The sequence below is a fragment of the Pituophis catenifer genome, unplaced genomic scaffold, assembly GCF_029215685.1.
Source record: "Pituophis catenifer annectens isolate HBS135680 unplaced genomic scaffold, rPitCat1.0.hap2 SCAF_3, whole genome shotgun sequence".
NCBI classification, from domain to species: Eukaryota; Metazoa; Chordata; class Lepidosauria; order Squamata; family Colubridae; genus Pituophis; species Pituophis catenifer.
In genome coordinates, this window is record NW_027256883.1 from 148,262,043 (window position 1) to 148,406,221 (window position 144,179).

The window sequence follows — 144,179 nt, forward strand, 5'->3', positions numbered from 1 at the left end:
GCTGCCAAATCAGTCTAACCTACAACTCAGGGACGGGAAAGGCATATTAATTTCTGGAAAGGTTGTCTGAATTGTAATCGCTAGAAGGCGGCTCTCAGGCCAAAAACTGGAGCAAAGGAGGGGAAGGAGGGGGGACGTCCCTTTCCCTTTCCTCTTTCCCTTTCCCTTTCTCGACAGAGCATTCTGGGCAGACTTTCCCGCAGCGAGCGAGCACCGAGGCGCATTCCCTCTGCCAGGAGAAGCCCTGGAGCAGCTCGCCGGACTCCAGGGAGCGCTGTGTCGCCGCCCGCCGAGGGAGGGGAGCCGCAGGAGGAGAAGGCGGCAGCCCACCAGGCGCATCTGGACACGGGAGCCGAGGGCGCAGCCTGCCTCGGTGCGGCTGATGGGCGCCCTCCGGCCAGCAGCAGCCAGACACAGCCCCAGCTCCGAGCTCCAAGGTAAATCCAAACTTGCCGGTTTCTTTGTTGTGTCTGCTCGGCGGAGGGAAAGGCACGGTCGCCGGATCTCTCGCGAAGCAAATTCCCGCGGGTCGATCTGGAAGGGTCCCCAGCCTTGACAGTCTCCAAGGAGGAGATCGGGGGTGAAGACGGGCAGGGAGCGCTGGAGGGCTCGGGGGAAGGTGGGTGGGTGGGTGGGGAATGTCCGGGAATCGGGGCAGAGCAACTGGCGAGACTGAAGCAGCGGGGGCCGAGACTTAGTTTATGGGGGGCGACCTTGGAGTAGCGTTTCTCCGAAGGTTTGCACGGGCTCCCTTCTCCTCGGATCTTCGGATCTGCTCGCCCCCATGACCGGGCCGGCTGCCCCCTGCAGGTCAAGGGCGGCCCAAACCCCAGAGGTTTCCCCCAACTGCAGTTCTAGCGGTCTGGACGTTTCTGTAACCGGCGGACTGCAGCAGATCTCCCGATCCGGGATTTAGGGAGATCTAGACGTCTTGCCTCCGATTCCCTCTTTGTTTAGTTCGGAGCCCGCTCTAAACCCCTAGCGCCGAGCAACTGACTCCCGGTTAGTCTGGCCGCCCGGAGCTCTTCCCTTTCGGCGCTGCGTAGTCCATATGCCTGATGAGGGAGCGACGTGGAAATGGGTCGGCAGCCCCGATTCGGGTCTGCTGTAAAGATCCAGCCCTAACTCGGTTGGGGGACAGTGAGGAAGGGGCTCTGGGAAAACTAGTCGCATTGGGTCTTTTCCAGAGTGGGATCAGTTGCAAGCCAGGTTGACCTATTTGACCTCTGCGAAACAATTTTGCCATTTCCCGCCCAAGGATTGGGTTTCTCCAATTGTAGAGACTGCTGATAAACAGGATCAGTTCTGGGACTGACTTCCATCTTGGATAGCAGAATTAAGGTACAGGATTGCTGGAGACCTCAGTTGAACCCACTAATGATTTACTAGCTGTGATTTCTTTGAAAGTCCAAAACACTTATTTGGACTGAAGAATGGTTACCTGGTCTATTGTGATACATGGTTTATTCAGCTGCTTTTGGGCTTCCTTAGATTCTGGGTATAAACTCAAGGTATTTCAGTTCTCAAACACAGCCTTTCTTCTCATGGTGTCCTCAAGATGTGTTGGGCATCAGCTCCAGTCCACCTGTGCAAAGGCCATCTCAACATGCTTCTCCTGCTGAGAGAGAAATTGTGGGCAAGGTCCTATTTTATCAAATAGGATAAAATCAAAGTTATAGAGAAATATTCCAAGAGTTTAGACAGAAGCATACCTGTCTGTCTGTCTATCATCTATCTATATCTTCCTCTTCCTCCTCCTCCTCCTCCTCCTCCTCCCCCCTCCTCCTCCTCCTCTTCTTCTTCTTCTTCTTCTTCTTCTTCTTCTTCTTCTTCTTCTTCTTCTTCTTCTTCTTCTTCTTCTTCTTCTATTATCTATCTATCCATCCATCCATCCATCATCTATCTATCTATATCTTCATCATCTATCTCTATCTGTCTGTCTGTCTGTCTATGTATCTATGTATCTATCTATCCATCCATCCAACTATCCATCCATCCATCCATCCATCCATCCATCCATCCATCATCTATCTATCTATATCTCTATCATCTGTCTGTCTATGTATCTATCTATGTATCTATCTATCCATCCATCCATCATCTATCTATCTATCATCTATCTATCTATCTATCTATCTATCTATCTATCTATCTATCTATCTATCTATATCTTCATCATCTTTCTCTCTTTCTCTCTCCCTCCCTCTCTCTCTCTCTCATCAATCTTTGCAAGTTTCCCTTTCTTTTAAATTTTGAGCATAGCAAGAAGCATCGTGTGTACATATTTGGGGCTCTGATCACCATTTAACACTTTCTATAGTGCGTGGGTTTAGTGTCATTTGGGAGCATAAAGGCGGGGGAGGATGGTGGGTAAAAAATCTCAAATATTCACCGAAAAAATGTCTTCTGGGAAATTTCACTTCAACTCTGGATACAATAATTGGTGCAATTACTGTATCTAGAGCTGGTTATTAGAACTGTCACTGTAGTTTGCAAACAGTTTTTTTAAAAAGAAGCAAAGATTATGGAGGAAACCATTCAGAAACGATAGCCTCTGCAACACAAGAGGATAACCTTGATTGAATTCCTTTTTTTAAAAAAGGAGTGTATGAATGCACATGAAATAGAGCAATACTTACCTCGGGAGGTGTTTTAGAAAGTAAATTGGGTAGGCATGGAGTGAATGTGCATGTGTGTCACATACAGGAATAGCATGTTGTGCATTTTACCAGTATATTCAGTATATCCAGTACATGCATTTTATGGTATACAATAGCTACAAAGCAGGGATCATGCTTACTGTAGGAAAGACTAATGTTTATTATGGTTGTAACACAAGACCAACAAATGATAATACAACAAGGAGAAAAGAACTTTACATCTTTATTATGTTAGCTGATCTCCAGTCCAACATCTTTTTCTGTGCCCATACTTAACATTTGCCAGTTATAGGACAATCACTTCTCAGCCTTTCTATTAAGACCAAGGGTTGTTACTGAGAGTTGCTGAATTACAGGTAGTCCTTCACTTAGGACCATAACTGAGTCCAACATTTCCATTGTTAAGCAAATTTTGATCCATTTTACAACCTTTCTTGACACAGTTGTTAAGTGAATCACTGCAGTTGTAAGATTAGTGACACAGTTGTTAAGTGAATCTAGCTTCCCCATTGACTTGGCTTGTCAGAAGGTCTCAAAAGGTGATCACATGACCCCAGAGCAACTGTCATAAATATGAGTCAGTTGCCAAGTGTCTGAATTTTGATCATGTGACCATGGAGATGCTACAATGGTCGTAATTGTGAAAAAATGGTTGTAAGTCACTTTTTTCCAGTGCTTTTGTAACTTTGGATGGTCACTAAACAAACTGTTGCAAGTTGAGGGTTACCTGTACAGTTTTCAGCCTCCCTACAAAGCATGAACAATACGGTAGGATGTTCAGAGATGTAGTTTAGCAACATTCAGAGAACTCTTGAGTTATCAACAGGATATAACAGCCTGTAGTCCTTGGTACTCCTCTGATTGACATACCTGGGATTAGTTTACAAATCTCATTTGGTTTTGGACTGCTAGGGTGGGACCTCCCTGGTTGTTCTTTCTGAGATCACTGAGCAGGTACCACAGTGAGAATATTATGGAATGGATGGAGAAGAGAGACAGCATTTCAATATAACTAATTCTCAACTTACAACTATAATGGAGCCCATAATTAATATCGTGTATCATGACTATTGTAAGTCAAGGCACACAAAACCAACCTGATTTTATGACATATATTTCAGTACACTACAGTTGTTAAGGGAAGCCATTGCCCTCAGTGGACATTTTTTTTGCCAGAAATGAAAAATAAATGCTGGTTTCTAGCAAGAGCATCATAAATTGCATGACCATGGGACACTGCAAACCGCTATAAATGCAGGCTGGTTGACAAGTGCCCAAAATGTGACTCTGTGTGTGTGTGTGTGTGTGTGTGTGTGTGTGTGTGTGTGTGTGTGTGTGTGTCTGGGTGTGTGTGTGTGTCTGGGTGTGTGTCTGTGTGTGTGGAACTGGCAGTCTGAACTTTAAATATGCATCATAAATACCATTTGGGAGGTTCATAATAATTTCAAATAATTGCTAAGTGAGCAGTCATAAATCAAGGATTACTGAGTTGGTGTTTGTGAGTCAGGTCTAGCATATGAGCTTGCAAAAATGCATAAACAGGACATCATCCCCCACTCCCCACAGAAGGTAGATTGGCTTTGACCCTGGTAGCCTTTAAGAAGGCCCTGAAGGCATCGTTCTGCCACCATGCTTGACGTATGTCAATGATGGGGAAATTTTACAATGGCTTTGTGGGGCTTGAAACAAGGATGGATTTGACTGCTGATGAGTTAATGATGATTTTATATGCTTGTATATTGGTTTTTAACTTGCTCTTATTGGATTGTTGTTTTAAATTGTTGTGAGCTGCCCAAAACCACTTAGGTGAGATGGGTGGGGGTGGAACTGTATAAATCTAATAAATAAAAAAAAAATGTACAGTAGTACAATAACAGGAGGCAAGAACAGAGGCATTTAATTCCTTACCCAAGGTTCCAAAATATACTGTGAATAGACTACCTGAACATTTTGAAGGTTCACTAAAAACTTTGATTCTTAAAACGGACCAACAATTTTTATTCTGAAGTCTATAAAGGCATCTAAAATAAGTTATTGTTTTTATTGCTGTATATTTACAGGGGGGGAGGGGGGAAAGACTACATTTTTCTGCTTTTTTTCCCTTGCTTCTGAAAGCAACTGCTGGGGTAGATTTAAAGAGAGGCTTGTTTGTACAAGTGACTATAGGAGTATGAAATTATTGAGGGATAAAGTTGTTTTGGATGACTGTTTTTCTTAAGAGTTCAGGAGTGGGTGATCTCTAATTCCTAGAAAATAGATTCTGGGGACAAGAAAAGTGAAGTCAGCAAAATATTTAGGCATGATTACTTGCCAAACAAAAGAATAGCTACTATTTTGAAGTATTATGACAAATATTTCCAAGAAACAAAGAAAATGGGAGGGGGAGGCCTTTAAGTATTCGTTTCCTTTTGGCCAAGCAAACAAAGCTAATTTGAAAAATCTATAAAGGATTTTTATTTTGTTTTGTTTGCAAACAACCTCTGCTTCTTAACCCCCTTAAGAAACAAGAGGATTATAAGTATATGTGAGCATCTTCAACAGGGCTAATTAACAATCATTCAGAAGATGAATTCAAATAGCAGGTCCTTAAGATTGACCTAATTAAGTTTACCATCAGTAAGAGACCCAAGGACACAATTATTATGCTAATCCAATTTGCCTTGGAAATTAGCAGCTTCATGGGCAACGATTTCAATCACTGAAAACTGAAGGCATTTATGCCACAGAGGAATTTTTTTAAAAAAATAAATAAACAAATTGTGCCTCAAGAGAGGTAAGGAACACTATAGTCTTTATATATAGCAAATGCAGTGTCCAATATCACAATTAGAATGCAGCAGGAGATCCAAACCATTTCAGACAGGTTGCTGTCCAGTCTTTTCTTAAAAACCTCCAGTGATGGAGCCTCCACAACTTCTGAAGGCAATCTGTTCCACTCAATATTAGGAAGTTCTCCTTCATTCTAGGTCGATTCTCACCTTGATTACTTTCCATCCAATGGTTCTTGCCCTGCCCTCTGGTGCTTTGGAAAATAAGTTGACCCCCTCTTCTTTGTGGCAGCCCCTCAAATATTGCAATACTGCTATCATGTCACCCCTACTCCTTCTTTTCTCAAGACTTCCTGTAACCGTTCTTCATATGTTTTAGTCTCCAGGCCTTTAATCATCTTAGTTGCTCTTCTTTGCACTTATTCTGAAGTCTCAACATTTTTTTTGTAACATGGTAACCAAAACTGGATGCACTATTCCAGTTGTGGTCTTACTAAGGCTTTATAGAGCGGTACTAGGACCCGGATTGTGGGGGCAATAAGCTGACTTTGTATAAAAAAGAACACCGCTTAGGGGGAACCGAAAGCCCTATTAAGCGGGTATATACAAAAGTATGAAGGCTATTGCTTAACGCATTGTATGCTGCCCTGAGTCTCCGGAGAAGGGTGGCATATAAAATAAATAAATAAATAAATAAATAAATAAATAAATAAATAAATAAATAAATAAATAAATACTAATACTAATACTAATACTAATACTAATACTAATACTAATACTAATACTAATACTAATACTAATACTTTATGTGATTTTGATACTATGCCTCTGTTTATACAACCAAGGATTGTATTTAGCTTTTTTGGATGCTGCCGCACGCTGTGGGCTCATGTTTAATGATATGAACGTCCATATTGGATCCCTTGGTTCTCCACTTCCAAAGCTCATAATAATTAAATTCCTGTTTGAAGTTGTTTTTTTTCTTTATCTCCAGAGCTTATCCTACCTGCTATAACATTCAGGTCTAGATCACCTCTCTCTCACATAGGTAGGTAAAGCTTCCCTGGGGTCAAAGAGCTTCCATCTTCAAGAGGGTCTTAGCAAGCATTCTCAAGGGCTTTGGATTAAGAAGATTAAGTTTGACTTTTAGCTTCTTAACTTTCTATTTACAGCAGGGGTCCGTGGGGCATGCCAGCAACCGGGCCGCACAAACAAGGGAAGCCCCATCCACAGGCAGCATGCAAAACCACACCCCCTCCGATCTGCGGAAAAACCTTTATTCATGGAACCAGTCCTTAGTGCCTAAAAGTTTGGGGGCTACTGCTTTACAGGGAGTCCTTGATTTACAGCAATTCATTTAATGACCATTCAAAGTTATAATGGCACTGAAAAAGTGACTTATAACCATTTTTCACACTTACAACCTTTACAGTCTTGCCATAGTCACCTGATCAAAATCCGGATGCTTGGCAACAGGCTCATATTTATGACAGTTCCAGTGTCCTGGGTGGGTCATATGATCAGTTTTTTTTTTTATTGCAAAAGTTTTATAATTACATTTTCACCCCTTTTCCCCCCCCCCACCTCCCCCCCAAACTTCCCAACCTCCCTAACCCTCCCTAACCCTCCCCTCCCCCCGGACTTCCCTATAATACTCATACTCATAAAGAACCCTAATATAACACTTATATATAAACTTGAACCCCTCCCTCCCCTGTATAATTTTTCTCTTTATCTCATTACATTAAAAAGTTTCTAATACATTATTTTCAAATAAATGCTATTTGATACTTTCTAGTTTGATATTTGTTCTGAACATATTCTATCCACCTTTTCCATTCCCACTCATAAGTCTCTTGTGAACAGTCTTTTAAATATGCTGAAATCTTCGCCATCTCTGCAAAACTGGCCATCTTCAAAGTCCATTCCTCAATTGTGGGCAAAGCTTCATTCTTCCAATATTTACTTATCAACAATCTTGCTGCTGTTATCATATACAATATCAATTTTGTTTCACCCGATGTATAACCCTGAACTATACCCAATAAAAACAGTTGTGGAGAAAATTGAATTTTTTTCTTCAAAACATTCTGCATGACCCACCAAATTTTTATCCAAAAAGCCTTAACTTTCCTACAGGTCCACCAAACATGATAATACGTAGCATCCAAACATTCACATCTCCAACATTTTGGCTGAACATTAGGGTACATACATGACAACTTTTTGGGATCTAAATGCCATCTATAAAACATTTTGTAGAAATTTTCCCTCAGGTTCTGCGACTGTGTAAATTTAACATTCTGAACCCAAATTTTTTCCCATGTTTCCAGCATCACTGGTTCTTCAAAATTCTGTGCCCACTTAATCATACAGTCTTTAACTAATTCAGTTTCTGAATCTCTTTCTAACAAAACATTATAAAGCCTTTTGATATGCATTGGACCTTTCTCTCTTATATGTCTAACCAATTCTTCCTCATGCAACATAATACCAGTTTTTTGGTCCTCTTTCCATCTCAATTGTAATTGATTATATTGTAACCAAGTTAAATTAATCCCTTCATCCAACAGTGTCTGCAATGTCTTCAGCTGCCATCTGCCCGCATCTGTAAAAAGAACCTCTTTATATAAAACCCCCCCGAGTGACATTATATTTGTATTCCACAAAGTGTGACCAAGATCCAGCCATAACGGTATTTTATAATCCCATTTGAATCGGTGCTTCTTCCAAACTCTCATCAAAGAATCTCTAAGTATATGACTTTTGAATACTTTATCTACTTTGTCGTCGTAAAATAAGTAAGCATGCCATCCAAATTCAAGATCAAAACTTTCTGCATTCAATATTCCAGTCTTTTTCCTTCCAAACCAATCACTTGTTAAAGTTAAAGCTGCTGCATCATAATATAGCTGTAGGTTTGGAAGTTTAAGACCTCCTCTTTCTGGAACATCTTGCATAATTTTCAATTTCACTCTCGGCTTCTTCTCGTTCCAGACAAACTTATTCACTCCAGATTGCCAAACTTTCAATTGTTTATCACTTTTAAGCACCGGAATCATTTGAAACAAAAAAAGAAATCTTGGCAAAATGTTCATCTTAACTGCTGCTATTCTTCCAAGTAAAGACAGCTGCAGTTTTTTCCAAATCTCCATGTCTTTCTGCACCTCTCGCCACAACACCTCATAGTTATTTTGAAACAATTTCATGTTTGATTCTGCAACCTGAACTCCTAGATATTTTACCTTAGGTACAGTCTCAAAACCTGCCCTCCTTTCAAGCTCATATTTACGATCTTGTGTCATATTTTTAACTATCATTTTAGTCTTTTTTGGATTCAGTCTAAAACCTGAAACTTTACCATAGTCTTGTATAATGTCCTTCATCAGGATTATTGATTCCATTGGTTGTGATAGGGTAACAACCAGATCATCTGCAAATGCCTTTATTCTGTAATCCTCTTGCCTAATCATTATTCCTTTCAAGGTATTAGAGTCCCGTATTGTATTTAACAAGACTTCTAATGTTAGAATAAATAAAAGTGGGGACAACGGACATCCCTGTCTTGTTCCTTTTTCAATTTTAAACTCTGTTGTCAAACTTCCATTAATGATGATCTGTGCCTTTTGCTCTTGGTAAATTGCTGAAATCGCCTGTATAAATTGATCCCCAAGATCCATCTTTTTTAAAGTCTTTAGTAGAAAATTCCAATCCACTCAAAGGCCTTCTCTGCATCCAAAAAGACCAGCACTGCAGGAATCTTTTTATTCTTCTCAAGATATTCCAATAAATCTATTACTTGCCTTACATTGTCCTTCATGTGTCTGCCCTCGATAAATCCCGCTTGGTCCTCATGAATCACCTTTTGGATTACTGGCATCAACCTGTTGGCTAATACTTTCGCATAGATTTTATAATCTGTATTCAAAAGAGATATTGGTCTATAATTCTCTGGTTTTTTAGGACCGACTTGTTCTTTTGGTATCAAAGATATGTAAGCTGTTGTCCATGATGGGGGTATTTTACCCCCTTGTTGAATATTGCAAAATAAATCTCTAAGTTGTTCCACCATTTCAGCTTGCAAGGTTTTGTAATACACTGCAGTTAAACCATCCGTACCAGGAGCTTTGGCTGTTTTTAACTGTTTAATTGCTACTATTATCTCCTCCTCTGTTATAGGATAATTCATTCTTTCCTTTTGTTGATCAGTAATTTTTGTAACTCTTTTATCGTTTAAGTATTTTTCTATAAGTCCATTCTGGACCTCCTCCTTGGCATATAATTTGGTATAATAGTCCACAAAAGCTTCTTTAATTAATTTTTGTTGAAAAATTTCTTTCCCTCCAATATCAATACTATCTATAATCCATATACTTTGTTTTTTCCTCAATGTGTAAGCCAACCATCTGCCCGGTTTATTAGCGTTACAAAATGTATTATGCTTCGCATATTGTAAGTTTGTTGCAACTTGTTCCGCCATAAGCATTTGAAATTGGTCTTTCAAAAGTTTTATAGCACTGCTTATTCTTTCATCTGTTGGATTTTTAATAAGTAACTGTTCTTTATTCTTTATTTCTATTTCCAATTCAGATCTTTTCTTTTGTCGAAACAGTCTATGTTTAGAGTTCATGTAGATAAGTACCCCTCTCATATAAGCTTTACTTGCGTCCCAGACAATTTCAATTGGGGTACCTTTATTCAGATTTATTTCAAAAAAATCTTTCAAATGCTTTTTAAGTTCTGTTGTATTTTTTTCATATCTAAACAAGTTCTCATTTAATCTCCAGGAACGTCTCTCAACCTTATCCATCTCAATTTCTATCCATACTGGGCTATGGTCAGTCAAAGTTCTTGGAAAAATCTTTGTTCTTTTTGTCTTGACAAGTAAATCATCTGACAACAAGATAAAGTCAATCCTAGAGAAGGATCTGTGTCTATCAGAAAAGAAAGTGTAGTCCAGTTCTTTTGGATTATGTATTCTCCAAACCATATGATCAGTTTTTGTGACTTTTTGACAAGCAAATTCAATGGGGAATCCAGATTCCCAACCAGTCTTGCCACAGATGTTAAGTGAATCACTGTAGTTGTTAACAACCGTGTTACCAATTTAACAACTGCAGTGATTCACTTAACCTCTGTAGCAAGCAAGGTTGTAGAATGAAGCAAAACTCACTTAACAAAAGGTTTGCTTAGCTCAATTGTGGTCGGAAGTTGAGGCCTACCTGTATCAGGCTTCTTCACAGAAGTAACTCCTGATACAAAGACCTCCTGTGGTACCGGGATTAAATTGTGGATTAGAACCAGATTCAAATCCATCCTCAACTATAGGATCTCACAGGGTGCCTTTGGGCCAGTCGCAGTGGCTCAACCTGACATAGCTCAAAGAAATTGGAAGGAGAAGCTGAAAGACAAATTGTGGTAAATCCTGTCTTGAATACAAATGGATACAAAATGATGGATTTTTGATGGATTCAACAAATAAATTATGAAAAATGTCACTTGGTAGAATCTGGAGGAGACATAGAACAATACTCTTTATGTATTAGCACTTCCTTTTTTAAAAAAAAATATTCTAGGATTATCTTACACTGGTTTAAAAAAACTACAGAGATGTGAAATAGAAAATAGGAAAATAAAACATGAAAGATAATAAAAGACAAAGAAAAGACAGAAAACTAATGAAGGAACTTCTGATCTTCTTTGCCGATTTCCATCTCCATCTTCCCAAGTTACATATCTTTGTTCCCTTGTTCCCATAAGTAGACCTTTTTAATCAATAAAGCCCCAGATCACTCGTTCATTTTAATCCATTTTCAGCAAAAAGTCCATAAAAGGCTTCCAGTCTTTTATATAATAATTATAGTTCCCTCCTTAACAGAGCATGCCAATTTGGCCATTTCTGCAGGCTCAGCCATTTTCATGATCCACGCCTGCATTATGAATATTTCTGTAATCTTCCATCTTTGTGCATATAATAATAATATATTGAAATCATTTCCCTGGGCGAGAATTATATGGTGCTCTCAAGACTCAGCCTTTTTCCAAAACATCCCAAATATCTCCTTGAAAAGTGGTTTACTTTATTAGGTATTATAAACCCACAAGCAGCATGTGAGAATAATAATTGTTTTCCCCATCATGGGATATTCAAAGATATACCGATTCTAAGTGTGGTTGTTTTCAATACATAGCTGAATACATATCATTTTATTTATTTTATTTGTGTGTTAAATTTATTAGTCGCCCATCTAACCACAGGGTAACTCTGTTTTCTAGACTCTGTGGAATCACGTATGTAAAAATTAAATTTGGATCTCACAGGCCTAAAACATCCAATGTCTTGAAAAAGCAGTTCAGAAACTGAATAATTGAGTGACAGTATTGGTTATTACACAGGGGGTGCAATGGCTCAGTGGTTAAAGATGCAGAGCTTGTCAGCTTGAAACTTGACAGCCTGAATTTGAGACCAGAGCATTGCATGACAGCATGACCTCCTGCAGTTCGAAAGCATGTACCATATTTTTTGCATTCCCCCCTCCAAACAAAGTGGGTGGAAATGTCTGTGCATCTTATAGAGTGAATATTGCAGTGGGGGGAGGGGGGGTTGGTGTGGCGGTGATGTTCACCTATCACCGCCACCGCCTGTCAGCGCTGCTGCCATTCGCTGCTGCAGGGGAATGCTGAAGCCTTTGCTGCCAAGCAGCTGATCGGCGGTTGGATCAGCCTCCCAGAATACTGCCGATCAGCTATTCTAGGTGGCAGGGATTGCCACCGCCGCCTATCACTGCTGATCACCACCACCACCTATCGCCGCTGATTGCCACCACCTAGAACAGCTGATTGAGGGTATGCTGGGAGGCTGATCAACCACCAATCAGCTGCTTGGCAGCAAAGGCTCCATTGTTCCCCGGTGGCGGCCGCAGCTCAGTTCAGTTGACCAGTGGTGGGCGCAATGGAGTGGAGCCCTGATGAGACACGTGCTGGGGTTGCAATAACATGCTGAAGCTAACTGGGTTGTTTGCTGTTTGCTGCAAGGACACTAGCCAGAGGAATACTGGATGAATGCTAGGAGGCAGATTTTTTTTCTTCTTGTTTTCCTTCTCTAAAGCTAATGTGTGTCTTATAGTCGGGTGCATCTTATAGTGTGAAAAATATAATAAATGCAAGTAGATAAATAGGTATCATTTGGGTGGGAAGGTAACAGTGCTCCGCATGCCTCTGCGTATAGTCATGCTGTCCACATGACCACAGAAAAGTCTTTGGACAAAGCTGGCTCCCTTGGCCAAGAAAAGGAGATGAACAATGCCCCTTAGAGTCAGACATGACTGGACAAGAGAAACCTTCATCTTATTAGTTATTACAGAGTAGAGTCAATCTTAGACCATTTTTGTAAGCCATACGGGACAAAAGTTCTAGATCTTGCATGATAAAGACAAATTACAGTACTTCAGAGTCCATATGTATTTCATAGCCAAATCGTCTTCTGGGATTAATCAGACTAAGTTGACGATTTATGGAATAAATGCTGCTTTGTTGACAATTGTGGAACAACTCGTTTTTGTGGTACGTCTTGTTCAAAATTACTTCTGATCCCTCTTTATCAGCATTAATACTATCTTTGGTAGTGCTGCCCAATCAGGAAGGGTAGAACTGTCCTGCCCACTGTAGTGGTGCCAAGGTGAATGCTTTGTGTGTGTGTGTGTGTGTGTGTGTGTGTGTGTGTGTGTGTGTGTCTGTGTTTTGGTTTCTCCAGGTGCTTACTTTTCTCTTCAGATCCTCTTATACAAATGTTTAATACTTGATGGTATATATGAAAACACATGTTGAAAATGTGAGAAGCTCTAACTTGCCTGAAGGGAAAACAGTTCTAATAAGCCAAAATAAAGCCATACTTATTCCCATTTAATTTCTGTACATATTCATATCTAGATGCTGGATCATAAGAAATCCTCTTGTTGAGCATAGGGTACACTGTTTGATTTCAGAACACACAAGCACAAAAATGTCATTAGCTTTTTAGCAGGCTTTTTGATTGTTATTCTGGATGAAAGAAGTTCCAAATCAGCTGTTCGACATGTTTTTCTCTTTTAAAAATGTACCTCTAGTCTGCAGGTGGTCCTCAACTTACAACTGGTTACTTAGTGATTGTTTGAAGTTACAACAGATCCCTGCCTCCGGGTTGCAAATTTCCTATGGCTACTCCCTCCCTCATTTCAGAAAAGACATCTAGAATGTCACTGGCACAAGAGCTCAGCATCTTTCTCTCTGGATAGGCTAGTGATGGAGCTGGCCAGCCTCTTAAGGATACAGGGCTGGCTTTAGGTTAAGGCCAAATATGCAGTAGCTTCGGGTGCCAAAGCTTAGGGGCTTCCCCCTCCTTCTGAATCATGCAAATATCTGCATCAGTAGGTGGTGTTATCAGAAAATGCTGCCTTGGGACACTGCATCCCTTGGGTTGATATTGCCTCCTGGACTCATAGCTCCTGCTTGATAGCATGTAGAGGCTATCATGGAAGGGACCGCTGAGGTCTTCCAGTCCAACCCCCTGTCTATGGCAGGATTATTTATATTCATTCATTACTTTATATCATTCCAGACAAATGGTTGTCCAATCCTTTCTTGAAAACCTCCAGTCACTTATGCCTTGCCACCTTGCATCTGGATTATTGAAATGTCATTTGAAAGTTTCTTGAAAATCATCTGAAATTTCAGCTGGTGTAGTTATGGGTACATGGGGGTTCACCCATGGAACATGTCACAGTGAGAAGTGCACTGTCTGCCCACAAATTTCTGGGTACAATTCAAAGTGCTGGTTGTCACCTTGGAAGCCCTATGTATATCAAGACCCAGTTACCTTCCTTCTCCAAGTTGAATCTGCCAAATCCATAAGATCTGACAAAGAGGGCTTGCTGAGAGTCCCACATTATCTTTTGGGATCACTGGCTCAAGATGTCTTGCTAATGGTTCCACTCTTTTGGAATTCACTTCAGGGAATCTTCTTCGCTTCCTCTTTATTACAGTTTTGGAGAGCCATAAAAACCGGGAACAAGTAACTGCTCATGATCCCCACTCTTTATTTTTATACGTCTGCTTCAGTGGTGGGTTGCCCCTGGTTCGCACCGGTTCTATAGAACCGGTAGTAAAACCGGTGGAAGGCCCCGCCCACCGACCCCAACATCATCAAAACGCTTCTGCGCATGCGCAGAAGAGAGTGTGCATGCGTGCGAGCAAAGCGATCGCGTGCGTGGCCCCACTGCAAACTGGTAGTAAAGGTAAGTAGAACCCATCCCTGGTCTGCTTGCTTGGTTAAAGAAAAACAATTTTTAATTTCTTCTTTTTAAAATGATCTCTGTTCTGAGGCCTATGAGGTAGACCTGATAGGGAAACTGACTCCCCAGGAGGACTAGCTCTACACTTACTTGAACTATGCTATAGAAACAGTATCTTGCAAGACTGTGTTTTTCCACTTATAGCACAGCGAGTCAAAGGGCATCAACCAGAGACTTTTTCCAATACTTACCCACATCCTTGTGCTGAATGCCCTCTTCTGCACTTGTTCTTCTTTTTTGATGGCTTCTGGATGGTCTAAAGGCCATCTCTATAGCTGCTTACAGGGACGCAGTGACTCAGGGGCTAAGAAGCTGAGCTTGTCGATCAGGTCAGCAGTTCAGCAGTTTGAATCCCTAGCACTGCATAACCGATTGAGCTCTCCCATTACTTGTCCCAACTTCTGCCAACCTAGCAGTTCAAAAGCATGTAAAAAATGCAAGTAGAAAAATAGGGAACACCTTTGATGGGAAGGTAAAAGCATTCCGTGTGCCTTCAGTGTTTAGTCATACTGGCCACATGACCATGGAGACATCTTTGGACAGCGCTGGCTCTTCATCTTAGAAACAGAGATGAACACCGCCCCTAGAGCCAGAAATGACTAGCACGCATGTGTGGGGAAACCTCTACCTTACCTTATAGCTGCTTACACCCATATATTTAGGCTAGAAATGGAAGGAGAGAGTGATCTTTAAGAAATGTTTTTCTGCCTGGTGTGACTCATCATCTCCCAGTTTTCTGCTTTGCATTCATAAAGCTGAAAGTTCCCACAATTTGCATTTCCTATTTGGCACTTCTGGAGCAGTTTGGAGAACCAGCAAATACCACCTCTGGCTGGCCCCAGAGTGGGGTGGGAATGGAGATTTTGCAATATCCTTCCCCTGCCACGCCCACAGAACCGGTAGTTAAAAAAATTGGATTTCACCACTGCTCTGGCTGCTTTGACTTAGATTCTACCTAACCATGTGAATCTTGGTTTTACCTTTCCATGATATTGCATACCATTGGCTGTCCAGTCTGTATCCCACCAATGGCAGTAGGACAAATTGCAACCCTCCAGTTTAAACAGTTTTAATAATTGAACCAGACGGGACAGTTTATTATCAAACCCTCTGGTTGACCTAAATAAATCATTAATTCCTCAGTTATCTTCTAGAAGTAATGAGAGCAATGAATTCAGAGGGCACTTTTGTATATTCCTGACTTTATGTGAAAATGTTGCTTTTTGCTTTGCCAGCTATAAGCTTTTTACTCAACGATACATGGTAGCACAAACACTACAAAACAACTCTTTTTTCTTTTAGCAATATATAAGACCTCCCAACGTCCAAAAGTAGGATCTTTCAGCTGTACATTGGGTGTACATATTTTGGGTGCTTTTGCCAGTTTTTGTTTCTTTTTTGGTGACATTTTTGTTTGCTGTTGAGTTGAATTCAGAAAATGAATAAGCACAACCTTCATAAACGGCAGTCTTTACTTGGCAGAAGATTCCATTCAAAGTAATCATACAGTTAATTGTTATGAAACATGTAGGACACATGAAAGATCACAGGCACTGAATTCTGGTCACAAATTAATTTAAAATCTGTGCTATATTCCTATTTTAAATGAAGCCATTCAACTATTAAAATGCTGACATCAAAAAAGGATTTGGGTAGCTTGATGATAAAATATATCCATGTTAAATAAAAAACGAGAATGATCTCTGCTTTTAAAAAAAAATGGTCTGGCAGATATCAAAGCAAACTCTTTTTAAAGCAAGAGGAGAGGGGGAAAAACAATTACTAAATTAAAGAAGAGATTGGCAGAGATGTTTCTTTTATTTTTCTAATATAATATTATTATTAAGAAAATTTAAAAGGAAGTTAAAAAGTAAATAGAAGAGAAAAAAATAAATCAAAAAGAAAGGTAAAAATGTAAGAAAGAAAGAAAGAAAAAGAAAAAATAGAAAGGAAAGAAAAAAGATACCAAGAAGTGGCTTCTAATCTTTTTTTTTTTTTTTTTTTTATTGCAAAAGTTTTACAATTACATTTTCACCCCTTTTTTCACCCCCCCACCTCCCTCCCCAAACTTCCCATCCTCCCTAACCCTCCCTAACCCTCCCCCCCAGACTTCCCTATTACATACTCATAACTAATAACACTAATATATAAACCTGAACCCATCCCTCCCCCTATATAATTTTTCCTCTTTGTCTCTTTACATTAAAATATTTCTAATACATTATTTTCAAATAAAAGCTATTTGATACTTTCTAGTTTGGTATTTGTTCTGAACATATTCTATCCACCTTTTCCATTCCCATTCATAAGTCTCTTGTGAACAATCTTTTAAATACGCTGAAATCTTCGCCATCTCTGCAAAACTGGCCATCTTCAAAGTCCATTCCTCGATAGTAGGCAAAGCTTCATTCTTCCAATATTTACCTATCAACAATCTTGCTGCTGTTATCATATACAATATTAGTTTTATTTCACCCCGTGTAAAACCCTTAACTATACCCAATAAAAACAATTGTGGAGAAAATTGAATTTTTTTCTTCAAAACATTCTGCATGACCCACCAAATTTTTATCCAAAAAGCCTTAACTTTCCTACAGGTCCACCATACATGATAATACGTAGCATCCAAACATTCGCATCTCCAACATTTTGGCTGAACATTAGGGTACATACATGACAACTTTTTAGGATCCAAATGCCATCTATAAAACATTTTATAAAAATTTTCCCTCAAATTCTGCGACTGTGTGAACTTAACATTCTGAACCCAAATTTTTTCCCATGTTTCCAACATCACTGGTTCTTCAAAATTTTGTGCCCACTTAATCATACAATCTTTAACTAATTCAGTTTCTGAGTCCCTTTCTAACAAAACATTATAAAGCCTTTTAATATGCATTGGACCTTTCTCTCTTATATGTCTAACTAATTCTTCCTCATGCAGTATAATACCAGTTTTTTGGTCCTCTTTCCATCTCATTTGTAATTGATTATATTGTAACCAGGTTAAATTAATCCCTTCGTCCAACAGTGTCTGCAATGTCTTCAGCTGCCATCTGCCCGCATCTGTAAAAAGAACCTCTTTGTATAAAAACCCCCCGAGTGACATTATATTTGTATTCCACAAGGTATGACCAAGATCCAGCCATAGCGGTATTTTATAATCCCATTTGAGTCGGTGCTTCTTCCAAACTCTCATCAAAGAATCTCTGAGTATATGACTTTTAAATACTTTATCAACTTTATCATCATAAAATAAGTAAGCATGCCATCCAAATTCAAGATCAAAACTTTCTGCATTCAATATTCCAGCCTTTTTATTTCCAAACCAATCACTTGTTAAAGTTAAAGCTGCTGCATCATAATATAACTGTAGGTTTGGGAGTTTAAGGCCTCCTCTTTCCGGAACATCTTGCATAATTTTCAATTTCACTCTCGGCTTTTTCTCGTTCCAGACAAACTTATTCACACCAGACTGCCAGACTTTCAGTTGTTTATCACTTTTAAGCACCGGAATCATTTGAAACAAAAACAGAAATCTTGGCAAAATATTCATCTTAACTGCTGCTATTCTTCCAAGTAAAGACAGTTGCAGCTTTTTCCAAGTCTCCATGTCTTTCTGAACCTCTCGCCACAACACCTCATAATTATTTTGAAACAATTTCATATTTGATTCTGCAACCTGAACTCCAAGATATTTTACCTTAGGTACAATTTCAAAACCTGCCCTCCTTTCAAGCTCATGTTTACGATCTTGTGTCATATTCTTAACTATCATTTTAGTCTTTTTTGAGTTCAGTTTAAAACCTGAAACTCTACCATAGTCTTGTATAATGTCGTTCATCAGGATTGTTGATTCCATTGGTTGTGATAGGGTAACAACCAGATCATCTGCAAATGCCTTTATTCTGTAATCCTCTTGCCTTATCACTATACCTTTCAAAATTTTTGAGTCCCGTATTGTATTTAGCAAGACTTCCAATGTTAAAATAAATAAAAGTGGGGACAACGGACATCCCTGTCTTGTTCCTTTTTCAATTTTAAACTCTGTCGTCAAACTTCCATTAATAATAATCTGTGCTTTTTGCTCTTGATAAATTGCTGAAATCGCCTGTATAAATTGGTCCCCAAAGCCCATCTTTTTTAAAGTCTTTAGTAGAAAGTTCCAATCCACTCTATCAAAGGCCTTCTCCGCATCCAAAAAAACCAGCACTGCAGAAATCTGTTTATTCTTATCAAGATATTCCAATAAGTCTATTACTTGCCTTACATTGTCCTTCATGTATCTGCCCTCAATAAATCCCGCTTGGTCCTCATGAATCACTTTTTGGATTACTGGCATCAACCTGTTGGCTAATACCTTCGCATAAATTTTATAATCTGTGTTCAAAAGAGATATTGGTCTGTAGTTCTCTGGTTTTTTATTTATTTATTTATTTATTTATTTAATTAAATTTTTATACCGCCCTTCTCCAAAATAGGACTCAGGACCAACTTGTTCCTTTGGTATCAAAGATATATAAGCAGTTGTCCAAGATGGGGGTATTTTACCCCCTTGTTGAATATTGCAAAATAAATCTCTAAGTTGTCCCACCATTTCAGCTTGTAAAGTTTTGTAATACACTGCAGTCAAACCATCCGTGCCAGGAGCTTTGGCTGTTTTTAGCTGCTTAATTGCTGCTATTATCTCCTCCTCTGTTATAGGATAATTCATTCTTTCTTTTTGTTGATCAGTAATTTTTGTAACTGTCTTATCCTTTAAATATTTTTCTATAAGTCCATTCTGCACCTCTTCTTTGGCATATAATTTAGTATAATAATCCACAAAAGCTTCTTTAATTAATTTTTGTTGAAAAATTTCTTTCCCTCCAATGTCAATACTATCAATAGTCCGTATACTTTGTTTTTTCCTCAGTGTGTAAGCCAACCATCTGCCCGGTTTATTAGCATTGCAAAATGTATTATGCTTCGCGTATTGTAAACTTGTTGCAACTTGTTCCGCCATAAGCATTTGAAATTGGTCTTTCAAAAGTTTTATAGCACTTCGTATTCTTTCATCTGTTGGGTTTTTAATAAGTAACTGTTCTTTATTCTTTATTTCCATTTCCAACTCAAATCTTTTCTTTTGTCGGAACAGTCTATGTTTAGAATTCATGTAGATAAGTACCCCTCTCATATAAGCTTTACTAGCGTCCCAAACAATTTCAATTGGGGTACCTTTATTCAAATTTATTTCAAAAAATTCTTTCAAATGCTTTTTAAGTTCTATTGTATTTTTTTCATATCTAAACAAGTTCTCATTTAATCTCCAAGAACGTCTCTCAACCTTATCCATCTCAATTTCTATCCATACAGGGCTATGGTCAGTCAAAGTTCTTGGAAAAATCTTTGTTCTTTTTGTCTTAACAAGTAGATCATTTGACAACAGGATAAAATCAATCCTAGAAAAAGATCTATGTCTATCGGAAAAGAAAGTGTAATCCAATTCATTTGGATTATGTATTCTCCAAACATCTTTTAGTTCCATATCTTCTTTCATATCAAAAAAGGTCTGCGGTAGTCTAATTCTAGACTTTGCCAAGCTCTTTTTGTCTAATTTAGAATCAATTACTCCATTCCAATCTCCCATAAATAAAATAGATCTATAGTCCCATTGCAATATTTTAGTATGTAACATCTTGTAAAAATAATCCTGTTGTTGGTTGGGAGCATAAATTCCAATCAAAAGAATTTGACCATTTGCTGTGAGCAATTCAATTGCTACAAACCTACCATCTTGATCTACTTCTATAACTTTTGCTGTTAATTTTTTATTTACATAAATAACCACACCATTCTTTTTCTGCGAAGTTGAAGATATATAATGTACTCCTAATTTTGAATTTATCAAATATTTCTGATCTTGAGTTGTAATATGCGTTTCTTGTAAACATATTATATCATTATTAAATTGTTTCAAATATGTAAATAGTTTCTTCCTTTTCTGTGCTGAATTCAACCCATTAACATTCCAAGATAGACACTTAAGGGTCATCAGCCTGTTTCTGGAGCGCAGAGCAAAATATTTGAAGTTCATCCAAGAGCTTCGATCTTGCTCCTCCCATAGCTCCACTCTCTTGTGGGGTACTCTTAGCTGCCTTCTTGTCTTGTCTTTCCTGTTGTTGTTGTTGCTTTTGTTTAAGTAGCTTGGATTGAGCTCTAGTTATATGTTGATCTTTAACTTCAGTCAACTGAATCAAATCCAAAATTGGAGAAGAATCCAGCAAGGGCTCACTCAGAAAACCTCCTTCTGCACCTTGCACATTTTCTAATTCCTGCTTAGACTGTTCTTCCAATTGCCTCTCTTCACTCTCCTTAATCTCCAAAACTGTAGATGTACGTGGAGATGGTGTTCTTTCCTTAAGAATAGTACTATAAAAATGTTGTGCCTTCTCCACGGTATTCAATCGATATCCTTCTCCCTTATATCTAAAAATTATCCCAGCTGGTGCATCCCACCGGAAGGGTACCTGTAAATCTTTCAATTCCTTAACAAGAAAACCAAATTCTTTTCTAGCTTTCAGCATTTTAGGAGGTAATTCTTTAAAAATTACAAGTCGTGAGCCCCCCACTTGTACAGAGGTGTGAAAAGATTTTTGGAGGATTTCATTTCTAATTTCTCTCTCAGTAAAGTATATGACCACATCTCTAGGCAGTTGTCTTTGTCTGGCCACCCAAGAGTTCACTCTGTAAATTTTATCTATTTTATGAAATACCAAATCAGGATTAACTTGTAAAATCTTAGCCAGGGCTTCAGAGCAAACTTGTCTCAAGTCCTGTCTCTCCTCCTCTCGAATTCCCCGAAGCCGTATGGCAAATTCCATCGCCCGGAATTGTATCATGACAATCTCATCTTCAATTCTCTGCATTTTATTGTCAGCTTCTTCAATTTTATAGTCATTATCTTTCATCCTAACATTAACTTCTAATTTGAGTTCTTCAACTTTAAAATCAACTTTCCCAATAAAATTTGCCAGGCCAGACGCCACTTCTGATATTTTTTTGGTCACCATATTTTGATTCTGTTTCACCATATCTTTAACTTCATTAATTTCCTGCAAAAATTCCTCATGTGATTTTTGAAGTTTATGATCTATTTCCTGTTGAGATTCTTGAAATTTTTCATCCAAAGTTTTAGAAATAAATTCTTTTAAATCTCCCACATCAAGTTCTTTTTTCTGAGTTTGTAGCTGTTGAGCAGGGGGAAGTTGCGTTTGATGTTTGTGTGTGGGGGATCCCCCCCCTGATGCCTTCCCTTCCTGCTTCTTTGAAGCCATCGTGCCACGTAAGCTAGTTTTTCTAAAGAGGGAAGTTCTTTTTCCTTTCCCTCTTCCACAGAAGCTTCTAAAAAAGTCCCCCAGATTTAATCAAGTAAAACTGAAGTAAAGCAAAGTCAAATTTTAGCAAGAAAATTTTTTTCCTTTAGGTAGAACAACTTTGTAGCAACTTTTCAACTTTGTAGCAAAGCAGAGAGGCTTCGCAAATCACTTTCACTAGCTCGTTAACTCAAGTGCTGGACGCCATATTTTTTCAAATCACTTTCACTCGCTCACTTTCTCTTTGATTTAAAAAGTCAATAAAGCACTAATACTTGCAATTTTCAGGTTTCTGGATTCAAGTTGATATTTCCGCTATTTGTTAGAATTAGTTCCTCTCACTTTAAAAGTTTGCTGCTATCGGCTTGTTCTGCTGAAGGCAGAATCGTCCCACGCCGCCCGGAGTCTCCGCAGGTTGGAAGGGAGCCGCTCCTGTTTTCACCCCCAGAAGCGATTCCCTGGGGGGGTTACAGGGGCTCAACCTGTACCCTGCTGTCTCTGCTCCTGCAATCTTCAAGATTTCGGAGTTTTCGAGCCGCTCCTCGTTCGCGGGGCGGCTCTACAGGCGGCGGGGCTGGCGGTCTTTAGAAAATCACCGCCGTCGCCGAAGCTCGCAAACCGGAAGTCTATCAAGTGGCTTCTAATCTTTATAACAGTTGTAAGAATCTGGCTTTCCCCATTAATTTCGTTTGTCAGAAGCTTCCTAGGACAGTGACAATCCCAGGACTCTAGGATGCTCTTGTAAAGAGAAGCTGGTTACCAAGTAGCTGAAGTTTGATTATATGACTGGGAATGCTGCAATGGTCATAAGTGTGAGAATTGGTCATAAGACACATTTTTCAGTGCCATCGTAACTTTGAATGGTCATTAAATGAGTTGTAAGTCGAGGACAATCGTACATCATTCTAGATATTGTTATCACAGAAATTCTACCCAGCAATGACAGTTTTAGTTTTTCCCCTCTTAACCTTTGTAAACTTCATTCCATGACTTAACATAGTTATATTGAAATAACATAATAATCACATTCATCATACCTATATCCCGATATCTTATCTTACTTTCAATCTTAAAACCCATTTTGTTTATCAGTTTGTTTTGATCACCTATTGTCATATTTTTGAATTTTTTGTTCATTTTTTTATCCTGTTTGTTAATTTGGCTAATGCAAATTAAATTTTGACTATTAATGTTTCAGTTTAAAGGATCTTCCAAAAATGACATCATCATCTGCAAAACCCTTTAACTTATGAATTTCTTTTTAAATCTTTCATAATCGTTTCATTTAGTCTTATAACTTTATTCAGTATTTCATGGACAGAAACAAGAGAGGAGACAGTGAACATCCCTATCTTGTTTCTTTTTGTATCTCACAAGGTTTTGTTAGATTTCTATTAACAATTATTTGTGCTTTCTGTGAAAGATTTTACCCATTTTATAAAGTTCTCTCCAAAATTATATAAAGTTCTCTCCAACATTTTGAGATGTTAGATTTTTAATTGTCTATGGGTTTTAGTCGGGATTTTACATTTAGGCCAAAGTTGTGTAATTCTTTTAACAAATTTTAAATTTTGTTTTGGGATGTTTTTATTTTGGCTGTGCACCGCGCTGAGTCCAGTAGGAGAAGGATGGTATACAAATTTAATAAAATAAATTAAAATAAATAAATAAATAAAATTCGTACTTTCCAAAACTTTGAACTAGAAAGCCCAGTTCAAAGTTTCAAAGACCTTCTCAGAATTTAAAAAACAACCAATGCCTCTTGTTTTTCATTATATTGCTCCAAATATTCCAAAATGTCCAGCATATTGCTAACATTGCTAACATTGTCCTTTAACTATCTAGTAGGTAAAAATCCACATTGATCTTCATGAATAAATTCTTGCAAAATAATTTTCAGTCTATCTGCTAGAAATATTGTAAACAACTTGTAGTCATTATTCAGTAATGACATCAGCCTACTGTATCTTGTTAGACAAAAGAAGGCAAATATATGTGTCCCAGGATAATGTTGCAGGATTCAATCTGGGCTGGTCACCAGACCAGAAATTTAGTTTTCCAAGCTTACAAATTCGTGCTGGAGCCCATCCTCAGGGAACTTTTCTCTCACCAGAATAGGTCACCGGATGTGTTTGGTGAGAGAGAAGTTCCCTAGGCTCCAGCACAAGTCCAAAAGTTTGGAAGACTAAACCTCTGGTCCCAGTGAGCGAACTAGATTCGACACTGTCTGATTAAAATCAAATCTTGTCCCTCTTTAGATATTGGTGGTATAGTGGCCTTTTTCCAACTCTATAGCATCTTTCTTCTCCGTAAGAAGTAGAGCAGCCTCTTTTATCTTGTAGCAGATCAGTTGTTTAGTTTTCATGCACTTTATATACATTGGCTAGGTTCACTTTATAGTTAAAGATAAGCACTGATATGATTTTAAAAGCTTTTTAAAGTTATGTGAACTTAACTGTGGTTTATATATTACTTCAATTAATACAAATTGTATATTTGTATGTTAAACTGGTAAAACAATAGCTTAGTGCAATGTATGAAAGTATATTAGACATGCACAACTGCAATAGAAATGATTAGAAATCATAGTGAGAACTATTAATCAATGGAATAACTTGCCTCCTGGAGTTGTGGGTGCTCCATCACTGGAGTTTTTCAGAAACAGACTACACAACCATTTGGTTGGGATGGTATAAGGTCTTCTGTCTTGCGCACAGGGTTGGACTAGAAGTCCTCCGAGGTCCCTTCCAGTCTACGATTTTATATTCTATGTGCTATATTCTCCAAGCAGCTGTTTCACATAAAAAATAGAATTACCCCCCAAAAATAAATAAATCAGAAATCTGAAGTTGCGGGATGGGTGGGCAGCCCAGTTGTCAGAGGTTGTTTTCCATCAAACGTTCTACATATGTAACACCAATTAGCCAAGCAACTGTAGGAACATTTTAACAGTTGGATAATTGTGCGACTGATAAATGATATCTTTTTAATCAAGTCCACTACAAAGAACATGTTCACTGGATTTGCATATTTCTTATGCTTCATTCACAGTTGCCTGCATTGCACCATCAGTTCAGAGCCACCATTCAGTGTGAACAGAGTAGCATTTTGTCTAAGTTTGAAAAATGCCATTCTTGCAGTATTTGGTGTGTAGACATTCATTGGTGGGTGTTGACCTTCCCTCTGAGCTACAGATTGTTAAAGCCATAAGCCGGCTTGAGAAAGACCGACTTGCTTTTTGACTGACATCCAAGTTTTTATCCCAGAGAAGTCAATGGGACCTTTGTCATTGACTTCAGTAGGTTAATGATTTACTCTTTAGAAAATGCCTCATATTTGCCAGCTGGCTGCCAGGACATATTAAAGGATGCAACAAAATGAAAGGGAGAAAGGACTCTGCAAACCTGAACCATGTTGAAAGGGAAGGTTTAATGATTTTTAAAGTTTTATTTTTTAATAAAACATACATGAAGCAACTAAGCAAAAGCAAGTGAACTAACCTTCTTAACAAAATCAAGCAAGCATTAGTTATGTGAAAGAAAATGACATTCGAGACAAAAATGATAATCCCATATATGCATTATTGCCTTCATTGTTAAATGATTCTTTAATGGTGTACAGATTCAGAAACACTAAAAGTTGAGGTAAACGTTTTGAAGACAATTGAGTGTGTATTAAGTGATTCTGAATTAATTGTATTAAAGCTGGGTTTGTTTGCACAAATTAGTTCACATAGTAATATATTTGATAATGACCCAAGCTGAAAAAGGAATGATTTGGGATTCAAGGTTGATCTTTTGTTGAATCCCAAAGATGCTTTTCCAAAAGGCAACTGGACTTTCTCTGTTTTCTTTGGAAGCTGTTTTGCTTCTCATCCAAGAAGCTTCTTCAGTTCTTGGATGAGAAGCTGGAGAAGCTTCTTGGACGAAAAGTGAAACGTCTTCAAGGAAAAAGGAAGTCCAGTTGCCTTTTGAAAAAGCATCTTTGGGACAACCATGACCTGGATGACTGAGAATCTCCATGGACATTCTTCTGATGAATGTAACTAATAGGGTCAATTCAATTTGCAGGTATATACAGTGTTAAATTCTCAAAAGGTCTATTTTTTTTTTAAAAGAGATATATAGGCTGAAAAGAGCTACAAGAGCAAGCACCCAATTGCACCTCACTGTAAATTCAAGTTCTATTTTCTAAAAAGCCTCTTGTAGGAACTTTCCCAAATGTGTGGGTACTTGGAAGAATCATAGTTTCAATACAGCAGGAGATACCAGGCTTGAGAAAGTTATCCTATATTGCTCCTTTAATGCTTCTTGCTATCAGACATGGCTGCTTCATCAAAAAAAAGAGGTCAAAAGTTAACAGATTTCCATTAAATGTGCATACATTACTATGTGAAGAGTATGCTTTATAATTACAAGAGTAGTGAAAATATAATACATCTCATCCTAGGCAAGATTGTGACAGTTTTATATATCTGTTCAATTCTCATGAGCCCTTCACCTTGTTACCTTGGTTTGACTCTAGAATTATTCCATACCCTATGTTGCAAATAATTCACACGTAGAGACCCATGCTCACCCATATGGGTGCATTTGTCTTCTCAGAGCCATATAAATACAACTTAGAATTTGACCTTTGATTATGTGGAAGCTCTTTTCTGGATGCTTTTCATGGGTATTACCATGTTTTATTTTGACATAATAATAGTAGATACATTTCAGGTAACTTTTTTTTAGAGGTGACCTTTCCAGAATGCTATTACACCATGCAGCAATCGTACGGATGATTCCTTAAAGACTCATGAATATTTTGGTGTAATTTATTTTTAATGGGGCATATAGAAAGAGCATCTTTGCCCAGGGAAGAGCAATAATAAAGTCGGCATTGTAATTCAGCTTAATTTTTTCATTAGATTATTTTATCCCTCCTATTGCTTTCTGAAAGACTTTCATGCTGTGCCTGGTATATTTAAGATTTTCCCAGGGCAGATGTTAACTAGAAAAGAAAAAAAAGAAGTGTATTTAATGTATGGCTGCAAAAGATAATTTGTGGAATATGGAACACTCTGTGTTATCTATTCATTTATTGAAATGTAATTTTTCAATTTCACGCAATGAACATGAATTTGGGCAAACTCTGGGAGACCGTGGAGGACAGGAGGGCCTGGCGTGCTATGGTCCATGGGGCCGCACAGAGTCAAACATGACTTAGCGACTAAATAACAACAACATTTTTAGCTGAACATTTTTCAGCTCAGCTTCTAAAATAAGAAAAGAGCCTGGTTAGTCCATGGCAGCAGAAAACCAGAAGGAATCTAGAAGCACCTGTTGCAATTCACCAATTTTATTAAAAGCCAATACACTTTTGAGCATCTCATATAGAATAATAACAATAACAACAACGGGGTTCGAAGGGACCTTAGAGGTCTTCTAGTGGAACCCCCTGCAAGAAAGTCTATACATTTTAGACAAACAGTTGTCCAATCTCTTCTTAAAAACTTCCAGTGTTGGAGCACCCACAACTTCAAACGACAAAAGAAAGGGAAGACCATTTGTAATGCAGAAGACAAATACAACACCGTTTTACAGCTTGCAAAATCCATGGCTTTAGGGGAGTTATAAAATCAGAAATGGAACTAGAAATAATGATCTGTCTTCCAAAACCAGCTGAAATCTGAGCAATTCAAGGTCATCTCTGTGTTGATGCCAGATATTGTTTGGGAGCTGTATTATATTGTATAGTTTATTATTTATTATGATTTTATTGTTCTTGCCTATGAGCTGCTGAGAATCCATTTATGATTGCAATGAGATATCAATCTGATTACCATATTGTACCATTAACATAACACAAAGATATTCCATGATGTAAAAGAGTTGCCTGTGAATCTCTGGATCGAAGGCCACTCCTAAGGATTTCCTTCATATTTCTAATTTCCTGGTACTATAATTATAGCTCCTGGGTCCCCACTGTAGCTGTTCTGAATAATAATATGCCTATCCAGCTTTATACCTTACCTCAGGAGTGTCAAACTTGCGGCGTCACATTGTTGTCACATGACATATTGCAACTTCCCCTCCTTCGCTGGAATGGGGATGGGTGTGGCCAGTGCGTGACGCATTTGGCCCACAGGCCGTGAGTTTGACACCTCCCTTACCTGGTTTTCTTTTAATTGTGTAGATTTAAACAAACAAATTGAAAAATAAAGCAGCAACCTCAAGGACTTGCTTTAAGCATTGTTTTGTTTTCTTTCGTTAAGCGTTGGTTTGTTTTAAGCAGTGGGTTGTCCTTGATTTATGACTGCAATCGAGCCTAAAATTTCCATTGCTAAGGAAAGCAGTTGTTCAGTTTTGATCCCATTGAACGATCTTTTTTTTTTTTGCCACAGTTGTTAAGTTAATCATTGCAGTTCTTAAATGAAACATGCAGCTGTTAAGTGAATCTGGCTTCCCCACTGATTTTGCTGATTGGAATCTGGCTGGGAAGGTTACAAATGTGATCACATGACCCCAGGACAGTGCAACCGTCATACATATATACCAATTGCCAAGTGCCTAAATTTTGATCATGTGACCATGGGGATGCTGCAACAGCCATAAGTGTGAAAACCGGTTATAAGTTATAAGTTATAGAGCCTTGATAGTACAGTGGTCTATGCACCCTGTTATTAACACAGCTGCCTGCAATTTACTGCTGGTTCGAATCTCTCCAAGGCTCAAGGTTGACTCAGCCTTCCATCCTTTCTAAGGTAGATGAAATGAGGACCCAGTTTGTGGGGGCAATAAGCTGACTTTGTATAAATACACAAAAGTATGAAGGCTATTGCTTAACGCATTGTAAGCCGCCCTGAGTCTCCGGAGAAGGGCGGCATATAAATCAAATTTAAAAAAAAAAAGTTACCTTTTTCAGTGTCATAGTAACTTGGAATGGTTACTAAATGAATAGCAATAGCATTTAGCATTTATATACTGCTTCATAGTGCTTTACAGCCTTCTCTAAGCGGTTTACAGATTAAATGTATTGCTCCCAACAATCTGGGTCCTCATTTTACTGACTTCAGAAGGAGGGAAGGCTGAGTCAACACTGAGCCTGGTGAGATTTGAACTGCCAAACTGCAGGCAGCCAACGGTCAGCAGAAGTAGCCTGCACTATTGCATTCTAACCACTGCGCCACCACGAATGATTGTAATTTGAGAACTACCAGTATTAGATTTGGAGAATCTCAATTCTGGCTGGCTTATATTGAAAAATGAAGAGGACCTGTGTGACAAGACAAACCAAGCATCATCTATCAATCAACTACTACCAAGAGCCTTGGTAGTACAGTGGTCTAAGGCACCCTGTTATTAAGCTGGTTATTAAGACCAGCTGCCTGCAATTACTGCAGGTTCGAATCTCGCCAGGCTCAAGGTTGACTCAGCCTTCCATCCTTTCTAAGGTAGGTAAATTGAGGACCCAGTTGTGGGGGCAATAAACTGACTTTGTATAAATATACAAAAGGATAAAGGCTATTGCTGAGCACATTGTAAGCTGCCCTGAGTCTCCGGAGAAGGGCGGCATATAAATCAAATTAAAAAAAAAAAAAAAAAACTAGGGCTGCACAAATATCTTTTAAAAAGGCCTGGGAGAAGCCTGTTTTTTAAAGGGTTTTCAGAACACATTCAAGGTGAGAGCTACAGAGATCTCTGGGAGGATATAATTTCAGAAGGCAGGCACCACAGGACGGGTAGCACATATGTCTGAAAAAAGGTAAATTGGGAATTCTAGCTCCACGGGCAGATTAATAGAAAAAGAGAAGATTTGAAGCTGCTTACCCGTTCACCTGTTGAGCCTTGACACCAGCCAATTAAGCACAGGGGCCAGAAGGCAATGAGAAAGATGTTGTGGATATGCCTATGACAATCACATGACCTTAGATGATTGTGGTTGCATAGTAGTAGAGTGGCAGTGCTTAGGCGGTGACAACATTGCTAAATTTCAATCCCATGGGAGAATGGATCCTGAATTTTGGATGAATTCTGTAAGTTAGCTTATCTGCAAATCATAGTGTGCAAATTGCCACAAAAAGACTATTATAATAGTGGGGGAAAGGAAGGGGAAGTAGAGAAGGGAAAGGAGAGGAGGAAAGAAGAAAGTAGAAAAGGATAGAAGAAGGAAGGGAAGGGAAAGAGAAGAGAAGGAGAAGAAGGATTGTTGTAAAATAAGAGAGATGGAATGGTAGAAGGGTAACCCCGAGTATACTCAAACTTATTAGGATGAAGAATGAACTAATATGAAAGTTAAAAGAGAATATATATGATTAACAATGGATAAGATAAGATGAAATTAGGATTTGAGGGCGGATTGTGATGCTGTTTATATAATAAGTATAGAAGTATTAAGACAAGATAAAAAGGTAGGGAAAAAGAATACTTTGGCAGAAATTGAAATTATGTAAAGTATATTTGGATATGATAAATTATATAAGATATGATTTGGTCAATACTCTGTTCATAAAATATGTGTGTGAAAAAAACCCAATAAAACTTGTTTTTTTAAAAAAGACTATTATAATAATAGCATAGCATAGCATAGCATAGCATAGCATAGCATAGCATAGCATAGCATAGCATAGCATAGCATAGCATAGCATAGCATAGCATAGCATGGTTAGAATATTGTTTTTATATTTTGAAAGGTTGTGTCAGGAGGAAAGACAGACTATAAATCTAAGAACGATATATCAGTGATGGCGAACCTTTTCGGCAATGAGTGCCGAAAAGGGAGCGTGCGGGCGCAGGGGTCACCAATTGCCAAAAAGGGAGCACTTCGCGCACACACGCTCATCAGGGCCACGACCAGGAAGAGGAGCTGCCCAGGGGGTATGCGTGCGCCGGATAAGATACTTCTGGTTTCTGGCGCACACATGCGCGCCAGCAAGCAAGTCTTCCTGTTACTGCTGCTCATGTGCACATGCCGATCAGCTGGCCGGCGCGCATGCTCATGCCGGAAAACAGAAGACCAGCTTTTCCGGTTTCCAGCATTGCCACACACACAAAGGCCAGATGATCATCACGTGCATATGCGTGCCAGAAACCCGGAAGAAGAACGGATGACGCCACGCGTGCCAGGTGACGTGGCTCTTTGGGCACACATGCCATAGGTTCGCCATCACGGCAATATATACTTGTATAACTTAATGTATAATTATTGCTTTCTTTACCACATAAGTAATATTAGATTATTAACAATAAACCAAAGTAAATGGGACAGAATTCAGGATGTTCACCTTGGCTACACTCCTCCAAATGCTTATATTGGAATATAAAACCTGTTGGAACAATCTGATTTAAGACTCAGGAATGTGTTTAGAATTAGAGCAGTATTCCAGAAAATAAAACAGTTTCTTTGTATGGAGGTTTATTAGGTGAGGCAAAAAGCTCTTTTAAGAAGCAGCCTTGCCTTGCCTTGTTCTCTCCCTCAATATTTTAATGTGTGTGGTCCTTTGTGTGATCCCTGATATATGATTAACTATCGTTAAAAAAAACCCAAAACACCTTTTTTTTTTGAGTAAGGAATGTACATTTATATGATTTATTGGAGGTTTTTGAAGCTTAAAGATTGTTTTCTATTGAGGATTTAATTAACATAACTGGTGTCAATAGGAAGCCTCTTTTGTCTGTTTCCTCAGCCAGGATCCTTACCAATGTTGCTATGCACATTTGTGAACATGAATTATTCTTGCAGGTTATCGTACTGCACGTTGTATTTACTTTTCAAACAAGGTCATTAGCCAGCTGACCCACTCCTGTAGTTCCTGAAAAAAAAAAAACACCACAATTTGCCAGTATAGCAATTCTGAGAACTTCCTCGAAAGGAAAGCTGGCCCGATTCTCTTTCCTTGGCAGCTAAGAGTCTGTGAAGGTAACTCACAAGGCACTTGTCTTAATTGCTAGCTTTCATTTCGGTCATTAAATGCTAAATGGAATGGTTGTAATGCAGCTGAAAATGATAGGCTGGATCAGAAAGCAGTTGCTGTAGCTCTAATGAGATGGGATTAATTTTTTAATAAGTCCATTGGAAAGGATTTATATCATGGTTTGCTTTTGGGTGGACAAGTCATTTCCCCCTTAGGGACTATTTTAAGCAATGCTTATTCTGCGTGCATTTCTTAATTCTCGCAGTCCTTCTCTTCAGAAAATAGAAGTTCCATTGAATTAAGTGCTCAGTTGCCTCTGATTCGTTGTGACTCAGTGGATAATGTTTTGCTCAGATTGTATCTCAGTTCTGCTTATTAGGATTCTTGAAGCTTAAACTTGAATCTTTAGTTATGGTATCTGGTTCCTTGCTTTCTGTCGGCCTCTTTCTAGCTGGGCTCCTATTTTTTCCAAATACCAGCATTTTCTCCTGTGACTGATGGGATTACTGTTTAAGTAAAATGGAATTGTAGTCTTAGTCATTGAAGTGAGCTTAACTGAAATTAATCCTTTATATTATATCCACCTATTCTGATTTAGAACAATAGGTGTGAAAGGGGACATTTCACAATAAGTGCACAAATCCTCATTTACCGGTAAATGAAATCTACCGGTAAATTAACTGCTCTAAGCAGCCTCTGCTTGATGCTATCCAGCCAAAGGTATCCCCACTGACCTGGATAATTGGATACACCATTGAACTGCTTTTACTGTTAGCATTGGGTTGGGGAAATTGGAATTTATATTCAATTTGTCTGGAAATCATCACATTGGAAAATGCTGTTCTAGATACATTAGGGCTCATGTGTTTGAGAGTAAGATCCTTTATATATTATATGAATAGACATTGACAGGATTTTGCTTTAAGTTAACATAGTTTTAAAATGGCTGGATGATTCTCATGACAGCATATTTATTATGAGATTCAAGTTTTTTGCACTTTGGAATCAGTACAAACATAAGGGCAGGGTTTTTTTTCTACAAAGATTAAAGTTTTTAAAGTTGTTGCATCATCTTTAGAAGTAAAAAAAAGCGAGAAGATTTTTTTATATATATATGGCTTCAATTTTTCCCATTTAATAACATAATTATGCAGGTTCATAGCTTTATTTTCTGTTATGTTTTCATTTATTGTAATTGTCCCCATTCATATAGATTCATCCATTAGGATAGGAAGTTGCTCATATTCAGGCAATTTGGCTTAAAGTTTAAATCAAATTTCTCAGTACTGTTCTATGCACAGAAAATTCTTTTGAGTAATACACATTTCTGGATTCCAGTAGCATAGTCAAAAGGTTTTCTTAGCAAACAAAATATGAATGTTTAGATGTGTACACTGAATTCCTAGGGCTGCTATAATTTAATTTGGGCACATAGAAGATGAAGGGGCTGACATCAGAGATAGTCTTAAAATTACCAGATTGTGAAAAAGAAGAGAAAGGAAGAGAGAATGGCAATGGAGATGTAATGGTTGATGGTTCAGATGGTTCTAGAAAGATTCCGGGTACTGAAGATTAATTTTTGGCCTTAGCAAAGAGCAAAGATAACTGGTAACCCTGAAACAGACTGGACAGTATTACACTACTGAACCTTTGTTTTTGTTCTTGGGATCTTGAAGTGGAAAAGAACCTGATCTGGAGAAGTATGTGAAAATGAAAAGAAGGACACATTGTGAGAGAAAATCTATTCTTCACGCATGATCCCTCAGGAATTGAAGATTATGGGAATTGAAAGGTGTTGTAAGCCAGAGAAAAGCCATGATCCAATTTGGCTGACAGAGGGAATTAAGCCTCTTCTTGATTCTAGACGGTAGTATTTAGAAACACAGAGTACATATAGGCTAAACTACAAGAATGCCTTGCCAGAAAATATATATGGACTGTTTAGTAAAGGAAAGTCTATCCATTCACATGCATTTTCTCGATCTCAGGCAAAAAGTCTCTGCTTCTTATCAGTAATTAAGAGAAGGCAGGAGCGCCCCTGTATGGTTTGAATAGCTGTAGATAACCTTACTGTGGAAGGTGATTGAAAGTGAAAATAGAAGCTGGTTGTTTAATAAAAGGGAGGAACAGTCTGAAATGTTCTGCATGGAGTTTTCTATCAAATCCTGAGACCCTACAGGAAACCTGAGTCCCAATGCAGAACAAAAGAAAATTACATTATCCTGAGGTAGATTTCCTAGAACCCAGCACTTAATTGTAAGGGCCATAATTCACACAGTGAAAGGAATTCCTTCAAGTTATCTCTATGTATTTCTAAAGTGTGCAGTAATCTGTGATTACCTTTAACATTGGTAGAATTCACATAAAATCTAGATTCCTTTTTCTATTGTGTTCTTGGTATATTCAGCAATTAAAGCACTGATCAAGGTTATCAAGAAGAATGATCTCTATCTCTAAAGCAGGAAATGTATGATCTGGGCTGATCACAGAATTTTTCTGCATACCTATGCACAAACAGGCACATTAAATATTCCTGACATTTTAAGACTGTATAACCATTAGGAATTGGGTTTTTGTACCATTAAAAGAAAAATTAAAGACCTATTATTTAATTCTACGACTGTATACTTTTGAACATTGACACTTTGAGCTTGTGAAGCATAAATAGGACTATCTTTAACTGAATTTTTTGTATCTGCTACACACACACACAAACGTATGTCATATAGAAATGGAAGACTACATAACTGTAATTGAGACAATGAAATCAAGAAAACATTATACGAGGTGATAAAGGCAACCACTTATCTACTGTTGCTAAGAATAGTACATGGATGTGTTCACAAAATCCCCAGGATTCAAAGTTGAGTTGAATGTGAATTTACCTATAACTAGGAAAACAATATGTAAATTGCAAGCCATCCTACTATGATCAACATATCTCATATAATACAATGAGAAGTAGAATTAGATGGGACCATTTAAGCTATTGACTTCACTAAGTCACTAATTGACTCTGCTAAGTGCAAGGACCCAAATTCAAGCATCTCCAACAGGGAGCTATCTGGTCCTTTTTTTCAACACGCCCAAGAAAGGTATTCAACACCTTTTTTCTTTTCTTTTTGATAATCTGCTCTTACTCATGGAAGAGGGTTTTTTAAATAACATTGAAGATGAGTCTGATTTCCTAGAATCTGAATCCATAATTCTATATATTGCAGTGTGGAATGATAGAAAACAGGTCTTGACCATTTCTGCATGACATCCTTTCAGGTATGGAAGATGTTTTTATATGCCCCTAAGTATTTTCTTTTCAAGCTTATACAAGTTCATCTGCTTCACTCTTTACTCATGAGACTTAGTTTACAAACACCCTTTAACTTCCTTGTTGCCATTGTTGCCAAACTTGTTCTAGTTTTCTTGAATCCTTTCTGTGGTGGCCAGAATTGGACATGGCTTTTCTGCTAAGATTTGACCAAAGCAGAATAAAATGGAGTTGTTACTTCTCATGATTTGAGCACAATATTTCTGTTGATGTAATATGAAATAATATTACTCTTTTCTGCAACGGCATCAAACTGCTGAATCATATTCAGCATGCAATCAACTATAAGAGCTGTAGTGGTGGGAATGCCCAAAGGCGCAAAAACATTGGAATTTAATAAAGAATTGGCTGGAAGAAATTTTGTCAACAAATATAGAAGTCAAACCAGAGTTTTTTTTAATTGGGAATTATAGAAAAAAAATATAAGAAAGATACAAATTATCTATTACTGCATATACTTACAGCAACATAGATAGCCTTTGCTCAAAAATGGAAAGAGAAAGATATTCCAACTGAAGAAGAAATATTACTGAAAATCTTTAACTGTGCAGAAATGGACAGACTTACTTTGGAACTCAAGGATAAAAGCGAAACTAAGTACTACAAAATCTAGGAACAATTTTATGATTGGATAGATAATAAGAGGGTAGCCAAGACAAATGTACAGTGTTAGACTAAAAATATACATGTTGTTATAGATAAATGTATGTTTAGAGATAAATAAATATATAGAAATAAGGGGAAAATTATTAATATTATATTATATTTAAATAATGAACAAAGTTTAAGAACTGTATGTTTATATGAGTATTAGTATTATTGCAAAGTGACGGAAGATGTTTGGAACCAGTGATGTCATATCTATGTCCAATGTTTTTTAATTTTGTACTATTAATAAAAAACTTTTTAATTAAAAAAAAAACTATAAGAGCTGTAGTGGCACAGTGGTTAGAATGTAGTATTACAGGCTGATTCTACCCACTGCCAGAAGTTCAATTGTGACCGGTTCAAGGTAAACTCAGCCTTCTATCCTTCCAAAATCAGTAAAATGAGGACCCAGATTGTTGGGGGTAATATGCTGACTCTGTAAACTGCTTACAGAGGGCTGTAAAGCGCTATGAAGTGGTATATAACTGCTATTGCTATTGTTACTATTTTAAGATGTTTATTATTACATATTCAGTGATAATGTGCCTGCACATAGGATTTTTCTTTCCAAGTAACTTTGCCTTTATTTATATTACATTTTTGTTACCTCTTGTATAGCTGTGTCAAGAAAATTCTAATTTTTATTTCTGTCATTTAAGATATTCATTATTCCACCCAGTTCTATGTTACCTGCAGATTTGATGGCATTCTACTGACTGCTTCATTCAAGTCATAGTAAAAGCATTGAAGAGTAGTAGTCCTGGTATAAACCTTCCATAGCCCATTCAATCCTGTATATCTCATCAGTCTGATTGTGAAACATTGTCTGAGTACAATTTTGGGGACAGTAATTGTCATGTCACCCGGTACATACTTAAGTAGCTTGTTAATTAGCACATCATGATATACTTTTTCTGTATTTTGGAAGATAGGCATGGATGTCCTCAGGCTTTTGCTGATTGTATCAAAATGACAAAGATAGCATCAAGTTGTCGCACTACAAGCTCCATCCCTTTGGGGTGTGCATACAAAACATAAACAAAAAAGTGTTTGACTCCCACTCTACTGATACCCCTGAAAATAGGAACTACATTTGTTGTTTCCAAGTCATCTGGCGCTTTATTCTTTACCAATTCTTTAGTCTTTCTCAAAGATAACATTTCATCAAGCCTATCAGTATTGGTTTCAATACACTGGGAAGCAATTTGTTTGGCCCTAGAAATTTATAGTCATTGAAAAGTTTAAAAGTATTCCATTACCCTGTTTCTGTCAATTTAAAATTTCAGTCTTTTGATTTTTTTAATTGCTTGTTTTTTCTTATGATTACTTTTATTGATTTTAATCTGAAAGGCACCCAGTATTACTTCTGTAATTTAAGTGGCCTACACCCTGATTAGAGAGACAGACAGACAGATGATAAATATAGATAGATAAATAGAAACAGACAGACAGACAGACAAACAGACAGACAGATAGATTCTTGTCCCTTTCTTCTGCCCTTCACAATTTCTTGAGAAAACTGTTGCTGAACATCAGTTGAAATACAGGTAGTCCTTGACTTACAACAGTTCATTTAGTGACTGTTTGAAATTCTAATGGCATTGAAAAAAGTGACTTATGACCATTTTTCACACTTATGACCATTGCAACAACTCCATGGTCAGGTGATCAAAATGTTTGGCAATTGACTCATATCCATGACAGTTGCAATATCCTGGGATCATGTGATCACCTTTTGCAAACGTCTGACCAGCAAAGTCAATGGGAAAGTCCGAATCACTTAACAACTGTGTTACTAAATTAACAACACAGTGATTCATTTAACAACTATGGCAAGAAAGGTTGTAAAATGGGGCAAAACCAGTGGTGGAATTCAAATTTTTTTACTACCGGTTCTTTGGGGGTGGCTTGGTGGGGGTGGCGTGGTGTGGCGGGCATGGTGGGCATGACTTGGTAGGTGTGGCAGGGGAAGGATACTGTAAAATCTCCATTCCCACCCCATTCCAGGGAAAGGATACTGCAAAATCTCAATTCCCACCCCACTCCAGGGGAAGGATACTGCAAAATCCCTATTCCCTCCCCACTCTGGGGTCAGCCAGAGGTGGTATTTGCCGGTTCTCCAAACTATTCAAAATTTCCGCTACCAGTTCTCCAGAACCTGTCAGAACCTGCTGAATAGCACCCCTGAGCAAAACTCACTTAACAAATATCTCACTTAGTATCAGATATTTTGAGCTCAATTGTGGTCGTAAGTCAAGGCCTATCTATAGTTGGTTTTCTTTATTATCAACATTTTATCATCTTCATTGATTCTTTTACTTGAAGGTACGTAGAGAAGCCCTTTTTGTTATTCTCAGCATCATTTGTCAATTTCAATTCATTTTCAGCTTCAGCTTTCCTGACACCATATTTACGCCAAGAGACCCTTTTCCTCTTTCCAATTCTGTTATATGTTCTTTTGTTTTTTTCAAAACATTTGTACTTTCATATAGCTACTATATCATGTTAGCCTCTGCTCAGTCTGCACCCCCTGGGCATTTCTCTGTTCATAATACTGAATTTCTGGAAGTACGGTAAATTGTTTCTCAGCAGTAAGAAATAATCACACAGAGTTATGTATTCCCAAAGCAGAAACTGTCATGGTTAGGAGAGGAACACCGATCTTAAAAAAATTCTTAAAATGCTTATCAGGTAAGGACTAGGAGCCAATAATTTCATTCCAGGAAGAGCAGAATGAGTTTTTAAAATACATTGGTGAAATGCAGTGGTGGGATTCAGCCAGTTCGCACCTATTCGGCAGAACCGGTTGTTAACTTTCTAAGCAGTTCTGAGAACCAGTTGTTGGAAGAAATCTCATTTTGTTTTTTTCCACTTTACAGGCTAATCCCATAAGGAAGGCACAAAGGAAACATTCCAGTGTTGTTTCTAGCCTAATCTTTATTGTCCTGCTTACAGAAACTGCCTCTCTGGTTAACCCTTATTACATTGTAACAGCTAAGGCGAAGTGCCCATCGAGTGATGTTGAGTTGGCCACGTCCACAGGTCACATGACCACCGAGCCACGCCTACCCAACTGATCATTAGGGCAGAGAACTGGTTGTTAAATTATTCAAATCCCATCACTGGTGAAATGTATAATATATGTATAAAACTAAAATGTAAATACTATAATTGTTATACTCAATTCTTGAAAGAGCCATGACTTACTTTTTTTAAAAAAAACACACCACTCTCTTCTTTTTTTCTTTTTTAGGTGGACTGCATTTCTTTTTATGAAGCTTCACTAATGGCTTGACATTGGCAAATTAAACAGAATTCTCATCATGGAGAATACAGATGGTATGGAATGGATACAAACTTCATCTTAATTGAAATTCAAGCATTTTCTCTATGAAGTAAAAATTATCTTTTACTAAGAACAACATAAACACACTTTCGTTTTTGAAATGTCCTTATTTTGCATATTCTGTATTCAAAATCTATCCGTACAATGGCAGAAAGTGTGTTTTTCAGAAAGCATGCATTTTTGAATGGCGTCATTGATAATCGCTTCTGATAAATGACGGGAAATTAGGAAGATGGGATGATTAAGATTTTCAGATTGATCAAACGGCCTTTCCCCTTGATCTGTGGAAAGAAACTTGAATGCATAAATTCTAACCAAAAAGAATGCAAGTTGGAGATCCAGACAGCATTTTAAACAAAAAGGTTGGAGAAGATTTCCCAGACAAAGTTAGCAGAATTGTGTTTTATGAATGGGTAGTCCTTAAACAAAAGTAGACATTTAGCACCAATGCCAGCTTGGTTTTCATTGTGAAGAGCAGTGATGGGGTTGTTCTTACTGAGATTCGATCAGTACTGAGGTTAAAAGAATAGAACCTGTCATTCTTACTATTTTTTATAGTTACCCATATGCATGGGTATATGGATATTGAGTAACTATATCCCCAAGCAGCATCAAGGATAGTTTGGCTTTGAATTAAGTAATTCAATTTAATCAGATTAACTAATCAATTATAATTATATTAGCCCTGCTGTAGTATTTCTTTAGGGATGCGGTGGCTCAGTAGCTAAGACGCTGAGCTTGTCGATCGAAAGGTCAGCAATTCAGCGGTTTGAATCCCTAGTGCCGCATAATGGGGTGAGCTCCCGTTACTTGTCCCAGCTTCTGCCAACCTAGCAGTTCGAAAGCACATAAAAAATGCAAGTAGAAAAATAGGGACCACCTTTGGTGGGAAGCTAACAGCATTCTGTGTGCCTTTGGTGTTTAGTCATGCCGGCCACGGAGACGTCTTCGGACAGCACTGGCTCTTCGGCTTTGAAACGGAGATGAGCACCACTCCTTAGGGTCAGGAACAACTAGCACATATGTGCGAGGGAAACCTTTATTTTTAACTTTAGTATTTCTTTCATTCATCTATTTGGGGGGAAATTTAATGTTTTGTACTCAGTATTCCAAAGAACATATCCAAGAGCCAAAAATACATTATGCAGTGAAGTCTATTTAGCAAGAATTGCTCTTAGAAGACCATTAACAAATGCCTAAATAGTATTTATCTATTTAGCTTTATAGACTAAATAAACATCTGGGGCCATGCCATTTTGTGTGCCCACTAAAACATTCTTACATTTTAAAAAGAGCAAGGCTGACATAGCATTCTTTTTCGTCAAGACTACTGTTAAATCCATGCCAGTAAGTACTTGTCATGGTTAGAAAACATGTTGAAAAATGCATTATCAGCACTGAACATAATAGTAAAGATTTCACATATATTAGAATCGTGTGGCTTTTAAAGCAGATCTGTAATGCAGTCTGCAGAAGCTGTTGTTTACACAATTATCAATTAGAGTGATGATTTAGCAAATTCCTGAGGACTCGTAGTGGAACAAATATCTGTGGAGTCACAGAAAATAAGTTTATATATTTTCACATCCCTCTTTGGGGCTATATATTCTAGCTGACTCTACAGAGATGTCTTGAATGACAAATTGCCAGCCATTCTTTCCTTCTTTGCCTTGTGGATGGAGACTAACTGCACAGTGATTTAATGAAGCTGCCTTGTAGTTGTGCCTGAAGCTATAACTAGCATTTAGAATAAAAAGTTATGCATACTGATACAGGCTGATTTTCATCAGTACTGGAATAGGTCTGTATTGCTGCAACCTAGAGGCAGAAATGTCTCGAGAAAACCAATAGGATGACTTAAACTTAGCATATCTAACTCTCCTTGTCTGGTATTTAGTTTTCTTTATATATATATATATATCCTGTCTTTCCTCCAAGGAACTAAGAACAACATTTTAAACTTCCTTGGGATGAAACCTGATAAACTCAAAAAGATCAGCCTTAATCTGCCTGTTATTAATATTCTGTGTGCATAATGTTACTTAGTCAAAATACTTTGTTACTTCCTTCTGGCCTTTCCATAAAACTCCATCCTTGGGCTTATATAATTTATGCAGTGAAATCTTTGGAATAAGAATGATGCATGACTTCCGGTTTCCTTGTCTTCGGCGACGGCGGCGCTCTTTGAAGCTCCGCCAGCCCCGCCGCCTGTAGAGCCGCTTCGAGGCGAAGAAGCGGCTCGAAAACTTCTAAATCCACAGGATTGAAGAAGGAGAGAGCGCAGGGCACAGGTTGAGCCCCTGTAACCCCCCAGGGAAGCTTCTGGGGAGAGAACAGGTGTGGCTCCCTCCCAACCTGCTGAAACTCCGGGCGACGTGGGACGATTCTGCTTTTGCAGAACAAGCCGGCTGCAGGAAACTTAAAGCGAAAGAACCAGCTTTAATAAACAGCGAAACTACTGAATCCCGAAATTTGGAAACGCAAGTATTAGCACTTTGTTGACTTTTCAATCTGAGAAAATGCGAGTGAGTGAAAGTGCTTTGAAAAAACATGGCGCCTAGCCTCAGAGTTAACGAGCCAGCGAGTGTGGATTGGTGAAGTTACTTTGCTTTGTTACAAAGTTTCCAAGTTGCTACAAAGTTGCCTTGCTTGTTATAAGAGAAACAACTGGGAAATTTTTCCCTTTTCAATATTGGACTTTGCTTTATTTTAACCCTTATTTGATCAAATCTGGGGGACTTTTTTAGAAGTCTTTGTGCAGGAGGGAAAGGAAAAGGAACTTCCCTCTTTAGAAAAACTAGATCACGAGCCAGGATGGCTTCAAAGAAGCAGGAAGGGAAGGCATTAGGGGGGGGATCCCCCACACACAAACATGAAACGCAACTTCCCCCTGCTCAACAGCTACAAACTCAGAAAAAAGAATTTGATGTGGGAGATTTAAAAGAATTTATTTCTAAAACTTTGGATGATAAATTTCAAAAATCTCAACAGGAGATAGATGATAAACTTCAAAAATCACATCAGGAATTTATGCAGGAAATTAATGAAGTTAAAGACATGGTGAAACAGAATCAAAATAAGGTGACCAAAAAAATATCAGAAGTGGCGTCTGGCCTGGCAGAATTTATTGGGACAGTTGATTTTAAAGTTGAAGAATTTAAATCAGAAGTTAATGTTAAGATGAAAGACAATGATTATAAAATTGATGAAGTTGACAATAAAATGCAGAGAATCGAAGATGAGATTGTTATGATACAATTCCGGGCGATGGAATTCGCCATACGGCTTCGGGGAATTCGAGAGGAGGAGAGACAGGATTTGAGACAAGTTTGCTCTGAAGCCTTGGCTAAGATTTTACAAGCTAATCCTGATTTGGTATTTCATAAAATAGATAAAATTTACAGAGTGAACTCTTGGGTGGCCAGACAAAGACAACTGCCCAGAGATGTGGTCATATACTTTACTGATAGAGAAATTAGAAATGATATCCTGCAAAAATCTTTTCACACTTCTGTACAAGTGGGGGGTTCACGACTTGAAATTTTTAAAGAATTACCTCCTAAAATGCTGAAAGCCAGAAAAGAATTTGGTTTTCTTGTTAAGGAATTGAAAAATTTACAGATACCCTTCCGGTGGGACGCACCAGCTGGGATAATTTTTAGATATAAGGGAGAAGGATATCGGTTGAATACCGTGGAGAAGGCACAACACTTTTACAGTACTATTCTTAAGGAAAGAACACCATCTCCACGTACATCTACAGTTTTGGAGATTAAGGAGAGTGAAGAGAGGCAATTGAAAGAACAGTCTAAGCAGGAATTAGAAATAGTGCAAGGTGCAGAAGGAGGTTTTCTGAGTGAGCCCTTGTTGGATTCTTCTCCAATTTTGGATTTGATTCAGTTGACTGAAGTTAAAGATCAACGTATAACTAGAGCTCAATCCAAGCTACTTAAACAAAAGCAACAACAACAACAGGAAAGACAAGACAAGAAGGCAGTTAAGAGTACCGTACAAGAGAGTGGCGCTATGGGAGGAGCGAGATCGAAGCTTTCGGATGAACTTCAAATATTTTGCTCTGCACTCCAGAAAGAGGCTGATGACCTTTAAGTGTCTATCTTGGAATGTCAATGGGTTGAATTCAGCACAGAAAAGGAAGAAATTATTTACATATTTGAAACAATTTAATAATGATATAATATGTTTACAAGAAACGCATATTACAACTCAAGATCAAAAATATTTGATAAACTCAAAATTAGGAGCACATTATATATCTTCAACTTCGCAGAAAAAGAATGGTGTGGTTATTTATGTAAATAAAAAATTAACAGCGAAAGTTATAGAAGCAGATCAAGATGGTAGGTTTGTAGCAATTGAATTGCTCACAGCAAATGGCCAAATTCTTTTGATTGGAATTTATGCTCCCAACCAACAACAGGACTATTTTTATAAGATGTTACATACTAAAATATTGCAATGGGACTATAGATCTATTTTAATTATGGGAGACTGGAATGGAGTAATTGATTCTAAACTAGATAAAAAGAGCTTGGCAAAGTCTAGAATTAGACTACCACAGACTTTTTTTGATATGAAAGAAGATATGGAACTAAAAGATGTTTGGAGAATACATAATTCAAATGAATTGGATTACACTTTCTTTTCTGATAGACACAGATCCTTTTCTAGGATTGATTTTATCCTGTTGTCAAATGATCTACTTGTTAAAACAAAAAGAACAAAGATTTTTCCAAGAACTTTGACTGACCATAGCCCTGTATGGATAGAAATTGAGATGGATAAGGTTGAGAGACGTTCTTGGAGATTAAATGAGAACTTGTTTAGATATGAAAAAAATACAATAGAACTTAAAAAGCATTTGAAAGAATTTTTTGAAATAAATTTGAATAAAGGTACCCCAATTGAAATTGTTTGGGACGCAAGTAAAGCTTATATGAGAGGGGTACTTATCTACATGAATTCTAAACATAGACTGTTCCGACAAAAGAAAAGATCTGAGTTGGAAATGGAAATAAAGAATAAAGAACAGTTACTTATTAAAAACCCAACAGATGAAAGAATACGAAGTGCTATAAAACTTTTGAAAGACCAATTTCAAATGCTTATGGCGGAACAAGTTGCAACAAGCCTACAATACGCGAAGCATAATACATTTTGCAACGCTAACAAACCGGGCAGATGGTTGGCTTACACATTGAGGAAAAAACAAAGTACACGGACTATTGATAGTATTGATATTGGAGGGAAAGAAATTTTTCAACAAAAATTAATTAAAGAAGCTTTTGTGGACTATTATACTAAACTATATGCCAAAGAAGAGGTGCAGAATGGACTTATAGAAAAATATTTAAATGATAAGAGAGTTACAAAAATTACTGATCAACAAAAGGAAAGAATGAATTATCCTATAACAGAGGAGGAGATAATAGCAGCAATTAAACAGTTAAAAACAGCCAAAGCTCCTGGCACGGATGGTTTGACTGCAATGTATTACAAAACTTTACAAGCTGAAATGGTGGGACAACTTAGAGATTTATTTTGCAATATTCAACAAGGGGGTAAAATACCCCCATCTTGGACAACTGCTTATATATCTTTGATACCAAAAGAACAAGTTGGTCCTAAAAAACCAGAGAATTACAGACCAATATCTCTTTTGAACACAGACTATAAAATTTATGCGAAGGTATTAGCCAACAGGTTGATGCCAGTAATCCAAAAGGTGATTCATGAGGACCAAGCGGGATTTATTGAGGGCAGATATATGAAGGACAATGTAAGGCAAGTAATAGACTTATTGGAATATCTTGATAAGAATAAACAGATTCCTGCAGTGCTGGTTTTTTTGGATGCAGAGAAGGCCTTTGATAGAGTGGATTGGAATTTTCTACTAAAGACTTTAAAAAAGATGGGCTTTGGGGACCAATTTATACAGGCGATCTCAGCAATTTATCAAGAGCAAAAAGCACAGATTATTATTAATGGAAGTCTGACGACAGAGTTTAAAATTGAAAAAGGAACAAGACAGGGATGTCCGTTGTCCCCACTTTTATTTATTTTAATATTGGAAGTCTTGCTAAATACAATACGGGACTCTAAAATTTTGAAGGGCATAATGATAAGGCAAGAGGATTATAGAATAAAGGCATTTGCAGATGATCTGGTTGTTACCCTATCACAACCAATGGAATCAACAATCCTGATGAACGACATTATACAAGACTATGGTAGAGTTTCAGGTTTTAGACTGAATTCAAAAAAGACTAAAATGATAGTTAAAAATATGACACAAGATCGTAAACATGAGCTTGAAAGGAGGGCAGGTTTTGAAATTGTACCTAAGGTAAAATATCTTGGAGTTCAGGTTGCAGAATCAAACATGAAATTGTTTCAAAATAATTATGAGGTGTTGTGGCGAGAGGTCCAGAAAGACATGGAGACTTGGAAAAAGCTGCAACTGTCTTTACTTGGAAGAATAGCAGCAGTTAAGATGAACATTTTGCCAAGATTTCTGTTTTTGTTTCAAATGATTCCGGTGCTTAAAAGTGATAAACAACTGAAAGTTTGGCAGTCTGGTGTGAATAAGTTTGTCTGGAACGAGAAGAAGCCGAGAGTGAAATTGAAAATTATGCAAGATGTTCCAGAAAGAGGAGGCCTTAAACTCCCAAACCTACAGTTATATTATGATGCAGCAGCTTTAACTTTAACAAGTGATTGGTTTGGAAGTAAAAAGACTGGAATACTGAATGCAGAAAGTTTTGATTTTGAATTTGGATGGCATGCTTACTTATTTTACGACGACAAAGTAGATAAAGTATTTAAAAGTCATATACTTAGAGATTCTTTGATGAGAGTTTGGAAGAAGCACCGACTCAAATGGGATTATAAAATACCGCTATGGCTGGATCTTGGTCATACTTTGTGGAATACAAATATAATGTCACTCGGGGGGTTTTTATATAAAGAGGTTTTTTTTACAGATGCGGGCAGATGGCAGCTGAAGACATTGCAGACACTGTTGGATGAAGGGATTAATTTAACTTGGCTACAATATAATCAATTACAACTGAGATGGAAAGAGGACCAAAAAACTGGTATTATGTTGCATGAGGAAGAATTGGTTAGACATATAAGAGAGAAAGGTCCAATGCATATCAAAAGGCTTTATAATGTTTTGCTAGAAAGAGATTCAGAAACTGAACTAGTTAAAGACTGTATGATTAAGTGGGCACAGAATTTTGAAGAACCAGTGATGCTGGAAACATGGGAAAAAATTTGGGTTCAGAATGTTAAATTTACACAGTCGCAGAACCTGAGGGAAAATTTCTACAAAATGTTTTATAGATGGCATTTAGATCCCAAAAAGTTGTCATGTATGTACCCTAATGTTCAGCCAAAATGTTGGAGATGTGAATGTTTGGATGCTACGTATTATCATGTTTGGTGGACCTGTAGAAAAGTTAAGGCTTTTTGGATAAAAATTTGGTGGGTCATGCAGAATGTTTTGAAGAAAAAAATTCAATTTTCTCCACAACTGTTTTTACTGGGTATAGTTAGGGGTTTTACATTGGGTGAAACAAAATTGATATTGTATATGATAACAGCAGCAAGATTGTTGATAGGTAAATACTGGAAGAATGAAGCTTTGCCCACTATCGAGGAATGGACTTTGAAGATGGCCAGTTTTGCAGAGATGGCGAAGATTTCAGCATATTTAAAAGACTGTTCACAAGAGACTTATGAGTGGGAATGGAAAAGGTGGATAGAATATGTTCAGAACAAATATCAAACTAGAAAGTATCAAATAGCTTTTACTTGAAAATAATGTACTAGAAATTTTTTAAAGTAATGAGATAAAGAGAAAAATTATACAGGGGAGGGAGGGGCTCAAGTTTATATATATGTGTTATATTAGGGTTCTTTATGATTATGAGTATATTATAGGGAAGTCTGGGGGGAGGGGAGGGTTAGGGAGGGTTAGGGAGGTTGGGAAGTACTTTGGGGGGGAGGTGGGGGGGAAAAAGGGGTGAAAATGTAATTGTAAAACTTTTGCAATAAAAAAAAAGAATGATGCATGATAAGTATATGGGTTGTTTCAGTATAAAAGTTGTTTATGTCCAGTCAGAAGTAAAAAGTTTTATAGGCTTGTTCTACTTTCAAGCCAACAGCTCTGCAGATGTGTAGAATTTCCTGAACAATTAATCTAAAAAGAAAAGAATATTTCCTAATTGTTTTTCCTAAATATTTAGGTTTGCCTTCGACTATTTATATGTATCAGGAAGAGTGAATTTGGATAATAATGAGATTTCTAGATTTCAATATAATCTCTTATAAATTAAAGCTTTTATTTTTTGTTTCCATTTTTTTTTCATGTTAACAGATAACTGGGCATCAAAAGCAGAGGATAAAGATCCACCCCAAAGTCCCTATTCTGTTGAAACCCCCTACGGTTTCCATTTAGATCTTGACTTCCTGAAGTATGTCGATGACATTGAAAAGGGAAATACTATCAAGAGAATTCCAGTCCGCCGGAAAACTAAGCACCCCAAATTTAGCACTCTGCCTCGGAACTTTAGCCTTCCAGAAAATGGATCCAATGTCTATTCGTCCTCCTTAAACAAGAGTTTCCTTACACAGAGAAAGACCTCCTTAGATGCAGAGGGGAGCAGACCCCTGGTCACATCCACTGACACGTCTTCACATTCAACTCTTCCCCAAGGACCGAGCTACAGAAAGAAAGCCCTGCTAATAGAGACTGTCAGACAAGATCCTCTTCCCCTTGAAGAGGAGACTGCCAATTGTAAAGGAAGGCCTCAGCTTCTAAGGGCATCCAGCATGCCTGCCAAACTTCTACCAATTCCATATTTAGAAGAAGAAACTCATCAGGCAGCTTTTCTGCCTTCGGGATTTCTTCGGTCTTCCAATGGAAATGGTTTAGAGCTTGATTTTAGCCCTGCAAAAAAGCCATCCGAGTTAATTAGTTCCAAAAGATCTCCCTTAACCCCTCATGAAAATCTAACGGATATGAAAGAGCAAACCAATAAAGCCATCCAGGATTCTGAGAAAAGTCCAGGATTACGGAGAGAAGCTCAGCTTCTGTTAGACCAGCAAAAAACAGAGCTTCCTAAGGAAATAACACAACCCAGTGATTCACAGCAAAGCCAGCCCCTAATTTCTCAGAAATTCCTTGAGGTGGTCAAGAGTGGAGAAGAATGTCATGAGTCACAGATATATCCATCATCAGTTCAGAGTGGTTTGGCCCCTACCGGTACCTCAGAAAATATGTCTGTAAAGCAATCCCAGGAAGAAATAGAACTTAACATATGTGAGACTGTTACAGAAGAAGCAGAGGAAGAGGATGAAATGACAGGTCTTAGCACTAGAGAAGTGGGGAAAAATATAGAACTCGAGCCCTTCCTTCTTAAAGGTCCCAGCAATATAAGAGCGTTACAGCAGCATATTGCAATTTTGGAGAAGCAGTTGAATCACAAAACAGAAGAACTCGAGCAGATCCGGATGGTTTTGAAGCAACAGGATCAAGAAATCAAAGCAAAAGAGAGAAGCATTGAATTGCTAGCAAGTTCTAAAGCCCAGCTGGAAGAGAAACTCTGTGGGGAAAACATCAAAGAAATTAAGCCAGGTGTGCAGGCCAGAAATGCCCCCCAATACTTCGATGTTGCTGTGAATACCGAACATGTACATGAAAAGGTGATGCATGAAAAAGAGATTTCTGTAAGCATCACGGAGCTTGTGGAACCTCTAGGAGGTGATACTTACGAGGCTGACAATAAAAATGTGGAAATATGTAAAGTGCTGCTCAGTGCTGAGATATCAGGTGTTACTGCTGATGATGGAGGAAGAGATGAGCCTACTTTGCAGAGAAACGAGGAAGGAGAGAGAATTGTTCAGGAAAGTGATTGCTCCATTGTTGAACCAAGCTATGATGAGCTACATGTTGGTAATGAAAACAAGACAGAAAGAAACCCTTTGACCCTCTTTGTTCCTGGGGGAGAAAATGGCTCTGCTCCCAAGACAGCTGACATAAAATCCAAAGGAATGCAAATCATTTTTCAAGAAGATGCTCAGCGAGAACAGGAGGAGCAGAATCACCAAGAAGCAAAGGAATCACCTACAGATCCCATTGTGGGCCAATACATTAAAAAAATCCAGGATCTCTTACAAGAGCAGTGGCTGTGCCTAGAACATGGGTATCCCGAGCTAGCCAGTGCAATAAAGCATCCTGCCTCAAAGCTCAGTTCGATCCAGAATCAACTTGTTAATTCTCTGAATTTGCTGCTCTCTGCCTACTCAGCACAGACACCAACAGACCAAGAGAATTCCAACACACAGTATCAACAGTTGGGTAAATAGTTTTGACAAAGCCAGTCTTTCCTTCTCTTACACTGATGGTATTCAGGGGTAGCACTTGACAAACAAATCAAGTAGACATAATTGCTTTTTCAAAATAAAAAGGTAAAACTAAGATATTTACAGAATATTCCCTGATTTTTTAAAAAACAAGACATAGCTTAATGTACTGTCCATACCTTCTTTTTTTTTTTTTTTTTTTAATTTGATTTATATGCCGCCCTTCTCCGGAGACTCAGGGCGGCTTACAATGCTTTAAGCAATAGCCTTCATTCTTTTGTATATTTTTATACAAAGTCAGCTTATTGCCCCCACAAACTGGGTCCTCATTTCACCTACCTTAGAAAGGATGGAAGGCTGAGTCAACCTTGAGCCTTGGAGAGATTCGAACCAGCAGAAATTGCAGGCAGCTGTGTTAATAACAGGGTGCACTAAACCCTTGTACTATCAAGGCTCTTTGCAGTTGTCTGGGAAAATCTCAAAGAAGTTATGTACTAAGAGCCTGGGCTCCCATTATTCTAAGTTAATACTTAAAAATACATTATGACTTATAAAAGAGGATTACCTGTACATATTTATATATTAAAAAAGCTAGTATGGAAAAACAAGCAAAAGTTATGAAAGAAGCTTAGGTGTACAAACTCTGGAATATTAAATGATTTTCAAATAGAACAAGAAATTTATACTAATTGGAATGCTCACTATGTACATGTAGCATTCATTAAATCAATAACCCTGATCTTGAGTTGGTATCAGTCAGGGGTGGGTTCTACTTACCTTTACTACTGGTTTGCAACGGGATTGCTTTGCTCATGTGCGCGCCAAGCTTTTGTGCATGCGCAGATCACCTATAACATCTGGGGTGGTGGGCGGAGCCTCCTGCTGGTTTTACTACCATTTCTTGCAAACCGGTCCGAACCAGGGACAACCCACCACTGGTACCAGTCAGGGAAATCAATCCTTCCACTCACTTAGTCCAAGATTCCCAAATGAGGAAGTGGTATTTCATTGCATATAAATAAGCATACAATAAGCATACAATATGATAAAAGTAAGTCAATACAAATTACGACCACAATTCAGCTTGAAATTTCCATTGCCAAGCAACATAGCTGTTGAGTTTTGCCCTGTTCTACATCCTTTCTTGCCACAACTATTCAGTGAAATACTCACTTGTTAAGTTACACTTAACACAGTTGTTAAGTGAATCTGGCTTCCCCATTCATGTCACTTGTCAAAAGGTCACAAAAGGTAATCGCGTGACCCCGGGAAATTGCAACCATCATAAATCCATGCCAGTTGCCAAGTGTTTGAATTTTGATCACATGACCAAGGGGGTGCTGCAGCGGCATAAATGTGAAAAATGGTTGTAAGTCAATTTTTAGCGCTGTTGTAACTTTGAGCCAAGGTGGTATTCAGCAGGTTCTGACCAGTTCTGGAGAACCAGTAGCAGAAATTTTGAATAGTTCGGAGAATTGGTAAATACTACCTCTGACTGGCCCCACCCCCTTCTATTCTCTGCCCAGCTGATCCCAGCTGATCAGGAAGAAATGGGGATTTTGCAGTAACCTTCCCCTGGAGTGGGAAGGGAATGGAGATTTTACAGTATCCTTCCCCTGGACTGGGATGGGGATGGAGATTTTACAGTATCCTTCCCCTGCCACACCCACCAAGCCACGCCCACCAAGCCACGCCCACAGAACCGACAGTAAAAAATTTTTGAACCCCACCACTGCTTTGAGCAGTCACTAAAAAAAATGGTTATGAGTCAAGGACTACCTGAGGTACAAAACTGATTCTACTGTAAGCATACTAGAATGGTATGTTTGGGAACATTGGCTCTTGAGCTCCATGGCTCTTATCTCTGTCAAAGCTTTAAATATCACATAGCTTGTCCTTGACTTCAGATTTTGACCTTCTCAGTGTTGGTGGATGCTGCCATCAAAGAAGCCTCACTACGTAGAATAGGGGGTGGGGAGCTTACTATGCACTTTGCCTTAGATAACAAAATACTTTGGGTCAGTGCCTGTTTTGCCACAATGCCTACTATTATGCCAAAACTATAAGGTGTTCCTGATCGTGGGCAAACTCTGATGCCTCTTTTTGATTTAAATTATGGACAGCTAACGTTTAAATGTAAGGTTTGTCACATGTAAAACAACAACAGCAAATCCTAGTCATTCTCAGATTTTACTTTTCAATCTCTTGTGATAGTAGAAAATCAGCCGATAGTCTTCCTTCTCTGTCATGCATTATCGACATTCTAATTTTTGCCATGCTATCTCTGAATGATCTGGGCTTTCTAGTTTGCTGTCTCAGCATGTGACAATGTGACCTAGTGAGCTAAATGTGGCTGACAAATGACAGACTTTGGCAGAAACCTTGTATAGATCCCTAGCCTTACATTTTAATGAACAACAAGACAGAGAAGAGCCCTTATTCATGTTGAATTTCACAAATGTTTGTTCTCATAATCTACGCAGTGTAGGATGTCCTTTTCCCAAGCATATTGAAAGTTTATTCCCTACGATTCCATTCCGTCTCTTAAAATTTTCAGTCCAATTTCAAAGTTCAGTTTGAAATTAAAAATGTGAATGTCTTTGTTCTTTGTCTAAAATGCCTAAAAGGAAGATATTAAATAGACTTGGTAGGTCCCAAGGGTTTTCAAATCCGGAAAATAATGAAAGGACAAAATCCTAAATGGAAAAGATAATTCTTTCAATTGTCCAGTAAGGATTGAATGAGCTCAGAGACCTGTGGAATTCTGACAAATCTCCCCTCCAGAGTGAATGGATCTCTAATAATACGGGGAGAAAAACTGTGGGAAATTGGAGTTTTATATTTTTATCATCCCTATTCAGTCAATTCTTTCATTAATAGTGCAGAATTGAGGAGGGATCACCTTCTTTCTTCTTTCAATCTCTCTTCTGCCACTTTATATACAAAAGGTTTAAACATGGGATAAAAGAAAGGCCACCACCCATGCTAATTATTCACAATATAATTTCTAGTAGCTCTGGAAAATTTTGTGCCTTTTTACGTATAGAGATATAGCTAAATTCTCGCCTGTCTCCCTGCATTTTCCTGCTTTTGCCAGTTAACTATTGTGGCGTTTGCTGATGTTTAATAAATAAAGATCAAGCCATGTTTTTTTTTTTCTAGCAGAACTGAGTTGTGTGTGTTTGCTCTGATCTGGGTAGAGGGATTGAGCATGCTAGGTGAAAATTAGATTGGAACATTGAAATACGTTTCCAACATTTTAGGCCATCTAGCATGATTCTAGACTCCTGCCATATGGTGCATATGTGGTGATGCTATCAAATATGTTGCCATCAGATCGTAGCACATGATGTGATGTAAAACAAAACATTTTAGCAAATTCAAAAAAAATCTTCTGGAATGTATAGGCAAACTTATGGAGTTCAGAAAATGACCCATCTCAAGATTCTCAGAATGATGAAGAGGTAGGCAATTTGTTGTCCTCTCACAATCTTTTCCACCAACTTTGGCTGATAAGAGTTTACAAAAAAAAAAAAAAAAGAGTTTACAATCCAAAATATCTTGGAGACACTGGATTGCTTACATTTGCCTGACGATATTAAACCACCACAAGAGAAAAATTCTAAGGCAAATTAATGCAGAAAGAAAGTTACAGTATGTACAAAGTTTATAGTTTGAATAGAAAGTTTTAAATTTCACAACTTAAAAGCACGTAGATGCATTTGAAAAGAAACAGAGCCTTAATGTGTATTAATAATTTAAAATCACAATTAATTAGCCCAATTCAATAATCCTTTGGCAAGCAGAACAAATAACCAGTTTTTCATACTGAGACCTAATGCTCCATTGTGCAGATAAGCAAATTAATTCGTTCCAGATGTTATGTACTGCCATAGTCACTAGTCTTATTTTTGCCCAGATTAGGCTAGCATAGGTAGCCCCAGATAGCTTTTACGGTTCTTCAAAGTAGAAATGTCCAGAGAATACAACCAAAATACAATATAAAATAACCAGAGTGTCTTGTAGGAAAATATACTATTATTAGCATTTCATACTAAATGTGAACTCTGGTAGTCTTTTTCATTGTGGATGAGAGCCAGTTTGGGCTATTGGTTAAGGTACTAGGCTAGAAAGCAGGAGACCATGAGTTCAAGTCCTGATTTAGCCATGAAAACCAAGTGGGTGGTGTTGTAGGGGAAATAGGAGGAGGAAGATGTGTTGGATAGGTTCACCACTTTGGATTGTTTGTAAAAATAATAAAGATGGGATACAAATAAGTAAGCAAATAAACAAGCAAACAAATAAAATTATCTAGAATATCACAGATTAGTTGCCATAGTTCTGCAGTTGGCAATTTATCACCTGGAGCAGGTCTAGCTCAAGAAATATACTTGGCAGTATTGATAGACAACATGATGCCTTTTTGAGGCATCTTAGACTGATCATGGGATAACCTCCTTCCTGAAGGCAACAGACATGTATTGGAGTGTAGATTGGGCTTCATTGTGGTGCCTAATATCTCACTGCTGTTTAATACCACTTCCATATGCTTGCTTGTTGCCTTTCAGAAAAATGCTGTATTGTGCGAACGGATGTTGTTTGATCCGATTCTTTTCCTATTCACTTGCAGCTCTTTATCAGCCCAATTGGAAAGAACTTTTAATTAAAAGTTAGCCTGAGAAATGAGTCAAATCATCATGGACAATTCAGGACAATGGGGAAAAGTGGGGAATAATGTCTGTTGTCACTCATAGCATCTTCTATCTGACTCTTAACAACCACACAGGTAGATTTTCTCCATAATAATCTGTCCCTAGTAGGGTCTTTTGGGGATTCCAATTGTACATTCACTCACTGCCAGTGTAACTGAGCCCACCCACCTTGCTACTAGTTGTCCTCCTCTTTTGTCTCACCTTCCCAGCATTAGAGCCTTCTCCAGAGAGCTAAGTCTCTACATCAGAGGTCTTCAAACTTGGCAGCTTTAAGACTTGTGGACTTCAACTTCCAGAATTCTCCAGCCAGCTGAATTCTCCAGCTAATTCTCCAGAGAATTCTGGAAGTTGAAGTCCACAAGTCTTAAAGCTGCCAAGTTTGAAGACCTCTGCTCTACATAATGTGTCCAAAGTAGGACAATTTGAACCTGGTAATTTGTACATTGAAGGAAAACTCTGGAGTGATTTGTTTGGTAATCCATGTGTTTATTTTTTGGTTGCCCACAGTACCCTCAGTTCTTGTTCCTACATTGTCACAATTCTTTTTACGGACTTCAGCTGCCATAATGTGTTTGTATGACTCACAGTAGAGAAAAGCGTAGAAGATTTTTCTACCACATCTTCTATGTTGGCATGAGAATTCCTGTTCATTGGGAAGAATGCATGGTGGCTGCATGAAGCCCTGGCCATCCAGGGATGTGCATCATGAACATCTGTCATGGCAGTAGAAATTGGCAGTAGAACTCAGCATTTGCAACATATGTGGTAATATTAAGAAAGAGCGGTGATGATAACGTTTTTATATAATTGTTTTAAAACTTATTTCTATCAGAAATCTCTCCAAGTACAAGTCTGAAATCTATTATGAAAAAGAAAGAAGCTGGTTTCCACGAAGGAAGTAATGGCACCAAAAAGAACCTTCAGTTTGTTGGGGTAAATGGTGGGTAAGCATCAGTGGAAGGGACAAGATTGCCTTTTCATTTTATAATGCTTCATTGCATGTGTGTTCAGAATGATACGGACATGTCTGATGTAATGTAACTTTGTTTATTCCTCTTCCATTCTACTGTGGATTAGATCGCTATCAAAAGTTGCCAAGAAGCAATAAAGAGAATGTAATTAATAGGGCTCATATATTCCTGCTTCAAGCATAATTGATTCCTTGCTTAGTGATCAAGGAGAAGCTCAACCCACGTTTCAGAAAAAAAATGATATTTGTTCCAATGAATGAGTAATGGACTATGCAGTGAGCCTCAATACAAGTAGTCTTCAGGTTATGATGGCAAATGGGACCAGAATTGCCATTGCTAAGTGATGGGGTTGTAAAATGCAGTGTCATGTGACCACATCACTAAGTAATGACAATTCCAGCAATCCTGTTTGCCATAATTAAGTACAGGTTGGTAAGAAGTATGGACCTCACATGATTGCGACTTCTGACTTCCTATTGGCTTCCCCAATGCCTTTGCTTGTGGGACATTGGTAAGGGATGTCAGAAATTGTAATTGACTACAGGGACAATGTGACAGCCAGAACTCTTGAGGACTGCTCATAAGTCCTTCTTGTTCAGCACCATCGCAAGTTTGAATAGTTGCCAAATGAGCAGTCATAACTTGTATGCCACACTAGTGTTATTACTTAATTGTTCATACCATGCATTACTTTCTTTATATTATCTTACATATCTTATTCCATACTGTTATTGTATTTAGCCTTCAATTTAACCTTCTTCCTCTTTGGATTTCTAAAGAGGAGTCCAAATAATTTCATTACGATTGTTACCCCATTTTCTCTTACAAGCCACCATTAAAAAAAGCACACGGGAGTTCTTGAATCTATTACTCAGAGAACTGAAAGTGTTGTACAGTTCACAGTTTGGGACAATTACTATTATAGGTTGCTTACAGTCAGGTCCTGCCAGTTTCTGGGAGGCTTAATAGTTCTTGGCTCCCAGGGCATCAGGATCAGTCAACTGCACCTTTCCCCCATGTTAATCAAATCCTTTCTCACCAGTCATAAGTCATCCCTGTCCCTTGGCTCCAAATCTAAATGTACAATTTATTCCATAGCAATATTTCCCCCTGGATTTTTTTTTTTAAGGGTAAAGCAAGCATATAAAAATGACCACATGGAAAATGGAAGTTTACTGCAGTTGGCAATTGACTCAGTCAGTAAATGAGCAGAGTCAGCGGCTACTGATGGTTGAAGGAGATTATGTGGCTACCTAGGGGCAAATGGCCATTTATTTCTGCATCATTATACTCAGGATTACAGTAACGCCTTCCTTTTCCTTCCTAAGAAGCAAAACAATCCCTGCTGGAAATAAGAAAGTTAGGCAAAGACAAACATCAAGAGGAAGAAAAAGTATCGGGAGGGTAGATCAAATCTCCTAAATCAACAGCTAATGTAGGCACATGCAACACTAATGGACACCTGGAGATCTTAGGCTGGCTGTAGCACTCTAAGCTCCTTTTAAAAAACCTTTTAGGTCCCTCTTTATCTGCCTTACTAAAATTCCAGTGTCTAGTCAATGAAGTCTTGTTTCCCCAAATATTAATGCAGTCTTGTCCCCATCCCAAAGATTGCTCGCTCCCGTTTGTGCCCATCTTCCTTTGCCATGAGTTCCTGCCTCTAGCAGATTATTCCATGTCAGCAGAGGAAGCAGACTCATTTCTGCACTAGATAATAGCCTAGTTTTTTGAACTGAGTCTTGCTCTTCCTCCACGTCTAGGACAACTCGCTACAGCCATACCAACTTGCCGACAACTTGGCCACGACCAACTTGCCGAGGGACAATTCACTGTGGAACAGTTCCATGCGGGATAACTCAATGCAATAAATGCTATCTGCCACAGTTTCTTTGACATTATTTCCATTTTTGTCAATGGAAATAATGTAGAAGAAACAGTGGTGGATAACATTTATTGCATTCAGTTATACTGTGTGGAATTGTCTTAGTGGCGAGTTGTCCCACGGCCAGTTGCCCATGGCGAATTGGTTGTGACGAGTCATCCTATTCCCCCCCACTCTACTCCTCCTCTACCATAATGACTAAGCAGAAATGAGAAACAGTTATTGTGCCTCAACATACTGAAAAAGCAATCTTTAAATGGATATCTTGGGCTGTTTACTAAATACTAATCAAATTCTTCCTGAATCTGGATATAATTGTTGATACAGATCTCTTCCTTGTGATTTTACTAGAGTAAGGTCTGAGCAATCCAGGAAGGTGTGCCAAGACATTAAATACAAAGGCATGGTTTATTGTGAACCACAATAGCATTTTTTTAGATTTTGTGGGAAAGTCTTTGCACAATAATCTCAATCTGGTTCCATCTAATATCACTCATTAAGTAATTAAAACTAGTTCTTCATTAATAAGTGAGCTCATTGACATATCATGTTTGTCATATTTGTGGAAATGTTTCAAATTATTTTAGTTGAATTAAGTGTCTACAAAATAGGGATGACTTAGTTAGGTACGGAATTATTGCTTAAATTCACACTCAGGTAAGTCAGTTACCTAAATCAGATGAGCCTACTCATCAGATCTGGACTGATGAGAATGAATTTTTTTGGTTCAAAAATTTGAAAGTGCACAGTATTCTTAATCATTGCTCACAATATTATGATTACTTCTGTACCTAAACTGATGTTTTAGGTGCCATAGAGCAACAAATTAGTTATGGCATTGGGAGAAATTTGATTTTTCTTTCATTACTCTCATTTTTAAATGCCCTATGAACCTTTCTAGTTATAACATCATCAAGCATGTGCAGAAAGAAAGATCAATCAAACATTGATTTCTTCATGAAGCAGTAAATACAAGCTAATTCCATGGTTTACCTTCACACTAAAACCCTTTAATGCAACTCCTTACAATTTAAAACAAGTATCGTCAGGACAATTCTTTTAATAACAATTAATTTACAAATCTAGGACCATTTAGTTTGACTGCATTTTGCAAACTTTCAGGAACAGCCTATTGTAGCAAAACCACTTTTAAAAAGTAACTTACTGATGTAGGAACTGAAGAACATCATCAATAAAAAGAGTGTAGTTATGCAACGGCTAATGGCTTTAAAATGCTCTGACACAGAGGCAGTTTTGCTTTTTTAAAAAATGCACAAATGGCTACCAGTGGCTGCTTGTCTTGATCTCTATCTGCTAGATGCAACATGCTTTGAATGCCAGCTGTTACAGAGCAACTGGGAAACCTCCCCCTCCCTTCCTTGTTTGGAGTTATCTGAATGTATCTGGTTGACCTTTGTGTGGCCTAGAATACTCATTCCCCCCCCCAAAAGCAAAATAGTATACTGTGTTATTCAAATATATGCGCCAAATGCCTCTTCTATTTACTTGTCCATCCAGCAGTAAAAATGAATGTCAGGAATGCATAGATTAACAGGATAAATTTTTATTCGATGTAAAATAGCAGCATTGCTTTGGTATTACTGATACCAAAGCAATGCTGCTATTTTACATCGAATAAAAATAACAATGAGACCAGTGTCTGTCATGTATATTTCCAGGTAAAACAGCCAGTTTGTTTTCCCCCTTTGGCATTAGCAGTCGATTGTGTTTCTAGGAATTAATTTATTCTGTCAATAATGATGGTAGCTACACTTTTATGCTCATTTCCTTGGAATTAACTTCCATTCAACTTAGGCTAAGCAAACACTTGATTGCACACACTACTCTTAAGTCATAATGTGGTTTTGATTGAGGTTTTTAAACTTATTGGCTTGGTGTTTTGTTTGAATCCTGGCAATGGTGACTTATTCAACAACTGTGATTAAATAAACCATGCAGTGTACAAACTCAGTCACCTAATAATTCTGCATGAGTAGTACTGCAAACTATTCAAAAAAAGCTCTAGCTAAAACATTACTATAATTCTTTCAAGATGATTATTTCCATCATCTATCATTCCTCTCTCTCTCTCTCCCTCTCCGCCCCCTCCCTTCCCCCCCCCCCCCACTGCCCATCTCACCTTAAGTGACTCTGGGTGGTTTACAATAAAAAACCATATTTTTCAAGTCAGCTCTGAGTTCAGAGTTATCCTAATTTCAGATATATATTTTATTATTATAAGCAGTAAAAAAAATTGACCAAGAATAAGTCAAAGAACATACATATCAACTTCTTTGCATCTTAAATCCATATGTCTTGCATAGGGTGAATTTTAGAGTTAAACATTTGGGGCTGACTACTTGTTTTGCTTGTCAAAAGAGAAAACTAAGTAATGCCTGGTGTTCATATTCAGTTATGAAACCACGTCCAGCGAAGATTCTAGCTGTGAAGAAAACTCCTCTGAAGGTGATTCAGATAATGAGATGGACAGAAAACATGGGAACGAGGAGCAAAGTTGGGGGGAAGAGGTCAAAGAAGATGAACAATCAACATCTGCAACTCCTCCAAGTGCAAAGAAGGACCGCGATCCAGGAAAACTAGAGGAAACCACACAATCAACAATGCAAGATAAAGCTGAGAGGTAATTACAGCTTTGTATATAACTGCAAGTAATCAGCCCATAACAATTTGTGTTTCATAACATGATCTGCAGGTGAAATATGTAGTGAGAAAAATAATATCTATGTTTATATAAAGAAAAGTTTTAACACTGATGATATTTATTGATACAGATAGTCCTCAACTTATTAACATTCATTTAGTAACCATTCAAAGTTGCAACCACACTGAAAAAAGTGACTTATGACTGTTTTTCACACTTATAACTGTTGCAGCATCTCTATGGTCACATGATCAAAATTTGGACACTTTGCAACTTGTTCATATTTATGACCGTTGCAGTGTCCTGGCGTCATGTCATCCCCTTTTGCAACCTTCTGACAAGCAAAGTCAACAGGGGAAGCCAGACTCGCTTAACAACTGTGTTACTAATTTAACAACTGCAGTGATTCACTTAACAACATTGGCAAGGAAGGTCGTAAAATGTGGCAAAACTCACTTAACAACTGTTTCACTTACAAACAGAAATTTAGGGTTCAGTTATGGTTGTAAGTGGAGGACTGCATCTATTCTTTGAGCAGATCTTGGGTTTCATGTAGAATGTATAGTTAAATCCATATATTTAATTATAAAGCTAGCAATAGATTTATAAGCATCTGTTTAAATTAGCAAAATTAACTTTGGAATAGTGATGCTGGGAAAAAAAAGGCAGATGAGAGAATTTAATGTTTAACCTGTGGGCCACTTTTCCTTCATCAAAGCCTTGAGCCATTCTGTAGACAATGGCATCGTCATGCATACAGTAACTTACCAACAGTTGTATAATTCTTGTGAAGGAACTTTCTTTCAAGGAAACTCCTGATGAACTGGAGTTCTGCTCCTAACTAAGCAGGGTATTGTGTGTATGAGAATTATGAATATAATCTAAGAGAAATCATGCAATCGAATCTAGCATGCCTCACTCCATTGGATTGTGGCCAGTGTTGGTAATATACTTATTAACATATATAATTAAGAGCCGCCATGGTGCAGTGGCTAGAATGCAGCACTGCAGGCTACTTCTGCTGACTGCCGACTGTCTGCAATTTGGCTGTTCGAATCTCACCAGGCTCAAGGTTGAGTCAGCCTTCGGTCGGTTAAATGAGGACTCAGATTGTCGGGGGCAATATGCTGACTCTGTAAACTGTTTAGAGAGGGCTGTAAAGCACTGTGAAGTGGTATGTAAGTCTAACTGCTATTGCTATTGTAGGGATGCATTTAAATTCTTGCTGTAGCCCTAATTGCTATTTTGACTTTCTGCTTTGAACTTTTCCAATAAGTTCAGAGATAAGTACAAAGAAGGGTCTTAATAGTAAAAGTAGAATTGGTAGTAAAGGAATAAAAAGGAAAGTCATTAAGGCTTGAGAGATTTATAATAAGATCCCTTGTCCATTGCCATATCTATATTTTTTTCCAATTCCCAATCACCATTCCTTATGTATTTCTTAGATAAAAACACACAATTATGTTTTTCATTTTCAGATTTAGACCCTCGGGAGATTTTCTCAAAGGGTGCCAGATCTTAAGCAAAAACTTGTCAGAAATAAGGACCACAAAGGACAAATTCCTGGTACTCCTGTTTTTTTTTTCCCATTTGCATTTTAATCATGTGTTTCTTTTATCTTTCTTTAAAACCTTATAATTTACGTTTAATTTTATATATGAGCACTGACCGTTAATAGTCCTAGGAATTTTGAAATTCCTCTTCTCAAAAACCAAATTGAATTTTGGGGTAGAATTTAATAACTAGGTTAAGTGTAAGCGCAAATAACACATTCATAAATATATGTCATCCTTGTGACAGACAACAATAAAACAATGTCTTTAGTTCTTTTGTAAAAAAAAAAAAAAGACAATGCATTGCAGATCTCACATTAGAACATGTTGACCCTGCAGAAATAGCTTTAACCTTTTTTAGCTACAAAGAAAGTGAGGCTGCTGGACACAAAGATTCAAAAAAGGAGATCAAGTCTCCTTTTTTTATTGGTCTTTTGTTTTTATTGGTCAATGTGTTGCTGAAATCCACATTTGGAGGACAAATTTCTTATGTGTACAGTGTGTGCTTGGTATCTTTCAGATAAAGTTAAGCTGCATGCCACAGAATTCTTAGCTAGCACAAGCCCTGGCTAAGCCAACTGATATATATTATTCAAGACAAGGTTAAAATACAAAATTGAAAACTCATTAAAAAAAAAGGAGAGGAAAAAATACAAAACACAACAATCAAAACATTTTTTTTAAAGTGCATCAAAGGAAAAAAAAAGACATATACACATATTATCCCCTCTAGCTGAGTACTGATTAATATTATTACAACATTAGTTCCCACCCATTGCAGAACAGGCCCTTCCAAAATTTTTATACTACTAAATCTATTTGCAAATTGTTGATCTGTCTCCTATATGTTGTGTTAGTGACAAAGTAGTTAACAGGAAAAACAATGATAGTAATACAAAACAAAATTAAAGTTGAAAAACTCTCTGTTGAAATTAACAGAATAACATAGTTGGAAGGGACCTTGGAGGTCTTCTAATCAAACCCTTCTCAGGAAATCTGCTGTCCCACTGCTCAGGAAACCCTATACCGATACCATTTCAGACAAATGGTTGTCCAATCTCTTCTTAAAAACTTCTAGTGTTGAGCATTCAACAGATCTGGAGGCAAGTTATTCTCCTGATTCATTGTTCTAACTGTCAGGAAATTTCTCCTTAGTTCTAGATTGCTTCTCTCCTTGATTAGGTTCCATCCATTGCTTCTTGTCTTGCCTTCAGGTGCTTTGGAGAATAGGTTGACTCCCTCTTCTTTGTGGCAACCCCTAAAACATTGGAAGACTGCTATCATGTCACCCCTAGTCCTTCTTTTCATTAAACTAGACATACACAATTCCAGCAACTTTTCTTTATATGTTTTAGCTTCCAGTCCCCTAATCATCCTTGTTGTTCTTCTCTGCACTCTTTCTAAAGTCTCAACATCTTTTTTACATAGTGGCAACCAAAACTGGATGCAGTATTCCAAGTGTGGTCTTACTAAGGCATTATAAATGCCTGTCAACAAACTGTCATTGTAATCCAATTGTAGAAAGTTTACCACTGTCTATCCCAAATTCTATCTTGTCTATCCCAAATCATTCCAAAAGTTAGAAATAATTCATCCTGGGTCAAATACCCATGTTTGTTTCTTAATAGCATCACTTGTCAATTGCTGTTTAATTAAATATAATAAATTATGTCTGCAGAATAAATCTATCTTCTGATCAAGGTGCAAAGAGAAGTAATTGGCAATTAACTGTAATAACTGTAATGTTTAATCTATACACATAAAACCTGCCTAGAATCTGAATGGATTGAGCCAAAGTATGCATGTCAGAAATAAATAGCATTTTTTGTAACATGAAGTCTGTTTCTTAGGAAATAGTGAAAACATGTTCTGGTTATCTGCCACATTAGGAAGGAAGTGTAGTAAGGCCAACAAGTTTCAGTATAACTGGTTTTTAAATTATAAGTAAATTATTTATTAATCAGCTTTATATCCTATCCCTATTTAGTACAATTCAAAGTCACCTAAGTAATTCTCCTATTTGCCCCATAATCACAGCTCTGAAGGAAAGGGTGGCTGAGAGAGCGAGTGATTGGCCTAAAGTCTTCCAATCCACTTTCATGTCTAAAGGAGAACTAGAAGTCCTAATTTTTGTTCCAGCATCTAAACCATAACATCACTGACTTTTAAATATTATAGTTTACTTATCTGGTAGCAATTAGTTAAAAAAAAATCCAGCTAGGTAAAATACTGAAGATTGAGGTGTCATAGATTAATCATCAATTCAAGCAATGTAGCTGAACAAAATTATACTACCGGTATTTAAGGGTTCTTACTCTTCTTCATCCAATAATTTTAGGGGCTATATCGGAGAACAAAACAACAGAAAGAGTGTAAAGCTATCCATTTAGAAGAATTAGGTGGGTGTCAAATAAACAGTGAGTGTAAAGAACTTTCCAGAAAAAAAAAGAGAGAAATCCTTCCAATTATTAGCTAGACATGCATGGTTTATTTATTTATTTGTTTATTAAATTTATATGCTTCCCATCTCACTGTTTGAGAGACCCTGGGTGTCATATAAAAACAGTTAAAATCAATGCATCTGAAATAGAGAAATAATTGCTTAAATATGTACTCTGATATATGATACAGCTGAAGGGACAACTCTTGAATATATTCCCCCTCAGAATTTAATGAAAGGAACATTCTAGTAGAAAGTAGCAAGTAATCCAGTTATTTCATATGCCATATTATTCATAGCTTTTAAATAAAGCAATAGATTTCCCCCTAATAAATGAAAACCCATTTATTTCCAAGAGGCCAAAGTGAGATTATTATGGTTTGGGTTGGGAGTCAAAAAAATACAAACATGGTTGGACAGTTTACCTACACCGTTAACCTAACTCAGATTCTGATCCTTTTAGAGGCATGTGTTGAGCACTGTGTGTCAGGAGTGGTTTCGGATCTCGAGCAGGAAATCTTCGTCCTCTGGAATTGTTGCAGCTTACCTCCAGGAGATTGAGGCGGTTCATCCCCATCTACAGAGTGTCATTGTCAATTTAGCCGATGGAAATGGCAACACAGCCCTTCATTACAGCGTTTCTCATTCAAACTTTTGGATTGTGAAGCTTCTTTTAGAGACAGGTAAGAATCCTTAATTTATGCTTTCTTTTCACTAGCTGGGCTTTGAAAAGTCCCATTGAATTGGCTTTTTTCATTCCATTTTATATTGCCAAATCTGGTGTCATAGATGCCTGGTACAAACTACAATGACAAAATGTGTGTTGTTGTAACCCCTCCCCTGCCTATCATTCTTATTTCTCAATGTTGGACCTATGTATATTGCATTATGATTTTGTGACATGTATTTTGATTGTCATTTTGGTGGATGTTCTACTAAGTTTGTTTTCCTACCTGGTATACAGTACATCACACAGGTGTCAAACTTGCGGTGTCATGCTGCCCTCACGTGACATATCGCGATGTTTTTTCCATTCGTGGAGCTGAGGTGGGCATGGCCTGCATGTGATGCATCCAGGCCACAGTCCGCCAGTTTGACATCCTTGCTGTACATGGAAGAAATCAAAGTATAGTATAATATATTGTTATAAGACTTAAAGAGTTACAATTCTCTCTCTCTCTCCCTCTCTCTCTCTCTCTTTCTCTCTCTCTCTCTCTCTATCTATCTCTATCTCTATCTCTATCTATATATGTAATGTAAATATTGTTCAAGTGTGTACATTTTAATACACATATAACTATAATTATTTTTTAGGTTTTAGCTTTAGGTTTTAACTTCAGGTTTTAACTTTAGGCTTTCTAGATTTACAGTATGCTATACCTAGAATTATTTTGTGAATTGAGCAGCCTAACAAAACAAATAAATAATCATGTGGGTCTTCCCTTGTTGTATTCCTAAGATTCAGTAAACTTGACAAAGCGGGCATATAATGTAATCTTCATAATCTAATTTGGTTGAAAGTTGTTTCATACTTTAGGCGTCAACCTCATTCGCTATTTATCTGTTAGCAGGTGAATGAAACTTTTTAAATATTTCATGGCATTCGGCACATTGAGTATAGGAGTGCATACAACAAAAGTACATATTCTATGTCAAGAGTTGACCTAATACTTCATAATTAGGAATTGTTACTTGGAAGCTTTTTAAGATTGTAAGAGAAATCTATAATTCAGAAAGAATAATTTCATACAAGGGAGTGATCGTTAGATCAAATAAGAAGAGAGTCTTGTGAAATTCTCATTCAATAAACAGGAATGCAGTTTCTACTGAGAAGAAAGAAGCTTTGTTGCTATTGAGTTGGCATGCCAATCTATAAAATGTTAGAAAAGTGGCATATTATCATAAGTGTCTATAAATCAATTGTTGCGCGAAAACTTCATAACTCCAGAAGATTCAAACAAGGCTGTTTTGTTCTCTCGGTAGATTGCCCTCGGGCAATTATGTTCAGAGCTACACACAGACTTTAAATACTAAATTGTTTCAAGTCTTTATGAAAAAAAGGAAGAATGATCTGAAGTTCTAGTAATGATGCAAAGGACACCCTATATTTCTCTTTTCTTACTGACAGCAAGCAAATGTTTTTTATCAACTTTGCTGCTTGGGATAATTTCTTAGAAAAGCACACATTCTGCTTCTGAACTACCTTTTTCTACTTGTTTACTCATTAGAGTATGTCCTTTTGCTCTTTTACTCTGCCTCTTTCTTTGAGGAATTCTACCCCAAAAAACCATGGTTATTTGGAAGTTTAGCAGAAAAAAAAAAGGATGGTTAGATGGATTGCATGGATGATGATTAGGGCACTTTGTATTTGATAGGAGTACAGGAAATATGTGGAAAAATTATACATTCAATTAGACACGATGGATAAGATCTTGTGTAAGTCCTAAATAATTTTTGTGGGTTGGTTCTGTTTGACTAAATCTGGCTCTAATCCAATATATATTCTCATAGGTAAGGTAACTCTTACTTTTCCTATTCCTTCCTACCTTTTTTTCAGTCAGAGTCCAAGTGTATTGCAACATATTTTGAATGAAATTAAATTCTGTTTACTATCTCAGCACATTTTCTTGGCTGATATTCAAGTTGGCGTTAATTGTCTAGACAATTTTGCATACTACTGACCTCTGCTGACCAGGGATAAAAATGTCACTACCATTTATATTTGCAAAAGGGTGACATGCCAAGATATTCTTATAAGATGTCAACAAAAAAATTCTGAAAATACTTTACAAATGTGTTCAATAATCTCTACCAGTAAACATGAATTACTGTCAGCTTTGGAAGCCATATTAGGCCAGAAGCTTCAATGCTGCTACCTTCTCATGTGTGGGAAAGTAGGAGGGGGGATTAAGGAGAGGGGTTGTTAGTAGACATAATAGCATTCTTCCTGTCGGTCAAGGTCAGGTTGATCCAGCATCTGGAGAAGGAGTGGTCAGGAGGTTGGATCGAGATGGAACGCACGTTGATTAAAGCATGTGATCGATTGGGGGGGAAGGGGATGGTTTTGGGAGCTTTGACTTACTGAAGGAAAACCCGGGTTTTTCAGATTCGTGTTTTCCCAGATGTGCCAGTTTGCCTATTCTAGTAAAGAGAACTTTGGAAAAATATTTGCTTCCGCATCTTTACTTGGAGTTAGGGGTTTTCTGGAACGCTGACATTACCCTTCCTTGGATGAAACTAAATGAATCAAGAATTCTTCATTTTGCTATTAATTTAAGATGACTTGTTATGCTTTTGTTTTTGTTTGGTGGTAGATTCTAAATAAAGCCAAAGAAGTAAAGTTGATGGAGGGAGGGAATACATAACTCTTATAATTTCCCCAACAAATTTTTGAGAAGTTTCCATCAGTGGTGGGTTTCAAATTTTTTTACTACCGGTACTGTGGGTGTGGCTTGGTGGGCGTGGCATGGCTTGGTGGGTGTGGCTTGGTGGACATGGTAGGGGAAGGATACTGTAAAATCTCCATTCCCATCCCACTCCAGGGGAAGGTTACTGCAAAATCCCCATTTCCTCCCCATTTCCTCCCATTCCTCCTCCCTTGCACTCAGGAAGCAGATAATAGATGGGGTGGGGCCAGTCAGAGATGGTATTTACCGGTTCTCCAAACTACTCAAAATTTCTGCTACCGGTTCTCCAGAACTGGTCAGAACCTACTGAAACCCACCTCTGGTTCCCATTATGATTTTCCATGGCCTGAAAAGACATGTGAATATTGTCCCAAAGGTGCTTTTTCAAGAGGCAACTGGACTTTCTTTGTTTTTTCCTTGAAGACATCTTGTTTCTCATCCAAGAAACTTCTTCACTTTCTTGAAAAGCCAATTGCCTCTTGAAAAAGTACCTGTGGGACAACCATGACCTGTTTGACTGATAATCTCCATAAACATGTGAATATTCTTGATAAAACCTATCTTGTAAATTAACTACCCTAAAACAGAAGCAACAGAAAGGGCTTTATTGGTTAGTGCAATTATCTATACATCTTCCTGGTTTATGTAATGATAAAATATGGGGAAGAATGCATCCTAAATTAAGGTCAGAGAGGACTACAGCCATGCAACTCAGCATAACTAAAGGTTCTGCTGCCAATGAGAGGGGTTGTCATTCTCTCTCTCATTTGGTGCAATAGAAGTGAGGAACATAATCTATCAGTTTTTGTCTATGTAGATATAAATGCTTAAGACAAAGACTATTTTCCTTACTTACATGATACTGAAATGTGTATTAGGCAGAACTGAATCTGCCTGTTACCCCAGAAGAGAAGGAGACAGAGAACAAAAAAATAGGTTGTGGTCTTTTCTATTGTGTGAGGTCCATCAATATATGGGTACAATAATGGACACTGTTTTTGTTAGAAGGTGCTAGGACATGGAGTCTCCTTAGAAGATCAGAATGTAAAGGTTCTGGACAGCCCATACTGTAGTTATTAGATATCCTAAATAGTTAATATTCATGCATCTTAATGTATTGTTTTTGTAAGTCTTGTGACCATTGACCTTGTGAGCTTTGGGGTTCCACTGTAGTTACACATGTAGTGAAAGATATGTTGTTGCAGCTAGCTTTGGCTCCTAATTTGCTTTGGCTCCTAATTTAATTAAGCATTTCCCCACAATGTGTGGGAGCTCCTTAGAAGAATGTAGACTTCCTATTTCTCCTTGTGCTGTTCTTGCTTCTTTTGAGTCCTGTTGATTCTTGTTGGTGGAAACCTTGCTGGCAGTAACATCATGGATACAGATACAGTGACCATTCAGCTGAGGTGAAACCTCTTCCTCTGTCTACTAACAGAGTTATTCAGTGGAGGACCAGCTCAGTTGAGGAGAAGTAGCTCATATCCTTAATCAAACTAGGTATGGGAGGATTAGATTTTGAGACTATAAATCAATCAATTTTGGAAAGTCTTCTTCTCCAATGACTGATATCTAAATCTTTGTTTTGTTTTTCAGGTGTTTGTGATGTGGATTATCAAAATAAAGCTGGGTATACAGCAGTAATGATCACTCCACTTGCATCAGCAGAGACGGAGGAAGAAATGGAAGTAGTCAAGAAGCTCTTGCAAGAAGGCAATGTCAATATAAGGGCTAGCCAGGTATACTGAACTTTTGGCTAACTCCAAAGGCTATTTTTATATGATCATTTTCTCCAATAATGTTTCATTATTTATATCTTATTAAATTATGATGTGATATGCTTATATCAATCTAGGAGAAAGAACTCCAAAATAAAACCTGGGAAAAAACAAGAATAAGCACTTTTTAAATACAGTAGCTAAGAGAACTCAACAGGTTTACAGTATTTAGAGATGTTTTGATCTGGAGACAATTTCATCACAAGGAATCTAATTACTGAAAGGCCAGTACTAAAGAGTTCCTTCGATTGGAACATAAACTGTGAAGATCAGTAATCAAGGAAGACTTTAGATGGTTAAAGTAGAAATGAAGCACACTAAATTAGGTAGTGTAATCCTAGCTGGTTTGGATTTGGTCCATTTTACAAATTGCAAAACTTACTAAGTGCATCTCCTCTAGAGCTACTCATAAGTAATTAGAATGTAGAAGTTTAAGAAGTGGAGGAATTTGAAATTACCTCAAGGTTTACATTGGGTAAGTGCCATAATGCTGCAGAAAGGTTTTGTGGAGATACTTTTTGCTCAATATGTGCTTTAAACCATGTAAACACACATTCTACTTCCAGTCCTAGACATTAACAGATGGATTAACATCAACATAAATAAAATCGACCACATAACAATAATAAAAAATACCAGAAGATGGAGGTACAAACTATTGAGAGTTTTTATAAGTGCAGATTGTGAAACAGCCTTCAAATATACATGTATACAGGTTATACCTATATACTGTATTTGTGGTCTGAAATCTCTTTGAAAGGTAAAGAGATTAGGAATGCCATCAAGATTTGATTTGGTATATATATGATTTTGGTATTTATATAATAAATCTAACATATATATTATATATGTTACATAATATATTATACATTCTATATATTTTTTTTTATTTGATTTATATGCCGCCCTTCTCCGGAGACTCAGGGCGGCTTACAATGTGTTAAGCAATAGCCTTCATTCTATTGTATATTTTATACAAAGTCAGCTTATTGCCCCCACAAACTGGGTCCTCATTTCACCTACCTTAGAAAGGATGGAAGGCTGAGTCAACCTTGAGCCTTGGAGAGATTCGAACCAGCAGAAATTGCAGGCAGCTGTGTTAATAACAGGGTGCACTAAACCCCTGTACTATCAAGGCTCTTATATTGTACATATAAGATCAATATAAGGACCCATTGATACATATAGGCTATGCAAAAGTGCACTTAGGCACTATGAGAAGAGATAGGCATTGTGAAAACAGAAATAGGAAAAAAAGCAAACCAAACAAAGATTTCAAAGAAGAAAAGATATAAGTGGTTTCATAACAAGCTATCACACTCAGAAAAAATGGAGAATGAATAGTTTTCTGCAGTAAGAATATTGAGGATTGTTACATCCTCAAACCATTGTTACATCCTCAAACCCTCACAGCTTCAACCTTAAACTGTCTGCCGTGGACCTCACCCCATTCCTAGGAGGTCCGTAAATGGTGTGTGTGTTGTGATCTAGGCTTCCTGAATCATTAAAACACATGAGTAGTCCCAAAAACCTCTTTTATTGCAACAGCTGTGAATTACGTTCATTCACAGCTGAGTCCCAATTAGTTGCAGAAACTAATTCGGGACAATCACCAACCTTTATCTCCCTTGACACGCTGCCAAAGACCTACTTGGCAAAGCCACACGGAGTCCAGAATCAAACAGAGATGCCGACTGGGAACAGAATTAACAATGTTGCTTTCCTGCAAAGGGTCCACGTGCCTTTGCTCTTCTTTTAAGCCTTATGGGAGGGGCTAATCATCTCCAGGCCTTACTCCTGAGTCGTCCCTTTTGTTTTAACTTTTTGTGCCTTCTGGCAGATCTGCGCATGCGTGCACTAGGAACAGGCTCCTCCTGTTCATCTGCCTCTCTAATGTCTGATTCTGGAGGCTCCGGAGTCCACACGTAACTCCCAGATGACCCTGGCCCCATCTATGTCTCTGACGCAGAGCCCTCGTCCGAGTCTTCCCCAGACTCCATGTCAGGCCCATGTTCCTCCCCAGCCTCCTCACTATCTGACTCTGCTGCCAGCTCCGTAAGCTGCTGGCGGACCACAACAGCGTGCATAAGCGCACTAGTGTGCCTACCGTCCCTGTCCTATTGTCCTCATTTATTTGTATTCATTTCCTTCGTTCATGTCCATGTTCATATTTATACCTGCTATCTTGTACATGTTTGACAAACTAATTAATAAATAAATAAAATAAATAATTGAACATAAACTTTCAGCATCAAGTAAGAAAAGACCCAAAAAGAAATCTAAATCAAGAATGTTAACAATAACAAGACGACAAAAAAAAGAAGAAGAGACATTTTAAAGAAGAATTTTAAGAAAAGAATTGCAGGAACATTTACTGCCAAAGTAGGATTTATACAAAGTAATCCAGAAAAAGCATCTAAGAGATTTGGTTGAAGGAAAACAGAAAAGCTGTACCAAAATAGTTTACACACAGGATTGTAGAACGATAGATACATATATAGACAGGGAATCTATTCAGGAACAATTTCACTTGAAATAGTTGAAAGTTATATATGATAGGTAGTAAATTGTTGGTAAATAAGAACAATGGATGTGCAGGGTATAGATGAAATGCTAACTAACTGTAGGAGATTGGGCCCCTAAATTCACAAATGGCACAAATGCCAAGTATAGAGGAAGAGAATATAACCTGGAGTAACTGGGAGATTGGGGGAAAAAATCAGTCTATTTATCTATGCCAAATGAAAAAGATGCAAGACAGCGTGCAGATTTGCAAATCATTGCACACTTTCCTGATGCAAGCAAACTTTAGATTAAAGTCTTATAAAAAAGAATAAAACTAGATATGGAAAGAAAAATGCCAAATGAAGATGCAGAGGAACAGGTCATCAGATGCCTAGCATAAGATGAATAATGTAGGGAAAGAAAGGGAAAGAAGGTTATAATGTAATGTATATAAGGTATTCTGAAGGTATGCCTGCAGATTGATATTTTACCAATGAGGATGAGTGAATGAGTATGGTATAGCAAAATTGAATACATGATGTGTAACCCTCATTTAATGATATTTTATAGGGTGGACAGACTGCCTTAATTTTGGGAGTGAGCCATGATAGAGAAGATATGGTGAAAGCATTGCTGTCATGCAATGCCGATATAAATCTTCAGGATGAGGATGGCCTATCACCATTAATGGTGGCTTCTCAACATGGTAATTTGGAGATGGTGAAACTTCTTTTATCTCATTCAGGCTGTGATCCTGCATTAGTGGACAAGGTGAGAAAAAATAGATGTTTCCCACATATTTTGGGCTATGTGCTCCATATATGAGTTCTTACTTACAAAATTATTTGGACTAGGGCTGTTTCCATAATGACATCTATTTGAATTGGTGCCCAGTTGGATGAAATCTGTTAGGCAGGCAAAAAAATATTTCATGCTTTTGATTTAATAAAAAAGTGTGGTTATTTTAAAAGATTTGGTGCGGAGGTCTTTTTGATTTAAGATTATCCTAGTTTTAACAAGCGTTTCAAACATGGCATTATTGACAATCAGTTAATATTTGCAATTTCTTTTTTACAGAGTACAGACATGCTATATTTTCACGATATTATACTGTGTGCTTTTTTAAAGCTGTTTGCTTGCTTCTTTTTGTGTCAGTTATAAAACTAAAAACAAATAAAAAAAGATCCTGAAGTTTGAGCCATATTGAAAAATAAGCTTGCCAGATATTAACCCCAGCAAGTTTCAATTTAAGAGTTTGAAAACCACTAATATGGATGATTTTTTTTTTCTTTAGCATGCAGACATTCTTACAGAAATCGATGTTGTTCAGATAAATCTGCTCTTGATTTGACTGTTAGATCCTTTAAAAGGCAGTACATGCAACACAAAATTGCATTAAGGAGTATAGTTCTTACAAGTAATTATTGTACTCAGTCACAGATTGGCATGAGTTTGTGCAGATATAATACCCATAAACACCATAATTATATGTGCACCAGTAATTTAAATCACATGGTGTAACGGCAGCATGATGGAGTAAAACAAGCATGCTGGCAAACAATTTTTATAGTATCTGTAGATTAAAAATTCATGATATAACAAGATTGAGTATGTGGATAGATGCTTTGTTTGAAAGCACAGATTGCAAAAATTCTTCATGGGTGGTTGCCTACTTGCCGAGCACAGTAATACCCTTGTTCATTTCCCCTGCAATTTGAACCAAATTTAAGAACCTTTGCACTGACAATATATGCATTATTATTTAAGATTTACCGACCTCCTAGTTGAATTAGTTAATAGGAGATTGGTAAAGGTCCAGTTCAGTGGACCTAAAATAAAAGATAATGCATATAGAACACTCAGCAAATACAAAGAAAAATATGAAATATGATATTTTCAAATGTGAAAAACAATAATGAATAATCTATATATATAAAAGCGAAAACCACTCACGCATTAATCACGAAATCTCCAGAACCCTAACTTGAAATTTGCCACATATGTTCCTCTTGGCTTCTAGGTGTTCACTAAGAAAGGATTTTTTGAAATGACCATCGGAGCATTAGTATTTCCTTTATTATGATTAACATGCTCTGATGCTAAGGAGTTGTACTCCCCCTCCCCACCTCAAAAGAAATCTGTTCCAAATGCAAAACACAAACAGAGGAGTTTCACTTTCAGTTTTACTTTCACAGCAGCAAGCAGCTTTACTACAGAACAGTTGAGCTAAGCCATGCCCAGCCTCCTTCCTGTCTCCTTCTTGCTCACACAGCAAATACTGTTTCAGTTTCCAAACACCCCTCAACTCTCTCACACACTGACAGGATGCTAGCCAGATGAATACCGATAGATGCTGCGGGCTGGGACATTCTACTCCCCCTCCTCCTCTGTTCCAACTGCCAGTTGCATTATACTAACACACTCTCTGATGATACGGAGTTATACATTCTACATTAAGTTCCAGGCTGCAAGTGTCAATTTATGAAGCCCGAGCAACATAGTTTCGTAGCGAAGCACAGGCGTCCAGCTAGTTATTCATATAATTAAACATAGAAATAAATCAAAAGATTTTATTTAACATTTTACTATTGGACCATGCTGGCTTCCATGTTCTCATATGTTATGTTGAGTAACTCTTTGTTTTACTCGCAATAAAAAATTGGTTTACCAAGTTATTGATGGAACCTCACTCTAGATTCTTTAAAATGTATGAATCAGAACTTATTATATAACCCATATGATCCTCAGTTTTCTGGATGCGAGACCAATTTCTATTCAGGAAAATAACTCAACTAGACTAAATACACCCCAGCTTATCTTTTGTTCACAATTTGATTTACATTGGAAAAACCTTTGTTTACTTTCCTGATGGAAGCTGAAGAAAAGGCTATAATTAGGTACAGATGAGTCTTATCAAGTTTGGACTCATTGCGAAAAGAGCCTGGTTTGGAAGCACAATATGCAAACTAGGTCTAAGGCGGGGCCATGATTTATAATATGCTTGTAATTTCATAAGCACTGAGGCAGCTGGAAACCATCAGTATCCTTCTTCACAAATAGCTCATGTTTATTCTACATCCAGTCAGTGCTATTGAGATAAAGGAGCTGTTCCATTAATTAGTGGTCCACTCTATGAGCAGAGGAATGATTTTGTAAAGAGAGATCTCAAAAGAAAACCAAAGGATTCATTTAACATTTTATTATTGGACCATACTGGTTTCCATGTTCTCAAGCATTATGTTAAAGAATTTTGCTTTATTCAGAGTAAAAATTTGGTTTACTTAGCCACATCTCCCACTCTGTGAATGAATATGTGTACAGGTAGTCCTTGACTTACAACAGTTCACTTAATGACCATTTGAAATTACAATGGCACTGAAAAAAGTGACTTATGAACGTTTTTCACAATTATGACCATTGCAGCATTCCTATGGCCATGTGATTTCCATTCAGGTGCTTGACAACTGGTTCATATTTATAACAGTTGCAGTGTCCTAGGGTCATGTGATTACCTTTTGTGACTTTCTGACAAGTCAGGGGTGTCAAACTCACGTTGTCATGGCGGCGTCATGTGACGTATTGGGACTTTTTTCTCCTTTGCTAAACTAGGCGTGGGCTTGGTCAGCGTGTGACGCATGTGGCCCACGGGCCGGGAGTTTTGACAGTCCTGCGATAAGCAAAGTCAATGGGAAAACCAGATTCACCTAGCAACCGTGTTACTAATAGGTGACTGATCTCACATAGAAGTACTAATGGGCTTCCTAATATACTGATAGAAACAAGGATGCTATGCTTTATGTACATAATTTACAACATAAATATACAGCTTTAAATATGGGTATGTCTGATATCTGGGAAAAGTAAAGAGCTTAGGAGAGTTGGCATAATAATCTTCTTTTTTTTTTTTTGTTCTTCATGTAGGCTGGCAATTCTGCTTTGTCCTTGGCTTTGAAATCTTCCCACATGGAAATTGTAGAGTTCCTACGGACCCACATACATCATACCCAATCTCTGAATACATAAAAGGAAATGGGGAAAACTGTATCTGATTGAATGAGAAATTCATAACAAAAGACTTATTATATTAGCCAACTCTGTAACCACTTTATATGCCAATGATTTAGCTGATAACCACTGATGTACCTATTTACGAAAAAATGGAATTATGCCAATTATTTGCATACATTCCTCATAAATGAATCACTCTCCTGAGCTGTTTTAGTCCTGACCTACGACCACTGCAACAAATGAGAATTAGATTATTGCATTGCCTTTGTATTAACAACTATTCTTCCCCCCCACCCCCGAAATTATTGCCTTCTTAAGGGAGAGATTTCAGCCTATTTTTTATTTTTCAAAATACCTGTGAAAAACATTAAGAAGCTACCTTTGAAAAGCATTAAGAATTTATTTGTTGACATATGTCTTCAGTTGCCTAGAATGATGGCAACCCATTTATAAGGATGAAGTGCTTCCAAAAATTTTATGAACACACCAAAGCTATTCAGTGGAGATATTGGTAAAGGCCGTATATTTGAATAATCTGATCCTAGATCAGTTTATATGAATTATCAGGGTACCATGACCAAGTAAAGCAGATAAGCTAGTTGTAGAACTAGTGGTGGCGCAGTGGTTAGAATACAGTAATGCAGGCTACTTCTGCTGACTGCTGACTGCCGACTGCCTGCAATTTGGCAGATCGAATCTCACCAGGTTCAAGGTTGACTCAGCCTTCCATCCTTCTGAGGTGGTTAAAATGAGGACCCAGATTGTTGGGGACAATGTGCTGACTTTATAAACCGCTTAGAGAAGGCTGTAAAAGCACTGTGTAGCGGTATATAAGTTTAAGTGCTATTATTGCTATTGCTATAGTCTCCCTGCAAGGTCACTCTTCTTGATTCTCTTTTTGGCTTCGGCTTGATGCTACCAGAGTTTACTTAATTCCATAAACCAATTCATTGTTGTAGAAGGGAATCGGTTAAGTACCAGATCTTGTTCTCGCTAGAGAAGGAACTACTTAAGGAAATCATTTGGGCCTGATCCCACTGAGGATCCGTATTAGTATAAATGGCATTGACATTCTTAGGCCTGAGAATCACTAGATCAGAGATCCCCAAATCCTGGGTCGTGGCCCGTTTGAAACTGGGCTGTGCAAGTGGCGGATGAGAGCATATGCACGTGAGACTCCATTTGTGTGAGCGGCGCATGTGCTCTCACCTGCCGCTTGCATGGAACCATTGTCTTTCTCGCCTCCCCCACTGCTGCCACCATCACTGCTGGTCCACAAAGCCAGAAAAGTTTGGGACTGCTGACCTAGATGTCATGAGACTCTATCGTTTAGAAAGCTTCTCTAGTGTCCCCATTTTGTACAAATGTCTCACAAGAAACCTATTGGGAGCGCTGTGGATCTAGCGGTGAGATTTAGCCCTTCCTTCTCTTCTGTATTCTGTATTCCTACCTTTATTTATTTATTATTTTTATTTTATTATTCATATTTCTATGCTGCCCACTCTCCGAGGACTCTGGGCGGCTTACACAAAGACAGTATACTAAATAGCATATTGCCCCCAACAATCTGGGTCCTCATTTTACCCACCTCGGAAGGATGGAAGGCTGAGTCAACCTTGAGCCGGTGAGATTTGATCCACTGATCTGCTGAACTAGCAGTCAGCTGAAGTAGCTGCAGTACTGCACTCTAATCACTGCGCCACCTCGGCTCATTTACAGAGGATAATGTGAAATTTGATCTGTTCTTTGCCAGCCTTACCAGAAATCATTAGCTATTAGCATGCTAATCCTATGCTCTCCTGCTATGCTTTTCTTCCCATACTAATATCTAATGATTTCTGGTAAGGGTGGTAAAGAACAGATCAAATTTCACATTATCCACTGCACAGCTAGGCATAACCAGGCAGATAAATACGAAGACATGGAATTAAAATGTAGACCTCATAGTGAGTTCCTACAGACCCAGAAAAATCAATTTATTGAATTAGCTGAGAATAGTGACTCTGCTTTTAAAATGAATGTCTAGTATTTTGCTCCTATGGCAGATGATGTTTCCAATGTAGCTATAAGCACAGTAGTAAAGCAATACTTATAAAATAGATAGTGCATGCTATTTTTTAACCAGCTGTTTCAAAACAAAATTCAGTCAATTTGTAAGTTGTGCTATTTATTAGTATTGATTTTGGTAGGTATCAGTGATCAGTGCTTTCTTAGCACGCAGTAAATATAGATTAAGATATCCTTTACATACTAATCCAATTGACTTGACATATATGACTGTAAGAACAAGTATTCAAAGCTCAGTATATCAGACAGGGCCTGGAAGGAAGTAGATTCAAATCTACTATTAACCTCACAGCAGTGTCAAACTGGCGGCCCATGGGCTGGATACATCACGCACAGGGCACCCCCACAACAGCTCTGCAAAGGGAAAAAAGGTTGCGATACATGATGCCGCAAGTTTGGTACCCATGCTCTAGGGCAGTGATGGCTAACCTTTTTGCAGTTGCTTGCTAAAAGTGTGGGGAGCGTGGGGAGGGGTCGTGCGTGTGCGTGCCCATACCCATAATTCAATGCGCCCCACCCCCACGCATGCACGCGTGACCCCCCCCATGCTCCCCCTGCTTTTGGCACATGATGGGCCTGGTAGGCCTGTTTTTCACTCTCCCCAGGCTCCAGAGGCTTTCTTGGAGCCTGGGGAGGGTGAAAACAGCCTTCCCCACCCTCTGGAGGCCGGAAATGGCCTGTTTTCCGACTTCTGGTGGGACTGGAAATTAGCTGGCTGGCGTGCGCATGCGCGCTGGAGCTGAGATAGGCAACCCTCATGTGCCCACAGATATGGCCATAGGTTCACCATCACGGTTCTAGGGGATCACCAGGTCAATGATTCCAAATGATTTAACCAAAATGAAAATAAATGCTTCTTCTAAATTAGGGAATTAATATTAAAAAAATAAATAGGAAGAAAAAGGAGTGAAGTTGTGTACAAACTCTAGTTTTGACATTAAAAAGAAACACACGGGCTCATTTAAATCTAATTGAGCTTAGCTTGTAATAAAAATGTAAGTCTGTATGAATAGCAATAGCCTGCCTATTTTTTATTTAGAAAAATATATGAATGTATCCAGTCCAGATGCACACATTATTTCTTATATATTAAAAAGCACAAAGACTTTCTTCTCTGTCCCTTTGGAATTATTATCTGCACAGCACTTTTATGTCATGTAATTTGTAGTTGATCAAAATTTTCAAAATGAACTATATTTTTCTCTGGAGGCTTGAGGACAGCTTTGATTCAAGAACTGCTTTTTCTTCTTAGGTTTCTTTTTTGGTAAGTGAAGCACAAAGAGCAAATTTATTTAAACTTTCTTGTGAGGATGATTATTGTTTGAGGTATTTTCATAATTGGGTTTTGCAGAGTCTGTCTCATTATGGCTTCATGTGAAAGGTGCTTTTGGGCAAACATCTGTTCCTTAGTTTCACTAAGCAAAACTCTTGGAAATCCCAAATTTTGGGAAATGAAATGTGATGTAATAATTTAGTTCAGGGGTGTCAAACTCGTGGGCCGGGTGTGTCACATGCTGGCTACGCCCACCTCTGGTTTAGCAAAGTAGAAAAAAAATCACAATATGTCACGTGACGACATGACATCGCGAGTTTGACACCCCTGATTTAGCTGATTCCACTTACTGAGTATCCCTCCACAGGGCTGCTAGAACATACAGGTAGTCCTCGACTTACAACCATTTGTTTAGTGACTCCTCAAAGTTACAACGGCACTGAAAAAAACCTGACTTATGACCGGTTTCATGCTTACGACCATTGCAACATCTCCATGGTCATTTTTGGATGCTTAGCAGGTGCCTCATATTTATGACAATGACAGTGTTCTGGAATCAGACGATTTACCGTTTGTGACTTTCTGACAAGCAAAGACAATGGGGAAGCGAGATTCTCTTATAGCCACATTACCAACTTAACAACTGCAGTGATTCACTTAATAACAGTGGCAAAAAGGGTCATATAATGGGGCAACACTCCCTTATCTTAACAAATTTTGGACTCGATCATGGTGGTAAGTCAAGGATTACTCGAAACCACTGCAGTGCATATGAGACAGGCTTTCCTTGATCTTCCATAGTTCACACAATAACTTTCAAACATGCATTCCATAGTCTTAAAAGTATGCAGGCAGCTCGTCAACCCCCCCTCCATGCCCCGTGGATCACTTAAAGTTCAGGGTGATGAAAAATAATATGCAATATGTATACTCTTAGTGATTCCGTCTTGGCTTTGGGCTGCAAGTGTAACATTTGAAATGGCTTAATTTGCTATGCATGTATGTCATATCATTTTTGCTTAATTTGGGGGGGGGGAATGGCAGGGGGGATAGGTTTGCTGTAATCTATTGTTTTCACGCAAATAAATTGAACTGAAAAGCAATCATTTACTGGCAAATACCTTTTGAAAATCTGCTGCGTTTTAGAAACATGGTTGGGGGGGAAACACGGATGCTACTTCTCAAAGAAATAAATCGCTTGTTTTTCTGGGAACTTGCAAGATTTCGTGGTTGCAATACTGTAAGAAGCATCGGGATTCCTTTTAAAAGAAAAACCTCCTGAATGTGGCTGTGCAACCTTAGAAATAATTTGGAAAAGATAACTTAATGAGCACGAGAATGTTTAACTTTGTCTTTTGCTATTTAAAGCAGCTACATCTTTTTTCTACATCTAAGATAACCTCTGCCTGAGTTTCTTTCTGTAAGACAGTGCTTTGTCTTCTCCCTGATTTCTTACTCATTTGAATCTTATAAACAGAGCCACATTTTATTTGGATTTGGGAACTGTGGACTGTTATAATTACAGTAGGGAGATCTATTTAGGATCAAGGTATATAATCCCAGAGATTGATATTGATCAACCCAGGGTTCTCTGAATTTGAACATAACAAGGATCAATGGTTAATGCAGCAACAAGGCTAAACTTAAGGAGAAAAGAACTCTCAAATCTTTTGTCCAAGGAGTTATACTTCTAACTCGGCCACCCATCTTGATGCAGTGGCTTGGTAGTTATCCACTTCATAATCTTTTTTGTGTTTTATTTCAACTCAGTCTTGATTCCTGGTGACTACCAGACAAAAGTCCATCAGAGGTGGGTTCTATTTACCTTTACTACCGGTTCACAATGGGGCCGCGCGCACACACACGCTCTTCTGACATGCGCAGAAGTGTTCTGATGATGTCGGGGTCGGTGGGCAGAGCCTCCCGCCGGTTTTACTACCGATTCTATAGAACTGGTCCGAACCAGAGGCAACCCACCACTGAAGTCCATGCAATTTTCTAGGCCTCATTTTTGGAAGTGGTAGTTCTTTGCCACCTTCTTAAGGTTAAGAGAAAATCCATGGCTTTTATGCCTAAAGCAGAACTTTTCCTGCTCCTAATCTATCATTTTAATCTCCAGATCAAATTAAGTCTCCTTGCTGACAAATAAAAGAAGTGGGGGAAAGTCAAAATTAAAAGCACATTGAAACACCACCTTGTATGGAGTTTTGGGGTGGTTACCAAAAAAAAATCAACCCTTTCTCCTTCGAATAATCACACAGACAGTGTGAGAATCCAATTTTATTAAAAAGAAAAAAAGGAACATACTGCAGAATATCCTTTTAGCTTTAAGTAGTGTCATAGAAGGCATTCAGAGGTCAAGGAGATAATATGCAAAGCTTCTCTAATCACAACCTCATTCTGGGGAAAATCTTAAATGGTATCGCTCTACCTTTAATTTAGAGAAATGCTATTGTAAAGTGGTTTCAAATTGCATAAATAACATACAATTTACTGAACGTGTCCAAGGGTAACTTTAATTCACAAAAGGGCTTCTGTTTTGATTGTAAAATGTAGATTTCTCTGTAATAGGCTCTTAGAGAAAAGATGGAAGAAGAAAGCAACTAATAAACGAGTCCTTTCATATTTTAGTGAGGTAACTATGGTTCACATGATTACCCTGAGCATCTCCAGCTTAAATCATATTTGAAAACCAATTTTATTTGGAATATTGAAAATGTCCTACCTTTGACCTTTCTGTGCTACAATATTCTAATGCAATTAAGACTTTTCTTCAGCAGGGAGTCACAACAAGGCATCGGTGAACTTCATGGCAAACTGCCATTTAAATTAGTCATACAAGTCTCCTGGCAGAGTTAATCTTTTAAATTTTTTATGAGTATTCCATAATTGCACTGAGAGGAAAGTTTATAAAAAGCTTCAAGAATGCCAGGATTGATAAAAGTAGCCACAGACATTGAAAGGTAATCAATGCAAAGCCGAAAACTCTGAAAGCTGAAACAAACTAAATCAGTCTGAAAAACCAGCAGAGTTTTTCAAAAGAAACATATTGTCTGTACTTGAAGTTAAAAAAAAAATTAATGACCACAGTGGTATAAAAAGTTCCTTTAAAATGTTAAGTCCTTTACTAAGCTGCTGTTGTTAAAAATAAATTAAAGCCAATCCTCTACTTACAACCATTCGTTTTGTGACCATTGAAAGTTACAATGGCACTGAAAAAAATGACTTACTGTATGAATGTTTCTCACACTTACGACCATTGCAGCATCCCCATGGTCATATGATCAAAATTTGAACACTTGGCAACTGGTATGTATTTATGCCAGTTGCAGTGTCCTGGTTTCAGGGTCATGTGATCAAGGGGTGAAATCTACTTACCTTCCTTACTGGTTCGGAAGTGCGTTCGCTTTGCTCGCATGCGTACATGCATCACATGCGTGCACAGACCCTCTGCGCATGTGCAAAACCTGTGCATGTGCAGAGGGTAGAAAACATTATTTCCTGGTTAAAACCAGGAAGTAACAACACCCAAGTGGGCGGAGCCTCGCGCCGCCATCGCTACCGGTTCTCCAAACCACCTGCCACAATTGCTACTGGATCACCCGATCCAGTCCGAACCGGGAGCATTTCATTCCTGATGTGATTACCTTTTGCAACCTTCTGACAAGCAAAGTTAATGTAGAAGTCAGATTCACTATACAACCATGCTACTAATTTAACAACTGCAGTGATTCACTTAGCAACCATGCTCATAAAATGGGGCAAAGTTCACTTAACAACTGTCTTGTTTAGCAACAGAAATGTTCTGCTCAATTGTGGCCATAAATTGAAGAATACCTGTATAGCCTTAGTCATTCCATCACTAAAGCAAACTTCTAGCACAACTGTAATGTCATTGGTAGATCAAAGATTGGGGGGCGATTCTGTTATCCAATATCTTCCCTTCCCCCCTTTTAAATATTTTTCCCTTTTTTTTCTTCACTGGATGTGCCATGCTATATATTTCAGTGCCTGTTTGAGAGTGTGTGGTGGATTCAATAGATTTGCTCCAAATTGCCAAAGTACTGGATTCAGAAGCCTGGGATTTTACATTTCTTTTCAAAACCTTGAACTAACCCTTGAATTCATTACTGGGCCCCAGGAATGAAACTAGTTTCCTTTCACCCCAGAAGGTCTTTTCATCTCACATTCAATTATTTGTGGCCATGTTTGAATTACTACTACAAGGCAGGCACAATCTGTGATCAATCAAATTGAGCTAGAGGTTGATTCTCCACAACCAGAAAGGAAAGGTGAGCTAAACAACACCTCACTCCAGCTTAGTATAATTTAGTGATCAGAAAAGAGAGAGGGAGGGAGGGAGGGAGGGAGGGAGGGGGAGGGAGGGAGAGAGAGAGAGAGAGAGAGAGAGAGAGAGAGAGAGAGAGAGAAACTGAATCACACTGAATTCACAAGTTATAGATTTACCAGTTACATAAAATTGTAAATCATTAAGTACGTTGTACAACTAGTATTACCAAATATTATGCATTTAATATTGAGATTAGCAAACAAATTTTTCTAAAAATGATATAATGTTTTAGTCATATATTATATAGCTATATAGTTGTACGTATACACACATCTGCATATATCCCTTGGGAGTTGGGCGGCATAGAAATGCGACAAAATAAAATAAATAAATACACATGTAATTAATACACCTGTATGTGTGTGTGTGTGTGTGTGTGTGTGTGTGTGTGTGTGAATGAGTGAGTATGAGTGACAACAGACCAATTAAAGGTTTAGTTTAGTTTAGTTTTAGTTTTATTTGATTTGTATACCACCCTACTCCTGAAGGACTCAGGGTGGTGAACAGCCACAGGATAAAAAACATAAATACAAAATTTAAAACTGAATAAAATCGAATTAAACAATTTGGCCGAAGACAGATTTAAAACACCTCAATAAATTAAAGGTGTACGGAAGCCTTTGTATTAGAATGATATTGAAACTTCTTTCATTCTCTGATCTTCCCAGATGTTTGTGTTTGGGCTATAAATAACAAAAACATGAAAAGACAAATAAGTGGCTTTGACTAAAAAATGCAGAGTTGTGAACATAGAATATAGCAGGGTTAATATCCAAAATTTATTCTTTTGAAAGGCCCATGTTCTTAAGTCCTTGAACACCATATTTTTACTAAATCTAGGGCATCTCAAAAGTATCTTCATTTCATTCAGGGAAACTAAGTGAGGATCCAAGGAATTTCACACTGGCATTGTAAAAACGAATTACACATTTGCTATTAATAAAATTAAGTGACAATTCAAAATATACTGCTCATTCCCTTTATTTGCATCAGCAAATAACTTGATGGTGAATAACATAATTCTATCATTAAAAACCCCCAGGCAGGAAAGTCTTGACCACAGTTGCTCTGAATTCCCTGAAGATAAGCCCAATATTTAACTGTTTTATGTTGTAATAACTATCAAGCAATTTATTTTTTAATTGTTGTAAAAGAAAATTACCTAATAGTATATTTGTCCTGGTTTTCGAAATTTTAGATCACAATGCATTCATCTCTGAAAACATTAAGGTAAGGAAGCTTTCAGTTCCTTGAAATTTACCAAAATTCTATATAAATCTAAGTGCTATTGCTATAGGGAAGTGAAGGCATTCACTTAGTGAATGTACATTCATTTAGTGAATGGTTACAATGGCACTGGAAAAAGTGACTGATAACGGTTTTTCACATTTATGCAGTGGTGGGATTCAAGTAATTTAACAACTGGTCCTCTGCCCTAATGATTTCTTCCAACAACCAATTTGCCAAACTGCTCAGAAAGTTAACAACCGGTTCTCCCGAAGTGGTGCGAACTGGCTGAATTCCACCACTGCATTTATGACTGCTGCAGCATCTCAATGGTCACATGATCAAAAATTTGGGTGCTTGGCAACTGGTATGTACTGTATTTATGATAACTGCACTGTCCTGGGGTCATGTGATCACCATTTGTAACCTTCCCAGCTGGCTTCCGACAAGCAAACTCAATGGGGGAAGCCAGATTTGTTTAATGACCACATGATTCACTGAACAACTGCAGTGAGTCATTTAACAACTGTGACAAAAGGTCGTAAAATGAGGCAAAACTCACTTAACAACTACCTTGATTCACAATGGAAATTTTGCACTCAGCTGGGAGAGGACTACATCTACAAATTTTTTGTGTCTAATATAGAAACTGCATCAGCTTGAAGGCTTATTAGTGTGCGGAGGAGACCAAGAATCTAATTTTTTCAAACCTGCTTCAAACATTCTTTTTTTTCAGCATTTCTACCGTTTCCCTGAAAATAAGACATCCCCTGATAATAAGCCCAATCATGCTTTTGAGTGCATGCGCTAAAATAAGCTGCTCCCTGAAAATAAGCCCTCCTCAAAAATAAGCCCTCCCCAAAAATATTTAAATGCACATGCAGCCAGTCCCCACCATTTCCTCTGGTTAGGGTTAGGGAGAACTGGAAATCAGGTAACACGGCAAGAGAAGCCCCGTCTTGCTCCAGGTGCCCCAAAATAATAAGACCTCCCCGAAAATAAGGCCAAGCGTTTATTTCAGGATTCAAAGAAATATAAGACAGGATTTTATTTTCGGGGAAACACAGTAAAACTGAAGTTACTCAACTGTGGAGCGCACCAAAGCTGGAGGTGTTTGTGAGAGGGAGTGAAGGAGGAGGAAACAGGAGGAATTTCCTGGCCTCCAATTTCTTATACCGAATGAGATATTATTCTTCCATTAATCGAATGGATCCAAATGTAGACATATTAAGAATAGACATGGAAACATTAGTTGGACTTTAAAAAATTGGAACAGTTATCAGCTAGGAAAAAGAATAATCACACCCCACACACACTGACAAGTGTGTGTGGGGTGTTGGACAAAACATAAGAGGGCAGTAACAGCTATTTCAAGGATGTTGAATGTACAACATATTTATCCATTTGAACAGCTGCTGTCATTAGAATGGCAGAACTGGGCAAAATATGCTGAGGGTGTGACTAAGAGTTATAAAAAGCTGCAGCATTCCTTGGCCATAGACAATATCTGGACTGGAAGTATGTTATACATTGAGTCAATTTGCATTGCTTTTCCAGAGCTTTACTTCATCCACCTGCTTTCCACTGATAAACACATCCTATTCACCAAAAATTCAAAGGAACTCTCCCTGTTCTTCTTGGTGTATGTTGTCAACTGCTGAATAATTCAAGGGAAAGTTCCGGAACATGCTTAATCCATGCTGAGAAAAACAACAGCTTGGGTGGCCATTACTACCTACAAAAAATGAATAATGATAACTGAACTAGAAATTGTTCTGTTTCTCCCAATTTTTTTTTAAGTTGTAATTTTCCTTGTTTTATTTTTAAAAATTCACTTCCTTTAGAAAGTGAAGTGAATTTTTCCTTCCTTCCTTTATAGAAGGGGAGCATTGAAACCTTCCCAGTTAATGAATTAAATAAATTGCTAGCAGTTTTTTTTTTTAATAGCACCGTTTTAAATTCCTACAACGGTGTAACAGTACACATATGTTCTGTAGTACAATTATCACTATGACTAAACTAAATTCATTACAGTCAGTGTTGTGGTCTGCCAGCAGCCTGTGGAGCTGGCAGTGGAATCAGACAGCGATGAGGAACATGGGCCAGTCCTGGAGGCTGGGGAAGGCCTGGATGAGGTCTCTGCATCAGAGACAGAGATGGGGCCAGGGCCATCAGGGAGTGAGGTGCGGACTCCAGAACCTCCAGAGACTGATAGGAGTGAGCCAGAGGAACAGGAGGAACCTGTTCCTAATGCATGCATGAGAAGAGCTGCCAGAAGGCAAGAGCAGCTCAAGCAAAGAGGACAACTCAGGAGTAGGGCCAAGAGATGATTGGCCCCTCCCATAAGGCTTAAAACAGACCAGCAACGGCGTTTGGGCTTTGCCGGAAAACAACGTTGGAAGCTTCGTCTTCTTCTTTGTCTACATCTTGTATTTATTTTTGTATCTGTGACTTCTGAACGTTTGCCAAGAAAGGCCTTTGGCAGTTTGCCTAATTGAACCAAAGTTTGCGATAGGACTGAGGAATTTGTATTGGGAGGAATTTGCTTTAATTTAGCTGAACGACGCTGGGAATGAAGTAATTCTTAGCTGTTCGAATAAAGTTTGTTTGTTTTTTCACTGACTGATTTTCCTACTATTTACTTGGACTGGGTCACAACACAGAGGTGGTATTCAGCCGGTTTGGACCAATTCGCCTGAACCAATAGCAGAAATTGTGGGTGGGCCCATGGGCGCGGCCATGCACCCCGGTTCTATGCCATCCTATTTAGACACATTTTTGAGGTCGAGCACATGCACGGAAGATGCACGTGTGAGTAAAGCGCATGTGCATAAGGCCGGGCACATGTGTGGAAAGCAAATACACACGCAAACTGGCCATGCGTGCGCATGAAGCGAGCGTGTGCGGCAAATTGGTAGTAACATAATGTGAAACCCACCACTAATCATAGTATTTTTTTCTTTATTGCATCCATTTATATCTCATCTAGCTGTATCCCCATAATCTCAATCTGCAAAGTAGGATGTTTTGAGAGCTACTGGCTCCAAATAGCCAAGTTAATTCCATCATTAAACAGGACTTGAGACTGGATACAAGCCTAACTACTATTATCACTGCACTGGTACTTATATAACTCAATCATTTATTGATTTTTTTAAAAAAAGCTCTCTTCACATTTGGTGATCATTGTAAAAAGACCCAAAAGTATTGGAAAGGAATATATCAAAACATAACATTTTGAGAATTATATGTGAATTGAAATCAGAAATATTTTTGTGAGGCGTGACCTCAGGGAGGAGAAATGAAAAGCATCAGAACTTGTTAAGATATATGCTGACAGTGGCAAAAATTGATCTGACAAACAGAAAAAGGTGAAAAATCTTGCTGACGGTACAATACCAAAATTGGAAAATATGCAGCAGTGGAAAAATCAACTATAAATACTCGTAATAAAAGACTAAGCAAATTCAAGCAGAAATGTTCCCATTATATACAACATATTACACAGCAAGACAAATTAAAACATTTCGATTAAGGTTTTTGAAGAAAAAGAGAAACCATTTAATACAATAATTTAAATTAAAACAATTTAAGCGGAAATGAGTAATAACTGCAGAAGTTTAAGGCATAGTATCAAAATAAAAAATAAGGAGAAACAAAGAACAAAGAGGAGGTCTACTTGGATGTTTTTCTAATGGCCACTTTTAAAACAATTTTTATTTATTTCTTAATCACTATATTAAATTTCACCTTTTGAATCCTTCAACGCTCACTTCAAAGTAAAGGTTAAACAATAGCAATAATGTTAATTTTATTTAAAAAGGTAAATAACATGGAAGAGTTGCAGATTAAACTGCTATATGTGTAATTAAACATATACATGTAATTATATATACATGCATATAAAATGTTTTTAGGAAATGACACAAATGCGAGCATCGATTATATGTTTGTTTACAAGATAATATTTGAAGGCTTTTCTCTTTTCCCATTGTTCATAAGTTGTGTTATCAGGTATAAAGCTATAGTTTACAGCTGTACATTTCATATGTGATGCAAAATATATTCATTTTTTTAGTTCAACAGCTGTACCTGAGTACTGAAGCTTTTATTAGAACCAGCCTAGTGTGTTAAAAGATTGGTTTTGAAACAAGCAATTTTCAGAAAAAATGGCATCCTTCATGTACCTAAAAGAGGTATAGTAAAAACACAGACAATCTATTTAAAATTGTTAAGGGCAGATTCCTCAAGCAAGTTGTCATGATATAAGCTCTAAGATATGTGAAGAATGCAAGCATCCAATCCATGGCTTAATGTGCGGTCTCTTTGACTCAAAACCTCTAAGAAAAAAAAAAAAGGAATCGAGAGGCCCTCTGACTTAAAAATAAACAAAGTAACTGGCCTCGCTTTTCCCTGTATATTTTAAAACAGAAGGCAGCATTTTTTCCTCTCAAGACACAACAGCCAAATGACAGGAGACCTTGAGCAATTTTCTACATGTCTTCAGCAGCTGCAATATTCAGGCAACTTCTTTTTTTTCTTCTTGTCATAGTTCATTCTAACAAAATGGTGCAGTGTTTCTCAACCTTGGCCGCTTGAAGATGTGTGGACTTCAACTTCCAGAATTCCCCAGCTTTGCTGGGTTGGGGAATTCTGGGAGTTTAAGTCCACACATCTTCAAGCGGCCAAGGTTGAGAAACATTGGTGTGAAGTCTTCGGTTTTAAGACCTTTGGTTTGTAATTTGACTCATTTTTTTGTTCATGGTCATTGATATAGATCAGGGCTGTCAAACTCGCGGCCTGCATGACGCGCTGGCCACGCCCGGTTTAGTAAAGGGAAAAAAAGACAGGATATTCCAAAGCTCACGTGCAACCAGAGAGAGAATTAAAGCTTGAGTTGTTGTCAGCTAACCCTAACCCTAACTCTGAATTTGTTTGCTTGCAAATTCAGCATCTCTAAGAGTTAAACCTTGGAAAGAGGAGGTACTTGTAACTACACATATTGTAGTTTCATGTATAATTATAAATTCCTTCATATGCATGCACAGACATTATACACACCCAACCAATCACCAGAATGAGAAACCTATAGTGGCAAGTTGTTTGAGGACCAAGCAGGTTAAGGATCATGTTAAATGTTAAATTGAACAGGTCATCCATTAAGCCTTCTAAATGGAATAAAGAGAAGAGTCTCTTGGACCAACTCAGAGAGGAGTTCTGGATTAGTGCTCAGCCTTCACTGAACAAGCAAACAATGTACTTTCTTCAGAATGCAGGTAGTCCTTGATTTATGACCACAATTGAGCCCAAAATTTTCATTGCTAAGCAAGGCAGTTATTAAGTGAGTTGCGCTCCATTTTATGATCTTTTTTTTTACTACAATTGTTAAAAGTGAATTACTGCAGTTGTTAAGTGAATCTGGCTCCCCCCATTGATTTTCATATTGGAAGCCAGCTGGGAAGGTTATAAATGGTGATCAGATGACCCTGGGACAGTGCAACTGTCATAAATACATGCCAGTCAGAGGTGGGATTCAGCCGGTTCAGACTGGTTTGGGCGAATTGGTAGCATCGACTATCAGTTGGCTCCGCTCACCCACCCCCGCTTTATCCTATCCTTTATTTTCTGCTTTGTAGCTCATCTCAACTGCGCGGCACAGCTGATTCCCCCCCCATTGCTGTTCTATTACCATTGCTGACTTGGAAGGTAAGCAGCTGAACTTCTAAATGCTCCATTTTCAGCGCTGCGCGCAAGTGCCTTAGGTGTGCACACACATGAAATGTGCACTCACCGAACCGGTTGTTAAACCAGCAGCATTCCACCACTGATGCCAGTTGCTAAAAGCCTATATTTTGATCATGTGACTTTGGGAATGCTGCAACGGTCCTAAGAGTGAAAACCAGACAGAAGTCCCCTTTTTCAATACCATTGTAACTTCGAACGGTCATTAAATAAGGTAATTCGAGGACTACCAATAACACAGAATACAGTGAGGCGAATAGAGGAATGTTGAAAAATGTGAATCTGACAGTCAAAAATACTGATAAAATGTTTCCCAAATTTTTTTTCTTAGCCTCATGAATTTACTTGCCAGTTCCTTCAGGAACGAGTCTAGCCCGGTGATGGCGAACCTATGGCACGCATGCCAGAGCCCTATCTGTGGACACGCACGCCATCACCAGCTGGTCTTCTGGTTTCCAGTGCATGCATGCACGCCGGCCAGCTGGTCTTCACATGTGCCGGAGCACCAGAAGCCCCAAAAACCAGCTGGCCAGTGCGCATGTGCGCACCCAAAACCCGAAGACCAGCTGGCTGGCGTGTGCATGGGCCAGCTGGTCTTCAGGTTTTGGGCGCGCACACACGTTCCGGTTTCGACATTTGGTGCCGAATAGGTTCGCCATCACTGGTCTAGTCCCTTCCCTCCTCTTTTGAGATGCTAAGGAGCTGTCTGTGCTGATATCAGGGGGAAGTATGTGACATGCGCCATCTGAATTATGGCATCATGTTGCATGTGCCATTCCCCACCACCACTGCGGATGCCCACTGACTTTCCCAGATTAGCATGGACCACCATAAATGTCCCGCTTTTTTTTCATTCAGAGATATAGTCCCCATCTTTAATAAAGAAAGTAGAGTTGCTCTTCTACTTTCCACTTATTCACATTTGGCATTTCCACTTGAGAACACCATTGTGTTTGACTGAAGAATTTGGAGATAAATAATGAAAGGGAACCTAAATCGCATAGGCCTTGCTATTATTTAGCATTGAAACGGATTTAAAATACAGCTTTCCATTCTTCCAGAGTCAGTGAAGTAAACCAATATTCCAATTCATTTTGACATATAGGCTCCCTCTTTGTAATTTATTTATTTAGGGAATTTATCTAGCCACCCATCTTAGGCAAGCAAATACTCTTCTAGAAAATAAATTTTTAAAAGAGGAAAAGAAAAAAAAAAAGCCTGTGTATACTATTCATATTCAACAGACAATTCTTTTAAAATGTCTGTTCTTAACACAAATGGAATACAAAATATTGTCAACTGCTCCACCTATTGACATCTTAGTAGAATGAGAATATTAAATATATATCTATATATCTATATCTATCTACACACACAAACACATGTGTCATTATGTATTTTCTGTATTTTGCATCCACCGTGTTGAAAACTATGGATATCCAGGAAGTCAAAAAAGCCAAGAATGAAATACATAAAAACGTAAAAAAAGTTGCAGTTTTGAACCGGTAACCATGAACCTCGATTTGATTTTTTAAACTCTCTCCTCAATGGAAAGCTCTGCTGGAAACTTATGAAGAACCATTATAAAATGAAACAATCATTATATGGTTGACATAATCACAAATCAATTGAATTGAGTGTGCGTTTAATAACTGAAGCGTGTTATGATGAAATAATTTTAAATGTGTGCAAGTGTTCTTTTTCAGAGTCTAGATTTAGTTAACTGGCATGGAAAACAAAACCTCATATTCACCTTCAGAAAACCTAGTGCCTGTTGCTATTGTGAAAAGTAAGATACATTCTTACTTTTACATCTACAATTTACATCTACAATTTAAAATATTATTGCTACATTGTAAGTATTAAAATGGCAAATACTTCTATAAAATGTATGTAAAAAGGAAGAAAGAAACCCAATGCACAAACACACACCCACAATACGTAGAAAAAATTAAAAGAGCAAACCTGCACCGATTATAAATGATATGTAAGAATGGAACTTTAAATTATATTGATAAATGCAGAAGCTGGAAGACTGCATAATCTTCAAGAAACTAATGATTAGTTATACCAGGTTGTTACATAACCTACTGAATAAATGCATGTAGGCCCTATTTAATGTCTGTTTGAAGTTACAACAAAGATACATAAGAAACTTTGCAACCAGTCCTTGAATTTAGGACCTTTGCGGGTCTGTAAGGCAAAAGAAAACTGCAACAAGGTCATAAGCACCATCACACTTTCACTTAGCAACTGCTTCACTTAATGACCAGTCCCACTTGCGGTTGTTATATGAGGATTACCTGTACTTTAATGTAAGAATTATTTAAAACTTCTTCCACAATTCTTATTACAGCTGTTTTACTTTTTCCTCCATTTTTAAATTTATCACTTTTGTCTGTCAGTACATTTTGGACAACTCTGAACAAAATCCCTTGAAAGGGACTAGGAAGACTGCTCTAAGCAATCTATTCTTCAGTTGTATTTCCTAATTTTATTTTTATGTCTGAGGCAGGTAATTACAAGCCACGTGGCCTAAACTTTCTAAATAAAGTCACAATCAATAAAAAAGCATCTATACTAATAAAGAACTTTAACACTTTCAGCAGCTGTTGGCTACCCTGGAAGGATTGACAGTGTATGTTTATTTGCCAATTAAGAAATGTATATGTATATTAATGTCTAATCTAATGAAAAGAAGGACTATGGGTGACATGATAGTGGTGTTCTAGTATCTAAGCTGCTGCCACAGATAAAGGGGGGTCAACCTATTCCCCAAAGCACCTGGAGAACAAGAAGAAATGGATGGAAACTAATCAAGAAGAGATCCAACCTAGAAATAAGGAGAAATTTCCAGAAAGTGAAAACAATTAATCAGTGGAACAGCTTGCCTTCAGAAGTTGTGGATACTCCATCATTGCAGGTTTTTAAGAAGAGATGGGACAACTATTTGTCTGAGATGTTATAGGATCTCCTGCTTCTGCAGGGGTTGGACTAGAAGACTCCAAGTTGCCAACTCTGTTATTCTGTATTCTATACATTTTTCAAAGCCCACATTCATTTTTACAAGCTCATCGAAGGAATAAGTGAGAGAGATCCTAGAAAGCATTCATGGTTTGTAACACAAGAGTCACACATTTCTGGCAAAATGCTAAGACAGATAAACTTGTCTTGGTTAAAAGTGAGGCTACAAGTCAATTTCACAGAAGAGAAATGGCTTTAAAATAAGATATCAGAGTTAGCCAGGAAGCCATCAAACAAGAATAAATTTCTACCTTTGCAAGGTTGGGCATTTGATCCAACTAAATGCAAGTAACATTTCTGGCCTTCTTTCTTATTTATTTCTTGTTCCTGTTCCTGTTTCTCTTTCTCTGTGTCCTATGAGATGGCAACAACAGAAAAAAGAAGGAAGATGGCATTAAATCAGCCTCACTTCTAGTGGTCACCAAAAGCCCTAGGAGGCTTAGTTTTTCCATCTTCCTCCCTTTGAATTATGGAACATCTTTACATTTTTCACATCACAGATTATTTAGTCCTTTTAAGGCAAGGCAGGCAACTGACTCCTGGAGGAAATGTGGTAGCTTCTGTGGTCTTTCTAGATTCAGAAAACTCAGAAAAATAGTACAGGTTAAAATAGCTTTAATTTTTTTTAAAGCAATACATTTACCCTCAAGCCCAATATCTGATGACTTATGGGCATGCCCACCACATTTTCATGGTAACCCTCAAGAATGTTACCCAGCCACATCAGCAAAATCAGTTCTATTTTTTTAAACAGAGGACCACAAAGGGTGTATTTCATGGCCAATTGTCAGGCAAAAATAACTATGAGCATTCGTTGAGTTCAAAGCACAAAAGCGTTTATTATTGTAACCTCTAATTTAACAATCTAATGGTCAAACTAAATTGATGCTAGATAAGGACCTGCTGAATTCACGGGGAGCTGTGCTTGGGACTCTTGTGGCAACACAAGGACTCTAAACTGTTGACATGTTTAACGCTACCTTCCAGCTCAGTCTCTTCTCTTACACCAACAAGCAAAAACTGGCTCAGAGTAAGACTCCCTGCCTCTTCACTTAGCCTTTGCGGGTTCCTTGCAGGCAGCACCCTTAGAACAGAGGCATAAACCTCACCAATGGCACCCGGCGATGCCAGTCCAACTGCTAGGGACTAAATGCAAGGCACAATTGCCCCCTCCCAGAACAGCTGATGGAAAGGAGGTATGACCAGTCTGGTTGTGAGAAACAATGTTGGAGCATATGAGTTCCACAAATTCCACTTCCTGCTGCTCAGCTTCCTCACCTCTTACCTACTCAGGAAGGTTTGAAAGAATATCTTTAGCAACAATTCCATTTGCCATTCCAGGTAAGTTTCCCCCCTCCCCAACTTCAACTGTTTTACTACATCCAAATACTAAGTAGGCTTGACCCTGCCCCAGTCACCTGCTATCCTCTCCTTAAAACTCCCACTCCTTCCTAAAAAATCTTGATCATAGGAAATGTGCAAGCCATGACTTTACATACTCTGTCCCCATTGGCAAACCTGATCCCCTACAATCTTCATCCACTCTTCCCCATAAATATTTGGTATACAATAGGCCAGATCCCCTTCCCTTGAATGGGACAACATGGGCAGATACCTCCACGTATAATGGAAGTAAGTTACCCTCTGCTTGCCTTTCCAACAGAATTTCCTAGGAAATACAATCATCTACTGAAACTTGATCATGCTCATTTGAAAGGCAGCTGGGCAAGTCAAAATGAAAAAGATAAGCTAATAGATCATCAATCAGGATTGCATAAAAGTAAGGATTTTTAATGGTATTTTTAACAACAGCTCCAGGGAAGCTAAATCCAAAATTAGTGGGATTTTTTATATTTAATTAATCCCATTGTTCCAAAACCTGCCTCAAAGGTACTTCAGTTCCAAAATTTACAAGCTGCCTCCATTTCTTGATGGGGAAAAAAAAGTGTTAAAGTTGCTGGAGGAAAAATGCAAATGAACTAGATAGAAGTCAAATTGCTGACCTTAAAAAATGATGGGAAAATAATCCAAAACATCTGAGTCTGTTCTGCATGGAATTTCCCAGTAAAGCTACCCTGAAACTCAAAGTTTTGCTTAAAAGGAGGCAGAGACATGATATGAGAGAATGTGCGGAGTTGGGAAAATAACACTGTCAGATGTAAATGCCTTATTCTCTAATGTGTAAATAGTATATGAATGGGGTATCAGGGGTTAACTTATTCTTCACTTCTTAATGTATTCATAATTCACCACTCCCACTTATAGCTCCACCCATTGTATATATAAGGAGCCACCTACACCCTTTTCCCTGCTTCTATCTGTGAATATTCAGTGAATATAGAATGCCTATTGTAAATAAAAGGAAGTATATTTAAACCTTTAACTCTCACTAATTTTATTGAGTCTGATCCTGAAAATATTGCAACAAGCTGGTAGCAGAGGATGGTTAATTGACTCAATAAAAAACTTAAAAAATGTCTAAGAAAGATAGGCCCAACACCAGGGCCTACAGCAAAGAAATGGAAACAGAACAAGAAATAATCAACGAATACACAAACGCAATTTCGAGAGAATCCGAAGAATACACCACTGAAGACGAAGAAATAATAGACGAAAATGATGACCAGGAGGAAATCGAAATAGAGAATAACGAACTCAGGTCAGAGATATTAAAACTATTAAAAAGCCAGAAGAATGATGAAAGCCTCATCGCGAACCTCCAAGAAATGCTGAAGAACAGCGGAGCAGCGAGAGAGAAAAACATCACTAATGAGAAGTCTAAAGACCCAAAAATAGTGAGTGATATGACTGCAGAGAAAGTCATTACGAAGAAGAAAAACAGTGATCCCGCGCGAAATTTTGAATGGCAGCCATCTTGGTTTCAACAGGCCTCCAAGGTGAGCGAAGCAGAGCCAATCAAAATGCTCAATTCAAAATTTCTGGCGCGAAAAACGTTATCAGACAACGAAAATGAAAAAGAAGATTCGAACTCCTCAGAAGAATCAGAATCAGAAAGTGAAGATGACTCAACAAAATCCCAAATAAAATCAGCAATGAAAACACTTTTTGCTGCATTTGGGCCAAAACTAAAAATTACCAAAGATCCACCGAAGAAGCGAGCGAGCATGCCGATACCTCAAGACCTGCCCGCTCCCATTCTGACTTCGAAAGCGACGACGCCCGAACCCAGAGAGCCTTGTCGATTCCGCCCTACACCACAGACCGAAGCAAGTGCCAACGCCCCCAAAAGAAAAAGAAGAGCAGCCGCCGTCGTCAGAACTCCCAAGGTCGAACCAGAGACCGACTCGTCTGAAACAGAGCAGAGCGAGCGAGCCGCAATGGAGAGAACCTTCCACGACGACTCCAAAGAAGAAATGGACAACGCGCATGCGCGAAACTACGCAGACGGTCCGGGAAGACATGAACTGGCAAGAGAACCACGCAGACTCGTTGCGAGCATCCCCATGCCGTTTTGCAATTTTCTACACTTGCGAGACCACGGACTACCTCAGGTCGTAAGTAATGGACAAAATAATGTCGGAAATTTACCCAGTGACTTCCCAAAACTAAGGGTTGATGGCATTAATTTGCAAGAATGGTATCAACAGCTCCAGGTTGTCTTTATGAAGGAAAATTTACTATTTTTTATCACTAGTCCCCCAAAAAGACCTTGGACTTTAAAAATAGATTGTTTACACCATAGAGCATTTTTCTTAATAATATCTAGTGTGTCTCCTGCAATGTATCATAGCATCAAACCTAATCTGACTGTTTCAGAAATCATTCAATGCATGTTTAATTTGTTTCACAGCGATAGTGTGGCTACCACCACAAGAATGTCTAAGGATTTCTTTTCATCCAGAGTGAAACCAGGGGTTTCCATAAGTGAGCATTTAATATCTTTAAACAAAATAAGAGCTGAGCTGCATTTGAGGGGGGAGGTGATTTCAGACCAAACAATGAAAAGTGTTATTATCAACTCACTTGATTCATCATGGGACAGTTTTATGTCACATTTAGACACTATCAATCTAGGATATTTATCCATAGAAAGTCTATCCAATAAATTGATAGCAGAAGACAATTCAAGAAGAAATCGTTCTAACAATCACACAGAACACAAACCTTATAGGAAAGTAGCTTTCCAAGAAAAATATAATGAAACATTCAAATGTCACAATTGTGGATCCAGGGAACACAGTAGAAGAGATTGTCCCAAAATTTCAAAGGAAAGACATAGGTCAGAATATAGGAACAAATACAATTATAGACAGTCTTCCATAGATAGACATAGATATAGAAGCCCACCAAATTACAAAGAGAATAGAGGGGGCAGAGATAATTCAAAGGATAGAAAATCTGGTTCACTGAATGGATTAAATAAACAAGACAACACTAAAATACAGCAAAATGAGAATAATAATTGGCTTATTGATTCTGGAGCAACTAATCACACCACTAATAACAAAAATATATTGTCTTCATTTACAGAAGATAAATTTGTAATAAAAGTAGCTAACCAAGAAAAGGTTCAAGTATTAGGCAGAGGAAATGTAAGCTTGCCTGGTCTAGGAAAAATAGAGGGGGTATTGTTAATACCTGAAATACCTCATAACATACTAAGTGCCATAAAACTAAGTAGAGATTCTGACATTAATATAGTTTTCTCAAAGGGAAAAGCGACTTTGGAGAAGAATAAAATAAATATAGGCACTGTAATGATTAAAGGAGGCCTACCTTATCTGATAACGAAGGAAAAATGGTTACATAACATTGATTCAAATATGGAAGATTGTATTGAAGCAGATGATGAAAATATTAGTAACAGTGACAATGATGAATGTAAAATATCTCATGATCACGCAGATGCACACAATGAAAAAAAACCAAAAATAGGTAAACCAATTCATGATGAGTGTGCTCACATCTTACATAGGAAGTTAGGACATGCCAGTTTTCCTGTAGTACAAAAAATGACTGAACACGCAGAAGGTGTCAAAATAAAAAATTGTGAAAACTATTTGGAATGCTCAGTATGTAAATCTACAAAACTAAAAACTAGTCCCAGGCCAAGAAAATCTACTAGATCAACTAACAAAATTTTTGACTTAGTACACATGGACTTAGTTGGCCCATTAACTCCATCAATCACCTATAGAAAACGTTACTTCCTAACAATAGTAGACGATTATAGCCGTTATGGGTTTGTTTATACATTAAAACACAAAGATGAAACCTTTCAAAAATTTAAGGAATTTTACAAACGCATAGAAACACAACACAATATCAGAATAAAACAAATTATGACAGATAGGGGATGTGAATTCATGTCTAAAGAATTCTCCCAATGGTTAAAGGATAGAGGAATGCTACATTACACGTCTAGTCCATTTTCTGCGTTTCAGAACGGGATTGCAGAGAGAAAGAATTCCACATTACAAACCATGATTAGATGCACATTGGAGGATGCTGGCTTAAGCAAACAATTTTGGTCAGAAGCCTTACATTATTCAAATTACACACAAAATAGAACCTGGTCCAGTATTGTAAATAAGACACCATATGAAGTAATGTATAATAGGAAACCAAAATTAGCACACATGCACATATTTGGAGTCACTGCAGACGTACACATACCTAAGCAGTTGAGAAGAAAGGGAGAAAACGTATCCAGAAGACTCAGATTTATGGGATATGAAACTGGCACCAAAGGGTACAGATTCATTGATAATAATAACAAATTTATAGTTTCCAGAACAGCTGTGTTCCATGAACAGGCCAACTGGTCTAAATTACATCTTAATGAAATATTTCCAAATAAATGTAAAGATACAAAATCTCATGAGAAAGGGACCATAGAAAAACAGGATATCAACAAATATAAAAGCAAAACCAAAACTTGGACAAATAGCCAACACAAAATAAAGACAGACACACTAACAAAAAAAGAAGCAAGATATTTGCATGATAACAATAGCAAACCTGAAAGAGTCATTAGAAACAACAGAAATCAAATGCCAAATAAATACAGAGATTACGTAATGCATATGGATGGTGAGCCAATAACACCTAATACTTATGAGGAAGTGTTAAAACTCCCTCGTGAAGAAAAAGAAAAATGGGAATTAGCTATGAAAAAAGAGATGGAAAGTTTACAAGGATTAAATGTATTTACACCTGCAATTGCACCTAAAGATAAAACCATTATTGGTACCAGGTGGATATATAAAATTAAGAACTTAGAAGGAGGCAATACTCTATATAAAGCTAGATTAGTTGCACAAGGTTATGCACAGAAATATCCGGAGGACTATACTGACACGTATTCCCCTACTGTAAGAACAGAGAGTGTCAAAACAGCTCTAGTGGTAGCATCAGCACTCAATCTTGATGTATTTCAATATGACATACAGACTGCGTATCTACACGCAAAACTAGATAAGGAAATATACGTAAGAGCACCTCACAGTCAATACACCAACAAAAATGAAATTTGTCTGTTGAACAAGAGTTTATACGGATTAAAACAATCTGGTAAAAGATGGTATGATTGTCTAGTAAAAGTACTTAAGACCATGGATTTCAACGCTACCACTGCTGATAACTGTTTCTTTGTCAAAAAGGGTGATGATCACATTGAATTTGTGTTGATTTATGTAGATGACATTTTATATATAGGAAAACACAAAGAGAGAAGAGAAACTTTTGTAAATAAGTTAAATGAACATTTCTCGTTGAAATCTCTAGGTAAAGTGAACAAATATCTTGGTGTTCAAATTAATAAGACTAGAAGGGGATTCAAACTTACTCAGAGAGATAAGATTATAGAACTTTTAAATAAATGCAATTTAAACAATGCCAAACCCTGTGATACTCCTATGCAAACTGATTTTCTTAGAAACACTGATGAATCTTCCCCTGAATTCAAGGATAACACGTTTTATAGATCAATCATAGGTTCACTTCTTTATATATCTAATTGGACTAGACCAGATATCGCCTTACCACTCAATTTATTATCCAGACACGTCAGCAAACCAACAATGTATCACTGGGAAGCTGTTAAAAGAATTTTAAGATATCTGAAAAGTACACTAGATTTTTGCTTAGTATTAGAACCTAGTGATAATAAAGAACCAAAGCTTGCATGTTATGCAGATGCGGACTGGGCTGGAGACACATCATGCAGAAAAAGTACATCTGGTTATATTTTTCTCTTAAATGACTGTCCAGTTTACTGGTATACTGGTAAACAAGAACTAGTAGCCACTTCAACGACAGAAGCGGAATATGTTTGTTTATCCAAAGCTGCAAATAACCTTGTATGGTTTAATGATTTAATTTCAGATGTTTGGAAAAAACCTGCTTTACCTTTTGTTATGCATGAAGACAATAAAGCGGCCATTGAAATATCTAGATCTGATGCCATTGGACAAAGGTCCAGGCATATAGATATAAAATTTAAACATGTGAGGCAATTATCTCAGGATGGATTTATTAAAGCAGTGCATTGTGATACTTCAGAACAATTAGCTGACATATTGACAAAGCCTTTACCTTCTAAGCAACACAAATATTTAACATCTAAATTGTATGTCTTGTATTGTCCTGAATCAGAATGTAATTGGTGTTGTATAACGAATCGGCATTTAGAGGGGGATTTGTCAGATGTAAATGCCTTATTCTCTAATGTGTAAATAGTATATGAATGGGGTATCAGGGGTTAACTTATTCTTCACTTCTTAATGTATTCATAATTCACCACTCCCACTTATAGCTCCACCCATTGTATATATAAGGAGCCACCTACACCCTTTTCCCTGCTTCTATCTGTGAACATTCAGTGAATATAGAATGCCTATTGTAAATAAAAGGAAGTATATTTAAACCTTTAACTCTCACTAATTTTATTGAGTCTGATCCTGAAAATATTGCAACAAACACAACATTGGATGTAAACAACCAAGACATGAGGCAGGAGTTTGTAGTCCAGGATGCACAATGTTCAGTGAAAAAGAGATTCACGATTTTAAAGTCTATTCCATCATAATCAACTAAGAAATAAATGATTGCGTGCCAGCTGGAAAATTCTGGGAATTGAAGTCCACAAGTTTGGAGACCCCTTCCCTATAGAAACCTGTGCAGTTCTTGCTTTTTTGCTTGTGCTTGTAGTGTGGGTTTGATAAGCTGTTTTACTTTGATATGATATTATTCAGATTAACTTTAAGAGACCAACAATTTTGGTAACAAAGGTCATAAGTACACTGAATTCTCCGAAGGTATTCATTCTGTATGAGTTCTAGTCTCGCCTTAGATGTGAAAGCTGGCTGGGTGACCTCAGAGCCAGTCATTTGTCTCTGTCCAACCTACCTCGCAGAGTTGTTTGTGTGGGGAAAATAGGAAGAAGTATTTTGTATGTTTATCACCTTGAGTTATGTATAAAGTAATAAAGGCAGGATTTAAAGGATTTAAACAAACAACAACAAATAAATAAAGTATTAATCAGAGTCAGTCATATGTTGTGAGGATTGCACCATGACAGATATTTCAAGGGTCTTTCTATATTGCACTTCTGTGATAACAAATTTGATTCGATTAATAGTATGGAATTCAGCTGCATTGTGGTTGAAATTTGGGACAATGGTATTATTATTCATTTAATAAAATTTAATAAAATTTAACATCATCATATAAATTACTAAATTATTATATGATTTAAGATACACTATATATTGAATATACACATTAAATTCCTCCCCCCCAATTAAAACAAATGGATGCATTAAAAATGTTTCAAAGTATCTATTAATTAAAAAAGAACGATTTAGAATCTGGAATTTGGAAATAATTTTATTTCATTGATTTTATTGTGAGGCTTGCTGGCCCTTCCATTGCTCAACTTTTGCCAAACTAGAGCCAGAGTAATAGGACATCTAGGTCCTGGACTCCGATTTTTACCAGGATCAAAGAGTTTAACACAGGGGCATCTCTAGGCTAGCGAAAATGTACCCGAATGTAAATCCGGTTTGTTGGAAATGTAAACAAGATCAGGTACTTTCTTCCATACCTGGTGGCTTTGCCCAGAAATCAAGAAATATTGGAGGAAAATAAAAACATGGATAGTAGTAATAATAGACCAAGAAATTGAATTAGAACCAGAAATCTTTTTATTAGGCATGATCAAAGGGAACATTGGACAGGACATAAAATACTTAACACTACATATAATTACGGTGGCTAGACTGGCACTAGCACAATTGTGGAAAACAGATTGCTTGCCAATGGATCAGGAGGTAATTCAAAAAATTTATGCATGTGCAGAAATGGATAAATTAACCTTAAAATTAAAAGACAAGGAAGACTCAAAATATTTCAAAGTATGGAATAGATGGTACAAGTGGATAAATCAAAAGCAAAAAGGGTAAAGACAAAATTCAGGGAAAATCAAATGAAATAAATAAGCACCGTCAGGTAGATAGAATAGGTAATAAGTCACTGTTTATATATGTGTATATATATAATTACATATATTTAGTTTGTTTGTGGTGTTGTGTATTGTATATGTAAATTTATGATTGAGAAAAATTTGTATATTTTTTGTTTTTTAATATTTTTAAACTTAATAAAGTTTGTTTTTAAAAATAAAAAAAAAAACACAGGGGCATCTAATCTTGGCAACTTTAAGACCTGTGGACGTCAACTCCCAGAATTCCTATGCTAGCTGGGGAATTCTGGGAATTGAAGTCCACAAGTCTTAAAGTTGTAAAGGTTGCCTCGCCTCTGCTTAAATGTATTAGGTTATATATGATTTATACTAAAATTGTTTTAGATGCTCGTTTCTTATTTTCCCAATTATCCTTTTTAAACAGATGTTCTGAACAGAACAATAATACTTCTGTCTATTTTTATAGACAGTGAAGGAAAACTGAACTAGCAGCTTGCTGTTAACAGAGATTTGAGAGGGCTGTATATGCTGATTGTATGTCTCTGTGAAAGACAGAAATCTGAATTGCTGATTACTTGCAAGAGAATTGATACATGGTTGGCAGAATATAAACTTTGGTTTATTAAGTTACTTGAACAAATGAGCTAGAGTTTGCCTATCACTCAAATTAAGTATATAGGAGTTGTTCTTTTCTATTAAATTCAATGTATTTTTCTATGTATACATTCAAGAAATAGATACCTTGCCCCTCAGCATTTGAAATGCTGCCACAGTGTCAGTTAAAATCATTATTCCCTCCTCCTTCTTCAACTTGTTTTCAGAAATGATTCCCACACACATTTTATTTTATTTTGCATTTATTTTGTTGGATTTATAGTCTGCCTTTTGCATAGCAGCTCGCAGCAGTGATAGATTTAATTATCATTTAATTGTCCACATACTAAGAGGGTGCACAAAATGAAGGAACATGTTTTGTAAGATTTTTTTTTAATGAGAAGCTTTGGTAAAAAGGTAACTGAAATAGCTACATAAGTGAACATAACTAAAAAGATACAGCTATGATTATGCTTCAGGCCAGCCCATGAATAATGATAGCTTAAAAAAAGAATTTCTACAGCCAAGATTTGATAAGCATGTTAGCCAATAATACGGCAGGCATGAGATCCAGCCTTGTTGTTTAGAGCCATTTTGAATTTAAGGGGAAAAATGATTCAGAGCTAGATCTAAGTCTTTTATTCTTACCTATTTTAAATGTATTGCTCTGGGAAAAAAAGGAATAAGGAGAAGTGCACTGCACTGATGCCAACTTCAGTATAATATAACACCCACAAATAGTCAAATACAACTTTGTAAGTCGATTCAAACTTTATGTTCCCAACATAAAGAGAAGTGGAATCACCCTCTCAGTTCTTTAAACTAGACCTCAGGAAAATATTGCCTATATATTAATATATTAGCACTGGCCACTGTTCCTAATAAGTAATATTTACAATTGTCCTCCACAAATTTTTAATCACTAACAATATTGACTTGTTTCCCCCATTTTTGCAAATGAATATCATTTTTAATACTTTTAGTCCTGTATTATATTTTAGGGTCAAATATAATGGGATAGACCATTTTCCAGGATATACATTCTTCTCTTCTAAAACATGTCTGGACAATATCACTAAATGGCTTAGTCTTTGCATTAATAATTGAGTAAAATCAGCAAGTTTCCCATCCTTTTTTGGTTAAGTCTGAGCGATACAATAATTGTACCATGCTTGGATTTTTAAGCTTTTCCCCATAGTCATGTTAAAGTTTATTTGCTGGCAAAGACCAAAATAATCTGTAATATCATAGTTATGTTTTTGTGAATGGGTGCAATGTTAATTCCTTCCCACCATGCCACCATTATTTATGCAAGTGAACTTTATTAAGAATCTTTGGAATTCATAAAACATTTTATTTTATACACAAACGTACAGTAGGTATCACCGCCCCTCGTAGAAATTAGCAGCATTATCAAAACCTAAAATCCACAAACTTTCTGAAAGACAAAGATTTCTGCTTAAACAACTGAGGCACAATCAACTGGGCAATTTACACTTAAGTAATTCCCATTTATCTCTGAAGGACGCGACAGATGGAAAACCTCCAACCAGATTGTGCTTTTGAATGTTTACATATAGCACTGACTTCCCCATATCATCACCAATTTATCTTCAGGTTGCAATGCGGTTTGTTTGGGTTTTTTTTTTTTTGGTATATCGGGGGTTTTTTGACAGCACTATATGAAACACATAAAAAGTGTAAATTATAAGCAACAATGAGGTGATCTCCCATCTCAGCTAGAAAACATGCACATTATTTTAGCATATAAGCCCAACATCCCCTTCATCAGAAACCTGTGAAAAGGTTTCTGATGAACCTTTGCATAACAGTTAAAAGAATGATTATATCCATTTAAAATATACATTCTTGGCCAATCATTGGATCACAATTCTTAAACAAATTAACATCTTTTATACCTTCAAGTTAAATATGAATATCCAGTGTAAATCTAAGCAAAACCTGACAATATCAAATGCCCTCAAGTCTTAAAAAGAATTAGTGAGTTTTCTTCATGGCCATTTTCACTTGCATTTCGTAAAAATATCATTAATTTGGACACTGAGTAGAAACCCTTTAAAATCATTTCAATCTGCTTTCAGGCACTATTCATGGAATATGCATAGCTATTGCTATATTCCAATAGCTTAATGCACTTTGTGATTCGCTAGATCCAAAGACAGAACATGAAAACACAGACATTATTCTTAACAAGACATGCCACTTCTTTTTTGACCACTACTTATTCACCCTTGGCATAGTTAAGAGACATACTTTATTTTAAACAAGATGATTCTTATTGCATTCTAATTACATCATAACAGTAAACATATTTTACAGAAGCTGCAGGATTTTAAATAGAAAATTGCCATTTTATTTATTTATTCGTGAGACATGAACATCAGAATTTGATCATGAGATTGGTAGATCATGGTTACCATTTGTTATAATATTATCATTATAAACAATAAGTAGCCTTAATTCCAAATTAAGACTCATTTTCATTCATTTCAGGGGAGTTATGCTTAGTGGCGATATTCAGCCGGTTCTATCCAGTTCGGGCGAACTGGTAGTGGTGGCGGCAGGAGGCTCCGCCCACCTGCCCAGACATCATCATGTCTTGTTTTCGACACTCTGCGCATGCGTGGATGGTCCCACACATGTGTGGAGGTGGTGCATGCGCTCACATTTGCAAACCAGTAGCGAAGGTAACTGAATACCACCCTTGGTTACGCTTTACATCAGAGGTTGGGAACCATGGCCCCTTTATGACTTGTGAACTTCAACTTCCAGAATTCCTGAGCCAGCATGGCTCAGGAATTCTGGGACTTCAAGTCCACAAACCAGAAAGGGACCATCGTTCCCCACCCCTGCTTTACACGGTACCAATTATTTTCACTATTTAACTTGCTGTCCAGAGATAGGAACTTCTAAAGATTTTTGCCAATCTATCAAGGATTTTCCAAAACCAGAAAATGAATAAGGAGAAGCTTAAAGTTTACTTGTCATGGTTATAACTAACTTACATATATTTATCCAGAGAGATTAGACAGGAGGATTGGCACTTCATCATTAGAAATTCATATGCAATTAATTTCCCACTGGAGAATTTGATATTTCATTATTCAAAAAATCTGTAATTGAATTATGTTTTAATGTTTTCTGGCAGGGCTAAAAAGTTTGACAATCAAACCATGAACGAGATGAAAAGTCAATCAGTATTTCTATCTGTTCATTAGAAGGGAACCAACAAACGACCACATTCTTTCTTGTATATATGCTAATTTTAGTTTCCTGATTACATTTCCTACTAAGAGATAATAATTATGGACAAAGGAAGGAATCAAAAGCCCATTCAAGAGAACCCGGTAGAGATGAGATGTAGGATTAAGGCTTTCACAAATAGCTTCAATGACAAGACATAATGGACCACTACAATGGCCGTAGCTGCATAGCAACATCCTTAATAATATGTGCTAATTTTAGCTGGAGTTGGGTTGCCATCTGACAAGGATTGTAGATCATTTTATAGCAGCTCTAGCAATGCTCAGAAATAATTGCATCCAGCCCAAACTGCCTTTGCAGCAAAGCTCATGGCAACACTGTTAATGTCACTGCCCCCTTTTGGTGCTTCAGGATAGCTACGGCTTGCTCATGAGTCACACCTTCCAGAGACTGTCCATTAACGGCTAAAATCTGATCACCACGCTTCAGTCTGCCATCATCTGCAGCTGCTCCCTGGAAAGAAAGAAAACAAAACAGACCGGAAACAATACACATCATCAGCCAAGCAATGTTTTGGGACTAAAATTGTAGATAACAAATTATAGTGAACATGGAGATGGCAGAGTAGCCTTAGGATGACTTTCTTCAACCGTTGGGGATATATTGGAATTACAGTTCCAACAAAATGCCTACTCAATGGGATTAATTTAGTGCTAGATCATGTGATACTAAACAGAAAGGCTAAAATGGAGGGTTTTGGGGAAAGCTTCTCCTCAGAGAAAACTTTCCCTTGTTATAGTCAAATTTATATCGTATAGCTAATTTAGCAATTTTGACATGATTATATCCCTCACAGAAAGTGATACATTGGCATGCATGGATCTAATCACCGAGGCTCACATATACATTGTGTACTGAAACTGGGAACAGATGGTGTAAACTACTCCACAATTCTTTTATTTAAAAAGTAACAAGAACCATCAACTGTGTGAACTCAAAATGCTGATGGTCAGCCTTTCACAGGCACATCCTTCCAAATAAATCTTCTATATGGAAATCAATACTTATTTTTCTGGAAGCTGAGTCATAGCCATTGGACTTCTTTTCTTGAAGAACGTTTCAAACCAAAAAAGAAAAGAAGTCCAGTTGCATTGACACAACTTCCAGACAACTCAAACTGGATGACTGAGAATCTTCATCGGCCATACTTATTTTTATTTTTATGGAATTAAATAAACCCCTGACATAACAGGTCAACATTTTTGGACTGCCCAGATTCTACTGTTATCCTTCTTTTTCTTTTCCAAGTATTTTTTTTTATTACGGACAGGACAATCACTTCTCTTATCCCACATCTCATAATTTCTGTCAAGACCCATCTCTATAGGAAAAGACCCTATTCCCATTTTTAATGTACATTGCATGCCATATCAAAAGTAAACATATTAATAAATGCACAATACTGTACATTATCCATTACTTGCAATAAAATAGTAAAAACATGTCCACCAGAAGGAAGAAGCAAGGAGATATTAAAAGGCTTTTCATTATGATCTTTGTATCATGTTAATTTATTTGCTTGTCTTTGGTTCATTTGGAATTTAAGGTATTTTAAATGAACTGTATTAAATTAACATGATTTGCCCCATTAATGTTCATTGCTCATTGTGTAAATTCATTCTGAGCACAGTGTTGGGGGCATAAAGCAATATAATCAACTACAAGATCTTTGGAATACAGAGTTACAATGGCACTGGAAAAAAAGTGAATTTCAACTGGTCCTCGCACTTATGACCGCCCACAGTCAACTGATCAAAATTTGGGCACTTGGCAGCCGGCATGTATTTACAATGGTTGCAATGTCCCAGGGTCATGTGATCGCCATCTGCAACCTTTCTAAATTGTTTCCAACAAGCAAAATCACTGGGGGAGGTGGATTCGCTTAAGAATCATGTGGTTCACTTAACAACTGCAGTTGATTCGCTTAACAACTGTGGCAGAAACTTTTGTAAAATTAGATGTGACTCACTTAATCACAGAAATTGATTGCTGAACAACAGAAATGGTGTAGTTTTCTTGTAAGATCAGACTAGGTCTCTGCCTGATTTTTCATGACATAAGTAAGTAGTCCCTATCCTGTTTTATTTGAATGTTTGACAGTTCTTTTAGTGATATTTGTTTTCTTCGTAATGCCTGTTAATTTATGTAACTTGTATATTTTAATGAGTTACAGTGTGTTATTTTGTTATACTGTTTTATTATTTTACTCTTCGTATTAAGAAAGGAAGATAGGAACGTTAATTTTTCAGTGTCCTATTGGACAAGCATGCCATTTGAGTCCAATTAAGAAAATCAATAAATCAACAAAAGTAAACTGATTAGGAATATGATATATAATTTATATATATGGTTTATAGTAAAATAATACGGGATATTTCATGCCTGAATAAATAACCTATGGAGTGTCAAGAGATTTCAGTGGTAAAGATTAACAGAATGGTCCAGAATGCGGCCGCATGGGGGATTATGGGAGTGACGGGGCGCTTCCATGTGACACCTCTCCTGCGCGAGCTGACTGGCTCCCGGTGGTCTTCCGGGTGCGCTTCAAGGTGTTGGTGACCACTTTTAAAGCGCTCCATGGCTTAGGGCCGGGGTATCTACGAGACCGCCTTCTGCCACAAATAGCCTCCCACCGGCCAGTACGCTCGCAGAGAGGGCCTCCTCAGGGTGCAGTCCGCCAGACAATGTCGGCTGGCGACCCCCAGGGGGAGAGCCTTCTTTGTGGCGGCACCCGCCCTCTGGAACGACCTCCCCCTAGAGATACGCACGATACCAAACCTCCGGACTTTTTGTCGGGCCCTGAAAACTCATTTATTTCACCTAGCCGGGTGATCCCATCCGTTTTGGTTTTAATTTGAAATTGGTTTTAATTGGGTTGTTTTAAATTGTGGGCCGAAATTATTTAATTACCTTTTAAACTGTTTTTTAAATTTTGTATGCTCTGTTTTATCTCGGCTGTTCACTGCCCTGAGTCCTGCGGGAGAAGGGCGGTATACAAATCAAATCAAATAAATAAATAAAAAATAAATAACAATGGTATTCCCACATGCTCCTGCTCCAGTTTGAACTAATTCGTTCTGAAATTGTTTCTTAAAATTTGCACAATACTTCCACACGTAGCATGGCCTTTTAAATGAAGTTTTTAATAGTGTGGAGAATGTGGCCAATATTTAGAACATAAACAGGCCCACCACTTTGTCCCAAAAGCTGATAATTGATTTAAGGATAATATTCATCTCAATTAAACTACTGAAAAAAAATTCAAGTTGTCCCAGTTTTCTACATATTATTGTAAAACATCTAAATTTTTCTCCATGTTCCTCATCAAAAGAGTGAGTCAAATTGAATATCAGTGCAAAGGCCATTACAAAGTAACATTTTGAAGTACCTTTGCAAAAATGGTTTTGACATATATTGGGAGGTCTCCTTGTGGGCTTCCGAAGCCTCCAACAATGCTAAAGCCCAATCCATCTGACCCTTTCTCCAACCCAATGATTTTAGGTTGAGGTACTCTGAAAAAGACAGCAAACATTCATTAATACATTAGTTACTTAATATGAGGAAAACAGCATCACTATAGCTGGCTCATTCCATCAGAGCAATGGCTGTCTTGCACTAGTTTTGTCTATTTTATTAATGGCTCTCAAGCTTAAGATCTTTTTTTTTTTTTAATCTCTGGGAACTCTTGATGGGAGATATTAAAGTCTGGAATACAAAGTATGAATTCCATAATTGATCCTCCCAGGAATTAGCTATGTGCTTGCAATAATGCTGACGAGTCCCTTCCACTCCCCAATGCTCCTCTGTCTTTATTTTCAGCGGCTGAAATAAGAAAATATAACATTTCCCATAACTGAAAACGCTACAGGTTACCGATCTCTGCAGCTATTAATACTATAAGAATTCATGAAACAAAGAATGCATAGCACTAAAACACTACAGTTCAGGAATACACACGTTTTCTAATTTGACTGAAACATTCGTTTGGTAAGAGTTTTGGCAGGAACCTTTAGCATAATTCACCTACTTCCTTTTTTCCTGGCCAGATGCCCTTCAGATCTATTGGGAGTACAAGGAAGTCTGGAGAAGACAGAGTTAGTTACGAGAGATGTGGAATTAGATCTAAGCAGGCCGGGTGGCAACATAGGTCAGGATTAATTCCATCGAAAGGATGATGTGATAGAATGTAGTCTGGATTCCCAGGAAGGAGGGTGTGCATTTCAGAGATGCAAAAGACAATTCAGTTCAGATAGTTTGTGTGAGAGAAAGAGAGTGAAAGAGAGCTACTTAATAATTCCCGGAGTATATGCTTTAGTGGGTGATGGTACTTTGCTTTAGTTTGCTCACCTATGGGTGAGTAACAGTGAAAAAAAATCTATTTGGGAGAATCACATCATGTATTTGATGGGGGGGTTTTGGAGCTTGACAGATGGCAAGCTGTATGGAGAAACATGCTCTGCACACAATCAAGTGGGGAGACAGCTCTGTTCTCAGTATTCCCTTCATTACTGTCTTTCTCTGTCTGTGATGGGCATAAATATTTCTGCTTGGTTCTATACAGACAGAATCATTCCACTCAGGATGCAGCAACACGCTAGTGCTCTGCCTTGAATGGAGTGGCTTCAGCCTTCTTACCCGACTTAATAATGGTGCATGCTATTTGGGAATTACTGCCACTAGACTAAACAACTTGAGTGACATGATAATATTTCCAGTAATAAATTCCTGCAACATAGATGTAGAGATAGGAATTTATGTTTATTTAACTATAAAGATGGTAACAAGGACGATCTCCATTGGCCTTGTGCCTAAATGAAGCAACAATAAGAAACCAGAGCTCAGCAAACTGCTGTTCCTAAAACTTTGACAGGCATCTGACTAGCAGGAAACTAAGAATTGGAACCATTTTCTTTTCTACACCAGGGTGTCCAATGTTGGCAAATTTAAGACCTGTGAACTTCAACTCCCAGAATTCTTCAGCCAACATTTCTGGCTAGGGAATTCTGGGAGTTCAAGTCCACAGGTCTTAAAGGCGCCAACATTGGACACCCCTATTCTAGACAAGAAAGCAAGCAAGAAAGTACTTGGCAAAAGATTCCCAAGTCTCTTGAAAAAAGATGTACCCTATTTTCCCGAAAATAAGACCCAACTGGAAAATAAGTCCTAGCATGATTTTTCAGGATGCTCATGCCTCCAAAATATGCCTCAGTTAAGATTGTCAGCCAGATGGGTGCATTTAGTACCATATTTCCCCCAAAATAAGATCTAATCAGAAAATAAGCCCTAATGCATCTTTTGGAGCAAAAATTAATATAAGACCCGGTCTTATTTTCAGGGAAACACGGTATTTCAAATGTATATATGCAAGAATTAATTCAATATATTACAGCAATATATGTCTGTGTGGTGTGATTCATGAATCCAAATGAGAAAGCATTCAACTTAATTTTTAAAAAGAAAAAGTTTGTAGAGCATTTATCAAGACAATTTTTGGGAAGATTCCATATTTAATTTCTCTAGCAGAAGATCATCTGGAATTGCAGTTGTCATAAATCATCTCAAGCGAAAACACAACCAGACAGAAGGATAATAAACATGACAACATGTCAGTGGGGGAAAACCCACCCAACCTCAGAAGAACAGCTTGTTCTTTTGATCAGTCAAAAGAATGAAAACAAAAATCTTCCAGCAGTCTGAAAAATCCATTGTAGTATATTTTGCACTATTGGAAACATTATCTGAAATTAGAAGCTTGAAAGCAGAAATATTTACATTAACTATCAGGAGAGAGGACCGTAAAAGGTTTCTACAAATCCTACAAAATGGATATGGGCGAGAGAAATTAGAAATATAGAAAGCATGCCTGATTCCAATTTATGAACTAATAGCCATGACTTGTTTTTGGACCACCATATATTCAGATGCACAGGGAGAATGATTGAGGGCTGCTTCTATGTCCAAACATCTGTCAAACTTAAGGAAAGCAAAATTACACAATTCATGTTCAATATAATTCTGCACTGGATAGAGTTTATACAGGTCTCGGCTCTGCGTAGAGTTTATATAGGACTTGAATCATATGAATAGTGGCCCACTATGCCATATACAAGGAAAAAGGCTCATCTTCAAAGTTGAGAATTTCAGCAGAAAGCTGAAATAATCTGGCAGTGTAGAAGATGCTAATGCAGACCTGCACATTTTACAGATTATGGGCAACATCTGGCCCTTAGGCTGTTCTTGTCCAGCCCGGGGCAGTGTTGGAGGGGACAGCATCAGTTGGGGTGGGGGGCAGATCAGCACTGACAGGTGGAGGGCTGACATTGATGGGAGCAGGGCAGAAGCCCTCCACAACAGTCCCAGTTTTTTATGTGGTCTTTTGGGAAAATTAATTGCTCACCCCTAATCTAATGTAATGCACAAAATCCAAAGGTTTCCATGTGTGCATGCAAAAAAAAAAAAAAAATCAACTATACATCTATCAGTCTATCTTTAGCATTTTCATTATTCACCATATATTCCCATCAATATGGCACAAGCTTTATTTTGAGCATGAATCTGTTCTTTTATCTATCATATTATCAACAAATGTGTGTACTTACTCTGGGTATTCAGAATGATGTTCGGTGGGTGGAGTAAAGTTAGTGCTGGAAGTCATATTCTCTATCTGGCTGGCAATGGCACTGATGTTGGTATCAGCCACTACCTACAGTGCAAGGGAAGAAGAAACAATTATCAACAAGGTGTGACTTATTACTGTTAGAAAAATACTAGCAATGGGCTATATTTGATGGACATATTAATGAATCAACGAGAAGTTAAAGCATTGACAATGTAGCCTGCTTAAGGCTCAAGTGAAAACTGACAGAATAATAAGTGAATCAAGAACGTATTTATTCAGTTATTCCTTTAAAGAAGTGATTCAGTCACCCAAATTGGACCTGGGGGAGCAAAGGTTCAGCCTATGGGTAACTCTTTTAAGCCTCATTGTTAAGTGTTAATCCACTTCTTGAAAGTTTTATCTTCAAATACAGGCAATATATCAATTTAACTCAACTTTCCAGTTAGAATGAAATCACTGCAAAACTGCTCATATTTCCTGGTTGTTTGTTTGCTTTTAATGGCAATAATATCTCTGGGTGTGCTTGTGTGTCATTGATAGAGAAAGCATACCAAAGTTTGAGAACTCAAAAAGCTTTTCCTTATCTCTTTACCAGGACTGCAAATAGCTAATTAAATTATCAGGGGGCATCCAAACAGCCAGGCTGGATCAAATATTGCCCAGAGCAGTGGTGGGTTTCAAATTTTTTTACTACCGGTTCTGTGGGTGTGGCTTGGTGGGTGTGGCATGGCTTGGTGGGCGTGGCAGGGGAAGGATACTGTAAAATCTCCATTCCCACCCCACTCCAGGAGAAGGTTACTGCAAAATCCCCATTTCCTCCCGATCAACTGGGACTTGGGAGGCAGAGAATAGATGGGGGGGCGGGCCAGTCAGAATTTTTACTACCGATTCTCCGAACTACTCAAAATTTCCGCTACCGATTCTTCAGAACTGGTCAGAACCTGCTGAAACCCACCTCTGCCCCAGAGATACTAATCTCTCCTTTGCAAAGAGCATTAACACAATTCTTTGTGGTCTTGCCCATGACATCCTGACAATCAGCATTTCCACAGCCCTATCTCCAGTCATCTGGCCTTTCCTACCCATTTTACCATGAGGTCATTTTGCTGGTAATAGAATTACTTAATGATGTGTCAGTGGTGAATATCAGATTTTAAAGCATGAATTCACTTCTGTGGTATGAATTCAACTTCAGGCAAAGGAAGAGCACAGTTATTTAAACACAACATACTATTCATATTTTTATGGACATATTTGGATATTGATACAGACAATGAGAATATGGCAAGCTGTGAAAACGACTAATATTTTTTTAAAAAATTAGCCATACATGTAATAAATTAAGGCTTTCATCTAGTTAATTTAAAATGTGTGATAGCAAAATCCATACTTTATTTCTCCTACTTAATTATTTTTTAAGTAAGAAACATATTGCAGGAACTAGGCATTATTTTAAAACTTGAACATCTGACAATCTGCTTCTCTAGAAGTGCTATTGTAACTGACGGTATATTTTTTTTATCTCATAAACCAATAAACTGAGTTTCCTGCATTGCTAAAATACTACTACCTGTGTACTATTTAAAAATAGGGTTGCCAGGTCTGCTTCCTGGCAAAAATAGCGGACAAGCGGGGGAGGGGGGTGTTAAGTAGTAAAAAGAAAATTAAAAAAAAATTTACAATTAAATTATATATTTTCTTACAAACATTTTAACACGTATTAAAATAATCACTTCAAAACTTTACTTAAAATTCAAAACATCAAATATATTATAATAATATGTAAAATATTAAATTACATTTTACTTTGCTGTCATGTGTATTTTTTATTTGACAGCGCAGCTTTGATCAATTCTTTGTGTTTAAGGAATAATTCTTTAATTTCAGTACAACGTTGAGAAATATTAAAAAATATACAAAGTTCACTTCGAACTGATGGTACAAGCAGTCGGTTACGTTTGTCAGTCCACAAATTTCCCATGACGCTGAAAATTCGTTCAACGTTTGCATTTGATACCGGAATTGATGCACAATAATGGAACAGTTTCAGTAAACTCGGAACTGGCTCTTTCTTGAAAAAGTATGTCCACTTATCAAGGGATGAATCGCCCTGCAGATGAACATAAACTTCTTCTAAGGCAGAAATTTCATCGAAGAGAGTGTTGGGTGGAAGTTCTTCTCACCATGGTGATAATAACCAGATGTTCGTCATTTCTTCTAAAGTTGGAGGATTATTGCGATCAGTTAGATTGAAACAACTTAGCGTCTCATATACTGAATCGATGAAATTATACCACTTTTCCAGGTACGCAATGGCTCTTTGATACACGTTGATGGCTTCTTTCTTGAACTTTTGCACGGCATTCTCAGGCAAATGTTTTTTACGTAAGGCAAATAAAACTTTCATTCCAAAAAACTGCTCATCGTATTTTTTTTGCAAAGAATCATGCAGCTTACACATGATAATGTGAAGATCACATGCAAGAATTTTCTTGCTTTCCAGCTTCAGTAGGGTGTCTTGCATTATTGACATGAAGAAGTGCGTGAAATATAAATACAATTCTGAAATTGTTGGTTCATCGTCCTTTGTGAGTTCATTTTCCTGATCCGAAATAAGGTTCCAGATAACCTTATGGCACTCATCAGATCCAAGAGAAATAAAATACGATTTTAGAGGTATCCAGTTTAAAAGAAGTCTTTCGACCACTTTAAACAAACTTAACCAACGTGTTGCAACATGGCGCAAAACTTCATGGAATTCTGACTTGCAAAACTTACGTACCATTTCATCATAAAGCTTTTGAATAAAAAAAATGTCCACTATTTTGTGAAAAAAAATAGTGAACATAATGTGAAAAAAGTGGACTGTCCGCTCAAATAGTGGACACCTGGCAACCCTAAATAAGTATTAGCAATTTGTATTAGTATTTGTCTAATAGTAGAATATGGCTCCATCCTTGGCTGTCAATGTTATTTTCACATTATTTTAAAGCAGCTAACTATATCATTCGACTTAACTGCACATTCCCGTGTCATCTGCTCCAAAGCAAAAGTTTATCTCGTCCCCAAAATCATTCAATTTTTTTCACTGGATTTTCACTGGATTTGATTCTTTCTTGATATGGTTCTAGCAGCACTTCAAATAGACTCCATAAATATCAATCAGGCACCACCTTCCATGCCGGGATGGACAACTTTACAATCTGTGGACTTCAATTCCCAGAATTCCTGAGTCAGCCATGCTGAAATTTACAGGTAGTAAAAGGACCATAGCTGCTTACCACTACTCTGTGCACTAAATGTGTCATGGGCAGAAACACAATATCTATTGACCTGATTCTCATTGCTCAAACTTCATATATGTTGATATGGCTTGGAATTCTGGGAATTAAAGTCCACACATCTTAAAATTGCTAAAATTGAAAAACACTGTGTTATAAATTGCTGCACCTCTGAATCAATTCACAAGATTTCTTCCATTTCTGTCGAAATTGATCTTTTGAAATAGAACAAGGAATAAGTCAGAAAACATTTCAGTGTGCTCTCCTTTTCAAAAAAAAAATTTTTTTAATTGGGATATTTAATTCCATCAAAATGTTACTCTCAAGGCTGGTTTATAATAATTTATAAAGCCTTAGTAAGGCCACAGCTGGAATACTGCATCCAGTTTTGGTCACATTACAAAAAAGATGTTGAGACTTTGAAAAAAGTGCAGAGAAGAACAACTAAAATATGAAACATATGAAGAACGGTTGCAGGATTTGGGTTTGGCTAGTCCAGAGAAAAGAAGGACTAGGGGAGACATGATAGCAGTATTCCAATATTTGAGCAGCTGCCATAAAGAGAAGGGGATCAACTTATTTTCCAAAGCACCAGAGGGCAGGACAAGAAACAATGGATGGAAACTGATCAAGGAGAGAAGCAACCTGGAATTAAGGAGAAATTTCCTAATAGTGAAGACAATTAACCAGTGGAACAGCTTGCAGTCAAAAGTTGTGGGTGCTTCATCACCGTTTTTAAGAAGAGACTAGACAGTCACTATTCTGAAATGGTATAGGGTCTCCTACTTAAGCAGTGGTTGGACTAGAAGACATCCAAACTCTACTCTGATTGACTGATTGTTTCTGAAAATGCTCTAGCAAAATTACTTGTTTTTAGAAGAGCATGGCCTTTTTATTTTATTTTTTTTAAATATGTTTTGTATTTCTGCAGATACTGTGTTTTTCCACACACACTAATATTTCCCTCTTACTTTTCTGTGATTCAGCAATTCTTGCCACCCGAGTTTGCTGACGGAAGAAATGATTTCAGCCTTTAAATATATTTTCCTATTTCAATCAACCTCTTTGCAGGTTATTGCACTTTGAGATAGGCACAGATTTATCAGTGATGTTTATTAATATTAAAAACTTTCAAGTTCCATTCAAAAAGTTGAATGTAAGTATTTTATCACCCTGAATTTAGCGTGTTGAAATTTTTTTTTTCCTGTGCAGGAACATTAATGCTTTAGACCATGCTGTATTTTAGAAAGGCTTTCTCATATAGGGACTTTTTCCAGATTGTTAGTTATTTAAATTCATTGCCATTTTCAGTTCATGCATTTTTCTCTTTATTTGTGTATTTTCAATTTCATTTATTTTTACATTGCTTATAAAATGTGGTCTAATCAAAACTAAGCAGCGTTCAATTCTCCCTCTATGTGGGGATAAAACAAAAGCAAAATATACACTATACAAAATATAGCCTGTACAATTACATATCCAAGACCCAGAGAATAAATTACAATCAGCCCATACACAATTACAGCAACTGCCATTGCTAAAGGCAAATGGGTTACCACTCAGTCTAAACACATGTGTATACAGATTAAATCGCAGGGCAAAAATGAAATGATGTAATTGCCTCAGGATTGGGCTATAACACTAATTTTAGAAATCCTCCAACATAAACTTCCAAGAGAATTTAGAACAATTAAAAAGGGGAGAGAGAAGGAAAAATGTTTTTTCTAAGAGGCGATTCCCACAATTGTTTAGACAGATTTATTTCAGTGGATAGAATTGGAAGCTGAATAAGTTTTTTTCTTTTAGTTTCTTTTTATATACCGTAACTTTCAGATTCAGATACACAAGTAGATCTCGACTTACAACCACAATTGAGCCCAAAATTTCCATTGCTAGGCAAGGCAAGTGTTAAGTGAATTTTGCCCCATTTTATGACCTTTATTTTTTTTTTTTTGCCACAGTTGATAAGCAAATCATTGCAGTTTTTAAGTGGATCATATGATTGGATATGATATGAGGGAAGCAAATTTGGCTTCCCTCATTGTCTTTTCTAGTCAGAAGCTGGCTGGAAACATTACAAATGGTCATCACATGACACCAGGACAGTGCAACTGTCATAAATACATGCCAGTTGCCAAGTGCCCAAATTTTGATCACGTGACCATGGGGATGCTGCAAATGTGAAAGTGTGAAAATTGGTCATAAACCACTGTTTTTTGTGTCGTCGTAACTTGGAATGGTCACTAAATAAATGATTAAGTACTACCTGTACTGTCCACCAGAATTGGATGTGATTACAGTTATAGTAAAAACCTAAGCAAAAATAAATGAAAAATCCAGAACTATAGAGATGACATAGCCAACTCTGTCAATATTTTACTACCTAATCTTAGAGAATAGCAGGGATCAAATCTTCAATTTGCATTCAGGATGTATCGACTTGCCAGATACAGATTCTGCATTTTTAGCTGGTTCCCAACAGATTTCTATAGATGAACTCTTTTTGACTCACCCAACTTTTGCTTTGAATATATTCAATATAAATGATTGTAAAATGTATTGGTATACGAGGTAATAGTTGTAAAAGCCCACTGATCTGTACTGGTAAAAAAATTAAGTACCTATCTTCCAAAATCTTGTATAAATTAATGGATATAAAATGCATAAGACTCATGGCAAGGTATATGATTCTTACAACCCAATGAGATATATTGGGATTGATGATAACGTATCTTGCTTTTAAGCAATTTGTATAGGTCAACTAATAAAATAACCACCTCGCAGTTTATAAACAGGAAGAGAGCACATTTTCATTTTTGCCTTCTCAAATTAAATTAAAATTGACCCTCCAGTTCAAGCACTGCACCTGAGTCGTATTATAAATCATCACAACTGTTTTAAAAAAGTCTTTTGTTTTGCTCTTTTTCCTCTGAAGTAGATGTTAACTGGATAGAAAGCCCCATCAAAGCTCCATAATAAAAGAGAAGAATCTGTTTTAAGTCAGGTAATTTTTTTGCCTGCAACAGGATTTAATTAGTTTATCGATATAAAGTACAGAAAGACAAAGAAAAAGGAAAATAAGGAAGGAAAAGGGGAAGAGAGAAAAGTGTAGGATAAAGGGGAGAAGAAAAAGAAAAACATTGACTTCCAAATCTTTTGGTGCAGTAGAATAAATTAGATACATAAAACCTCAACTTTTTTACTTTTATGTGACAACATATACAGTACTAGCCATTTCTCTAACAACAAACCTACTTAATCAGCAAAACCCAAAATCAAACCCATTTCATATTTTTCCACCTCAAGCACAAAGTCCAAAAGCAGTTGCCAAGTAGAAACAAAATTGTGTTCTTTTCTTTAATAAAAGCAGTCAATTTAGCCATTTCTGCTAAATCCATCAACTTTTGCAGTCATTCATTCATCCATTGTGGGAATCAGAGAGGAATCTCTTTTTTGTTTTAAAAGTGACGGAAGCTAAAAAGCAGAGATTATTTTTTTAAAATCATTTCCGTTTTTCCATTTTCTTTTGATTTCAAACCACCATGCCTATAAGTTATATGAGCAAGAATAAAATGAGTTTGAACATAATAGATTTTTCTTTCCTCCTGCATAATTGACATCAGTAAACACCCTGTGATGTCTAGTGCCGGACACACTCATGCCATTATTTAAAATTACCACTGAAATCACCGACACCATTGCACAGTTGTCTGTTCAATTTATCATTATACCTGCAGGATGATGGTCCCATAGGCATTCTTCAGCAGATTTACTACCTCAGCATGAGACAGACCATCCAAAGGCTGCCCATTAATACTGACAATCCTATCACCAACCTAAAAGAGAGAGGGAAAAACAGAACATAAATAGAAATATGGGTAGCATCACGGATACTGGAGTGATCGATCTGTTTTGCAAGTGTGGTGCTGCACAGTCGTGTTTCTTATTTATAAAAACACAATAGTCCAATTTATAAAAACCCACCAGAAGTATTTCCACATGAATTTGTCTCTAAAATTAATGTTATCTTCTAAGGCAGGGATCCCCAAACCTTGGTTCGGGTTCAGGTTAGCACCAGGCTGCAGCATGCCAGAATCCGGGCCAGACAAACAAGCAAAGCCCCATCCGCAGGATGCAGACAGAACACAAAACCACGCCCTCTCTCCACGGAACCAAAAGGCACCGGTTCTAAGCCAAGGAAGTTTTAGTGCTAGTAGTCCATATATGAGCCATCTTGCTCCAAATGGTTGAAATATAAATTTAATAAATAAATAAACAACTGGACATTAAAAAGATTTATTTTTAAGATACTGTAAAGCTGTTTCTCATGATTGTTACTCTGGATTTGTTATTTTATTAATAGCACTTTTTAAAAATTCTTTGATCTGTTTCTGTAATTTGTGAGCTGTTTTCAGAAACTGTTTTCTAATTCAAAGGGAAATGTGGTGCCGACGTTTTTGTATATATATATATGAAAAAAGAACTCTTGCTCCAATTTCACAATCTAGGCTCAAAGAGAAATCATTGTAAAAGGAAGAAGAGATTACTGTTAGTATGTGAAACACTATTTTTTCCCTACAGGTACTTGGTGAAGTGAAGATGTTAGTCATAACTGCTATTCTCTTCCCTGCAAGTCATCCAGTATCTTCTAAAATTGAAAAAAAAAAAGAAAAAGAAAATAAAGTTCCTGTTTTTCTATGTTGTGAAATAGGAAACTACATGAGATGAGTTCACGGTCTTGATTGCAGACATTGTACTACTGAAATGCAATTTTCCACAATTGCTGTTATTCACAGCAGTGGACAAAAATGACGTTCTTTAGCTGCAAAATGAATGAAGCACCTTCCAAAGGTGAAAAAAGAAACAATTTTTGGAGGTAATAAAAACAGCAACAGCAGCAAGAAAATAGAGCTAGTTTTTATGCATGTATCAGTCATTCTTTCACTTACTCGTAGTTTATGTGTGCGTGCTGCCACTCCATTGGCTTGAATCATAGCAATGAAGATCGGAATATCTGCCAAGGGACTTCCCTTGCCACCCGCAATACTGATACCAAGAGCATCGTTCAAGCCCTTAACAGAGAAAGCACGGTGATAAGAATTACTTATTCTGCCCAAGTTTCAAATATATAATCTGTGGATCTGGACATGGAATGCAATTAAGGAACGACACAATCTGATTTTCCATGCCTTGTTCAAAAATTCCATGTCCATCAAATTTTCAAATTGTTTTAGTGACATTATTAAGCACATACAAAGGAAGCGTTGGGGTTTTTTTGCATTCATTGAAAACACTTTTGCATTCATTTGCAAAACTGTGAGATTTAAACGACATAATACTAAAATCTTTAAAATCTATACATGAGACTCCTATATTCCCTAGTGGAAAGATGAGATACCATGGTCAAGTTAATTCCATAATTTCTTTTATTTATTTGCTTAGAATTGCAAATCGATTTGACCACTATAAATCCATTAATTGTTTACACACTGGACAAAATAAAATAGTTTTGCTCTTTCTCGCTAAATATATTAAATAAGAAGAAATTACTGACCCTTGTTATTTCCACAGTTCTTGGGTTTATGTCTGCTCCAACTGACAAAAAAAATAAATATATAGAATAATTAAAGACTAAAGGTATCATAATATTATGTTCTCTACTTATTACTTCAAAATGATCACAAATATTGTGCTCCTTTCCCCAAACTGAAGGTTTCAAGATGTACTATAATTGGTCTACAATGGTGATGGCTAACCTTTTCCGGACCGAGTGCCCAAAGCGTGCACCCGCCCCCACATGTACCTTGTCCCCTATGCATGTGCGTGCAGCCCCCATGCATGCAGCCCACCCCACGCATGCATGCACGCACATCCCTGCATGCCCCCCGTCCCCGCGCATGTGCAGTAAAGACCTGAAGACCAAGTGGCCAGCAGAAAGTGCGCATGCATGCATGGCACAGCTGAATTGGGGCAATGGCTGGTGTGCCCACAGAGAGGGTGCTGCATGCCACCTTACTATCACAGATCTACAACTTCCTGAATTCATAGTCAATATAGCCAATAGTTTGAGAGCCAGTTTGGTCTAGTGACTGAGGTACCAGGCTAGAAAGCCAGAGACTATGAGTTCAAGTCCCACCTTAGACATGAAAGCCACATGGGTGACCTCTGGCTGGTCACTCTTTTCTTAGCGCACCTCATAGGGTTGTTGTATGTAAAATAGGAGGAAGGAGGATATGTTCACCGCCTTGAGTTATTTGTAAAAATAATAAAGGCTGAATATAGGCAGACAGACAGCAAAGGGGGCTGAACATTTTTTAACTTCTGAGAATCAAGGTAATTGATTATCTGCACTATAAGAGGGAGAGAATTTGCAAGATTCTGTTATTATAGCCAATCTCAATAAGTGCAGTTGTTTTAGGAGCAAACTCAAGAGCAGAATATCCATTATAATTCACAGATATGTTAATTGTCCTCTCCCATACCTGAATTTCTCTGAGAAGGATCGGCAGATGATCTCTTAGTGCTGACTAAATTCTGTAAAGTGGAGATAACCGGACCAAATGTAGGATGAAAGTGGCTATGGACATTATGTTGGCTTATCTGAAAATCCAAGAACAACAAATAAGGCTCAAGCTAGAATTGTTCCACATATAATCCACACCAGCTGTTTACAGTTTCTCTCATTGGTTTATAGCATCTATCATTAAAGGTAAAGGTAAAGGTTTCCCTCGCACATATGTATTAGTCATTCCCAACTCTAGGGGGTGGTGCTCATCTCTGTTTCAAAGCCAAAGAGCCAGCGCTGTCCAAAGACATCTCCATGGTCATGTGGCCGGCATGACTAAACACCAAAGGCTCACAGAATGCTGTTACCTTCCCACCAAAGGTGGTCCCTATTTTTCTGCTTGCATTTTTACGTGCTTTCGAACTGCTAGGTTGGCAGAAGCTGGGACAAGTAACAGGAGCTCACCCCATTACGCACTAGGCACTAGGGATTCTAACCGCTGAACTGCCGACCTTTCGATCGACAAGCTCAGCATCTTAGCCACTGAGCCACTGGGTCCCTATTATTAGATCTGTTCATTAAACCATGGACGATGCTTATGTTAGCCAAGATGCTATTAAAAATTTCTAAATCACTACTAACATATTCACTATTAACATATTCACACCCCAGAATTTAAAATTGATTTTTCAAAAAAATGTATAGAAACATGCATGGACCAAATTCTAATTTGGCTTTTTAGATGAGGGAAGACATATTGTGCCAACATGATGAAGGGTCACAGAGTCTGGCAATTGAGGCTAACAAAGTTGGAATTTATTTATTGCACTTCTAACTTTCTTTAGACTTTTTATTCTATCATATCTGGAGCCCAGCTGCTAAGAGGCAGGAACAAAACTCTACCACTCTCTTAATGAAATAGATTTTCAAGGTGCAGAACACTAATCAAATGTCTGGAACAATGTTCCTCTGTATGTCGAGGGAATTCATTAGCAGTAGCATTCTGTATGCTGGAAAAAGAGTAGCAAAGTGAAGTAGTAATACCTGGATTGGACTTGTTTAGTTTAGTTTATGTAAGGCAAAAATAAATGGTGCATCCAAAGTTTGGAAATTGGGCACAGATTGGGGAATGATCCTAAACTGAAATAAGAACATATGAGAAATGATATTGATAAATATCGGTATGCCTTCTTGGAAGAATGCACAGTAGTTTGTTGGATAACTTTCTAAAATAAGAACATAACATCCTGTGTTTCATTATTATCAGTATAAGAAGGTTCATTTTAATTGTATCTTATGTCCTTCACTGCATGTAAAATGGATGGCATGAGATGACTATTGTGGCTGCAAGCAGCTAGTGAAAATAATACTGCTCCCATGACCTTTCTATAATGAATGGTTTCATGAAAAATCAAATACATGCATAACTATACAGAAATTATGAAAAATAAATTTCTAAAACAGGATTTTTCTGCCAGTTAAAACATGGGAATTGTCCCAACTATTAAGGTGGCCTTTAGATCATTAAAAATGATAGATATAAACAGATTTTTTTGAATTAAGGTTATATTTAGATTCTAATAATTTTATTCCAATGATCAAACCAGACAAGACAAACTATTTACAGATACATTTTGAGATTTATTACTTTATCATTCTTTTTAATGCATTGCCATCTGCTACAAACCTGACTGTTTTGAGATGTCTTCCTTGAGGATAACGAAGATCCCGCTCTCAGCCGTCCAATCTCTAGTTGTACAAGTCCTTGGGCACACTTCAATATACAAAATACAAGATAACGGTATTCATTTTTATGGCTGTCCCTCCAAAAATTATACCTTTAAATCAGTGGTGGGATTCAAGTAATTTAACAACCGGTTCTCTGCATTAATGATTTCTTCCAACAACCAGTTTGCTAAACTGCCCAGAAAGTTAACACCCGGTTCTCCTGAAGTGGTGTGAACTGGCTGAATCCCACCACTGCTTTAAATAAACCAGGACCATTTAAAATGTCCTAGTCTTCAGAAGACCTGGCAACATCCATTTCCCAACTTGCTCTTTTTCTCCATGTTATCCATAATAAACTCTATTAAAAGACCATATTTTAGCTGTAAATATATATATAATAATAATCAATAGAGTATACTAATTGAAAGTATACAATTGAAAGTTATTTTTACCTGCATACATTGAGCTAAATTGTGGTTTGTTTAATTAGTGAATGATCCATATTGGCCCAATTCTGTAAACAAGCTATATTATGACTTAGTGGGATCTGCAACTGATCTTGTCTTTTTTTTAAAAAAAAAAATGTTTTTTTTTATGAGGAATAACCAGAGAATTAAGTTTTTAAAGAAGGCAGCGCTTATATGCTGAAGTAGTATTACCTCTTAGTAGGATTACATAAAATACATTAGTAGGATTATATAAAATACATTTTATATAGATATATATCTTTTTTTCTAAATACTTGACTGATAAATGTGGTTTATTTCCATTTAACTACAGTTAAAATTAAATAGAGTGGATGATTAAACATAAAAGCTATATATATAAATTGTAGCACACAAACTTGAAGCTCTCATCATGCTTGTTTTGATAAGACTGAACTGTGTTTGAACACTTTGGCTGAATTTAGTATTTCCGAAGGATGTTACATATTACATAGACTCAGCTGCATACTCACTTTAAGAATGGTGGCTACCACCTCTTGAGAAGCATGTCTGACATCCTCACCGTTGACAGATAATATCTGATCTCCTTGAATTAGTCGTCCATCAAGATCAGCGGCTCCTCCTTTGACGATGTCAGAGATAAATACGCCACTTCCATTTCTAACAATATAGGCAACATATGTACTGTATTATTAAACAACTAAACTATACATGCTATTTCTCTGCAATTATACGTTGTTAATTATATCCAGCCCAAAACCAGGACTGCTGTTCTTACTTTTCTAAAGACAATAATATAGCTAACGGCAATTTTCATTGATGGCCTCCTCAATCAGAAAGGTCACATTCTGTCACTTAGGCCAATTTATTGTGGTATGGCAAATTGTTCTGCTATACGGCTAAATTGTTATCATCAATACATTTTCAGATAAGAAGCAATCTCTAGCCATTTACTTTTGCACACAGAATCACAATGCCACTATACAAAACACTCTACAAAACAATATAATGGAAAACATCATATCTTCTACTGAACAGTTCATTTTAAGTCTACTGCCCCTGTACTGGTAAAATGCTAGTATAACTGCTAGCATAGCACTTATAATAATTTCAGCACATTATGTAAATTTTATAAATATAACATAGCAGTAAGTGCCATTATGACATTTTTGGCATCGCATGGCAAAAGCGGGGAGAGCATGGTGGGGTCACACGCATGCGTGCCCACATCCATAATTCTTTGCGCCCTGCCCCCCCATTTTTGGCACATGATGGCACGGTGGGCCCGGTAGGCTCGTTCTTTGCTCTCCCCAGGCTCCAGAGCCTTTCTAGGAGCCTGGGGAGGGCAAAAACAGCCTTCCCCACCCCCTCCAGAGGCCCTCCGGACGCCGGAAACAGTCTGTTTCCTGACTTCTGATGGGCACCAAAGGCCTGAAAATCAGCTGGCTGGCGCCTGCATGCATACCAGAGCTGAGCTCGCGTGCCCACCGATATGGCTCCACATGCCACCTGTGGCGCCCGTGCCATAGGTTCGCCATCACGGCACTATGACATTGGTATGCCCTCTTTGTTTCTACTGCAAGAAACATCTAAAATTAATTATGGTCAACTATATATTCCTTAAGAGACGCGGTAGCTCAGTGGCTAAGACACTGAACTTGTCCATCGAAAGGTTGGCAGTTCAGTGGTTCGAATCCCTAGTGCCACATAACAGGGTGAGCTCCCATTACTTGTCCCAGCTTCTGCCAACCTAGCAGTTCGAAAGCACGTAAAAAATGCAAGTAGAAAAATAGGGACCACCTTTGGTAGGAAAGTAACAGCATTCCATGCACTTTGGGCGTTTAGTCATGCCGGCCACATGATCACGGAGACATCTTCGGAAAGCACTGGCTCTTCGACTTTGAAACGGAGATGAGCACGGCCCGCTAGAGTCAGAAACAACTAGCACATATGTGCAAGGGGAACCTTTACCTTATATATTCCTTACCTTTTCCCTACAATGCTAAGTCCCAATCCTCTGCCCATTTTCCGTTGTAGGTCTACAAGGAAAATCTCCAAATTTTCTTCATCTTTATAATGAGCTTCATCTCTATAGACAACAAGCTGTACTTTTGGAGGTGTTTGCCTCAAGGCAGTGATAGCATCTTCATGGCTGGCATTTCTCAAGTCTATGCCATTAACCTAAAATAAAATAAAGCTTTCTGTTGGACGTACAGTTTACTTACTGGATTTTAATTAGTTTGATAACAATGGTGCATTATATTAGAGGAAAATTAGCATAAGCTGCCCAGAGTTGCCTTGTGACAAAGATAGCCGGCAAATAAATTTAACAAATAAATGAACAAGCACATAAATAAATAATTTTTTCTTAGGACTTCCCAATTTTACATTTTTGGAAAATTGCTTCTGCCATTCCAGCATCTCTATCCCAGGTTAGAGTTAAGGCTTACACAGACTCCGTGCAGAACACCAGAAATTCTGCCAATTCACTTGAAAGATAAAATCATGGCTAAACATTTCAAGAAGACAGTTTTCATCTCAACCCATTTGATCCAGGAAGTTTATTCACTTTGGACTCCAAAGTCTGATTGATCTTAGTGAGAACAAGTTAGGAGTGAAAAGATGAATTTTCCTTATTTTGATTAACTACAGTGACAATTAAAGTTCAGAATGACTAAACTAATATACAGATTATAGTTAACCATAGTTTAGAAACGAGAAGGTCCCCAGGTTATTTTTTTTTAAAGATTCTACTATGGTTGAGTATTCCAGTTGAACCAGCACTTATTCATAAATATTGTTTTGTATAATTTACTAAAATAAATCATAGCTTCCCTCTGCTTATATTATATAAAACCTCTTATTACTTATGCTTCTTAAATAATTGAGTAAGAATATATGCATTCTTAACTTCTGATAACATTATCTGAAAATGTAGATTTCCCAAAATCCTTAGAGCAAAGCATCTTGATGAAAAAGCAAGTACTGTATGTTTTCTGAAGGAGTAACACTGAAATTCTACTGTAAAGTCTACTAATTTCAGTAAGATTTATTCATGGGTAAATATTGGTTTCTGACTCTACTGTTTTGTATGCATAATAAAGATCTACCTGTTTTTTTTTTGAAAAAAATCACAATTCTATCCTTGGAAAGCAAAATAATATTTTTCTATATTCCAATAGATGGCACACCATACCACAGCAAAGCTTTAAATTGGCCTTAAAACAAATATTAATATTAAATTGCAAAGCGAGCCAAAACACTGTTTCATTATCACCATGGCCAAGTAAAAATATCTTTCAGTTTTAACTACAACTACTGCAACTTGAAACATGTACCCTAATGTAATTTCTGGAACAGATCTGCTATTATACTATATTCATCTCTGACAAAGCAATTTTCACATGTAAGGACCTTTTATTTAAAGCCCTCCCTCAACGTCTACATTACATTACTAGATTAATGTAATTGTCTTGCAAAACATTGCCTTCAAGCTTGAAGCAGTAGTACATAGGCGACAGCTATTTTGGTGTAGTAATTAACAAAAGTGAGCTGAAAACCAGGAGAAAATTAGTTGTGGCCCTTTCTTAGACACAATACTGGCTGGCTGCCTTTAGGCCCGTCACTTTCTCTCAGCCCTGGGAAAAAAGCAATGGCAAATAATTTCTTAAAAATATTGCCAAGAAAACTTAATGGACTTGTCCATGTAGTTGGTAAGAGTGAAGACTGATTCGAAGTCACCTCATACACCCTCTAGGAATATTTATAAATTATGTAATATTTGATCAGATATATTTGTGGGACCCAAACAATTAATACTGTATTTTGAATTCCTGCCCAGCTGGAACAAATTCTCAATATTAAGGCATTTCAGCGCATCCATACAATTATCCTGAAGACAAGAGAAATATTCAAGGAAATAAACTTGAAACTCACTTCCAGAATTTGATCACCAGCCCAAAGTCGACCATCTCTAGCAGCTGCTCCTTCTTCATAAACTTCATGTATGACTATGGCATCCTAGAGAAATATATAACCTTCATATCAATATTTAACAGTTTGAATACTGGTAGTTCAGAATATAGAATGACTGATTGGCAGACAGATCGGGAGGGAGGGGACGGAGGGAGAGAAGGAGATAATTACATGTCAAATTTCCCATTACATATACTGTAAATATATTAAATATTAAGAGGTATTGTGTAAATGTTTAAGTCCTTCTTTAATACTGTATGCAAGTTTAGGTGCATCAATAGAATATAGTGTCCAAATCACAGTAGGTTAATAGATCCATTATATACCCCACTGGTCAGATTCAACCTTGAATATCTGTATCATAATGGAAGAATTCAGACAAACTGAAACCGATTCATAAAAGGACAGAATCACTCTGTCCTTCTCTCTTTAAAAAAAATCCTCTTTTGGTTCTGAATGGCCATTGTAGAATCCAATTAATACAAAACTACCAAAAAGTTTGGGAGAGTGGGAACATCTTTGCCTGATTCGATGGGTGTTGGGCAGGGGAGCAGAGGCAGCCTCTACATCTGAGAAGGGCTTCCTTGTAGCCATGATTCACTTTATTTTTGGTACTCTGAGAAGGCATTCACAGGTCTGCGATAGGTATATAGGTAGTCCTCGACTTACGACCACAAATGAGCCCAAAATGTATGTTGCTAAGCAAGGTAGTTGTTAAATGAGTTGTTTCGCATTTTACATTCTGGTTCAGACAATTCAAAATAAAATTGGACAATCTCTTTCAGAAATATTTTTACTATCAGATATATAGTCCTGACAAAATCAGCAATTATTCTCATGCATGCAAACAGATGTCCTTTTGCCCTTCCAAGGACATCAGAATCTTGTCTTCAGAAAGCAGTAATTTGCTTCCATTTCCCATCATTATAGTATCATTTTATCTCTCTTTCAAAAAAAAAAAAAAATCTTAATTTTATCTGGAAACAATCTTTAGCAAAGCTAGCATATTAGCACAAGACAACAATCTGTAAGTCTATTGAGTTTCTTTAGGAAATATGATTAAAATTACATCTAACAAGCCTTGAAAGAAACAGACCAAATGTAATTTTAATCATATTTCCAAGAAACTCAATGGATTTACAGACTGTTGTCTTGTGCTGAAGGATGGAAGGAAGAAGGAAGGAAGGAAGGAAAGAAGGAAGGAAGGAAGGGAAAGGAAGGAAGGAAGGAAGGGAAGGAAGGAAGGAAGACTTGGCAGATCTTCCTCCCTACCTTCCTTCCTTCCTTCCTTCCTTCCTTCCTTCCTTCCTTCCTTCCTTCCTTCCTTCCTTCCTTCCTTTCTCTTCCTTCCTTCCTTCTCCCCCCTTCTTTCTTTCTTTCATTTATATTTCCTATATCTAAGCCACCCATCTCCTTCAGAGTGATAAGAGAAAAGTACAATCATTCCTTTAAAAAGGGAATTGAAAATTTAAATCTTCACTTTGGGTACATAAAAGGAACACTAAGAACAAACATTTATAAAACCGTTTGTTGTTTCCTTTGAACATAATAAGTTAACTATAAGTGTATGCCTAGTAGCAAAACTTTCCACCTTTTTCTCTTCAATTTCTTTCACTTCCACGATTGATATATAATTTTTTTGCTTAGCGCATTGTAAGCCGCCCTGAGTCTCTGGAGAAGGGCGGCATATAAATCAAATTTAAAAAAAAAAATAGCTTTTCCCGCAAACTTCCAGTTATAGTAAAATTACCATAAATATGTAAAGTTCTTTGAAATCATCACTGCAAATTCCTGCCCAACATGCATGAGCTGGCCACAGAAAACAGAAAAGAGCATAAATCTCAAAGATGCTTCTATAAAGTTACTCTCAATATCAGTGAGCGAATCTTATCCATTCTGTCTTTCAACTTAACATTTGGAATAGATTCTTGATATAAAGCCGTTGATAATAGACAGTGTAGTTAGTGGGAGTTCAGAAGAATGTGTTCAATTTAAAAAATATCTTTCCTGAAGCAACACTACATCACTCAAAGCAAGGTGACACAAAACAAAAAAAGACAAGGAGGAAAGTAACATTATCTTTTGCCCTAAAGCAGTTTTTTTGATCAAAGGATTGTTTTGAAGCTTCCCTTTTTCTTTTAAACCTCATGGCTATGAGTATTTACAACTATGATGCTATTGGAAAATGTTACACTGCCGTATCACATTTCTAATTACTCTGTTTGGGTTTTGAGGGACATTAGTGGCCATTTATTTACAGAATACCACAGAACCGCAAACTACTGCCGATTCAGGAATCAATCTGTTTACAGGAAGCTGCATAATTAAATTATAATTACCAATATGAAAATATGGTTTACACATGTTCACAGAGCGATATTGTTTGGGGGGGGGGAATGAAAAATGCAACCAGCATGGGCAGAAAATTAGAGAATACTTTTTTTATTAGTAGAGCAGTCGGTTTTTCAGATTGCCTTCCAAATAAACAGACTCCGGTATCAAAGATCTGCATATCTTACCTTAGACAAGAACTACAGTATAGTTTAAGGCAGTGATGGCGAACCTTTTCGGCACCAAGTGCCCAAACTGGAATGCGCATGCATATGTGTCGGAAACCTGAAGACCAGCTGGCAGTGCGCATCCCTGTTTTGAGGGCATTTTTGGTCATTTTTGGGGCTGTTTTTAGGCTGTTTTTCAGACCATTTTCAGGCTGTTTTTTCGGACCATTTTCAGGCTCTTTTTCAGTGCTCCAGAGCCCACGAAGACCAGCTGGCCATGCACATGTGTGTGCCAGAAACCAAAAGAGCAGTTGGCAACGGCATGTGTGCCGACAGAGAGGGCTCTGCGTATGACCTTTGGCACGCGTGCCATAGGTCTGCCATCACGGGTCTAAGGTAACATATGCAGATTTAATGTTGCACAAACTATAATTTTCTAATGTAGTACAGGTAGTTCTCAACTTACATCAGTTTGTTTACTGTTCGTTCAAAATTACAAGGGCAACTGAAAAAAGTGACTTATGACCGTTTTTCACACTTATGACTGTTGCACCATTCCCATTGTCACGTGATTTATATTTTGATGTTTTACTACTGGTTCATATTTATGAGAGTCGCAGTGTCCCAGGGTCATGTAACCATCTTTTGCGATCTTTTGACAAGCAAAGTCAATTGGGAAGCCAGATTCACTTAACAATCAGGTTACTAATTTAACAATTGTGGTGATTCACTTAACAAATGTGGCCAGAAAAGTCATAAAATGGGGCAAAACTCACTTAATACATTTCTCACTTAGCAACATATGTTCTGGGCTCAGTTGTGGCTGTAAGTCAAGGACTACTTGTACTTTCATATGCATTTTTCCGTTTAATTTTTTTACCACCATGTTTTTTTGTTATGATGCATGGCCATAGTGAAATTTAGTTTATTGGCTACTTGTACCTGTTCAAGGATATTTGCAGGGTATGGATAAAAAAAAAGAAGTTAAAATGGTACTAATGACTCTGGTCATTTTCATGTGAGTCTGCACTCTGCAGATAACCCTGAACAAGATTATTGTAGAAAGTATACCTAATCAGTTACGTCATAATTTCTGTCAATGGTCATAGAGAAACACCATGTTGCAATGCGACATTTATATCCAAAGCCCATTTAAAACAGACAATAGGAAGGCCAAGATGTGTTATTATGGGTTTTCTGAACTCCAATTTATACGCCAAATCCAGGACCTGTTCACAATTTGGTAATTCTGCTCCAGGAAAATGATTACCCCATGCACTTCGGTTTCAATAATAATCAAAAGGTAGGAAAAAAATTACATATGGGTATGGAAGTTTGCGTTCTTGGATGGGGAACATGCCCAGATCCATGTGTGGTTGTTATTACATTCAAACAGCATTAACAACTCAAATGCAAAGCCAAGTACCACTGCAATGTAATGTAGCTGTGTGTTTGGGGCAAGAAAAGTGATAAAATGGATCCCAAATTAAGTCTGACTGTATATCTGATGACATTCTTTGGCCTGTATGCATTTAAAAGAAGTGCACAGCAGGAGGCAGGATCTGATCTTAAAATGTTAATAGGATTGGGCATGATCCTATGGTGGTGGGACACCACCTGGAAAGCTATGGCTGCAGGCTAAATTGGAATATATATATCTGAAGACGACAGTGGTAAATAATATTGCTGCCAAAGAAAGCTGTGGGTTGAAGTCAAGGGAGACATTTCACCTTCATTTTTTTCTAATTTGAAAGAAAGTGTATCCATATGTATTTGAATGTAGTTTTTCCTACCAAACTATCAAATAGTTTCAAGGAAACCACTAATATTAGCCTTATGCTTATTCGAACCTTGTAGCTAGGTCCCATTATTGCAGGTTGCATACTAGTGCCTTTACACTCATACCATTTTCAGATTTAAAACCTACCATTTTAATAGGCAATATTCATTTGCATTCTTTCAATGTACTCTTATAAAAATTTTCCAGGTTTTATTGTCCTATAATAAAAGTAATTTAAATTTTAATGATTTAATTGTTTTTAAAAAATATTTCTGGCGGTCATATGCTAGAGCAGATGGTAGAGATGTGTTTTTAATAAAACAGAAGAGAAAGAAAATTGTCAAAAAGGTGAACCAAATAACTACCTTGCTTTGATCAGGTAGCTTCATTAACCCCACTGCCCCCACCCCCAAAATGTGCTAAGTGAGCAGGGATTAGAATAAGAAAATTACGCTTAAGTTGCAAATTTCTTCTTCTACTTCTTAGGCCTATTGCTATCTTGCAACTTTTTTTAAAAAAAAATCTGTCTGTCTGTCTATCTGTCTACCGTGTTTCCCCGAAAATAAGACCCTGTCTTATATTTTTTTGAACCCTGAAATAAGCGCTTAGCCTTATTGCCATGCGTTCAAAAGCCCAGTTAGGCTTATTATCAGGGGATGTCTTATTTTGGGGAAAACAGGGTATCTATCTATCTATCTATCTATCTATCTATCTATCTATCTATCTATCTATCTATCATTCTTATGCTACCCATTTCACTAATAAAGTGAAATTAACTCTGGTCACGTTAATGCTGTATTGATGGTTCCTGGATAAAACGCAGAGTATAAGAGTATAAAACAAAGTTTAAAAAAGCAAGTCTTCTTTAAATAATCTGTCACAAATCATTATTTTCAGAGTAAAGAGAACAGAAGCAAGACCTACGTGTTGGATTCCAAGTAGGAAAAAAGTAAATACTAAATTGGGATTCTGTCAAAACAGGAAGGGGATTGATTGACTGTATGCCCTTCAATTTTCAAGACCATAAAACTATAAGTGGCTGAAAGAGTTTGCATGTCCTCTAAAGGTCACAGATTTTTTTTTATGTGATAAGAAAACTGATATTTCAAAATCTCTTCTCTTGGAATTACAGGTGAAGTTAAAGCACAATTTCTGATCCTAATTTAGGTACGTGGGTCATAGTTTCTGACAAATTAAAAATTACAGTAGATGAACAAATTTTCCCCAGAATTAAGGGACATTTTCAATAGTGGCTCTATGTATTTACATTAGTGATCTGAACAGCTATTAACTTCATAAATTAAGTCAAATTCACAGAGAATCTTGAGTGGCTACAAAGTACAAAGGTTAAGCTCACTATTTATTTATACCAAGATATTTGTATATCATCTGGAGTTACCCTGGCTGATTTTTAAAACAGTATACTAGAATGAATAATTTAAAAAGAACAATTAAAATACTAAAAACCTGCAGATTCAAATTAAAACAATTAAGAAAATATAAAGTGATATAATTATTTGCTATCACAGCCATAACTGGCAAAGATGATGCACAGATGAAGCAAAGCTATAGTTTTCTTTTGGTCTCTGCATTCTTTCCCCATCATCCCAAATATAGTCACTTAAGTCCTCATAACTGGCTAGCCTCTTACCTGTTCAGCTGAAGCGTAGTTCAGTGCTCTATTTCATGGGATATCTCCCTTAGGAGATGAAACTAAGTCCTCTTTGAGGCAGGATAATTGAATGGAAGACAATTCTGGTTTTAGAATTTCTACATAAAATCTATGGCCCTAATTAAATTAGAGAGTGGGAATGGGTTAAGAACCTATTTGAGTAGTAGACAAAATATTGCCAGTGGTTGCTTTCGTGAGAAGTATAATGATGCTTAGTTAGAACAGAAAGAGGCTAGTCTTTATTACTATGAAGACTATGTCAAAGAGATAATAATGTTGTGCTGATTAAAGCTCAACAGGGCAGGTGATAAGTCAATCCCAGGTCTTCCACAAGATAAAACGGTAACATTTTTCCAGTTTAATTCATGGGACATTCAAGGACTAACCTGTAGAGAAGAATTCCCTTAACTTCAAAAAGATTATTCCATCAGCCTAAGAAAGTTGGATATTAAGCATTGTAGAGATTGTTTTGAGGGAAAAGCATCATGGAGATTGCTTTGAGGGAAATATTCAGAAGCCATTAGAAAAAAAAATGGCAGAAGCATTCCTTAAGCCTTGGGAAAAGAGACAATGTTAGAAAGAGACCAGGCTGGGTCCTCCCTGACTCAGTATAGTATAAGAGGGGAAAAACACACAGATTTCCAAAATACTGTCAATATAAATAAAGCTGACTTTTAGTTGTCTTGTGGAGTCTGTTTCTTGATCTGGATAAACTTGAAGAGCTGACACTTATCTATACTCTTAGCAAAAAAAAATCACATTTTAACTCTACAATCTCTCTATTCCAGGAAGGCTAATTTTTGACTAATTGCAGCAACAGTTAATCAAAACTGTTCTAGGCAGTTGCTGCAGAATGAGTAAATATAATAAGTTCTGTTTAGTATATCTTTTTAAAAATTCTATTTGCATTGCATTTAACAATGCCCCTCTCATTATCTAGTCTCCATTCCGTACTTTCTGAGGTTGGAGAAGAAGAAGTCCTTCTAATAAAGGAGAATATTTGTAGTTGTGGGTTGATTTGAGGGGTCCTTGGTGCTCTCTGAACTTGCTTCTTCAGCACAGATCTAGTTTGAATAATGAAAAATTATCCTTCCGTTGCCCATTATAATTTCTCTACTTTAATGTCCTCAGATCACATTTCTATTTTCTTTATTATATTATCCCAGAACTAAAAGGATTTATCATTTGTAAAAACTGTCAATTATACACACTCACTCTCTCTCCATTCAGAACAAACAACTTACAAGTGGTGTATCCTTTCCTCCTACGATACTGAGTCCCAGACCTGATCGTCCTTTGGATATTTCAATAGTCATTTCTTGGCCAGGAACGATTGGGCACATTGCTGGATCTACTGGAGGAGGTGGAAAGTTGTCTACATCAAAAATAAAAATGATTAGTCCATACAGTTGTAAGTGTTATGTAAACACATCGCAGAGGAATATGTTAGATGTCGTAATGGATCTGATTAAAGAAACATGGCTCTTGGAAAAATTCAGATTTATTTACAGATAATAGAAAGGAAAGGAAAGGAAAGGAAAGGAAAGAAGAAAGAAAGAAAGAAAGAAAGAAAGAAAGAAAGAAAGAAAGAAAGAAAGAAAGAAAGAAAGAAAGAAAAGTTGAAGTATAACAGGGACAATTTATATATATAATATTGCTTTGAAATGGTTATTTCCAAAAAAAGAATCCATTGAAATGAAGGAAAATAGTTTCAGCTGAGCAGAGATTGCTCCCTTGCAATACATTTTCTTGGTTTATTTTCAGTCTAGATAGACAATAAGTTCTGCTATCACTATGCCACTAAATGCAGCATAAGAATTTGTTATTTAAAATCCAGTTGAAATTTTATGTTTTGTTGCTAACAGGGATTTTTCTCCCCTCTCCATATGAAATTATTTACATAAGTCATAGATTGTTATATTGACTGTTTCCTAATATGATTTGATTGCTTATTTGTACTCAATGACTATCATTAAGTGTTGTAACTTATGATTCTTGACGAATGTATCTTTTCTTTTATGTACACTGAGAGCATATGGACCAAAACAAATTCCTTCTGTGTTCAATTACACTTGGCCAATAAGAATTCTATTCTATTCTATTCTATTCTATTCTATTCTATTCTATTCTATTCTATTCTATTCTATTCTATTCTATTCTATTCTATTCTATTCTAATGAAAAACTGATTTTTTTCATTCTTAATGCTCTTGTATATGTTTATATGTAGTATATGTTTAATGCTTTTGGATAGAATTGAAAAGCATTAAAACACACACCTTATGTCAAGGTGACAAATATTTTAATTAAATGCACAGAAGATAAGAGCCACTGCAGAAGAAGACGACGTTAAAGAAACTTCATTAAAAAAAAAAAGCTTTCATTTCTATGAAAATAAAAAGGACATGCTAAATGAAACAAACAAATGTTAAAAAGTATGATATTTATGTAGTTACTTACCAAGCAAATCTAAATTATATTAAAGTAACCAAAGTTTCTTTACAATCCCCAAGGCAGGTCATAACTTTTGAGCACCTCTAATGCTTGGAAATTGAAAGTTGAAAAATTTGACACGCCATAGTTACTGTTGTGGTAATTTAGGCGATACGTTAAACAACTTAAATGTCTTAAGACATTTACCTTAGTTAGTTTTTTTTAATTAAAGTTAGTTTTTTTAAAAAATTAAAAAGCAATATTACCACCCTAAATTCTGAGGATTAACGCAAAGTACTTCTTCAGATGAAAATAACAGGTTCATACTTTGATTGCTGAATTCTGGCTCTGGAGGATAAGATGAGTCGGGGGCCAAAGAAATCTCATGTAAATTGATGGGGATGGGGTTCACTGTGGAAAACTTTGTTTGCTTTAACTGGTTTCGAAGCTGGGAGAGGCAAAAAGAAAAATAAAATAAGTATTTGAATTTTTAACTTCATATAAAATTCTAAACAAAAAGTTTAAACCATTGGGCAGATAATATTTAGATGAATCAGGAATGGACAGTGAACAGTTCTAGGAATAAATTATCTGTCTACTTTTGGAAGACTAGTTTCATATATCTTTACATGAATGTATGAAGAAAATACGTAAAGATAAACTCCTGACGAAAAGCTGTAAGAAATGTTCATGTTTTGGGCTATTTTATGTGTGTCCTTTAATTGTCAATATATAAAATAAAACTGAAACAATGACTAATAAATAAAACCACTTCTTTTTTGTTTAAAACAATAAAATTAAAATACTCACATTTTCTGGAGGCTGATCTGCCTTAACTTGCTGGTCTTCAATCACCTCTTTTTCAGCTTTGCTGCTGATATCCTAATCAATATGGATACATAAATTGTAAAATATTAGTTTGTGATACACTGTGTTCAATTACTTTTATGAACATCAACAATTGCCATGCTGCTGCTTCTGTTAAATCAACAAGCTGGTATTTGGTTTTCAGTCCAGAAATAACCACTGATTGCCATTGTCCTGTGACTTAAGAATTTATCAAACTTTACTTATAACATTCTCTAAGATAAATATAAAATGTAAAATTTGATTAAACTACCACTGATTTGCCTTGAACTAAAATATGAGTCTAACCCATTTTACCTTTGTTTGTTTGAATGTAACTTGTGCATTTGAATATATCAATCCATCCATCCATCAATTAAAGTGATTGAAGTGTTGGAAGAACTTTACCATGCTTGACACTCAAATTTGTTTGCCCATTTGGAAAAGATACTACAAATATTGTACTTATTTTTGTGGACTTTAAGGATAGCATGATTAGAAGCTAGTCTAACGAATATAACAGTATAACTATAATAACTACATTACTACTTCTACTTGACATGGAAAAGTGAAGCATTAATTTTAATGGCTACTGTTAGCCAAGTGAAACCCTGATTCCATACTAGCTTTACTGTCAGTATTATTGTTTAACATTTTCTTCTTTTGATGTACAGAATATCACTACATGTACAATCTTAATAGGGGCATTAATGTGAACAAAGGTATTTTACTGAATCTTTCCCACCATACAGGTTCTAGTTCTCATATAAAAATTTCACTTCCCACATCTGATGGCATTATATTTTTAGAAATCTAAATGTAGTTGTTAATCACATTTTAAAAGCAGAGTCTGATTTGACCCCTACAGACATACTTTAGAGATATACTCAAGCAGGCTGGCAGGCAATCAATCATGATTTTTCCTTCAATTATTGAAACATTTCTTTTATAAGCAATATATACTTTGATAAATACAGTAGAAAATAATTCCCTTCTCTGCAATAATGTTGATTGATAACTTTCTCTTTGTATGCATATGTCTCTTGTGTTATTCACATTTTTAGGTGCTACACAAATCCAGGAAGACATCCTGTTTTAAATAGTGCAAAGAGATTGTACATTCAAACCCTAGGAGCAAGGTTCAGTGATAAATTAAAAGAATTTTCAAATCATATCATGCTCACTGATTATAATCTATTCCTGGTCATACTTGTAGAGATGAATAATAATGCAAAAAGAGCTTCAATCCCTTATCACCAAGGACTATGGAAATCTCAGGAGGAAGTTGAAGATCCTAGAGATGTAGGTGGCAATTCTGTTCATTTTTCAAAGAAGGCTACTGACAAACTGTATATATAGTGTTGAGAGAGATTTAGTTTCCATCAGCCTCAAAGTTTAGTCCTGCTTTTTCACCCTGCTCTTTGTACTTTCCCTATTAGAGTATGTTTGTGTGTGTGCATTTGTGCATGTGTGCCTTCAAGTCAGTGTTGAAGTTTTGTTGGCAAGATTTCAGAAATGGTTTACTATTGCCTCTTCCCTAGAGTGGAGAGAAAGTGAATGGCCCAAGACCACTTATCTGGCTTTGTGAAGGAAAATTCAGTCTCCCAAATTGACTTTAAATTTTCAGCACCTGACAAATTGTACTCTAGGGCTACTGAAGTACCTGGTAATCTGGTTGAATATTACCTTAGAGAAAGCCTAGTGAATTGGTGAAATGCTAGACAACTGAAAAAAAGTTATCCTTGTCTTCACAAAGAGGAGAAAGGAGAATCCAGGAAATAGAAGTACAGCTTCTAAATTTTTTAAAAAGTCATTGTACTTTGACTTGGTAAAACCATTCTTATAGTACTTTGTCCAATTTTGGAGCCTCCAGGGCATTCTTAAAAATTTAGAGGAATAACCATTTCAAAGAAGGGTAACACAAATGATTATGACAATAGAAATTAAGTCCTATGAAGGTATGTTCAGATGACTGAACAGAGAAATTATAACATTTTTCAAAATCTGCTTCCATCATTCTAGAGCACTGGGGTACACAATAATGAATTAAAATTACAGGAAAGCAGATTCTGACACAACTTTAAAAAAATTCCTAACAGGAGACCAGTTAGATGGGAGAGCCAATTGCTCTGAGGTCTGACAAACTCAAATAGACTACCTGGATCCTTTAATCTACGTCAGCGCACTGAGCAGTAATTTACACTGAAAAGTAATTTTGACGGACAAAATTACTTTTTCCTAAACAGGATTCTATGTATGTGATTCTCAGTCATCTAGGTCATTATTGTCCCAAATATGCTTTTTCAAAAGACAACTGGACTTCAGTCATCTGATCATTAGCACTCATTCAAAGGTCACTTGGATGTTTATCTGCTTTCTCTGAGTAGTAAACAGCAGATAGGTGTTGTCGTATCATTCCCAATCTTTATGTAGATAGCCTCTTTGATTGCTCTTTCAAACTAGTGGTCCTCTCTGTCTAGAATGTGGACTTTGCTATCTTCAAAAGAGTGATCTTTGTCTTTCAAATGCAGATGGACTGATGAATCTTTTCTGATCAATTTGTTTTCCTATGTTGCGTCATGTTTTTGTGAAGTGGTTATTTCTCCAATGTACAGATCTGTACATGTTTCACTGCACTTTACTGCATATATCACATTGCTCAGTTTGTGTCTGAGTGTTTTATCCTTCTATGTATGATTCCAGGTATGAGGAGACCTTAGATAATGTGCTCAGAGGTAGTTCCAGGCAGAATGTGGAAAGTGCTGTTCAGTCACCTTCATCCATTTTGCTGCCACCACTCTGTCTTTTGTCATCTTCCTCCCACAACCACATCACACAGATGCTTTTTTTCTCACTGTTTGCACTGCTGCTGTGCTCCCCCCCACCCATCCTCTCTGCCTGCTGGCACGAAAGAATGCACTGTCAGAGCCAGCCAGTAGCTTTCTCCAGCTGCCAACAGAAAAGCTGCAGTTTTGCACATACTGTATCTTTGCTTCTTCAAACTGTGATTTCTGGTTAAATAGCAAAAGAACATCTTATCCAATAGAAAACTATAGTCTTCTGTAATGCATGATGTCAGAGAATTGTGTTTGGTGTAGAAACTGGCTTTAGGAAGACCAAGCTTCAGCTCATTCTGGATAAGGCAGCAGCAATAATTTCTCTGACTTTGTTTCATACAGGTAGTTGTTGAGATAGCCATTGACCACTCAAAGTTTGATGATGCTAAACAAGTGGAACTTATGACTGGTCCTTGGAGTTATGGCCGTTATGATTGCAACCTGCAGTCATGTGATTACAATCTGGGTGCTCAGTGCCAAGCTTATGATTACAAAATCACAACAAGCTGTTGTCACATGCTCATGTGACGTTTTCTGCTGGCTTCCCACAAGCCAAGTCAACATGGAAGCTGACAGAAGTCACAAGTTGCTTCTCCTACTGCTCCTTTTTCATCTACCCTACTCTATAGTGTCTGCCCACAGTCCTCTCCTGCCATCCATGGCAACTATCTGCCCACAGCTCTCATCTGCATGTCTGCTTACCTAAGACTCCTGCTTCTTCCTGAATGACCTATACAGTTCTGGAGTTACAATGGCAATTGGGACTGCCATCACTAAATGATATGATTACATGATTTGTGCTTTACAACCATATGACTTAGTGACAGATTTTCTGGTTCCAGTTGCAGTCATAACCAAAAGACTACCTGAATTTAAATGATATCCAATTCTAATTATACAATATGGGCTAACTTCATAAAAATCTACAGAAATTAAGTTGGACATATTTGACAATGAAATTATTTTTATGAATGTACATAACTTAGTCATACTACTTTTGAATACTTACACTGCATGCTATTATTATTTATCATTATTAACATTTATTATGGTTACTAAGAGAAGACTCTGGGTATTACTGGCTGTTTCTCTGCCTCCTTCCTAGGACTGAGCGAAAGTACATTTTAACTCCAAAAGAAACTTTGCCTAAATATCAGTTTTAAGGTATTGCTACTATCAAATGAAATACTTTTGATTTTCTTGATCAATATAATATCACAAATGCAAGTTTTCTGACCAATTCATCTCTGCCATTAATGGCTCTTAACTTACATTGTGAAAATGTTTGTTCATTGATTACACTACTCAGTAACTGTTCTCCCTGTAGCCAAAGGATATTTCTAATGCTCAGTTAGGGAGAGTGGAAGATTTAATTATATACATGTTTGGGATTATATAAAGCTAATTATGATTAATTGTTCTCATTTATAACACATTGGAAAGCATCTTACCTCATTGGAAGGCTGAGTGCAAGAGGGTAATGGAAAAGGAGCTACAGCCATCTGGTTAAATGCATCCTCATTGCTAACGGTGAGGAGAAAAAATAATTGATTAGTCAAACTAAAAGGACAACTCACATTTAATCTCCCTCGCTGCCCTTTCTCTGGTGAGTTATAGTTGTTTATCATATTTACAACTTCCTTTCCTCTGTGATTCACAAAAGGGTTTTAGGTCCTTCATTTCAAAATACCAACCAAATTGAGATTGCTAAATCATCTGTGTTTAATACTTGCGTCCAAAACAACAATGACAAAAGCATTTAAAAAGCAAAATTAAGAATGTATTGCTGTCCCTTCATGCTGCTTCACAGCAAGGTAATTAGGATGCTGGATGTATAGGTACCATTATTTGGAGAAACATAGCTCATTTCCATATGTTCAGTTGCAGACAATTAACACAAGACCCTTATAACAAAACAAGGAATATTTCCCAAAGGCTGATGTGGATGTGCAGAATAATCCTATTTCAAAAAGTCTTCCTCTATGGATTATTAGTTAAGGAGTTGGGAAAAAGATTTGGAATTCTGTGATGAGAATTTTATATGTCCAGAAATAGAAAGATATTCCAGTCCCCACCACAGAAAAATGGATGGGAAAAGTGATGGAGCTAGAGGAAATGGCAAAAATTGACTGTTTTGTTCAGAGAAAATAAGATATCTAGCTTTGTTTCTTCTTGGAGCTTGAGATAGAAAAAAAATGAACTCTTGACATTGGATTTTGCTGGTTTTTTATTATAGAAATGGCTAGTATTTGTTAAGTTGGTAAAGTAAAAAGTTGACTCTGAAATTTTATTCTGTAGCAATAGCACTTAGACTTATATACCACTTTACAGTGCTTTACAGCCATCTGTAAGCCGTTTTACAGAGTCAGCATACTGCCCACTACAATTTGGGTCCTCATTTTACCCACCTCAGAAGGATGGAAGGCTGAGTCAACCTTGAGCCTGGTGGGATTTGAACTGCCAAATTGCAGGGAGCCAACAGGCAGCAGAAGTAACCTGCAGTACCCTAACCAAGGCTTTTAGAGAAAAGGAAGGAAAAGAAGATGATGGTATTTAAAGAAGAATTTACAAATACCGGAGCACTCAAGAATAATAATGGAAGAGATTTAATAGAGGCAAATTAAATTAAGGAAAGACTTTTAAAAATGGGAGATGAAACTTTTGCAAAATGAATTGCAGACAGGCAAAAGCATTCTTATAGAACTTTTTAAAAGAAGTTTTTAGAGAATACAGTATTCAGTATTCAGGAACTTGTTTCTGCTAGAAAACACAATGACACAATGGCCAACAGAATAGCTGTCACAAAGAAAAGGAGCAGGTTGAGATGAAATTTTACTATGTTTAAATTTAATAGATTTAAATGTATTAAATGTATTTAATACATTTATATGGCCACCCATCTCATTTGCATGAGTCTTG

At 37.3% G+C, this 144,179-nt stretch overlaps 2 protein-coding genes across 2 annotated transcripts in view; one reads left to right on the top strand and one right to left on the bottom strand.

The window, feature by feature from the left end:
* Positions 1-379: 379 nt before the first annotated feature.
* On the top strand, positions 380-77,248 carry KANK4 (KN motif and ankyrin repeat domains 4). The gene is made up of 10 exons (XM_070941287.1): positions 380-437; positions 39,237-39,322; positions 47,731-49,713; positions 55,263-55,374; positions 59,697-59,924; positions 61,424-61,511; positions 64,402-64,621; positions 68,939-69,081; positions 72,196-72,396; positions 75,547-77,248. Exons 2-10 carry the CDS (start codon positions 39,307-39,309, stop codon positions 75,646-75,648), a joined length of 3,093 nt encoding a protein of 1,030 aa, XP_070797388.1. The 5' UTR covers positions 380-437; positions 39,237-39,306; the 3' UTR covers positions 75,649-77,248.
* A 28,287-nt stretch (positions 77,249-105,535) lies between these two features.
* PATJ (PATJ crumbs cell polarity complex component) overlaps positions 105,536-144,179 on the bottom strand; it is a 149,227-nt gene continuing 110,583 nt past the window's right edge. The window contains exons 29-43 of the mRNA XM_070941288.1: positions 142,712-142,784; positions 138,388-138,459; positions 137,905-138,025; positions 136,390-136,520; positions 129,157-129,240; positions 127,208-127,401; positions 125,733-125,880; positions 124,734-124,820; positions 123,024-123,141; positions 122,096-122,136; positions 121,491-121,613; positions 120,273-120,377; positions 113,241-113,344; positions 110,030-110,153; positions 105,536-107,094 (exon numbers count right to left, since the gene is read on the bottom strand). Of these exons, the coding sequence (XP_070797389.1) occupies positions 106,948-107,094; positions 110,030-110,153; positions 113,241-113,344; positions 120,273-120,377; positions 121,491-121,613; positions 122,096-122,136; positions 123,024-123,141; positions 124,734-124,820; positions 125,733-125,880; positions 127,208-127,401; positions 129,157-129,240; positions 136,390-136,520; positions 137,905-138,025; positions 138,388-138,459; positions 142,712-142,784 (1,672 nt within the window). The 3' untranslated portion in view covers positions 105,536-106,947. The remainder of the gene's footprint in view (positions 107,095-110,029; positions 110,154-113,240; positions 113,345-120,272; positions 120,378-121,490; positions 121,614-122,095; positions 122,137-123,023; positions 123,142-124,733; positions 124,821-125,732; positions 125,881-127,207; positions 127,402-129,156; positions 129,241-136,389; positions 136,521-137,904; positions 138,026-138,387; positions 138,460-142,711; positions 142,785-144,179) is intronic.

Excerpts from the sequence above, each read along its gene's own strand:
- KANK4 (XM_070941287.1), top strand. Across the intron at positions 49,714-55,262 it reads CACACAGTATCAACAGTTGG|AAATCTCTCCAAGTACAAGT; the intron begins GTAAATAGTTTT and ends TATTTCTATCAG. Across the intron at positions 59,925-61,423 it reads ATGCAAGATAAAGCTGAGAG|ATTTAGACCCTCGGGAGATT; the intron begins GTAATTACAGCT and ends TTTCATTTTCAG.